Source organism: Diabrotica undecimpunctata, chromosome 6 (assembly GCF_040954645.1).
Source record: "Diabrotica undecimpunctata isolate CICGRU chromosome 6, icDiaUnde3, whole genome shotgun sequence".
NCBI lineage: Eukaryota > Metazoa > Arthropoda > Insecta > Coleoptera > Chrysomelidae > Diabrotica > Diabrotica undecimpunctata.
Genome location: NC_092808.1, coordinates 149,512,702 through 149,634,597, shown reverse-complemented (window position 1 = coordinate 149,634,597; position 121,896 = coordinate 149,512,702). Strand labels below are relative to the sequence as shown.

Sequence of the window (121,896 nt, the reverse complement as noted above, 5' to 3'; positions counted from 1 at the left end):
GGCTGAAGCGTTGTAAAGGATAAACTAATTGTGATAACATTTAAATGTTAAATTTAAAAAGAGTTTCGCCCCAGAAACTGACAACAAGTTGAAGCAGACAATATTATCTTCAGTAATTGTTGAAAAGTGGGAAAACTCAAGCATATACTTGAAAAATTCAAAAACCACCTGAGTTAGTAGGTTAGATTTAGATATATAAGAAACTCTTGAGATGGGTAGATGACGTAAAAAGAATAGCCAGAACAAATTGAAAGTATGTTCCAGATGGAAGAATTTGGGAAAGTCCTATGTCCCAAAATGGATGATAAAAGACTAAGAAGAACAAGAAGATACTAAAATTATGGTATTTCCAGGGGAGATATATTGCGGATGCAAACAGAACTTCTGTTCAGATTTGTGAGTGACAACTATTTCAGGGATAACACCATTACATATGTAAAATGGTTTTTAACGTGACATTTATGGTCAGCTGACCTCTTTAGTCGCTCTAAAAGGAGCGTCATCTCCTGGAATAGACCCAACGGTTCTATGGGTATCCATAAAGTCTAATGTTGGTTTAATTGACAAACTATTACCAGGTCGAATGTAGTGTGCTTTTTAAAGATGGAGCTTATTCTAGGAGTGATCCAACGTTCATTTATGATACACAAAATATCGTCTGAGATTTTGTGTATCATATCATATTATAGAGTCTATTTCTAGACTGCCACAATAGACATAAGCTAAGCAAACGGTACTAAATGTTAGCAGTTATAAATAAGGAAGAAAAAAAATCTATCTGGCAGAAATGGCGTAAGATATTTAGGCTATATTCAATGTTAAAATTTGAATCATCCAATATAAAAATCTAGATGTAATTTATCGAAAGAAGTAAGAGATTAATAATAAAAAGAGGCCTAGTGGGAGAGGTTTAGGCAGAACAAGCTTCAGTGAAAGTGACAGCAGATATGGACTTGAAAATTTATTGGATAAAGGTAAATTCGACCCCCCGTAGGGGTAAAAATAGAGATAATAGTGACTCGCAAATTTAAGGATGTAATAAATTGTTTTCAAGGCATACTTTTTTGTTGAATTAACGATTTGCTCTGGTGTTGTCCCCTAAATAAATCTTCTTGAAACTTCAAAACATTTTTCCTGAAAAATTTACGTAGACAAACGTAAAGTTTTCCTCTAATACTGTATACTAAATTAAAAAATTTTTCTATAAAAATATCCGTCTCAAAAACTATATTTTTAGTAGTTTAAATAATGAAGTGCCATCATAAATTTCGCTTTTAAATTTTTATTTTATTGTCACAATTTTGAACTAAAAGGATTTATTGTATGCATTTCATCCCAAAATTGCATAGCCTTAGTCTCCGGATGATTATCGTGTAATTTGACTTCTTCTCCTATATCATATACTCGAAATTTGTCCCTAGAAATTGGAAGCCACTCCACAGGAAGAATTTGATCATTTTTATTTACAGTGGGTTGTCCAAATTTGGCAAAATTCGTCCACAGTCTTACAGTTCTTCGAATCGCTTTGTCTTCAGGACTATCTTTTTCTATATCTGGTACGAAATCGGTTTTGAAAAGATAACCACAGTCGTCAGCGTGCGAAACACCTGAAATACATAATGAAAAATTGGTAAAATTGAAATAAGAGATGTATAATGAATACTCGTGAAATCTTTGTCCTTAATATTGAGGCAATAATAATCAAAAAATTAAAACTTTTACATATTCAAAGGAATTACATTTGTGATAAAGTCGTTTCAATTGAGGATACCTTTGTGTCAAAAGAATTTTTACGTCATGTAGTATTTGATCAAATTATAATTGAGTTGGGCGACGCCGCATTAAAGACGCCGATGAAGATATATATTTAGCTTGGATACCGACAAAGAATAATAATTTTTAGGTATGAAGTAAGGTTTTAACGCCCTTTTCCTTTTGTACTCTACAAGGTTATATTTAAAATAAACCACAACCTGTACGTAAATATTGTCTAAAAATATTGTCTTTTAAAGCGGCAACACCGCATTTCGAAATATGGCTACAAGCCTATTCTATCTCATGAAACTTTGTTTTCTATTTATGCGCAGATGACGAGCTACGTCTCGCTTGTCTTAATGTACAAACAAACAATAATAATATACAAACCTGGATCAGTTATATTAACGAATGTTTTTAGAAAGTTTAATTCCGTGTCGTATAAAAATCTATAAAAATATATCGGGTAAGGGTTGGTTTCTAAATGTTCTCTGGCGTTTTTGTAGACTTCGTAGAGAAAATAGTCATCAGTGTAGAGCTAAAAATATAGTATTATTAGCACAGAGTAGAAAGCAGTAGCTAATATCATTTTTACTTGAAAAAACGTCAACTTGACTTTTTTTTTAATTTAACAGTAATGGTAACTTTTTTTACCTTATATATCTTATCTTTATCTTCAAGAGGATCATTGTCGCCAAAATAAAACTTCTTAACTTTGTTAGCTGCCTGAGTATGCAAATTACTTCCTATCCTTAAATTCAGTGTCCTAGGTAACAACGTTTCGTGTATCAACACTAGATTTTCGTTAGCGACGATGCTGTAAACAAACATTCCTTCTCTGGACACACAACCCATCATCATAGGTACTTTGTTATAATTTCCGGATTTTACGATTTCACGTGGATCACTGGATAAGAAAGCGGGTTCTTTGGAGTTGGTTTCAATTATTGGACCATTAGGAAATAATGTTCCAACGGGGTATAACTGAAAATAAAAAAAATTTTAACTATTTTATTTTTAAAGAACTATCTTAAGATATATTTATATTACTTTCTTTTTATTCACTAATCTGATACAGCTATCGTGTTATCATGAGTTATCAGTTTGTCTTGCCGATATTTTTCCATTTTTTCCGATCTTTCGCCAATCTTGCACATTCTGATAGTAGAACACCAATGTTTAAGGCAAATGTGATCGGTGTATCTTATAGGAGATGCTTCCGGTTTTCTTTTTCTTCCACTCGACTCTGTCTTGTGAAATCCTTAGGACATTTTCTTCGAAAAAATTGTACAACATAGACTATTATTTGCTCTTTTTTATATGTCTTTCAGTTCAGTTCTGGTCTATTATTTTATTATATTTTCTATTTACTGGAATGTCTTGTTGTTGTATGAGACATTTATTAAAGATCTGCGACCTAATTTACGGTAGAACTGCTGGTCCGGTTAAAAAAAAATCTATAGGAATATTTCTAGATCTTGAGGCTTTCCGATTTTTCATTTTCTATATGGTTTTTACTATTTCTTTGATCCTTATTGCTATTACCTTATCTGTTCCTAGATTTATATCTTTTCATTATATTTCAAATTTTAGTAGTATATCTTTCAATATTGTTTTATAATAATATAATCCGCTTCCTCCTAAGTACCATCTCTATCGAGGTTGGCGACCATTATGGAAAAGTCTTTTGTGTATAAGAGCATTTCCTTTAGTTCTTAGTCAGTCCCTTATATACCGGAGCCATGATTTCTTCTTTATTTTTTGCTATAATCACCCTATCATCTGCATACCTTTTGTTGTTTATCACAATGCCATTGATTCCTTCTCCTTTCGAACGTTCTTCTAGAGAAGATCGGATTATATATTCAGCATATACAATAAAAATAATTGGGGACAATAACTTACAATTACAATTACATATAGAGCATTTTTAGGGAGCCACATAAAAAGCTTACCTCCGGTGTCTTTTCCATTGCTTCCTCCAGTTCTTCTAGCGTCATATTTTGTAGGTGTTTGAGTATTACTTTCTCGTCATTGGAGTGAATTCCAGCTCTTTCAGCAAATAGATTGGGTTCTATACGGTTCATTGTTGCCCAACAGCTCGTAGCGCATCCACTTTGGAGTATGGCTTTGTGAAATAAACCTACAAATATGTTTTTTACAAAATATCATAAATGGCAAATCTCTCATTCTGTTTTTTAGATTATACTATGTGAAGATACATACATTTTTAAGTTTATGGTGATTTGACGGTAGTATTTTAAATTCTGTAATGATTGACAGTTCCTATGGACCTGAAGAGATCTCTGTTGAACTTATTAACAGCGTAGTTTTTGTAATTCTTCTCAGTAGTCTCATCTTAGCCCTTTCCAATAGCCTTTGTGTTGTGGCTGTGTCGCGTCTTATTTCTGAGACATAAGTCATTATTGGTCTTACACTGGCTTTATAAATTCTTGACTTCATCTCAGTGTTAATGTGTCTGTTTCGCCATATAGTGTTATTAAGGCATCCTGCCAGACTATTCTATTTTGTTGGGTGGATCGAGTAGCTCGTCAGAACTGTTGCTTGTCCCAAGCTCGGATAAAAAAGGAGGGGATCTACAGTCAGGTTAGCCCCCTACTGATAGACTTTAAAACCCTACAGCTCATAGAAACAGGATTATGCCTCAGAATAGGAATGATTTTAAAATGTATTCTGGAAAGAAAGAGCTGACGGAAAAGAGTTAATAAAGAAATGAGAAAGAGACAATTTATGAAATGAAGATTGGAAATAGGACATTAGAAAATATGTTCACCAATGTACTCTTTTATTGTGTCATTAAATTGTTCAGTTCATCGTAAAGTAATAAGAAATCTTTACCTTTGGCCATTGGTGAAAGTACTAAGAGATGAACAGCAACTGCTCCAGCACTCTCGCCAAATATTGTCACATTATTTGGATCACCACCGAATTGTTTAATATTATTTTGGACCCATCTTAAAGCCATTACAGCGTCCTTGAAACCTGCATTGCCTGGTACACCTACATCTGGATCTTTAAAGGCCATGAATCCTAAAAAGTACAAAATATATGAAATTAAAATGCGTTATTGAATGTTTTCAAAGGTGAACTGTGGATGCATGTCGGAATAAAAGGTTATTTCTAGTATCGTTCAATAGCCTCTAGTAAGAGGCTTTGAATTTGCGGTTCACCTAATTCGCTATCGAAGAAAGATCTCCCGACTTCTTGTTGTTTCGTATTGATAGCGTAGCAGGCATGTTATTTTTATTATAACGGACAAATACTAAAGTGCATTTCGCTTCAGTTTGAACTTCCACAAGAGTTCCTAATGAGAGTTCATCTAACTCAAAACACGTGTAGAAGAATGTTGGAATTTGAATTAAAATTAAATGCCATTTTAATTTCATTTTAACGTCTTTTCTCTAAGTAAAGAGTGAAAATGACACCAAAAACGGAATCCACTGTGACTGGGGATGGCGAAAATTTTTAAATCTTAAACAGGAACATCTATTTTTGATTGCAGATTTGGATTCCCTATGAAAAAATAAGTAACTTTTAATTAACACATTTTTTTGAATTGTTGGTTGATAGCACTATAATCGATTTATCCTGATACCTTAGGACAATTATGGAAACGGTTTAATATCTCAAGAAATACACTGCTAAATAAAAAATCAAAAAATAAGTGTTTCATATTTTTCAGAAATCTATTCAATGACGACAAACACGCTTTCCCACCCCACCGCCATGGGTGGGGCAGGGGGCAACTTTGAAATTTTACTTAAAAACATCATACAGACGTGTGGCTAATTCCTAGACAAGTATTTCTTAAATATGATAAAAAACATGAATATAGCCAATTTTAACATTGGAAATTTACAGATATGAAATTAGCGATTAAATAAGGTTATAATATATTAAAAATATTAAGAATAATGAAAGGTAAAATATTTAAGCAAGCACTAAATACTTTTTTAAACACTTATACTGACTTTGGTTCGTAATTCGTAATATAATATAATTTCTACCAAACAAAAACACATAGATAATAAAGAACTTACCTAAAGGACCTAAACGATAATTAATTGTAACTAATACTATATCTTCTCTTAGTAGATAGTCTGGACCATATAATTTCAGGGTATTTGAGCCTTTCGTGAAGCCACCTCCATGGATCCAAACCATAACAGGCTTTAATTTAGAACTTGAAATCTGAAACCATTGAAAACTTTAGTACGTCAAGCTTCGAACACTTACCACCAATATTGGAGCAATTTTTAATTTACGGTTTCTTAAAGTCTTGATTAATAGAAGTTATTTTTCTTCGTCTTCTAGTGCTCATCCTCTTCGTATGTTCGCGATCACATTGATTTAAATAATTTTATCAACGGCTAATCCGAAAAGTTCGACGAACAATAAATATTCAGTTTCATCATCATCCAGCCTCAAGAGTCCACTGCTGAACATAGGCCTCTTCCTCATGTTTCCAACCCCGTCTATCTTGCGCCGCTCTTATCCAGTTTTTATTCAGTTTTCTTAAATCGTCAGTCCATCTTGTAGGTGGTCGACCGACGCTTCTCTTGTCTTCCCTTGGCCTCCATTTCAATAACCTCTTTGTCCATTGCCCATCTGTCATTCTGGCTATGTGTCCTGCCCATCTCCATTTTAGTCTGGCTATCTTCTCGATGATGTCAGTCACTCCAGTTCTTCTCCTGATGTCTTCGTTGGTTATTCTGTCTCGCAGAGTTATTCCTAACATGGACCGCTCCATTCTTCTCTGTGTGACTCTCAGTTTGGTAGCTGCTGCTTTTGTTAAGGTAAGTGTTTCTGCTCCGTACGTCAAGACTGGGAGGACGCACTGATCAAATACCTTTCTCTTTAGGCATGTGGGCAGCTCACTTTTAAAAGTTTCTCTCAGTTTTCCAAATGCTGCCCACCCAACGCCGATTCTTCTCTTCAGTTCATGGGTCTGGTTATCCCTGCCAATCATAATTTCATGTCCCAGGTATTTGTATCTATCTACGAGTTCTATTTCTTTCCCACCAATACTGATGTTCTGGTTGGGTACCAAATTGGTCATGATTTTTGTTTTCGAGATATTTATATTTAAACCTACACTTTCTGTAGCCACAACGAGTTCCTGTACCATCTCTCTTGTACCATCTCTCTTATTCAGTTTAACTGTGTTAAATTTTTCAACTGTCGACCTCGTCTAATTCTGAATTAGATTTAATCCTATAGTAGACGATATTTATCATTTCACTTCACATGCCTAAAATAAAATGCTTTTTGTTAAAACACCAACGTAGAAATGCGAAGATTTTTTGGTTGACGAAACCAAAATTCAGATTTTTCAGTTAATCTGTGTCTTCTATAAATTGCAAGTCAAAACACACGACGAAAAAGTTGTAAGAAAGACATAGGGTACCTAAAAGTTCCATTCCACAACATATCTCCTCAACTAAGCAAAAATCCTTAATATCAATATTGATATCATCAGCATAGGCCAGTATTTGCACTGATTTTATACATATTGAACCAGTGGTTGTGATTTGTTATATATGTATAACTTTTTCCAGAGCCAGATTGAACAGTATACAGGAAAGACGGTCTCCCTGGCAGAGCCCGTTATTTGTTTTAAAGGTTCAGACATTTCCCCCTGAATTCGTACTCTACATTCAACTTTTTCAAGAGTTACTTTTGGTAAATTTACCAACTGGTTTGGTATTTCTAGCTCTTTCATTGCTTTGAACATTTCTCTTCACTATTCACAGAGTTGTAGGCTGCTGCTTTGTAATCTATAAATATGTGATGAGTATCAATGCCATCTTCTAGGGTTTTTTTCCAAAATTTGTTTCAGGGTTGCAATCTAATGAATTGCCGATTTACCACCGCTGAAACTAGCCTGGTATTTTCCCACTATCCGTTCTGCATATGGTTCCATACGGTGACATAGTACTGTGGAAAATATATTATACGCTGCACTTGGAAGCGTAATTCCTCTGTGGTTAGAGCATTCAGAAAAATCTCCTTTTTTGTGTATGGTACAAAGTATTCCAATATTGAAATCATTTGGGAGGGATTTCTGTGTCCATATTTCTTGTAATGCCATTATGGTATCATGGCCACCTTCTTTATATAGTTCAGCTGGGACATTATCTATTCCGGGTGATTTGTTTCTGGCTAGTTTTTTAACTGATCTTTAACTTCAAGAATCGTTGGTGGTTTCTCTTCCCTCTCATCTGTTCCCCTTACCTCATCTCTTTTGTTTTCCAGGTTTTCTTCTTCGTCCTCTATGTTAAGTGCCTGGTTAAAGTATTCCACCTATCTATTCAATACATCTTTTCTTGTTGTTAATAGGTCGCTATTTTGACTTCTGTCTTGTCTTGTGGTTGCTTTGAACTATTTTCTCTTGATGTTAACTTCCTTATAGAATGAACTGAATTATTTCTCTCTGTTGAGGTTTTCTATATATTTAAGTTCCTTATTTAAGTGGTTTTATTTTTTTCTTTTGTGTATCCTCTTTTCTTTTATTCTATTTGTCTAGTAATTATCTACAGTTGTTCTAGTTTGTCGGGTAAACATCTTTCTGTAAGCTTCACTTTTTCTTTTGTTGTATTCTTGCATTCATTGTCAATCCTATTTGATCTTTCCTTGCTGCTTCAATGTCTTCCTTTATTCTGATCCAGTAGGAGTTTATATCTTTGTAGCCTTCTTCATTTACATTTTGATTCCTTAGCCTATTGGTGATGTTTTCCGAGTACCGTTCTGTAATTTTCGCGTCTCTTAGCTTTTGCAAATTCCATTTTTTTCTATGAATTTTATTTTTTTTTTACTGGTGTTTCAAATTCTTGACTATCTATAGTTAGATTATTGCATATACTTTTGTAGAGTTTTTATTGCTGTTATCTTTATATTTCTCTATTTTATTCTGTTCATATTTACTTGCAATAAACACAAAATTTGGATTTAGTAGGTTTCCACTATGTCAGATCATCTGGTTATTGATAGCTCTTTAATTTTTCTTTTCTTTCCATCTGCTTTATCTAAGATATTTAAAGCATTATTTTTCAATACCACACGTAAATTTATCAATTTTTCTCCTATATACTTAAATCATCTTAGTGCTTTTTGTTATATTTGTTATATTGTAATTTACAGTGAGCATTTGTTTTCTGTAATAACTGATTTTCATTATATACAAATAAAACATAACTGAATAAAGTTTATAAAAGTAATAGCCTGCTATTAATATAATATATTATTAAAAAAAGTCATATATTTCATACCTCTTTAGTAAAGACATTAAGAATAAGACAATCTTCCGATCCCGTATACATTTGAAATTGTTTGGAAAAGCACTCGTTTCCTTCTTTGGTGGCGTCTCGAATTCCTTCCCATTTTTCAGGGGGTTGCGGAGCCTAAAAATATTTAGTGTTATTTATGTTTTTTACTAGCACTACGGCCAGTATCAGGAATGGATAATTAAAAGAAATTATGTATTAAAAACACAAATTCATAAAACCTAAAAATATTAAGAGTAGTTCAGATATACGGGACAACGCTTGAACCATCTAAGGTACGCTGATGACATCGCATTGATAACCGATAAAAAAGAAGAATTATTTGAAATGATGAAAGAACTGGACGTAGAAGCTGGAAAAATAGGTCTTAATATGAATTACAGCAAGACCAAAATCATAAAAAATACAGATGAAGACATCACAATGAGGATCGTACAAGATGAAATAGAACAAGTTCAGGATATATCTGGGTCAAACTTAAAAACTTAACAAAGAAAACCAAACAGCAGATATAAAAAGACGAGTTGGACTGGCATGGGCGGCATTTGGCAAGCTAAGCTACATTCTTAAAAACAAAAGATATCCACAGCATATTAAGACCAAAGTATACAATCAATGCGTACTCCCTGTTCTCACTTATAGTTCCCAAACGTGGACATTTACAAAAGCAAACATGGACAAAATCATAAAAACCTAAAAAGCAATGGAAAGACAAATGTTGCACATAAGACTAATGGATAAAAAGAGAAATGAGTGGATAAGAGAGAAAACAAAAGTGAGGGATGTTAGACAAGAAGTTGCAAAATTGAAAAGGAGATTTGCCGGACACAATATAAGACAAAAAGAAGACCGATGGAACAAAATTCTTATAAGTTGGAGACCGTGGGAATATAAACGAAGCAGAGGAAGGTCCCAAATAAGAAGGGCAGATGATATCAAGAAGCACGTGGGCTCTAGGTGGATGACTGTAGCGACAGACAGAGAAGAATGGAAAAGGATTGGGGAGGCATATGTCTAAAGATGGACCGAAGAAAGCTAATTAGATAGAGATAGAGATCTTCATAATATTAATATGATCTGATGTGCGTTTTATAGTAGCCAGAGGTAGTTACATTTAAAAGCAGGTAAATGAACCTTGGAAGTAATATTTACATACATACACGTAGGTCTTAAAATATAAATATAAGTAACGAATAATGAATAAATAAATATAATTAATGAGTTTAAAATTTATGTTCACATTCTTTATATTTAAATTAATTTGCAAAATGAAAATGTAGGTATTCCCCAAAAATGAAGAAAATAATTACAAATTAATTACGTCACTGTTTTAACAAAAATATCTTCTCTATTTTCTTATACATATACGGGTAGTCAAAAAATAAATCGTATCAGATGATTTTTTAAAGGAATTTGGCTATTTTGTGATTAGGCTATTTTTGTAGTAGCTTAGTTGGGGTAGAGAGTTTAGTAAGATCGTCGTTAGAAGGAATTGTCTAATTCATTTTCCAATTGAATTGACAGTTATTACAACATTTTTAGATACCTGGTTGAGTAGTAAAAATAAGGAAATTGTGAATATTGTACTGTACGGACTTAGGTTATAGTAGAATTCAGTTGAGCTGAGCCGCATAATAGTATATTAAAATACATACTAAACATATCCAACAACTCTGATCCATGAGACCATACGCAGAAGATATAACAAATCAATTTAAGACATATACAGAACACTATCATCATAAAAAAGAAAATATACAAACATTAAGTTCTTTAGAACTATGGTCGTACTTTTACGCAAGCACGAGATATTCAATTACAATTCAACAGGCACGAGCGGTATAGAAAAATCACGAAAAATATGGTCGTATTATTTTTATGTAGACATAAAAAATAAAGTTCAATCCCTGTAGTGAAAAATATTTACATATACAATAAAAAAATGTCAAAAACTTCTTGTAATCGTGACAACAGCGATGACCTTGCAACAATTACAACATCCCATTTATTAATATAATAATATAGCAACCACGTGACTATTCGTTTCGTACTTACTTTGAATCTCAGTTCTCCTATTGGCGGTTTGGCATATGGTATTCCAAGAAAACTGTAAAACTGGTTTCCGTCATCATCTTTTTGTTGAATTCCCAACAGTTTACCCTCGTTTATCGTCACTATTGGTCCTGACATCTTACAATACAGTATTAAGCAGGACAATTCAATTAAAAATCATCACAATTAAACACTCGAATAATCAAAGTTTAATTTTTATCGAGTAGAACACGGCAACCTTGGACTATACTCGCGAGTGACTCAAGCAGTGGTGTAGTTTTAGCGAGATTAATAAATTGATGTCAGTGGATAAAAAATCGCGATAAGATGAATAGATCATTTAGATATCAGTGTCGTAACGTATATGCATAGTTAAGATGTTTATATTATAAAATTTTGACTGACAGACTAAATTAAAACAAGATATAATACACAAGTCGTATGAGTTAATTTAGCACACATGACAGTTAAAGGTAGTGTTAGCAACCATACTATTATTATAGTAACTAGTGCAGTTAGAAATTTTACAAAGTCAGTTATAGTAATTGGGCCAGTCCTATAGTAGTAGTTCCAAAAAAAGCATCTGATCAACGAAGAATTTATGTAGATTTAAAAAAAATCATTAAACAAAGTCTTAGATAGTGATCATTGCACTTTACCACTACCAGAAAATATTTTCGCATGTAAAATATTTATGTCCGCAAGCACATCATCGTCGTTATTAATGAACGTATAGTTACATACGAGATATCAGATGTTACTATGGATGAAAATATATTTACTATAAGACAAATTTTGATTTGACTTGAAGAAGGCCTTTGGCTTACTACACAATAAACAATAGATTGAATCCTAACATGTGACATAGCAAATGAAAGTGGGGATATAAAAAGTATATTATCATAGGGTACTATGGATGAAAATAGAGTTAATTTAAGACCAATTTTTATTTATTGACTTAAAGAAGACCTTTAACTAAGTACAAGATAAACAACTGATACAATCCTAATATGCGACATAGAAAATGAAAGAGGAGGTGAACACGATTATATTAAGATAGAAAAAACAAACAAGGTGACTACTAAAAGGGCACTACAGAGCATCTTTGTTATTATTGAACGTATAGTTACGTACGAGGTATCAAATGGCACTATGAATGATAATACATTTACTCTAAGTCAAACTTTTATTGATTTAAAAAAGGTTTCTGAGTGCAAAATTCTAACCGAATTTGATCGTAAAATTGCTCAGCTTCAGTGTCAGTCTTATCTGCTGTAGGCGCATATACCTGCGTCAATAAATTGGCGCTTATTTCAAAAATTATAATTCTGTATAAATATGATATTGAGGAAAAAAATAGGCAAATACCAATGTGGATTCCGAAAAGAAAGGTCAACAATTGATCAGATTTTCCTTCTCAGAAAAACCTTAGAAAAGACATATGAATATGAAATCAATACCCACCACCTCTTCATAGATTTTGAAAGCGCTTATGACAGTGTAGACAGAAGCGCACTTTATAATGTCATGGCAGAACTAGATATTCCGTCGCATCTAATAACATTGGTAAAGGCAACTCTTTCGAAAGTTGAGTGCAAAGTCAAGGTACAAAACAGAGTGTCAAGGTCTTTTCAAACACATACTGGATTACGCCAGGGAGACAATCTATCGTGCCTATTGTTTAACATCGCGCTAGAAAGAGCCATAGAGAAATCGGGCATAACAACCAGAGGTACGATCATCAATAGAAGTGTACAGATATTGGCCTACGCAGATGACATTGACATAGTAACCAGAAGAGAGCTGATACAGGCTTTTGAAACATTAGAAAAAGCCGCGAATACAATGGGACTGCAGGTCAACGTATCCAAAACAAAATACATAAAGGTCACGAACAGCATACAAATAGCGGCATCACAAGATCTGGTGAGAGAAGCACACACACTCGAAGGGGTCTCGAAGTTTATATATCTTGGAATACAACTAAATAACAGCAACCTAGTAAGCGTAGAAATTAAGAGAAGAATATACCTGGTGAACAGAGCTTACTTTGGACTAAAGCAGCTCTTAACCTCACACATAATTAGCAGAAAAACCAAAATACTAATATATACAACTCTTATTAAACCTGTCCTGACATACGCGTCAGAGACATGGACTATGGTAAAAAGCGACGAAGAACTATTAGGCCGCTTTGAAAGAAGAATACTTAGGCACATATTACGCACATATGTACAAGAAAGCGGGATATGACGCAGGCGCTACAATTTTGAGTTGTATCAATGCTATGAAAAATGCAACATCGTCCGGTCTATTAAAATTAGGATACCTTAAAAGAATGGACACTGGAGACCCCTAAAGACAGATATTATATCAAGAGCCAGTAGGAACCAGGAAGAGAGGCAGCCCAAGATCTAGATTTAAAACTAAGTCGAAAATGACTTGAGGAATCTAGGGGTCAGAAATTGGAAAGCCAGGGCGAAAGATAGGGGGGAATAGAGACTAATTCTTGAACAGGCCAAGACCCACACAGGGTTGTAGAGCCAAAGATGATGATGATGATACTACGTTTTGTATGGATTTGTGCAAGTTTCTCGATACAATAAAATCGACTACATTTCTTTAATTTACCTCGTTGTTTTCGGAGTAATAAAAAGAAACATCTGACCATCTTGTTTCCGCTATACGTAAAATGCTGATGTTCATCCGTATTATTTCCTGAACCGCATTATCAAGTTTTTTTGATACAAAGAAGGTTGCGTATTCTCAGCTAATTCGTTTTGATCTTTATCATGACAAGCCGGGGTTCTTAGCACCCTCTGGTGATTTAACAGCTGTCCGGGACTGAGAGACATTGCCTTGAGGTTCCTTGTCAAGATAAATTAATGACTTATGTTGGCCAAGGTGGTTACGATAATTGGTAAGATATTTTTAACTATTTCTATGTTGCATCTTTGTATTGCTGATAGGTTTTATCTGTTTTATTGGTACAGTATTGTAGTTATGCTGTCCTCTTTTCATATGCCAATTGTCTCAAATGTCTGGATTTTGACATTGGTGTTGAACCTTGACTTTGATATTTTTAATGTATTCAGTGTTGGGTATTGAGTCTAGTTAATTTTTCTGACCCTTATACCCTTTTTTGTGGCTAGCATTATGTTACATTGTATTTTTGCCCAAATCTCGTTTACAGTTCTTCCTTTGTCCTTTTTTATACAGCCTGTTTCATAAAACCATTTTATACTCTAGTCTCCTAGAGACATCACGTTTGTTTTTCTAAGACTTTTTTTTTACCGCATCAACCCCTAGGGTTATTAGCGGGTGGTATATCTTTATTTTAGAAAAGTTACATTTAGTATATTATTACAATTTACATAATTTAAGTTTTGGAAAATACAAACATTTTATGTTATGTTACAGTTTGTTATACAGTTTACAATTTTTGATAAAATTTATTGTATTGCTGATGTCTTCTTTTAGAGTTTCTTTCAAAATGTGTTTTAGTTTTGCTGTCGATCTTGCTGTTGAGTACACTGGACAGTCTATCATTATATGTTGCACTGAAAATGGTATTTGACAGATGTGGCAAATCGGCTGAGGGTCCTTGGAGATGATGTATCCATGTGTAAATTTTGTATGACCTAGCCGCAGTCTGTTAATGACTACTTGGTCATGTCTTTTAGCTGGGAGCGGTAGTAAAGCAGAAGTAACATCTGGTTTGATACTTTTTAATTTTGCTTCTGTTTGGTTCCATTTTACTTGCCAGGTTTTGTTCATGTAAGTTTTTATTAATGTTTTTTGGTCTGAAATTGGTATGTTTTGCATAATAGGAATTTTCATGTTATTGATAGTTTCTGTTGCTACTTTATCAGCTGCTTCATTACCCTTTATTCCAACATGGGATGGTACCCATAAAAATGTTATGTTTTTACCACATGTTTGGGCATTGTATAGCATGTCTTTTATTAATGCTAAATTGGCATGAGTAGGATACATCTGCTTGACACCATTTAAGGCACTTAGAGAATCTGATATAATAAGAAAGTTTGTATCAATGCTGGTACATTGGTTCAGTGCGTTGAAGATTGCCTGCAGTTCTCCAGTATATATGCTACACTCCTTGGCTAGACGGGTGACAGAGGTGTTGTCTTCAAAAATAGCTGCAGCAGCTACACCATTACTGCTTTTAGAGGCATCAGTAAAAATTAGTTTGAAATCAGGGTATCTGGAGATGGTAGACCGAAATTGTTGTTGTATTTCAGAAGGATTGTGTGAATGTTTTAGATAGTTAAGTAAGGTAAAATCTACTTTTGGTATTTGAACTTTCCAGGGAGGACACTGGCATCTGTTTGTAGAAGTGGCTCTCAATTGATGTATATCGAATTCAAATCGATTTATTCGTTCATTGAAAGGTAAGTTTCTAGGGCAATAATTTGAGTACAGATTTGGAGGGTTGCTCCTTATTAGGCTTGTTATAAACGGGTTTTCCTTTGCACTGAGATATTTAATAGCACAACACATTGAAAAATATTGTCTTCTGAGACTTAATGGCGGTTCTCCTGCTAGGACTTGAAGGCTGCTAATTGGCGTGGTTCTGAAAGCTCCGAAAACTATGCGTAATGCTGTGGATTGGATGATGTCCAGTTTGTTCATTTGACTTTTAGTAGCAGTTTCGTAGCATATACATCCATAATCTAGTTTGCTTCTAATTAGAGCTTGATATAATCGCAGAAGAATACTTGTGTCTGCGCCCCATTTGTGACTGGAAAGAACTTTTAGAAGATTTATTCTCTGTTGGCATGATTTAATTAGTTCATTTATGTGCGATGTCCATTTTAGTTGAGAGTCGAATGTCATTCCCAAAAATTTGATTTCGTTGATTGTTATAAGAGTATTTCCGTTAAGTTTTAAATTTAAGTGGTGTTGTGTTTTCCTTTTGTCAAATATTATTACTTTAGTTTTTTCGGTTGAAAATCTCAAGCCTATATCTAAAGACCACCCTTCTAATTTATTTAGTGTATTTTGTAATATTGATGCAGCTGATTTTAGGTTTTTACTTCTCATATATATTACAAGATCATCGGCGTAAAGGTTTGCTTTTACTGGAAGCATAAAATGGTTAGATACGTTGTTGATTGCTATTAAGAATAGCAGGGGGCTTAATAATTTGTTTTAACTTTTATACTTCTGTTCTCCAGGAAGTTTTTGGCGAAGGCTAAGAATTTACCATCTATTTTCCAACTCTTCATTGTTTTTAAGATGTGATATGTCCACGTGGTGTCAAATGTTTTTGTGATGTCAAAGAAAATTGCTATTAATTTTTGTTTATGTATAAAAGCTTCGTGGATTTCAGATTCTAATGCTATAATGTTATCTATTGTAGACCGTTCTGATCGATACCCACTTTGGATGGATGTAAGGAGATTTTTCTTTTCTAAGTACCATTTTAATCTTTTGCTTAGAATCTTTTCCATTATTTTGCAGATGCTACAGGTAAGAGATATTGGTCGATACGAAGAAGATAAGTTTTTTGGTTTATTGTCTTTTAAAAATGGTATTATAATTGCTTCGCGCCAGAGAGATGGAAATTTATGAGTCGAATAAATTTTGTTGAAGATCTCTACTAAAGTAACCTTCGCGCTTATAGGTAGTTTTTCTATGAAAATTGGTGGTATGTCATCAGGTCCAGGTGAAGTATTTTTGAGGTTATTAAGACTTTCATTTAATTCATCAAGTGTTATGGAAGTGTTTAGTGGATCAGCAGTATCTTCTATATTAATTTTTGATGCTTCTGTTCTTTCTTTGTGTTCTAAGAAATTTGGGTGGTACTGCTGATTGCTTGAATACAACTGATAGTGTTCTACTAAAATTTCTGAGATTTCGTGTTTGTCTGAAGTTGTTAGATCATTTGTAGTGATTGTGTCAATATGGTTAAATGTTTTTGAACCTTTTATTTTTCTTATTTTTTGCCATATATCCCTTATGGGCGTAGACGAGTCAATTGACGACACGTAATTGGCCCAGCTCTCTTTTTTTGCTTGTTTTATTAAAAATCTAGATCTGGCCCTTAAAGATCTAAAATTGTTTAAGTTATTAGGTGTGTTAAACTTCTTGTATATATTAAAAGCATGTTTTGTTTGCTTTAAAGCGGATGCGATTTCAGTGTTCCACCAAGGAAGAGGAGCTTTTGTGATATTTTTGGTTTTTCCTATAGAATCTCTGGCTGCGTCTAAAATTATACCATTGAAAGATGATAGAGTTGTGTCTATATTATCTGATATAACGAGATTTGGTATACGTATGCTTACTAAGTTCGAGTATTTTTCCCAATCAGCTGACTTTAATTTCCAAGTTTCATATGGTGTTGTACAGGTTTTTTCATCTTTGTCGTGAGTAATTATTATCGGAAAATGATCACTGTCGTATAGGTGGTCCAATGTATTCCACTGTAAAAATGGAGCTAAAGTTGAATCACTGATAGATAAGTCTATGGAGGAAAAAGTGCCATTATGTGCATTGAATCTAGTAGGCGCTCCTGTGTTTAATAAAACTAGTTTTATGTTATTAATTGCGTCTAATAATATTCGTCCATTTTTATCTGTTCTTTGTGATCCACATGCGATGTTGTGACAGTTTGTGTCACCCAAAATTAATTTTGGAGATGGAATTTGTTTATTTACATTTTCAATTGGTTTTAATGTGGCTTCGACATCGAAAGCCTTTTTCTTTTTTTTGGGTGCGGATTTTTTTGGAGTTATGAAAGTTTCGTTTAGGTTTTTAGTTTCTGAGATTTCAGGAGAGGTTGAAATTTGCCTTTTTGCTTGATTGGTTGTTTTAGTATTATTGCTGTTAGCTGTAGTTGAAGGTATGCTGTGTACTATAAGCGAATCATTTGTCGTTGGGATATCTGCAGAAATAGGGTTGGAACGGTTTGTTGTATCATCTGAAATATTTGTTGCTGAATTATTCTGATTTACTTCCATGGGTTCGAGTTCTGAGGTATAAGGATCTTTAAGTGTTTCTGTACCAGTTGATGTTGATGTGCAGTTTTCGTCTTTGTGGCCAGTAGTATTACATCTAGAGCAATTTAAACCATCTAGGGATAGGAAGATTCTGTAAGGAGTGTTGTCATAGGTTATTAAGATTGTATTTGGAATTGGTTTGGTGATTATCGGAGAGACAAATATTTGCCGCCTAAAGCTTAAGACATGACTATACTCAGACTCGGGCATGCCAACTTTTAAAAACGTTAATTTGGATACTGCAGTTATTTCTAGTTGTTTCAGTTCGTCTTCTAGAATACTGTTCGGAATGCTGGGGCAGATGTTTGATATTACTAGTCTCCTTGCTGGCGTAATAAGTCTTCGAATTTCTATCTCATTGCCTTGGATGACTACTGTTTTATGGTTGTTTAGTAAGGTATCTACTATGCTAGTATTGTTCAAGTAAATACAAACTCTGTTGTTAGCTATTCGTGATGCAAAAATAACATTTTTTGGTGTGAGTAGAGACACTATGGCTACTATGTATTCATGTATTTTAATACCTTGGATAGCTGACAGAATAATGGCTTGTTCTTTTGAAGGAAAATTGAAGTTGCTTACTGCATTGGAGTATGTAGATGTTGATGATGTAGTAGGTATGCTAATATTTTCAGAATCATCCATTTTTAATTTTTGTTTTCTTCATTTGATGAAATTTTTCTAGAGCCGGTCCTGTATCGGCTAATTAGTTCGACTTATGGAAGTTGCCAAAAAACCAGAAACTGGATTAATTGATGTGTTGTATTGAATTATGGGTTATGTATAATATTTAATAATATTGAATTTGTATTAAATTGGTAATGTACTCACAGTTTATTTTTTGTGTGAAGAAACTTTGTTGTTTAAATACTCTATTTAGCTAACAATATTTTACGTTTCTTGATTTTAAACCGCTGAAAAGTTAGTTTTAGTAAGAGCAGATTTTAATCGGCACTTTATCAACTAAACGCAGGGTTGGAATCCCTTCTAAGACTTTGTGTAGTTTCTTATTAGTGATATTGTTAATAAAAATTTGCCAGTATTAGTTTGTGAGTTTACCCTATATTTGAAGAAGTTAAAGCTTTTCCATATTTAAGTTTTCTTATTAGAGCGCTTTTTGAATTGATGTTTAAAATTTTCGGTTTTCCAAGTCAGTTTTGTTGTCTTGCTGAATTTCTACATATAGAATCAGGTGTATATTGTTAGGTTAGATTAGGTCAGGTTAGGTAAGGTCTCTTAGAAACACTAATATATCAGAATTTACTTTTATTTTATTAAAAATGTTGTTTTAAAGAAATAAATAACATAAATACGTATAACTTAATTTTACAAATTTAAAAACTATTTAAAATACATTTGACCTATCTATTAATACTTTCAATATTATCTACGATACTACATATAGACAATAGACGATCTTTAATATTTCAAATACAAGTAATAATCTCTTGTAGTTTATAAACAACTTAGCAAAAACATATCACATTTTGACAAAAAATTGCTTAAGTTACACTCATATATTTTACGATACAACAATGATGTATCATTTCATATTTAGTCAATACATGTTTTCAATGTTCCAATATACTTTACACATAAAGAACAACTTAAAATACTTGGAGAGTGTACAAGTACATGTATTTGGGTAAGAAGAATTATGCACTCTACATATGAAACTAAGGACGAATACCAATTAGATTGAATAAACCCATTCTAGTATAGAAGAGATGGATTAAAATAAATAATTGAAAATATTTCTACAAGAAATAAAATACACTGCATGCATTGACTATTAAAAATTAAAAACAAGGCATTAGATTTTAAGACTGCCTTTAAATCATTTTATGTAAATGGATTCATATTTTTCAAGATAGTAAATGTAAAATATTGATTTTGATACATCTAAAAACATCGCATAAGTATGTGATGTTTTAACAATAAACTACAAACACGCCAATCAAATATCGTTTCAATCTATTCCTACCTATATAAATCACATTTTTGCATTATCAACTACAACTTTCGACAAAGAAATTTTTAGGCTGTACCACAACATTCCGCATATAAATCTCTCCAGAATTGTACCCTTTCTCCTTCAATATTACCAGTAATACTGACTTTATCATTAATATCAAAAATATTTGAAATACTCTCGTCTTTAACGGGACTCCACAGTACATTATCGAGAAGTTCCGTTGGTTCCGGAGTAGGATTACCGCATTTGGCGAAAGTTGTCCAAGGCTTCACGAATTTTTGTATGTTTCTGTCATCTGCGCTTCCTTTAGTAATGGTAGGCGCTAGGAAAGTGCTGAATAGGTAGAAGATATCGTCAGCGTGGGAGACGCCCTCTATTTGCCTAATAGGAAGTTTTTCTCTTAGGTTTTGGAAGACGTTCTTCATACTGGATCCCCCCGATAGTTTTGTAAGCAACGAAAGAGCAAGCATTGTTTTCAAATATTTTACTTCGCAGAATTTTTTGAAGAAGTTTAAGTTACTGATGATGCTCATTCTGTAGACGTATACTGGAGCTTTGCTGTGGCGCTGAAGCAAGGTGATTGTTTTTTGGATGCCATAGAGGAAATGCACATCGCTTACCATCTGAAACAAACATATTTATAAATATTTTTTAAATAGATATCATAGTCATATAAGAACTGTAATTTTCTTCTTAATACCGAAGAAAGTCTTAATAAGAATAAAAACACGACTTTTTAGACAAAACCAAGAGAACATTTAGCTCAAGATGCTGTAAATATTCTGGACAATAATTAAGTTAAATCGACTATAGCTCAATGAGCTGAATGGCTTGGTCTCCAGAGACTGATGCTCAGCTCGAAACCCTGCAAACTTCTGTCTTGGTACTGTCCCGATAGAGAGTCCCTCTTACCGAATTTACGTGTTTATTATACTCTTAGTCAGTCTAGCGATAGTAACAGGGACGGGAGCGAACTGAAAGGAACGATGTGCGAGTTATTATTATCGAGTTATTTCTAAGCTACAGTGAGAGAAAGGAAAACTCAACTAGAGTTAAAAACGAGGGTAACGAGCAATAACTAGGAACTTGTCGCGTGGAGTTAATTGAAAATTGTTATGGAAAAGGAAACTAAAATGATAAAAACTTTACTTTTATGTATTTTTGTGTGTTTCTTTATCTTTATTAGAGGCCTATCAGGACCAAAGCGGTCAAAATGAGGTATTGGATCATTAAAATTGACGAATGAACATGATAATAACTGTAAATTATATAATTTTTATCTTACCCTGTATCTATTGTTTATGTTCTTCTCAGAAAGGTCTTTATCTTGGTAGTAAAACTTCTGCATTTTTAACGCAACTTCTTTCGCCCTTTCTGTTTTTTCTGGAATGTTAAGGTCAAAAGGAATGTCCCTTTCAAGAGTCTCAGGAAGGTCTGCATCTGTCCTCGTTTTTCTAATTATTTCGTACATTAAACCTTCCATGGAATTGTAACCGATTATGACGGGGACATGATGATGTCGGCCAGCTTTCATTATTTCTTCTGGGTCTTCTGTCAAGAAGGCTCCTTCGTGGGGGTATTCTATAACAGGGATGAATGGACGAACAATGCTGGCGAAGAATGACTAAAAAGTAAAAAAAAATGTTAAAAATGTACATATTTTGAACACATTACAGCAAAATAGTGAGATTTACTATAAGAAATCTAATATAATTAAATTTTTCAATTACGTATTCACCAATATAGAGGAGGATACAAGTATTTAAAAACTTATTTTAATTTTTCTGGTACTTACATCTTCTATTTTAAACTGCGCTGTTACTAAGCTCCTTGTACTGGCTCTACAAAGTTTTTGGAACAAAGTTTTTTCATCTACATCTTTATAACCCATAGCTTTAGTAATTGCAGCAAAGTTTCTTGTTCCCTTAGCCCAGGGATTGAAGGCACATCCGCTTTGCATAATCGCTTTATGGAATAGGCCTAAAAACAAACAATACTTTAGTTTAAAGGCAAAGGAAAATATTTGTATATCGTAGATAAATATTCAAATAAAACTAAGAATAAGAATCCCACATTTTAATCGTTTCTTACCTTTCGTAAGTGGAGAAACAAGCAATAAATGAACTGAGGCACTACCAGCACTTTCCCCAAATATTGTTACGTTATTTGGATCGCCACCAAAGTTAGCAATGTGTTTTTGTATCCATTTTAGTGCCATTGTCTGATCTTTCAAGCCTGCATTTCCCGGCACACCCAAAGATTGGTCCTCTAGACTTAAGAAACCTGCAAAGAAATTATAGAAGTAAGTATTCGTCCTGTTAGTCCATTTTTGCGATCTTCGTTTTAGATTTTCAGTATCATTAACATAAAATATTTTAGGTTCAGTTCTAATTTGATTAGCTAAATGACAAAAATCAACCTAACTCTAAGTATTTCGTTTGAATTTAAGAATAAAGTTGCTTATTGGGTATAAAAAATTTAAGGCCTACAATAATTTTGGTCCTGTGAGCCGGATCATTTTTATATAAATATATGAAAAACCAAAGATTACGAGGTGTCACAGTAAAAGTATGATATAAAAATTATCTTATCAACACTGTTTTTAAAGTCTTTTTGCGCTTTTTTAAATTGCAAAAGGAAAAGGACAAAAACATAGTAAAAAAGACACAAATCTAGTTATGCACGAAAAAATCCAGAAAGAAAAGGGACAGATTGAGATAGGGAGTGATATACGAGAAGCGGTAGGCGCATTAGGACCTCCTATATATTTTAAAATCTTCAAACTTGAGTGTGGAAACTTTGATCTGTTATATAATTTGTCAGAAATTTTCTGAAATATTTTTGTGGGAAAATTGAAAAATGCACCGTGGATGGATGAAATATAGAAAAAATTAAACATCACGTTAAAAAACGACTACTTAATTATTTTCTCATTGCAGTACATTTATTATTTTTACTATATTTCGTGGTGTACTTTGTACAGTAATGTCATAAAACTATGATCTTATGTTTAAATAGAATTTAGGAAGTTATGATTTAGCTGAATACAGTGTAACGAAAAAATACCCTTCAGTGTTTTATGGAAAAAGGTCACAGATAAGAATTAAGGTTATGTTTCCAAGATTATCTGCCACTAAAAACATCTGATGCAATTATTAATAATTTTGCATACTATGATTGATAACGGATATAAGAAATATGGGTTTTCTCATAGTTGTTTATTATTTTTAAACAGAAATATTTAATATATTATTTCCGAAAAGATAAGTAAAAGCTCAATATTTTTATTTTGATTTGTAAACCAATAATATTAGATCCGATTTGACAATCACAGAAGCTGCGATTTTAGTTTGACCTCTGTGCGAAATGATTAAAATATTTGAAAACTGTCGATAATACTAAGAAATTAGTAGAAATAGGTCCTTAATTAGATAAAACATTAATGTATAAAAACATTAATAACAAACGACTAACATTTTGATAAAATAGAAGTATGTAGTGAATGCACTCATCAGAGAGCAATTGTTATTACTAGAATTAATAATTGATTCATACACAATGTTGTACACAATCAAAAAAGTATATGACCGTTTTCTGATTTATCAAGGCAGATCAAAAAACACTGCTTTCATCAAGACTTTTAACTTCCTACCATCCAAGACATCTATGAAAGAATACTAAGTACAATCAGATATTAGAAATCCACATCAACATTCTTATTCAACTACTGCTTAAAAAAAATCACTGATCATCATTGAAAATCAAAAATAAGACAGAAAAGATTTTAATAATTGAAGAAAGCTCATCAGAGCACTAGTTGAAATAAAATAAACAGTTCTAAAGTTGGCAAAATATCATGCAGAAGGTGAATACTGATTTTTTTTTGTAAATAATCTTTTGTGTAAATATAAAAAAAATTGTGAAGATATTTGAGATGTTATGCCACGGAGCAAATGGACTTTAATAAGGAAATCAGACCTATAATTAAGTTGGCTGATTCAACCTTGGTTAAAATGAAATTTGCCTTCTGCAATTATAACATCAATCTGAAGGTATGATAGTGATGTAGATTCACATAATAATGCTATAGATACCAAGCGGAAAAAACGATTATATAAAGAAGTCCTACAAAAGACTTAACATTATTCAGGAATTCTCAACAACCATAATATATAAAAAAAAATATCCCATCTAGGTCGTATTCTTCGAGATAACTAGTTTATAGTATCTTACAACTAATAATAGAGGCAAAGAACATTCGTTGCTGCAGAGATACACGCAGTGTCAACTAATTCTTTAAACTTCGGTTCTAGAATATTTCGCCAGAATGACTGCCAATGCCAGTGAGACCAAGCAACACACATAAAGAAAGAAATAATACAACTACATATTTAATTTTTTTACTTGAAAATCGCAGCTAAAAATAATATCAAGTACAAGAAGTCACCATCTTGTAAAATACAGTTAAAGACGCTTAAAATCACCATCGACTGACCTTAAGTTAATCGTACTCATTTCATAATATCTGATATTATCTCTTAATCACCCAGTTTTTTCACAGCTATTAGAAAATTGTGCAAGGTATTCAGTTAACATAATAATAACATCATTGACGTATTCTAATTATAAAAGGAATAAGCTCAAGAGCTATTTAAGTTCACTTGTATGTAATTATAGAAACAATTTCATGTGATTAATCGCATGCGATATCACGGCAAACATTTGATCAAAACATAACAATTGTAGACGTTATTGTCATCGTAAGTGAGGTTAAAAGGGTTAACTGGTGTATTCTGTTGAACGGTGTTAAGGTTTTTAAATGTTTGTTATAGTTTTGATGTTAAAAGAGATGTGAATTGGTGTACGATGTGAATTAATTTTCAGGATTTTCATTATATACATGCATATGCATGAGGGCATGAGGGACTATTCTTTCTTTCGTCCAAATTCCTTATAGAGCTATCAAAAGTCGGGTTTTATGTGTTTATGTAGCCATATTGAATAAATAAATTATTTGTTATTAGAGTCAGCTTCATTATTTTACAGAGTCTCTTATATCCTACGGATTGTCTCCTACGGATTCCTCGAACAAGTACCGACCCCACAGACACGACAGTCTTTTTTAATATAAAAATCTAGTGAGGATGAATTCATGTCTAAATTTTCGCTTGGAAGGTTAGCGTTTTTGCAAGGTTAGACTGTTTATCAGCTCGAAAAATATTGTTTTTGGTTTTTTTGGCCTTTCACTTATTAAAACTTTGTTATTAGAAACTTCGAAATACTTTTTTGCTTCATTTTTTGATATTTTTTCGGGAAAACGTTTTTCTATCGGCTTTTTTGTCAGTACTAGCAGTAGTAAATTGCTTTCAATTATATTTCTTCAGTATGTTCCAAGTGTTGCCCCTTCCAGGATACGTTCAGTTTTACATGCGCCAGATGGGTATTAGGATGGAATGCAGACACTTGGGTTTTAGCAAAATTTGGTTTTAGTGAGTTTTGTTCTCTTCCATTGCCGACTCTACCTGTGCGAAGGTTTTCCCTCTTACAGCTATACCAAGATCGTCAGCGTAAACAATGCTCTTTGCTTGGGGTTGCATTGACTGGTCGTTCACGTAGAGGCTAAACAGGGACGGGGCCAGAACGCTCCCTTGGAGTTCGCCATCTGCACTTTTTTCCATTTAGCACTATCTTACAGTAATAGTCTATTATATATAGCGATGACCTAATGGTCTCTACTAGATCGTAGTCAAACATAGTGGTAGATCTTAGCAGGGTTCTATGGTTTATTGTATCGTATAGCGCCGTAAGATCTATCCAGGCTAATAGCACGAGATAAGTCACCAAATGGACGAAGAAGTATTGGCAGGCCAAGAAAAATATGGTGCGATAATTTAAATAATTTAGAAGGCTAATATTGAAGAAGAAACAGCCTTTAAAGCCTACATACAAGAAGGAAGAAGAAGAAGAAGAGATACAAAACTAGTCAAACTCTCAAGTAAAGAGTTAAAAAATTACAGTGATATTGCAGTTAAACATCCACACTGCAAATTGTTATGAATATCATGTTTAAGGGGTTTCTTTAGCTTCGTTAAGTTATTTAATGAAGGAAGGTCAACCATCATCTTCTTCTTCTTAGAGTGCCATATCCCTACGGAACGTCGGCGACTACCATGCTTATAATATTTTTATACTGATCTCGGTCTTGCGCTACGTGTAGCAATTGGTCCGCTGTAAAACCTGTCCACTGCCGCAAATTCCTCAACCAAGAGAGTTTCTTCCGTCCTATCCATTTCTTTCCTTCGATTTTACCGTTGAGAATTAGCCGAAGGAACTCATATCTTGGTCCTCTGATTATATGTCCAAGATATTCTAGTTTACGTCTCTTAATAATATTTAATAAAGTTCGTTGATGTCCCATTCTTCGAAGAACTTCTTCGTTTCTAGTTCTGCTAGTCCATGGAATTTTTAGTATCCTTCGATACAACCACATCTCAAACGCCTCGATTTTATTTATGATATCGGCGTTTAAAGTCCAAGTTTCACATCCATACAAAAGTACAGACCACACGTAACATCTTGTAAACTTTTCACGGATTTCCAAATTTAATGAGTTATTGGATAATAGAGGCTTGAATTTTTGAAATGAGTTTCTTGCCTGTTCGATTCTACATCGAATTTCGAAGGATGGATCTAGAATTTGGGTAATCCAACATCCAAGGTATTTGAATCTCTGAACTCTCTGCAGCGGTTGTTGGTTTAATATCAGTTGGGTTGCGCCGATATCCACTTTACTGGTCACCATGTATTTAGTTTTATCGATATTTATCGACAGTCCCCAATTTGTGCATTCCATGTCAACTTTATTGATTAGCTCCTGCAGATCGTCGATGTTTTCAGCTAGAATCACAGTATCGTCGGCGTACCGTATATTGTTATTTCTCCTCCTATGATAATTCAATCATCATAAAAAGATCTAAATGTCTATATCTAAATGAAGATACATTTAATTTCGTAGTAATTATACAGTTGTATTTTTAGACACACATTATTAGCTTAAATTATGGACTCGCTTTCTGTAATTTGTGTGATTGATTGTCTTTGTATTATAAGAGAAAGTAATTTTTTAAATTGTACTAAGATACCACAAGAAAATAGCTTCAGAACTTACCCAAAACTCCCAATCTATAGTTGATACACACTAATACAACATCTCCAGTCATTAAATAATCTGGACCAACGTGCATGCTTTTGTTGGAGCCATACATGAAACCGCCACCATGGATGAAAACCATAACAGGTTTCTTCTTCATGTTCGGGTTGTGACTTGGAAGCTAAAACACGAAATAAAAAATAGATTAGGTAAAGAAGTATTAGTTAAAAATATATTTAAGACATAACGTAGCAGTTAGGCAAAGTATTCAATGACATTACGAATACAAGTTCATTTAGAAAAAGGAACAAAACTATCATCTGTCACTAATTTTGAAGTGAGTGAACACATCCGGTTTTAAAAATCTATGGTTGTCATGTTTTTACCAGAAAAGTTTTTATGTACTTTGATATAAAACGAAAGAATAAAGAGAGTAGTTAGGCCATCCTGCTATTTTATTTAAATCAGGAAATTTGTGACTGAATGGCTTAAAAAATAACAGATTACAATATCAATAGAAGACAGTTTTCGAAGGACAAATATTCTTGTGACGATAAATACACTTAAATCATAGTAATTCTAAAGAATAGTTAAATCTCAACTTGATTTATATATTGGTAAAATGATAATCTAATATTATAGATGTAAATCATTTGGTTTTTTGCACAACAGAGTACTTTGGATGACCTTTACGAAACTCGCTCTGGAATGACTATAAGATCGTGAAACATTCTGGAGGGTATCAGCCGAGAAAAAGGAGGCAAAGCATTTAAAATATATGGAATGAACAGTATTATGCTAATCAGAAATTTAACTAAACTATAAAACAAAAGATAAAGATTAGATTTTAAGGACCACGATTAACCATTGAGTTAATATCCAAAGCGATATTAACTCAAGGAAAACATTAGAATGAAGTGCTATAAAATAGACCTACCTCTTTGGTGTATATATTCATATTAAGGCAATTGTCTTCGTTGCCAATGTGGTGTTTGAAGTATATATCTAACGAGGGACATTCCCATCCTTCTTTGGTACAATCTTTTACTCCTTCCCATGATTCCACTGGTTCAGGAGCCTGAAATAGAAAGAACGCTGTTAAATATACAATATTGAATTTAAAAAAGTTATGAGAGTTATAACATTTTTGTTATAACATAATCAGTTAGTTTCCCTATAATTAATATGAATGATTGAGCCACGGACGACAATCCATCTGTCATCTACTCATCTATCGTTTGATTTTAACGAATTTCAACTGAAAGTTGCAGATTCAATTTGTATTTTATACTACAACGTTTGAAAAATGTCTGATCGGAGTGAAGCTCGAACCAACTGCTTTATAGAAAAAGTAAAAGTGAAAGAAAATGATAAAAATTAACGATTATATTTTTAATAACTTTATTTAGGATCCATAATTTAATTTGTATAAAGATTTTAATCAACTGTCGCAAATATCCATTTGTCAATAAGTAAAATTAAAAGAAAATCGGCAAAATAAAAATAAATATTGAAACCATATCTTAATATTGACACTTGACAATTAACAGAATAGCTTTTAGATTGTTTAATGTGTACTCATTAACACACAACGTCCTAAAAATATTAGTGATCGTATAAACTGGTTTTTGTAGATACAATTTTTAGTTTTTTTTTTCGTTAAAGATACTTTAATGTTGCTGTTGACATTGGCTCATCAATTAACACCAGTTTCATATAAACAAGAGGCCAGTGTAGTGAAGGATGTGCAAATTATATAAAGGAATTATTTACGGAAGAAACTTCTGATGACTGTTAGAAATCAAAATTTTCTTTCTGGGATATATGACAGGAAAAAATAATAATCGTAGTAGTTCTAATGTAATGAAAAATAGTAAGAAAAGTAATTGATTTTATCTAAAAATTTGAGGGAAATGTTCAATGGTTTATTGGCCTAACAATCAGGAGAGAAATATGTATAACGCTGAAGTATAAATAGAATAATACATTCAATGAAAAAAGAACAAGACTAGCTGGTATGACCAGATATTAATATTGGTATTAAGTAGATATTATCAAGAGCTTTTATAAAAAATATTTTAAAGATGTTACTGATCTCGCAGAATTCCTCCTTCTTAGTCCTAATCTCTTTTGGGATGTGGTGACACCATCATACCTCTACAGTTTTTTCACGATTTCCCTTCATCTAACGGCTTGGAGATCTTTCCCTAGGTCTCTTTCCTTCAACTCTACCCTCGACTATCAGTTTTTCCATCGTACCTGTTCTTCTAGCAATGTGTCCAAAATACTGCAAATATCTCTGTTGTATTTGTTTAAGCAATATATCCTTTACTTTAAGTTGTTAAGGGTTTTAAATAGGTTAAACTTAAAAACAGGTTTTCTAACTAGTTGGTTAAGCACTCTAATGAATTCTGCAAGACAGTTTTTATTCGTAGGTTTTACTAAAGCCTCTGATTTTGCCAAAATGCTGCATATGGATATATTGAAATTATTTACAATATCCACAAAACCGAAATCAAACAATAAAATTTACATACAAACATACAGACAGCAAGAGGACGTAATACCATACCAAGAAAACTATTGGAACATGCTTTTAGGATACTGTATAAGGCAGTTTTCAACATTTCAATTTTCAAATATAAATATATCCTTACTTAATGTGATGAATGAAACTGTTTCGATGATGTTTTTATTATATCCTTTATAATTATGGGAATCTTTGTACGTTTGCCCCTTAATTCCCGTGATGCTTAAAGTTTGCTTTTGTATTTGTTTTTAATGTAAACATATGCGGAAAAAGAAGACTCACAGAGATAAGTCGATGTGAAACACACAAGTTTTTTACCTTGCCAACAACCTTGCCAACAACATTATTTTCTGAATATACCTGCATCCAGAAGTCTTCTTGGCTTCCTTCACAGTATTTGAGTTTTAAACTGCTATCTTCGCTGATCTCAAGTACATCATCCAGCTATATAAGTCCTCTGAGTCAATTTCAGGAAAATAGTTTATAATACTTTCCTCCAAACATTGAAAATGAGCAATAACAATTTCAAAGAAGTTCGTCTGAGGATTGATTTCATTTCTTATTACAAATTCCTGTAATGTAATGTAACTTTAATACGCAAGGCTTTGATTTTATCAATTTGTGCTCCTCCTTTGCCTTGAAGCGAAGTTGTGGTTTTATGTATTATTTGGAAGATATCTGGAAGGTATCCCAATTTCAGCAGCCAATTGACATCTTTTAATTCTCGGATAAAAGACTCCTCTGTAAATGTGATAATCAGTGGATCTTTTAGTTCAAATAGTCTCCCTAAAATTGTTCCCCTAGATAGCCACCGGACCTCTCTGAGGAGCAAAAGATTGAAGTAATCCATACCCATATCTTCAGCGGCGAGCTTTACAAGGCGTGCTCGAAGCGGGCGGCTTTTCACAAATTAATTATTTTCACAGAACCATCCAATACGTCTTTCAAATCTTGCAAGAATAGCGATGTAAGATACAATGAATGCTGAAGCCATTTTCTGCCACTACCCATTCTAGACACCGCCCCTCTAATTTTACCAACCACTGCAGCCGCTCCATCACTGCAAATATCTCTGCAAAGCTCTCTCTCTACAAAGTCTGAAATAGTGTGAATTCTTTTGCTTATAGTGCTGTTTGACATCTGCACATTATCAATATTTTTGGTCATATCTGGACCTAACGTGCATTGTACGACATCCTTCACGCAAGGTTTAATCAGTTCCTCGGCATTGGAATCTGGTTTTCCAGCTTTTGCAATGGCGTGGCGTTTTGGCAAATGTTCAAATCTCAGGCAAATTAAAACAAAAGGGTATAAAACGCAATAAAATTGTTTGTAATTGTATAGTAAGATATAAATATAACATGTATTTTGTTTTTAGGTTTATAGTATATTGTATGAATTAGAATTGTAAAAATTTAAGCCACAGAAGGCCCAGTAAAAGATGTTGTAGACTAACAAAATTCAAATGGATCTGCTACTTAGTCTAAAACACGCTGGTGTATCTAATCGATCTATGGACGAGCATTAATACAAGAGATGAGGACTTGCTTCTCAGTGTTACTCACTCCATAGATCGCTACTGGAAGAATATACCAGAATATGGAGACAGAATACTCAAAAATTGATTTATGTGACAATTTGCACTCGAAAATAATATTCTATTCCACTTTCTTTAAAGAGAATCCGTTAATAAAGAACAAACAAATAAAAATTTACGTTATTTGCCTTTGTTACCATTAAACCACAAATGAGCTCTGCGTAATTCTCATAAGAAGTTTATTTTACAGCTACTCTGTCGTTCGATAATATTTCAATTGTGTTAAAATACCTCTTTCCTTATAGTTCTATTTTGTAAAGTTGCCGAATTATTTTTAGCGAATTAACTAAACTTGAACACACTTCTATAAATACATTGACCCAAATATCTCGTTTTGCTTTAAATTGAATAATGACGTCCGTTACGCACAGTCTTATCTTGCTAAAAACAAAATGTTTTGTAATTGTACGATGTTTTCCTGAATTAAAATCGTATGATCAGAAGCTGTAACTATTCTTTTGCAACCGGCATCACGCATTGCTCAATGTTTGTAAACACTTTTTAATCTCTGCACGCTTTTGGTTTACATCACTTCGTTTATTATCAATTCGTTACAAAAAAATCGTTGGAATCCATTACATGCTAAAATTAATTCTTCGAAAGAAGTACAATAAAGTGAGTGAGTTTTCGTTTCGACTAGTGAATGAAAAATAAAATCTGGAAAAAATCTTATACAGAAAATTGTATAAATAGTCCGTCGTCACAGAGTTGACCCTTAAAAATTATACGAATAAGCTGAATTTTGCCGAGAGTATTAATTTTGGGACCCAAAAAAATATGCAAAAAAGTTTACCACTTTTAACCCCGGACTTTCCCTTAAAACCATCCTCGTAGGGGGGTAAAAAACAAAAAAAATCGATTTTTTATGAATCTGTACACTGTAGAAAAAAATGTTTCAAATAAAAAGTGTAGCTGAGTTAATTTTAAACAAAAATGTTTATTATCACTTTTTGTGTAGAATAAACCGTTCTCTCATAAACAACGATTGAAGCGACCGTCAATGTTACGCTTGCGAAACCAATGTTCAATAAAATTTGTATCAGCTCGACAGTAAAAATTCGATATCTTTTAATTCAAGAACCCTATCGATAAAAGTCAAGATGAGTTTTAAAGGTAAAAAGTGCAGCTTTTGTATGAAGTTTTTGTATTTTGCCGCGAATAGACTCAGTTTTTATAAAGGTGTTAAATAAACATGGCGCGATTTTTGTCATTTTTTACGATTCTCATGAGATCAATAGAATTGATCACTTTCATTGACCAGTCGTAGTAAAATTTCCATTTTTAAAGATCAATCTTTAAAACAGATTATATAGCAGAAGGTTAATTCTTTTGAAAAACGTAATAGTGGTTAAAAAAAAAAAAATAAAGTTTTAAACGTTTTAGATCGTTTGTTATGTGAAAGTTTAAATCTAGCGTTTTTTAAGCATATTTCAAATGTCCCATATTTGTTGCCAAAACTTAAAAGCGATAGATTGTATTGATCTCATGGAAAAATCGCGATATGTTTATTTATTTAACCATCATCATCATCATATAACGGGGGTCCTACGGCGATTGCCGCTTCCCGCATTTCAGCCTCCATCTTTTCCTATCTCTCCAATCTCCCTCTTCTAAGCCTCTAGATTGCATTGTTTTTGTAATTTCTCTTCTCCAGGAATTTGGTGGTCTTCCCCTTTTCCTTCTTTCTGGCGGAACATACATTAAGGCTTTCTTTGGCCACCGCTCCTCCTCCATTCTCATCACGTGACCATACCATTGTAATTGCCTTCCTTGTATTCTATCTGAAAGAGTATCTCTAATTCCTGTACGGTTTCGTATTTCCTCATTCCTGATTCTTTCCATTCTCGATACTCGACATGACCTTCTAAGATAATCCATTTCCACAACGTCTACTTTATCTCGTTCATTCTTTGTCATCGTCCAACATTCGGCACCATATGTGGTAATTGGTTCTACAATTGCTCTGTATAAGCGAAGTTTGGTATGCATCTTTATTTTATTAGACCACAGTAATGAATTCAGTATTCGGATGCATTTTTTCCCTTGGGTTATTCGGTTTTGTACATCTATCTTAACTCTGCCATCTGCTGATATGATGCTTCCTAGATATTTATACTGGTTGCAGCCTTTTATGACTGCGTTTTGAAGCCTCAGATCTGTGGTATTTCCTCCAATTTTTAAATATTCTGTTTTGCTTATGTTTACAGTAAGCCCCCATTTGGCATATTCCTCAAATAATTTTCGATTCATATAATTTATATCTTCCTCATCGGTTGCAACCACCACCTGATCATCTGCAAACAACAATGTATACAGAGTTTCTTGTCCCACTTCGATGCCCATAAATCTACATTTATTTCTCCAATTCCTCAATGCTTCTTGGACGTATATTTTAAAGAGTGTCTGTGACAAACAGCATCCTTGCTTTAGGCCTTTAGTGACTTTAAATTCATTTGAGGTTCTGGTTCCAATTTTTACACAACTAACTGCATTTTCGTACAATTTATATATCGCTCGGATATACGTCGAATCCAATCCGGACCTTTTGAGGACCTCAAACATTTTCTTTAACGGGACACTATCATATGCTTTCTCAAGGTCTATAAATACCAAATGGGTCTCTCTACTTCTTTCGACACGCTTTTCAATTATTTGTCGTAGGATAAATATATTATCAAGGCAGGATCTCCCAGTACGAAAGCCGCTTTGTTCTTCAATATCTTGTATCTGTCTTTCAACCCTCTTCTTTAATATTCTGCCGTACAACCGGCCCACAGAGCTCGTCACACTAATACCTCTATAATTGGAACAGTCTCTTTTATTCCCTCTCTTATATATGGAGCTTATATAAGATTTATTCCAATCTTTAGGAATTTCCTGGTCTCCATTTATTTAACACTTTTATAAAATCTGAGTTTATTTGCGGTAAAATACAAAAACTGGATACAAAAGCTGAACTCTCTGCCTTTAAAACGCATCTTGAATTCTGTCGATAGGTCACTGGAATCAAAAGATATCGAATTTTTACTGTCGAGCTGATACAAATTTTATTGAACATTAATTTCGCACACGTAACTGTCGTTGAAAATCGACGGTCGCTTCAATCATTGTTTCTAAGAGAACGGTTCATTCTACGTAAAAAGTGGTAATAGACATTTTTGTTTAAAATTAACTCAGCTACATTTTTTATTTAAAACATTTTTTTCTAGGGTATACAGATTCTTGGTAAATCGATTTTTTTGCTTTTTTTCCACCCTACGAGAGAGGTTTTAGGGAGAAGCCCGGGGGTAAAAGTAGTAAACTTTTTTGTGTCTTTTTTGGGGTCTAAAAATTAATATTCTCGTCGAAATTCAGCTTGTTTGTATGATTTTTAGAGGTTTAGTGGCATTTTCGTCTCTGACGACTGGAGTAAAAAATGCTTAAACGTCAATAATATTTAGTTAATCGTAGATAATATTATAACTAAGTAACTGGAACTTCCAATGTTCATTTTATTTCAATATTTCAGTTTTCAATATTACCGATAGTACCTATAGATACTACCTAATATTCTTGGAATTGTTGTAGCAGGTAACCGATGATAAGCCCCTAAAAAAAGCGCGTTTCAAAAGTTTATTGCTTGGAATATTAATAAATCCTTTTGAAAATCATTTTGTTATCAAAAATATTGATTTTTTAAAGATTGACTAGGGTAATTCTATTAAAATACTCAAGAATAAATAACATGTATTTTAAAGTTTTTCTGCTATTAGAGGTTGAAAATCAATATAGTAATTTTTATTTATTTACACAGATGTCCTAAATAATTGACTGGAACTCATACTAAACCTTTTTCCTTTAATTCAATAAATTCTCCTTTTAATACAAAGTTTTCCTTTTATCTTTTCTTCCATTATATTTCCTCTTATTATATAACCAAAGTACTACAGTTTTCTCTTCCTCATCTTTATCATTTTTCTAATACCCCTCTGTTGCGTGCTTAGCAGACTGTGGGTGTGAGTAGCACTGTGTATAAAGGTAATATCTTACTAGATGAACACAAGAAAGAGGAAGACTTTAAAAAGTTCCTGAAATGTTTGTAACAGAAGAAAATTTGCAAAGAAAAAGATTAATTATTTAATCAACTCCTTATATTCGAATTTGTTAAAATCAATCACTTATTCATAATGACCAGCAAATTCCATTGTATCAAAACCTATTATTTTTTAATTTAAAATCAATTTAATGGTTTGGTGAATATTTTAAGACAACCTTGGGTTGTTCGCTGCAGATTTTGTTTATTTTTTCTAGTTTCAAGCAGTTTCCTGTTGATAGATGAAGTACCATAATTTTACGGATAATGCATGTAATTAAGTGATGTATTCAATTATTATTTAATGGAAAAAATTTTATCAGAACAACAGTACAATATATTGTTTAAAAATTGATTTTTTTAAATTAATTACAGTAGATAAAACGATGGAAAAACTAACAAATCCAATATCGACAAATACCATTCTTCGTTAATTTTAAATCAGCCTATGATAGTAGGCTATGAAGTAAATTGTATGAAGCCATAGACGAATTATATATTTCTGATAAACTGGTAATGATTACAATGCGTAAAGGTGTTTGCAAAGTAAAAATACAAGGTTACTAATCACAAGGGTTTAAAACACAGTTCAAAAGACTGCGACAAGGAGATGCGCTGGCCCCAATTTCAATATAGTCCTAGGAAAGGGGATAAGAAAGGTTGCCAGAATGGCAACAATGGAAATATTTGTAGTAAAATCTCACAAATTATGGCCTACGCAGATGATCTACAACTAATGGCTCGTACAAAAGGCAAGCTAGAAAAAATGTACAAACAAAAGAAATATTTTAAACGTATCTGTACGGAATCCACAACGAATGTGCTGTAAATCGAGTGAGCCAATGGATGAGTAGTACGGTGAGATAGTGTCGCTAGAAAACTGGAACACATAATATGTGTATTTGTTAAACAATTATTAAAAAACTTGGTGTTTTTATATAACTGAGTGATAAAAGAACCTATAATAATCTATCCGGTCTTGAAATCAACTAATCAGAGGCGGCGTAGGGCGTGGGCGACGTGGGCTACAGATCACGGCCTCGCGGTCTGAGGGGCCTCGCACCATGAAGACCTCCAATGCACGTCACCGCTGGCCTAAAAGGGTATTTCCCTGAAATTGCGTTTCTATCGCTAGCGAAAAATTTCCGTTGCACTTCGCCGCCCAAAACAAAATAGGGTATTTCCCGTTCGTCAAACAACAGCCTCCGTTGGTACAAAAGAGTAGTGAAAAAGAAAATGGTCTTTGATTATGAGGGCGAGGATCAACGTATACAGTGTCCCAAAAGCCGGTATGAAACAATTTTTTTAACATTTGTCACAACATGACAATTATCATCATCATCATCATTGGCTCCATAACCTCTGGTGCGTCTTGGCCTGCTAAAGGATAAGTCTCCATTCTATCCTATTCTTCACCTTGGCTTTCCTGTTTCGTGCTTCCAACATTCTCAAGTCTTCTTCCACCTGATCCTAAAATCGTGCTCTTGGTCTGCCTCTCCTTCTTACTCCATCTATTCTTTGGTTATAAATATGTTTTGACGGCTCCATCTCATTCATTCTCTATTTTTTTTTAACATTATGCTTGATGGATTTGAGGTTTATGGCTTTAAATCAACATTAGGATAATTTCGGTTTTCTGTATGATATAAGTAAATTAAAAAATATTCCAGACGAACAAATATTAAAAAATTGTCAAGATTTACACCTAATGATACAATATAATCTATGTTACTAGCTTAACTGCAATCCTTTTACACTTGATGTAAAAAAAATCTGTTCCGCTACAGACCTTTGTTTACGATTTTATAGGTCACATCAATATAACAACGCCACTTCCGCGTTACAAAAAAAGGGGAACAACAATAACAGATATGATATGTGTTGTATTTGATGCTTCGAGTTCTTTTCTGTTGATTATAAACCACAAAAGTATAAACATACAATAATTATAAACTGAATAAAAACTGACGAAAGATTATTATTATCAGTACCTACTTCCTGTACAAATGGAAAAATCAACTAATCGTTTTAAATTAGCATAAACATATTTATATCACAACCAAATAATATTCACAAGCAATATCTGAATATTCAGCAGACAGATAAAAAGGCAATCAGAAAATATTGATTTGATGTATAGATAATTTTTTTACCAATATCCAAAATATGAAGCAAAAATATGATAAAATTTCTTCGTTCGCTGGTCTACATATGCTGACTGGATTCCAGGAAGGGTGAAAGAAAATCCTCAGTCAGTATATGAAGATTGTGAACTATATATACTAGTTTCAGGAGGTGGTGAGGGTTTCATTGATTTTCATATGAAAGTAGGATTGCAACAAAGCTCAGTAGTGGTTAATCCTTTTTTATTCTTGTTATCTTAAATCAGATCATAGGGAAACTACAAAGTAACATTCCCTTGTGCTTTTTCTTCTTATTGCGCCGTCTCCTTTAGAAGGTTGGTGATCCAAATGACAATTGCAGCTTTGGAGACTGCTTCGGAAAATGAGCGGTCAAACCATCTCCTTAGGTCTTTCAGCTAGTTCTGGCGTATTCCAACTGATCTTTTGCCATCAACTTTACCTTCCAATATGATTTGGAGTAATTTATATCTTTCACCTCATGACCCAAGTATTTTATTTTTCTCTCTTTGATTATGCTGAAATTTTTTTTGTTTACTAATGCGCCAAAGTACCTCACCATTGGTAACTTTTTGTATCCATGGAATTCTCAGCGTCCGTCTGTATAAATACATTTCAAAGGCATTCCGAAGGCTTTTCCGAATATAGATTTCGAATAGAGATTAAATAATAGTGGTGTTAAATAATAATAATATAATAACAAGATCTGCTAAAACCAAACAAAGAAACAAAGAAGAAATCTTGGATGACTTCTGAAATCCTTCACTTAATGGAACACAAAAGGTTAATTAAAGGAAATGAAGATGAATATAAAAAATACAGGGTTACATCAGAAGAAAAATAAGAGAAGCTAAAGAAAAAGAAGCTGTAGAGAAATGTAAAGAAATAGAAAGACGACAAGCCAAGCATGACAATTTTAATGTACACAAAAAGGGAAATAACGGATACTTTTAAAAAGCGAACACAAATGAAACTCATAGACACCAATGGAAAATTAATCATTGACACCCAAGAGATGAAAGACAAATGGAGAATATATTTGGAGACACTTTTTCAAGATCAAAGAACGGATTATAGGCATCAATTTTCAGAGAGGATGACGGGCCCCGGACGTACTTAAATCCGAGGTAGAAGAAGCAATAAAACGGATAAAAAGCAGGAAAGCTGTAAGGCCTGATAATATCGAAGCTGAATTTTTAAAACTCTTGGAGGAAGAAGGAATAAATTGGATGACGGCTGTCTTCAATAAAATATACAATACAGGAATCATCCCTGATAAATGGCTAGAATCAGAATTCATAGCGATACCTAAAAAACAGGGGGCTAAAAAGTGCGAGGAATATCGAACAATCAGCCTAATGAGCCACATGTTGAAACCGTTTCTTAGAGTCATCCATGGAAGAATTTATAAGAAGTGCGAGGAACAAATATCGGACAGACAGTTCGGCTTCATTAACGCAGTGGGTACCAGAGAGGCACTTTTCGGAGTACAGGTACTGATTCAAAGATGCAGGGACGTTAACTGCGACGTATACGCGTGCTTGATCGACTATGAAAAGGCATTTGACAGAGTTCAACATCAAAAGATGATAAACATTTTAAAAGAAGCAGACCTGGATGACAAAGACCTCAGAATAATTTCAGAACTCTACTGGAATCAGACCGCATACATGAAAATTAACGGAGAAGAAACAGATCACATAAAAATACTACGTGGAGTTAGACAGGGATGTATCCTATCGCCGTTGATATTTAATATGTACTCAGAGAAAATATTTAATGAGGCTCTTTACGGAATAGACGAAGGCATCCTTCTAAATGGTGAAATAGTAAACAATGTTAGATATGCCGACGACACCATGGTGATAGCAGATAGTTTAGAGGGACTTCAGAGGCTAATGGACAGAATAAACGAGTACAGTCAACAGTACGGACTAAACATTAATACCCACAAAACGAAACAAATGATTATCAGCAAGGAGAATATAAATGGGGCTCATCTATACATTAATGGGACGCAGATAGAGCGAGTAAAACAGTATTGCTACCTGGAAATTATTATAAACGAACAGTGGAGCAATGTATAGGAAATAAAGTGCCGCATAGGAAAGCCAAGAACGGTCTTTAACAAAATGAGCGCCATCTTCAAAAGTCACAACATATCCCTAGATACAAAAATGAGACATTTGAGATGCTATGTTTTCTCTGTGTTGTTGTACGAGGCGGAGGCATGGACGCTTACAGACACCACTATTAAAAAACTTGAAGCATTTGAGATGTGGCTTTATACAAGAATGCTGAGAATATCATGGACAGCAAGGATCACCAACAAGGAAGTTCTAGAAAAAATGAAGAAGGAACTGGAGATTGTGTTCACGATCAAACGCATAAAATTGCAATATCTGGGACACGTTATGAGAAATCAGCACCGTTACTCCCTGCTGCAGTCTATATTGCAAGGTAAAGTCAAAGGTAAGCGAGGACCCGGTAGAAGGAGAATATCATGGCTGCGGAATTTAAGAACATGGTTTAAGAAAACCTCAACGGAGCTGTTTCGAACCGCAGCGAGCAAGGTCATGATTGCCAATATGATTTCCAACATCCGAAACGGATAGGAACCAGAAGAAGAAGAATAGTGGTGATCAGAAGCAACCTTGTCGCACTCTTCATCGGATTCGTATATCTTCGGATGTTGTGTGCTCTATTGTAATTGTTGCCGTTTGGTGCCAATATAGTTATGAGATAATTCGCAAGTCTTGTTCGTCAATTCCAGTTGTTCTCAGAATTTCGATCATCTCTTGATGGTTAACGCAATCAAATGCTTTTCGATAATCAATAAAACATGCATATACATCTACATTCATGTCTGCATCGTTGTGTTAACACATTTAAGCACCCTTATGCTTAATATATGCCAATGATGTAAGAGTAGTTAACACTGACATGACATTAGAACAAAGACCAAATCAGTAGAGATAAGCTCTTGAAAAAAAGAGTAAAAACTTAATGAAGAAATAGATGGAGATGCATGAAGTAGAGTTCGACTGGGATAAAAGTTTTGTGACAGAAAGATTTTAATTAAAGTGTGAGGAAAACAATGTAAAACTGCTATAAGACTACCTACGATGTACATGTAGGGAAATTAGAATGGTTAGATAGATACGTGGAGTAGATGATGATGATGTTAAATTTTTGTGACACTTGTTTTCCATTGTTAGTTTTTTTTCATGTTCTAACATGAATGTGTTTTTGAGAGTAAATAATAAATGACAATATTATTTAACTTACTAAACCAACTATCCTGCTATCTAACTTGTTTTTGTGTTGTGTATACACCGTGTTTTATCACCTGATCAATTAAACATCTGTTGTCCTTATTATATAAACTTTGCATATCTAATCAAATAAAACGTATTATGATCATTAAAAATATTATTTTTTAAGTACGAAGCTAAAGTTATTTTAATTTCAAGTAGAAGAGAGATAAAACTATTATTTTTTTTTTTCAAGTTGTTTTGGATTCTTGACCATTTTATAACTAAAATAATAGTTAGATAAGAGATGGTGATTATCCAATATTAAACCATAATAATATACTGTTGAACTGTTCATAACAATGGGGTACACAGAGGAGTTGAAAAATTAGTACAACCTGCTTAAGATCAATAAAACATTATTATCAAATTTACCATTTGGAAGCTTGTGGAAGCTAATGTAAACAGTAGAGAAGAAAGTTGTTGTAAACAGCTAAACAAGGTAATTCATTTAGTAGATTTAGACCAATCAAAGGAGATACAAAAAAAGTTTAAGAGAATAAAAGGCAAGAAGAGGAAAAACAAGATGGACATGAAGAAGATAACATTTAATGCTTTTTCTTCTTTTTAAAGAACAATTTTTCTTCCCTCTTTGTTATCAGAAGTCTTTTTGTTTTGAAGGAGTGTTCGCCAAATGATTGTATGGTAAACATTTCAATTTTCAAGTCAATTTTTATAATTACTAGACACTTGAAGATTGATGAATGCTGTTGCTACTCATATTATATTTAAAAATCTTATCGTAATCACAATACTCTTGATCATTTTGAAAAATATTGTTTTCTTGAACATTATCTATATAAAGAACTGCAAACTTAGATATAATTAAATTATTTGATTTTTTGATAATGTTTAGATACATATTGTTCGTAGCAGCTTTCTCGTTAGCTTGTGCTGTTGAATTTGAGATTGTTAATAAAGAAATTGGTGCCGTATGGGTAGGAATACAAGGAAATTCTGGTAACTATGTCAATTATCATGTTGCTAATTATTTCCCTAGATCCTTTCATTCTTCTTTTTATTTTAAATAAATAATATTGTATTTGTTGTTTATTTGTTTTCGTTAAAGTGACACCTAAGTTATGAATAGTGTAGATCATCATAGATATCTTGACCTTGAAACTTAAATTTTATGCCGTTCATATTAGTCACCGGTTCTATGCAGAATATATATATTATGACACAGGGAAGAAAAATATTCCAGTTGTGTAGTTTTTCAACACAAACAATTTTTGGAGAATAGGTGGTTTACCAAATGAAACATTACTAAAATTGACTGAAGCTTAATGCTATTTCCAAGTCATGATTTATGATTGTTTGATCCGATTGGCGTAATATTTAAAATTATTTGTCGTCATGCAAAAGCCAAGATATTTAAATCATCTCATCTTCTACTCGTCTGTGCGTCCTACATTTTTCCCAAGCAATTCGATGTCATCTACCATTCCTTTTCCTCTCAACCGCATATACTGAGTTTTCGACCTATTAACGTTAAATACTCTAACTTCAATAACCCTTATCCTAACCTCCTACGTCTTGTCCAACATTTCTTTGCTCTTCTTCACTAATATGATATCGTCCTCACAGATCATTGACCAAGGAGTCTCCTCACTAACCTACTCTGTCAGTACATTCATAACTAGATTAAATAGGTAGGGACGACATGATCTTTAATTCTCATCTCAATCATTGTACTATCAATCTTCTTCTTCAAGTGTCCTCTCAATCATCATTGCTATTCCTATCTTTGAAGCTGTTGCTCTAAATAATTGGTTAGATGTGCACTGGAACCAGTCTCTTAAATTGCGCAGCCAAGATATACGTCGTCTCCCCACGCTTCGTTTGCCCTGAATCTTTCCTTGGATAATTAACTGGAGCAATCGGTACTTTTTCCCTCTCATCACATGACCAAGATATTCCAACTTTCTTCTCTTGATGGTGATCAACAGCTCCCGTTCTTTGTTCATTCTTCGAAGAACTACACTATTTGTTATTTTGTCTGTCCAAGGTATTTTCAAAATTCTTATGTATATCCACATTTTTAAGGCCTCTAGTTTATCGGCATTGCTCTTGTTTAAAGTCCAAGTCCCTACTCCGTACAGCAGTATCGAGAAGATGTAGCATCTAACCAATCTCATTTTCAGGTTTAAGTTATTGTCATGACTTCCCAGAATGTCCTTCATATTAACAAAAGCAGCTCGAGCCTTTCCAATTCTAGTTTTTATTTCTTCTGTGATGTCATTGTTGTTACTAATTGGTTGGCCGTTAACTTTTATCCCAATCTCTTCTTCCTCCAATTCCTTCTTCATAATTTTTTCCGAATAGAGATTAAATAGCATTGGTGACAGCACACATCCTTGTGTAACTCCTTTTTTAATTTGAATTTCATTTGTTGTGCTATTTTCGATGCGTGCGACTGCCTTCTGATTATAATACAGAGTAGATATTATTCTTATATCGCGAGTCTAACTGTTTAGCTTCCAAGATCTCTAAAAGTACTATCAATAGGGATACAATATTAATTACTAATAGAAATATTGCACGTTTAACTCTAAGCACAGATATAATTATAATATTGTTTGTAGGTAAGGAAGCCTTAGCAAATGGTGGATTTATTCTTGAAGCAGGAGCGAGTAGATCACTGCAAGCGCCAGAAGATTGGGCTGGCCGATTTTGGGCACGAACGTGGTGCGACATAAATACTCAACATTGCGCCACAGGTGATTGTGGAAATAGAATTGAATGTGGAGGTTAGTATGTACGATATATTTTGGGGTCAAGGTCAAAGCCCATTGAAATATAAGCCATTATTGGCAACGTTTGTTCAGTACAACCTGCGGTACAAGATTTTATTTATGGACAAGAATTGTCTAAAGTTTTCGTATTTATGGTCCTTAAAAAATCACTACATTGGTCATTTAGTTGACAGTAAAATATACTTTTTTTGTTTATTCATATTGAAATCATTAAATTTGAAGTATCTTTCAAATAAAAAAAATGTTCAATAAACCTTTTATTATTTTATTAGAAATTAATGGTCAATAGTTAACAATTTCTTGCAGATAAAAGTACTTACTTCTAGCAACAATTAACAAAGGTGTCAGAATCCAACTGATCAATTTACTATTTTTATTTTTGTAATAATTCATTTTAATGGCAAACCATTTTCTAGGTAATGGAGGTGCACCACCAGCATCCCTGGCTGAAATCACTCTAAAGGGATATGGAGGCGTAGACTACTACGACATATCCCTAGTCGACGGCTTTAATATAGCCGTTAGCTTTGAACCTGTAGGTGGAAGCGGCGACGGAAGCCAGTACAGCTGTAAAAAATGTGGATGCGAACGTCATTTGAACGACAACTGTCCTAACGAGCTTCGATTGACAACAGAACACGGTACTGTAGGATGCAAGTCGGCATGTTTGGCTTTCAACACCGACCAGTACTGCTGCCGAGGCGCCTACGGTACTCCAGAAACCTGTAGAAGTTCAGATTGGCCCGTGAATTATCCGGAATACTTTAAATCTAATTGCCCTGATGCTTACAGCTACGCTTACGATGACAGGAAGAGTACTTTTACTTGTAAAGCTGAAAAGTATATTGTAACTTTTGGTATTTAAATAAAGACTTAATTAATTAAAATTGTTATATCTTTTAAAGTTGATCTTAAAAGTGTCCTTTTAAGATCTTAATTTCTTTTGCTTATCTTTTTCCTTATGTAAGAAGATATAGCTTTGGTTGAATTGTCATCAGATCTTGTGAAGTTGTTTTTTCATCTTTATACCATCTTTTGGCTAATTTTCCTAGTATTTTCTTTGTTATCTATCTTTTATTGTGTGGCTTTTCAGCTTAGGTTTTAGTTGTGTAAGCTAGTACTTGCTTTGGGTCCATTTTATATCATTGGATTTTATTCTTCATGCGGTGCGTTTGGAGTTCTGGTCTCCTGATCTCCTCTCAGACTTTCTATATTTCGATATGCTTATTTTTCTTTTTCGTTTATTATTCATTAAAACAGGAGTCATTGTAATCAAAATTAGGTTCGTCATTCATCGCTTTTTTTCTTTCATGATACTTAATTCTTCAATACAGTCTTTTCATCGAAATCTATAGTACAAAAATAGATTTTTTTAAATCCAGATTATTTCTCAAATGCTACTTAAGTTTTTACTGTCATTTCTTGTTAAACATTTCCATTTATATCTCTCATTCCATTCTTCCTTTAAAATGGTTTTGTCACCATATCACATTACGCAAATTCTTGTTGTTTTGTTTATTTCTTGTCTAGACGTTGCTCTAGTATGTAAATATGGTCTATACATGATTTATGGTAATAATTTTTAAATTTTATTCAAGCAGCATTCGTGCAGGGTTATTATTGTTTAATTTTTATTGCGTATGTAATTATGTTAATAAGGAAATGAAAAGTAACGCATACAACAATATGGCTATAGCCATGAAAGAGACAACTGGTATGACAGGTATCGTGAACTTGACTTTACCGACAAATTAAACAAGGTAAATTGGTAGTCTATACAAATGGTTGATGTATTAAATCACCATGTAATTTAGTATCGCAAATAAGTATGTCTACCTTAAATTTTTAAAAATATAAATAATAAAAAACATTTTCCATTTTATGTACAATTAAATCGCTTGAAAAATTAATTAATTTAAATTTAAAGATTAATCTAAAGATTTGTGGTCCATCGTCCTCATTTACGCCTTTTTTTTTGTCGAGTTATTGTTCGTTTTTTTTTTGTCGTGATTGTCTTTAGATTAGGTTCCTCTTTTGTACATTAGGACAAATCTATCGTTTGTCTAGCGAGTTAAACAAGAAATTATATATTGTAAAAAATCCTGGAAAGGTAAATTTTGCTGTAAACTAACATTGTATATATATTATACACACTGGGCTTCTGTATCGCTTACCTTAGAATTTGCCTAGTGCTCTTATCTATATATTTTGGTCCATTACAGCAATTTTCCGTACGTTTTTACGGACCTTTCTCAGTGAACTCTAAGCATCCGTCTGTATATATACATTTCAAAGGCATCTATTCTTTTTTCTGATTCAGAATGCATTGTCCAACTTTCACAGCCATATATCAAAACAGAGAAAACATAACATCTGATCATTCGAATTCTGAGCTCTAGATTAAGGTCTGATCTTGTAAAAAAGAAGATGTTGTAAAAATCTCCGTAGGTTAGGTTAGGTTAACAATATGCTGTCAATAAGGCTGAGCATCCACCTTCAGTTGGTTGGTCCTAGAATCTTAATCGGCCTGTATTCGCTGTTCGTCTTTTTCTACACGGCTGAGAGTTTGTTTCTATATTTTCTTTAGGGTTTGTGTTGTTAATGATTTTAGTGATCCATCTCTTTGTGTAATCCCACGTTTTCTTACCACTGGTCGATCAGCTTTTGCTAACGCTTCTCTAAAATTTTCTGGGTATTTTAGAACCAAAGTCGTTTATTTATAATTATTGTCTTCTGTGTAATTTAATGCAGAAATCTACTTGTAACATTTTGTGTTTGGAATCACAGTGTGCAGCTGGTTTGGTTTTTAGAATGATCTCTGAGTTCCTTCTCATCGTTTAGTGAAAAGAATATAATCTATAATATGGTTTTTGTATCATTCTCCAGACGAAGTCCATGTTGATAATCTTTAAGCTATATAAGAAACTAAAACTTTTAACTATATAAGAATGCTAAACTATAAGCTGGGTAATATGAGTCACGAAAATCGAGGTATTTAGAAGATTGTAAAAGAACAAGTAACATCACTAAGAAAGTTTATATATCTAGGTAATACTTTAAGTAATAATGCAAGGAAGAATACAAGGAAGAAGAAGTCGAAGAAAGAGTCATATTTTCTAGCTGAAACCTTCTGAGAGGAGATAACACATAAAAAAAGAAGAAAAAGGCTTAAAAAGTACAGTAGCGCCATCTGATGATGATAATTTCTATATAAAATTAGGTGAATTATATTTTTCGCAATTTACAATATTTTAATATGTTACAATTTATTTAGTTTTTGATTTTTGATTCTAATTTTTATTTTTATAGCCTTTATTCTATATTTAGAATACCGAGTAACTCATTATTATGATTTTCTATGCTCTAACAATACGATTCATTTTAACGTAACTCATTTTGTTAATATAACTAACCACTCTTTAATAATACATCAAAAATCAAGTCAAATTAATTTCCTCTTTAGAATTTTCCTTAATTACACATCTACCTTTAATTGACATTAATTAATGATAATTAAGTCTCTATGGAAAATCTCTGTTCTCTACGAAATACCGAATGGAATTAATTTGCAAAGCACAAGATAATCTCGAGGATTGCAGTGTCATAATTCTGATGGAGTGGTAGGTGATACCGTGGGGGTGAATCCTTTGAAAATCATGTCATGTTAATCATCGACTCTCTGGTTAATTAGCAATCGATAGAAGGTACTTATGGGGAGGGATAATGGAGGGATGTGAGCTGTCTGATGGATATATCTCACATATGATTACCTTTTATATTGAAAATATACCAGGATCTAAAAGCATTTGTAAGATTTTTGTAAAAAATATAGATATAAATATAATAGAACTAAAATATAAGAGAATTATCTCAATAAGACTATAGACTGCTGTGAGATTTGTGAAAAAAACAAAGAAATGACTATAAACATCAGAATGATTATTAACCATATTAATTTGTAACAAGTTTGTTACACATTTGTTAAGTACAAGTTTCCACGGCTAAAGCTAAAGTTGCTGTTTTTACGCAAGAATTGCAAAAAGGCTAGTTTTGATCATTTTTTGCCAGTAAATTAAAATCACGATATGAGTTCTTCATTTTACTTTTGGTTTGAATAAGTTTTGCTAAATTTCCAAGTTAACTTTTCAAGTTTATCTAGCGTTTTTCCTTAAAATGACCCACCCGCTACAAGAAATTTAAAATTTGTCAGAATTTGACTGCACTAGAATAGCGAAGAAGGATACACTCAAGTTGAACTCGCTGAACGGTTTAATATCACTCAGTCAACCATTTCAATAGTTTTAATACATTTTACTGTCACTGAGAGTAACTCAAGAAGACCCTGTCAAGGCCGCAGAAGGGCCACATCTCCTGACGAAGACCGATTCTTAAGACTTCGTAGGTTTTTTATCACTACTTCTCTCTAGCACGGTTGGATCATTACAATTTTTAGATAAGCCAAAAAACGATAAGAAGACTTGCCAAAAATGACCTGCGGCCGGAAAGGGCACCCACTAGCCCAGTATTGATCCACCATACTTTGTTGACAATTGTGGAACAAGTAATGTCCAAGGAATTGGTGTGAAACTTGTAAGAGCAGACCAAAAATATTATTCTGAGAGTCAAGCTACACTAAAGAGTCTGAAATCTACAAATTGTGTCTGAGTAACAATATCGAACTGCAAACAGTTCCATGGCCAACTGAGAAAGCACAATGACTGAAAAATTGTTGATAGTCTTGCTAAAGAATGGGCTATTACGCACTTAGTGTAGCCTACTGGAAAACTATTTCCCAGGCGTAAGACAAGCAAAAAGTTACTCCATCTTCTGATTACCATAGAAGTATTTATACTCTTTATTTACAGATCCTGATGAAGTAAAAAATAGAGCTCCTAAACAGATAATAATTTCCTTAGAAGTACTAATCTCTTAGACCAAAACATATAACGTGAAGTATACACACAAGACTGATCAGGAAGCAGCGTCTATATATAATCTACCATTAAAAGAATAAAAGAAAAAGGCGAAATGAAACATAAACATCGGAGATTACCTACAGGTTCATTTATAGTAGCGCATCAAAAGAAGACAGAACCTAAAAAAGCAGAGACAATGAATAAAAAGAAACAATATATTATCACAAATATCGATATTGTATTCGTAAATGAGAAAATAATGAGGATATACCAACATAAACGTCATGGAAAAAACACTTAATTGTCAATAAATAAGTTATTATTTGATTATAAAGACATCCAACAGACAGACAAAAAGGAATTTTTATTAATAAAGAACCAAAGAGGTTCCTCATCTCTTCAACGATCAGGAAAATGTTAAAACGAAAATCACAAAAGCAAAAAAAAACAGAAGAAAAGCTAATTGACGCTTTCAATTGTTCTAAAGTTCTTACTTAAATTTTACTGACAGTGCAGATTGATAAAAGAGGATCATTTATAAAAGTAAAATTACCTTAGATGGAGTACAAAACATAAGGCCCTGAGCTATACAAATATATAGGTTATTAAGTGAAGATCAGTGTCAATTTTTACAAAAAAATACTAGTTGAAGGATGTGGTTTTATTTGTATTCACATCATATTCAAGCAAACAAAACAGTGGGACAAGGTGAGATTGTATTAGATTAAGTAAAAGATTAAAAAAGGCCATAAAAGTCCATTTCCTCGATAGAGGCAAACTACTTCATTAAAACTAAATGTGCTCGGTCGACAAAAATAAAAAGGGTAAAAATGACCTACCTTAAATCTAAGTTCCCCTATCGGTGGCTTGGCGTAGGGTACTCCACTAAAACTATAAAATTTATCACCGTGGTAATCTTTCAGGGCTTTGCCCCGAAGCTTGCCAATTTCGGTTGTTACCACTAATTCTTCCGACATGATTTTAAAGCAATGTTTACCGGCTCACTAACGTCAAATTATGTTAAGTAAAAACTGAGTTTGAGATCTCGCTCGCTACGTATGTATTCGTTTTGTAGTCTGTCGGGATATTCACGGCGTTTATAAATACAAGTTGATAGAGGTGGGTACAGCTGATTGCGAGTGAACCTTGATACCGATAAAATTTATTAGGGGAATGCCGGTTAAACTGTTACAGAGATAACTTTTTGGATTTTGAATGATGACATTATTTTGAATATTACTAAATAAATATATGATGTCAGGATTTTGAAAATTTCAAATATTTATATTGGGCAATCCCAATGTTTATAAATACAACTTTATCAAATTTTTGCAGATGTTTAATAATAAATACTAAAACATTAAATATTAAAAATGTATTATATAACCAGCTATTAAAAAGTTTTTTATTGTTTCTTTTTTAATCCGTTAGGTATACCTAATCAAAGTTTTTTAACAATATGTGTCAAAACTTAAAGATACAGCCTTAGGACATAATTTTTTAATTCACAGTATAAGTAGAATGAGGAGAGCTCTTTTTTGAGCAATATGGAGTACACAATATACACAATACACAATACACAATACACAATTTGGTTTTCGCAAAGGCCTAGGAACACGTGAAGCTCTTTTTTCACTTAATATACTAATACAAAGATGCCTGGACGTCAATCAAGATATATACGCATGTTTTATTGACTATAATAAAGCATTCGATAAAGGACGACATAAACATTTAATGAATGTCCTGAAATCAAAGAAGATCGACTACAACGACCTCAGGATCATATCAAATTTATACTATAAACAGCGAGCAAAAGTACGTGTTAACGAACAGCTGTCAGAAGAAATTGAAATTAGATGTGGAGTAAGACAGGGATGCGTATTGTCGCCAATTCTTTTCAATGCCTACTCCGAAGAGGTCCTGAAAAAAGCTCTTGAGGGTGAAACAGCTGGAATAAAGGTAAATGGAGTTCCCATTAACAACATTAGATATGCGGACGACACTGTGATCTTAGCCGAAAACATTGAAGATCTTCAGAGACTGGTGACCAGAATAGCAGAGTATGGAAAAGAGTATGGTCTAACAATGAATGTCAAGAAGACGAAATTTAGGAGAATATCGAAAACTCAAAGAAATAACGAGAATCTTCTAATAAACGAAACCAACGTCGAACAAGTGGACAAATATGCATACCTGGGAACAATGATTAACTCCACAAATGATTAAAATCAGGAGATAAAAATAAGAATAGAAAAGGCTAGAGCAAATTTCAACAAAATGTGAAGAGTTCTATGTACCAGGGATTTAAAACTGGAACTAAGAGTTAGGTTGGCGAGGTGCTATGTTTTTTCGACTTTATTTTATGGAATGGAATCTTGGACCTTGAATGCGACATCAATGAAAAAACTGGAATCATTTGAGCTGTGGGTGCACAGAAGAATTCTGAAAATATCATGGACAGAACACGTCACAAACAAAGAGGTTCTGGGAAGGATGAACAAAGAAATAGAAATTTTAAATTCAATAAAAACAAGAAAGTTAGAATATCTCGAACATATTACACGTGGAGAGAAATACACCTTGCTCCAACTGATTATGCAGGGAAAGATCCAAGGAAAGAGAAGCATAGGGAGGCGTAGAATGTCATAGCTGCGCAACCTGAGAGAGTGGTACGGATCAAATGAACTTTTCAGAGCAGCCATCTCAAAAGTCCGAATAGCTGTGATGATTGCCGACCTCCGCCGCGGAGATGGCACTTGAAGAAGAAGATGGAGTACCCCAAGGAGGTTTGATTTTATCAAAGTTATTTCAATCTGTAAAGAATGCTGTTGTTAATAAAACAACTAACATCTGGTCAAGAGAAATCCTGTGGGATCCTTGACATCTATTCAACATTTAAAATGTTTTAAACATGCAAATATCAAACAGGCAATAAAAAAACAGCCAAAAAATGACAGTAGTTACGTAAACTATGTTCAAATAATTCTATAGTGGTAATCCTCCCAAGAAATTCAAAGATGTTAACTTTTTTGTACTGAGCTGTATCAAAAAATATGAGAGAAACTCTTATAATATATTATGTAAGCTTCTTAAGAAACTGGTATAGAACAGAATCCCACTTTAACTACTCAAAATAATTCCCATATAATAGACAAGGTTACCCATAGAAGAGACCTAGTGTAAGACCAAGAAAGTGGCGTGAGAATGATGTAAATGAGGACGCCAGAAATCTACTTGGTAGTCGATCATCAAGAAGAATGGCTACAGAGCGTAACCAGGGCTTGAATTGGGCTGTATAGCTATAGGATGGATGATGATAGGATTACCTCCTATCGCAGCTATACCGATCAAGTCATAGCACTTACAACATGACAACTGGAGAATATTATAACTGGAAACAAGGTCTTATCGACAAGCTTCGATACCAAGTTCCCATGCATAAGGACTGTCTCTCTTATAGATAAGATGCTCTTCCTTTTTAAGTGCCGTCTTCTTTAAGAAGGTTGGCTATCATTACAGCTACCTTCATCTTAAATATTGCTGCTCTAAACATCTCAACAGAGTTACAATTGCACCATTGTCTCAAATTGTTTAGCCAGGATATATGTCGTCGTCCTATGCTTTTTCTCGTCAGTATCTTTCCCTGTATGATGATCTGCAGCAACGCATATCTCTCATATCTCATGACATGACCCAGATACTGTAATTTTAATTGTATTTAATATCTTCTTTTTCTTGTTCATTCTTTTTAAAATGTCTTTGTTTTTAACTCTATCAACGCAACTTCGCCCAAACAAAGCCCGATCAACATTCAATAATCTGAGAAAAGTACCTTGTAGCACTGATCTGAGTCTGCAACTCAAAGTACGAATATTAAGGTGTTACGAATTTTCTATTGTTATATGGAATGGAGGTTTGGACTCTAAAAAGGATATTAGTTACAGAATAGAAGCGTTTGAGATGTGGGCTTATAGAAAAGTTTTAAAGATCAGTGCTACAAGGTACTTTTCTCAGATTATTGAATGTTGATCGGGCTTTGTTTGGGCGAAGTTGCGTTGATAGAGTTAAAAACAAAGACATTTTAAAAAGAATGAACAAGAAAAAGAAGATATTAACTACAATTAAAATTACGGTATCTGGGTCATGCCATGAGATATGCGTTGCTGCAGATCACCGAATCAAATACCTTCCTTAGATCACAAAAGCAGGGTGTTGTTTTATCTTTAAACAGTCAATATATATATATATATATATATATATATATATATATATATATATATATATATATATATATATTCGGTTTTTTATAACGTCTTACGACGTTGTCCGACTCCCAAAGGCCACTGTATTCTGTCTTGAGTTAGGTCTTCTTCCAGATTTCGAGCACTAATCGCTTTCCTAACTCCCAGGTTCCAGCTCTGTGGTGGTCTTCCTCGTTTCCTCTTCTCTGGGAGTTGCCACATCATCGTTTTTTTAGGCAATCTTTCGTCCCCCATTCGGCTCACATGCCCATACCATATGAGCTGTTTTCTCTCAATATCCTCAACTATAGTGCCCTCTATACCCATTTATTGTTTTATCACTTCATTCCGTATTCTGTCGGCTCTTGATATTCTCATCGATCTTCTGATGGCATCCATTTCTGTGGCTTCGACCTTTTTCTTATATTTTTCGGTTATTCTCCATGTCTCAGCTCCATAAAGTAGGCTAGTTTTACCCATTGTCTCATAGATGTTCCATTTTCTTTACTTTCATATTTCTTTACTCCATAGAACTCCGTTCAAACATGCTATAGCTCTTCGTGCTTGTACAATTCGATGTTCTATTTCTCGTTCGTCTTTTCCACTACGGTCGAAGATGACGCCCAGGTATTTATATTCGTTGCATGGATTTATTTTTTGATTGTCATCGATATCGAGTTGTTCTGCTTCAGCTCGAATTGAGAGGTATCTTGTCTTTTCTAAATTGATATTTAATCCCCATTTCTGGTATTCTTCAATTAGTTTTCTAAGCATGTATTCCATGTCATCTTTGTCATTTGAGATTACCACCTGATCATCTGCAAACTGTAAAGTATATATATGTAATCCTGATCGTTCAATTGTATACCCATTCCTTTGACTTTCCTTTTCCATTGTTTCAGAGCTGCAGAGATATAAATCTTAAATAGAGTCGGAGAGATACAAAATCCTTGTCTGAGACCCTAAGTAACTGCAAATTTTTCAGCTAAGAGGTTTCCGAATTTCATTTGGGAGTTTGAACCATAATATAGATCTTTGAGAGCACTAACCAATGTTTGATGTATGTTTGATGTGCCCAGGACTTCCCATAGTTTATTTAGCAGGACTGTGTCATATGCCTTCTCAAGATCTACAAAAGTCATATGTAACTCTCTATTTGTCACAATTTTCTTTTCTATAATTTGTTTAAGATAGAAGATGTTATCTGTACATAAACGACCTGCTCTAAATCCTCCTTGTTCTTCGTCTTCAGACGATTGATAATCTTCCTCTATCAGGTTCCGTAGTATTCGACCGTATAGTCGACTCATTGAGCTTGTGACCGATATCTCTCTATAGTTTTTACAATTTCTCCTGTCACCTTTTTTATATATTGGGGTCATATATGCTGTTTTCCATTCATCTGGTGTTGGATGTCCATTAATATATTCGTTAAATATCACCGTGATCATTCTGTGTAATTTCTCTGAGCCATTCTTTATTAATTCCGTAGTTACTCCCTCTGGTCCACTTGCTTTTCCATTCTTCATCCCTGCTATACCTTTTTGAACTATGTTGATATCTATGGTAATATGCTCTCCCAGAATTTCGATTCTTGATGAATTCATATCTTCTTTAAATTCGTCTCTGTTCTCATTTAATAGATGTTTGTAATAATGTGTCCAATCCTCGGGATTTATGGGATTTAGAATCACTTTCTCGTTAGTCGGCTTCCACGCCTCAGTGCATGGTCGTCCTCCAATATAAGATTCTATCTCTCTGCACCTTCTATCCCATATCTCATTTTTGGAGGTCATAATTATCTTTCTAGTTTTCTTCTTCAAAGTAAACAGTCAATTAACCATTATAAAAAGGTATAGATTATTATAGATTTTATGTTATAATTACAATTATAACAATTAATTGTTACAATTCTATACCCATTTCTGAATTTTGTATATTATTTGATTTTTATTTAAATAGTCTGATAAGCAATCAGGCATTGGCTGTTCAAATTACTCCCTAATAAAATGAAATTTAACAACTATGAAACAGTAGTCAGTCAAATGAGTGTCGGTCGTGAAGGCGATCAACAAAAAAGTCTTCACCAAAGAAGAGTGAAACAGGGAAAAGTCTTTGTAAAAACAACACAAAAAATCTGAAAAACAGTAAACTGCTAAAATTTTGACTATTTTTTATATATTTTGGAACGTTATTTTTGCTGTTTAAAACCTCACTGATCTTCGTTGGATTCTAAAAATATCTATTTAATGTAGCCTCAATGTGTCTAAAATGTAATCAATTTAACAACATACTTTGCTTATCTTGATAAAGTATAAGCTACCTATACATTGATATGTTGACTTTGGACTTATGGTACAATATTTAATTATGGTATAAGTATGTCTGGATCACATTACCTAACGACTTCCTTTATAAATAACAAATTCCTTAAAAACAAAAGCAATTGCTTAAATTACTATAATTGACCCTTAGTACCGATCAGATCACAAAGAAATTAAGTCAGGATCCTACAAACTATTGATACAGATAAGAAGATATACCGTTTGACCCTTGATTTTGATATTAATGGAAAACCAGCTGAATAAGTTCGGAGAATTTCTTTAATTTGTGAATGATGTTAGTATTTCTGAAATTACAATATGTATGATGTTATAATTTGTAAAATTTCATGTGGTATTATTGGGTAAGACATTTTATAAACATTTACTAAAGTTTTATAAACTAATATTTTTGAGATAATTATATGAAATTTTCCAAATTAGTTACCCAAGCTCTGACTTAAAGCAAGAAGTCTAAACAGAATGGTTTCTGGAAAACAATGGTTTCCTGTATTATAATTTTGACGTAAATTGTAGTATAGGGTCGTAAGGATATGTAAAGTACATTCAAAAATATAGTGCCTTGACTTATGCATACTTTTGTTGAGCGGTAAATCAAGCAATAAACAAACAAAGCCAAATGAACTTTTAAAAAGGCCTTGCTAAGCCCAAGGGCCGTACGAATTTTATACGAGATATCCTAATTTACATAGAAAATTAGAGTTGTAAAATTATTGCCAATTTTTATAAAAAAGTTGGACACATGGACATACAAAATTGAAGAAATAAAACCATATGAAATATTCATTAAATTAATTAATTAAATATTTATTTACAAAATTGTAATACAGCTATACAAAAATATTAATATTTGAGGTCAGTGTCACTATCATTATCATCTGCTAAAATAATTACAGTGGGTGATCAAATTAGTACGATTAGTCACAACAGTTTAACTTATTCAAATTTGTTCAAAAATTTTATAATATAATCATATACTGCCATACGATTAAGTTATGCCAATATATTTTGTAACTAATAACCCTACTTTTTTGACGTTTACAGCTCGAGAACTGTCATTTGTGTCAAATTACGTGACAACATACACATTGTGGTGAATTTGCGCTTGGAGTTTACAACTGAATTTGTATGTTTTTGTATTGTTTTTGAAAGATTAGTATCGTTTTATCTTTGTAGTATGTTTTATTAATGTATTAGTGGTGATTGTGAGTGAAAAAAAAATTAACAGTTTTAATTTTAAAGACATTTTCAAAACATTTCGATTTTTGAGAAGAAAATGATAATGGGTAAGGCTAAAGACGCACTGTGTCTAAAATGGTGAAGATAAAGACTCTTTTATTGAATACAAAGCTTTCCCAACGTCAGATAGCTCAACAATGCCAAGTAGCGCAAGCAACAGTGAGTTATATTAAAAAAAAATGCGACACTACACCCACCAGAGATGAAAGAAAAATGAGGAATATCTTCGAAAACAATAGAAAGAAGCCAAAAAGAATCCTCACGGGACTTATTCGTGAAGCTGGGATGTTACTTTCTGACATGACAGGCCACAGAAGGCTTGCTGAGCAAGGTTTCAAATAATGTCGCCCTGCCAAAAAACCAAAGTTGACAATCGCAATGATGAAAAAGAGACTGGAATAGGCCAAAGAACACCAAAATTGGACAATTGAGGATTGGAATAAGGTAAATTACGTCACTACGTTTAAATAAGTTTAAATCCCTATGACCACTGTTTTTATCCTAAAAAAATATCTTATAGTTTTTTTTTATTCACACGTTTCTTTCTCCGATAAGTCTACAGTGGAGATACTCATGGATAAGTCGGCCTTCGTTCGAAGGCGAGTGGGTGAAAAATATCACAAGGATTGCATAGTAGAGCGAGTAAAGCATCCTCTCAAGATCATGGTATGGTTCTGTGATCAGCAGTAAGGGCACAGGGAGGCTGTATATTGTGAATGGAATGATGAATCAACATCAGTATATTGAAGTTCTGGAAAGAAAGCTCATGCCACAAATCAAAGACTGGTTTGGCGAATCGGAGAATTTTTCCTTTATGCACGATTCAGCACCGTGGCATAAGGCAAAAACAGTAACATCGTACCTGGAAAAAAAGAAAATTAAAGTACTGAAGTGGCCAGGTAATTCCCCAGACCTCAATCCGATCGAAAATCTTTGGGAGCTTATGAAGAGGGGGATTGACCTGGAAACTGTCACAAATAAGCAGCAGTTAATTGAGAGACTCATTGCAACCCAGCACAGAAACGATAAAATAAAAGAAGACTGCCTGAGAAGCATTCAAAGCAGGCCAAGGAGGATCAAAGCTGTCTTTGAAGCTAAAGAAGGTGACACAAAATATTTAAAAAAATTGTTATTTAAGGTCAAAGAAAAAAATATTTTAAAATTTTGTAAAAGAACTATTTTCTAGATTTTTATCTAGATTTATGATCTATTTTTATATTAGGTTCATATCATTAGACGCTTATATGCAGTTTTATTCTTTATTAAATAGCAAAATACAAAGTATTTTGAAGTGATCATAATAATTTGACCACCCACTGTACAATACTTATAAATTATCTACATGAAGATAGAAATTGTCAACTTTTTCTATATGTGCAATTGTATCTTGCCAGCTGCTAATATTAGATTTCTAATATTTTGTACTTCACTATTGATTGAATTACTTAAAGTTGAATTACATAACAGCTTAGGGTAGGTATAACATTGTTTTTCATAATTCCAGATTTTAGTTGATGCCACATGTGTTCTATAAGATTAAGAATACAATAATAAAGAGTGTCTTAAAATTTTATGACCCATACTTTCTGCATACTTATCACAAAAATATTCCTTAGAAGCAAAGCTCTTTTCTCTATAGTAGATTTATGAGGCAAGCGTCACGGAATTAGCGCAACGAAATAGTTGGAAGAGTCTATTTACGCGACGAGCGAAGTCTGTTATATAACATGTAAACTTTTTAATTTTGTTGTTATCTCAATTTCACGGATGTCACATTGTAACAATATTTTGCTAAATATCACAACTTCTAACAACTTTTTCACCAAAGGTCGTGGCATATTATCGTGCACGTTGCGTTTCCAGCACATAGCGTTTAGTTTCCGAAAAATATAATTTAAATGGTTTTAAATATGAACAACGCACACTGTCCGGAACATAGCGTCTCAGACACTTAACGTTTCCGTTCAGTATATTCGAAAACAATATTTTACTGATGCCGACGGCTACGTAACGAGTCGTAACCGGTTGGTAACGATAATGTGAATTAGATATCCGTCGTTTTCCCCTCGTTGTTTATTTAGGTATCTGTTTGATTTTGATACAGAATATTTAAAAAAATAATTTTCGAGGCCATTTTGTCATTTATGCATGTGTTTTTATTGCTTTGTGGCAATTAATCACGGAAGTGATAAACAATTAGGACTTTTGTACGGAAGTGATACCTCTTCTTTTTAAAAATACTTTTTGGTTTGATATGTATGGCTTCGTTAAATGTAGTATTTTGTTTTTTAACTGAAGGTGTAATTAAATTTAAAACATATTTAAACTGAATCCTATTCATTCTAAAATATCCATAATATTTTTCATCGTCATCAATTAATTCTCTGTATAAAGACCAGTAGTCACCTTCCTTCTTCCTTTCTCTTAGCAATGGACTTCAAACCTTCTTTTTAAGACAGTTTTTCATTCTTCATCGTTAAGTAGAAGAGTAATTGCACATAATTTTTGTCGAGAAAAGCGATATCATATCTTCACCGAACCAAACTTAAACGTTCTATGTATGAAAATGTGAACGCGCAGTCCGATTGCTCGAGTGGAAGCGCTACGTTCCGGAAACTATACGTCCACGATAATATGCCGCGACCTTAAAAGTCTATATTTCAACAGGTTGTTTTTCATACACGAAATTTTATAATATTCAACAGGTACACTTACAGATTAAGCTTTAAACTCTAACTCCCTGAAAACCCAAAAATTAACCCTAATAACAAGGTAATAAAGATTATAAATTTTAAGTAGTTTATCGATTTTATATTCTTAGAATTTAGAACTTTAAAAACATTATTTAATTAGGATTTAAGTCGGTGCTGATAACTTACAAATAGAAGATTTATAATTTCTTTTACTAACACCTTGAAGGTGTTACTTTGTGATGACTCAGTAAATATATAACGCCATCTAGGAAGATTCTTTTTTAATTATTACCTAAATATGTATCGCCTAATTCGTTGGTCAGTTTTTGAATAGTTTCGAAGATAAACACAATTAATGTGTGACCAGTGTGGTGAGTTGCCTATTGAGCATAATTTAGGTGAGAATATGTGTATGTGGATATAGTATTAGCCTCTATCTTTACCAATTGACTGCCGGGATACGCAGTCCCTCTCTTGTTAGTCAGAAGCTTCGGTTGGACAAACCGAGAAGAGAATGAGGGCACCCTTGTGTTCCTGGAATAAGAAATTGCCCCAAAAGGCAAATGAGTCGATAAACAGCCAACGGCATCGAGATGTAGGGGGCAACGGAAAACCACTATAATAAAGATCCCTAAGGATATTCCTTAGGGATAAGAGTTACTAATGTTAAGGTACTTCATCGCATGTGTAAACAAAAAGAATTACTAAGAATAATCAAAGAGAAGAAAATGCAATACTTGGGTCATGTGTTGAGAGGCGAAAGATACGAATTACTTCAAGTTATACTGGAAGGAAAAATACAGGGTAAAAGATCAGTAGGAAGACGCCAGAACTCGTGGCTGAAAGACCTGAGGAGATGGTTCGACCGCTCATCCGCAGAAATCTTTCGCGCAGCAGTTTCCAAAACTACAATTGCCATTTGGATCGCCAACCTTCGAAAGGAGACGGCACCATGAGAAGAAGAAGGATATTCCAATTACAATCGTCATGTCAAGCAATAACGACGATATAGCAGTTACTGATGATGGATTCGGTCCTCAAGATCCGGCAGAGGTAGATCATACCGTTTCTGGTCGGTAACAAGTGAAATCAATACAAAAATTCACTAAAATTAAATAAACATAAAAGAGTTAAAATTTGCACGTCTAATGGTAAAACGTTATATAAAGCAGAAATTCTTAAAAAGCTCTTACTTGAAATATTCGAAGAACGCTCTTACAGGAAATAAGGTGGTCAAACAACGGACAGTGCAATGGTCCCTATCAGATATATCACTCTAGGACAAACGATGAGTCACATCAAAACGTCGTAGCGGTCATACTAAAGAAATCGCTTGCAAAGACTGTAAGAAAATTTGTCCCATTATCGGATCAAGTAATGTTAATGCACCTTTGTCTGCACCAACTGCAGACAAAGAAAATACCGTAATTGAAACATTTTACCAACTTGTATCAGAAGCCTTAGCTATGACAAAAAAAACACGATCTTACTCTTATCGTGGGGGACTTCAATGCCATATTGGGATCAAAAAGTACTCTTAATACTACTGGAAAATTCGGTCTAGGACAACGAAATGAAAGAGGAGAACAGTTGGTGCAGTTCTGCCAATAGGAAAAATTTGTAATTATGAATTCATGGTTTTTTCTACCAGAACGTAGACTATATAATTGGAATTTTATACAATGCAAGAAGTTAATTGAGACTAACTTCATGTGTTTCATGAATTTTCTGTCCGTTAGCTTTTTGTTAAGAAATACATTAGTGCTTGGTCTTTGAAATATTTGCTTTAAAATTCGACAAGTTAGCAATTGCTCGTAAATTACAAAAAATTCAAGGATTTAATACTTGTTTTTTAACAATGCATTTATATCTGAATGCACTTATTCTTATTGGATTTAAGTATCATAACCCTTTTGATATACCTTTGAGCTTTGAACTTCAGATGGCTTATCAGCAAAATATCTAGACTATTTTGTAAATAATTCGATTATTTCATAAATAAAAATTATCAGTACTATATCTTACTATGATCTAAATGAAGAACATACCTTATAATAAATGTAATCTAAAGACGTTCAAAGATCTTTAAATTGCGTATATTAATAAAATTGGATAACAATAGTACAATTCATATGAATATTTACTCATTTATATGGTCTGATCTAAAAATATTCTTTCAAATTGAAATATAAAGACGAGATATAGACGCCGTGACATAGAAGCGTGATTTCTGTTTGAATTAAAAGATTTTATCAACTGTATTATTAAGTTATGTTTAAGGAAATGTGTCGATTGATAAAGAGACTACTTAAGAAAATGATGCTATGCTCCGTTATCTTATAAAATCGTATATATGATAAAAGTAACAGTGGAAAAAAATTTTATATTATTAAATTCTGAATAAGAATGTCATTACGCAATTTTGTTCTGCACTTTTGTCTGTCAATTGTCGAAAGAGTATATTGACATCATGTTTTGATTGATCGGATCGTCGATTTCCATCCTTCTCTTCCTTGGGCTGCTAGGAAATCTGTATGTAGACCATGGTCAATAATTCATCTAGTTCAGTGTTTCACTATATCAATTAAACCCCAGTAGAAAAAGTGTCGCACTAAAACTACCTCAGCTACATAATAAATGAAGAATGGATCCAAATCCAGGAGATAAGATTACTTAAAGGAAAAGCTACATCCATCTTCACCCAGATGAACGCCTTCTTTAAAAGCGACGACCTCTCTTTTGGTATGTAAGTACGAATGCTGCGATGCTACGGCTTCTCTGTTCTGTTTTATGGTGTGTTGAATAGTAGATATTGAACGAATATATGTGAAAGAGATTGGAAGCATTTGAGATGTGGCTATATCGGAGAATATTTAACGACTTACAAATGAGAAGGTCCTCAGAGGCATGAAGAAGAAGTACGTACCTCCTACAAGCCATCTAGCAAAGAAAAATATTTGGAAAGCTAGGTCCAGCAAGAAGAAGAAAATCCTGGCTACAGCACCTCAGAGAAAGACAAAGAAGCTTTTAAAAATGTGGTCGCCAACCTCCGTTATTAGGGACGGCATAGGAAGAAGAAAGAACCTCAGAAGCTGGTTTACCACTGCGCTGCTGTAGATAAGATAAAATTTCCATGATAATCTCCAACATTTGCCAAGGATAGGCACACCAAGAAAAGAAGAAGTGATTTTCAACAGATCGGGGATCTTTGGGGAATTTAGAGGAATTTCTTGCTTAGCTCGACGACTACTTTTGACAAAAAATATAAGTTGGTGACCCTTTTGGGAAGGGAAAGATTATACGTCGTCTAAAATTTGGTACAGTTGTTTACTTGCGCCATTTTGAGTTAATTATACAATTTACATCTTACATTTTCTGTATTTAAGCAAGAGAATGCGCTACATTAGTGCCTAAATTTTGCTGAAATTGTAAATTCGACTTAATATAAGAGGAAAAACGTAATTAAACAACAAACGTTTCATATTCATTTTTATCTTCCTCCTTTACTATTTTATTAGACATGGATAAATGTTTTTAAAGATATCGTTAGAACCGTCTACTTTTGGAAATAAAAATAAACGTGGATGAATCTACAGATATTTCTAACTGTTCCCAGTTTATATAACCACTAGAAACCAATACTACCTCAAAACTTTTGTTTTAAACTTTTATGTAGATTACTTATAAGTATCATATTGACTGGACGAAATGCATTGATATATACAGGCTATATATCAATATATACAGGAGACTTTAATAGTCATCAAACTGCTTGGGGCAATAATCAATGCAAAAAAGCATTGCAAAATGTGCAAAGATGACTGTCATAACCATGCCACCAGAGGAGTTCTTAAAATTTTTCCAAAATTGCAGCATAGGCCAGTAATAACAACTATGGGTATACCTATTCCCATTATAAACTTAATTCCTCTGCCTAGATGGACCTTTAGTAAGGCATTATCGAATCCAATTGGAGAACGGTATTAGACAAATTGAGGCTAAGGTATAAAACTACGTTAGATTTGCCAAACTTATAATTAGCTGTGCTAAAAAACACATTCCACGCTGCCTAACCAAATCCAACATTCCATGCTGAACTAAAGAATGTAAAGACCTGATATGATAAATAGGAGCAAATCAAAGACCATGACGTAGGTGAATAACTTCTAGAGTCTCTGAATTCTGCAAAAATCACCAAGTGGAGGAAAACTCAAAAACCTTAACTTCACGCATAGCAGTCGCACTGCCCCTGGAACCTACTTAGAAAACTGGAAAGAGGCCTTCATGTCTCGACAACTAACTCTTCATCACTAAACCCAGAAGATATAGCAAAACGCCTTGCTTAGCTCTTAAAACCAACCATAGAAAAAGTTCATAAAAAATAAGTACGATATCAGCATAAAATGATCAAAACTGCAAACCAGCAAAGCCTGCCAATCATGAGGCAAATACAGACCGAGGAACTTTTCAATGCATTAGACACAATTAACTGTCGTAGAGCTGCAGGAGTTGACAAAATATTTGCCGAGTTCAAAAATTACACTAGTCTAGAACTGAAAAGTGGCTCCTAGGTTCCTTCAACTATATAATGACGTCACAAAAGCTTCCCAAACTGCTAGTCTGCTATAAGATTTTGAGAGAATAATCTACGCTGGGCTTTTACAATCTATCAGCGTAAAGATTCTTTTAGAATAAGCTGGGTTTATCCGAGGAAGGAACTGCAGTGATCAAGTTTTTTCTCTAAAAACATTTATTGAACATAGCTTCCAAAAGAAAATCAAAACAGCATTAGCTTTTATTAATCTGGGTTCAGCTTATGACATGGTATGGAAAGAAAGGCCACTTCCTAAATTGTACCAGACGGTACCATGAAAATCATGTAATAACCTAGAAAAAAAATGCAGTGCAGCAGATTATTTCAAATTAGCGTTAATGGGAAAACTAGTAAATTAAAAAGTTTACAGAATCGCTTTTAGTCCCCAAGAGTCGGCTCTATCGCCGCTCTTGTTTAACATCTTCACCTCAGACGCTCCCATTACAATCTCACGCAAATTTATTTATGCAGACCTATATATATTAACACATATTTTAAAAAATGAAGCCTTTACCCAAATCCTACAAAGACAGAAGTTACAACTTTCCCTTTAAATAGCCGCGAAGTAAACCACAGCTAATTGCTAATACGAAAAGCTAGTGTCCAAAAAACAAGCACACACATCCTTGCAAAAAAGTTTTACGTTACCCACACTTAGGGCACCACTGCTCATCAAATTCTAGTTTGATAAACCACGGGTCCATATGGTTTAAGACCTTCCTCGCAGTTTTTTATCATTTAGCTTATTTTCGGCAATCAGTTGTTCTATGACTTCTGTTCTTCGCACTATGTATCCGAAGTATCTGGAGCAGGACTGATTTATATTGTTACCAATCTTGTAGTGACGTTTAATGGCTTTTTAATTGTAATATCGGTGCGATGTTCTATGTATGATATTCGTAATATTTTTCGGTAATTCCACATTTTGATGGCATCTATTTTTCTTCGGTTGGAGATCGTTAACAATTGGCATCGACAGTCATTTCACGTCATGCAATACTGAAGTGTGACAATTGCTAAATTTTGCGTGAATTTGGTTGACGAACATTTTATTATCCATTTGAAGGAAGTCATCATCACCAATGGAGAAGACAAACATACAGGCTAATTCCAGTCACTAGAAGAAGGAATCATGAATAAATTCGAAGAAACATCTAAAATGATCAAAGAAACGCAACCGCCCAATCGTCTGGGTGTCCAGACTTCTTTGATATTGTTTTGAGAATGTATGATACGTAGATACTGAAGAGCAGGGGATCCAGAACCGATCCTTGGGAAAGTCCATTATTCGGTTTTATTTGGTACTAGTCTTGTCACTCATGATAACGTAGAAACATCTGTTGTATAACATTATACTACTCTTTATCGCCACACAGTTTCGTATACAGCTGATAAACCAATGGAAACAGTAGATGTTTTTAGTAATATGCAAGAATTTGTTGAGGTTATTGGCAACCTTTACTGAGAAGACAGCACCTAAAGAAGATAATACATACCTACTCGTAATTTTAACGAAAATAGAATAAATACATTATCAAACAGTTAATTTGCAATTTTTTGAACATGCTCTTAGAATTTAAAAATCTTAGGTATACGAAATGATCATAAATAACGGTATCAACTCTACATTTTATCGAATTAATTCCAAAACACAACATAATCTAACAAGCACGTGAATCTAATAAATTTTAAATTTTTCTGGTATTTTAATTCAAACTCTAAACTCTGTATTATTATGTGTTGGAATAAAAATAAACAAAAACTTTATTGTCCTTGAATATCTGCGTTTTAACAGATAGCTAATCTTTGATTTTGTAGGATTTGGTAATATATTACACAAAACGTTTTAAAAAATGTAACGACTCACTGAGGCAATTTAATTATCAATGTGGAACGAAATTTTTATTTGTTGAGGTTTATATTCAACTATATATACATCCAGATATTACAGGGTGTGCTATATTTGACTGTAAGTAAGTGATGGAAATTATTATAAGTTCTAAAAATGTATATGACTTCTTAATTGTGGGAAACAGATTGATTTTAACGATTTTTTTAATAATTTGGTTTTCTAAACACTTTCTTGAAATGATACAGAAAAAAATAAACAATGTAGCGATCATCGCACTATCAGTCTGATGAGACATGTATTGAAAATCTTCTTAAGAAAACTACACCTAAAGATTTACAACAGCGAAGCATTATTCAGTTTGCAGGTCATGGCTCAAAGATGTACGGATATAGAACAACCGGTATATGTGTGGTTTATCGAGTTAAAAAATGCCTTTGAAGGGTTGCCCACGACAAGCCGATCGGTATCTTAAAACAGGTAGGAATCGATGACCAAGAACCTCTGTATCAAAAATTTGTATTGGCATTAAAGTGCAAACATACGAATTGGTCAGAATACGTCGGAAGCAATGAAAATCCAACGTCGAGTGAGGCAAGGGTGTATTTTATAGCCTTTTGTTTTTAATATCTACTACGAATGACTAATTGCTTTCTATAAAAAAGAGTTGCAACGACTAAAACAGGGTGACCTCTTGTGGGCATGTGACCAAAACTAATGTTGCCCAAAATCGGTCTTGGTCTTGCAGTCTTGGTCTTATTCTTGCATTTTCGCAAGCAAGACCAAGACCAAGACCAAGAGCAAGACAGCCTAATTTTAGCAAGACTAAGACCATGACTAATCATGCAAGATTTGAGCAAGAACAAGACTAAGCCTGCGAGACTCTTGCGTCTTGAAGTTAGGATTGAGTGTCGTTTTAGAGAGTATAGTAGTTGGGATATATGCTTAGAGAGTCTATGAGACGCAAAAAAATGTGTAACACAAATTTACCAAATGTATGTATGAACTGAGCAAACAGCAGCCACACTTTGATTCAGACAATCAACATTTCAATTACTTTGCTCACATTTTGAATCTTGATGTACAAGATATATTAAAAATTAGCATTACACTGAAACTGAAAATAACGAACAAGAACAGCAGTATGAAGCCTATGAAGACGAAACTGAGGAAGAAGAAGAATATTCCCCAAATATTGCTGACTCACGTACAGCTGTAACAAAATTACGCAGTATTTCCAGTACAATAAAAATAAATAAGATATTGAAGAGGAAGTTTCAGTGTGCTTGGAAAGCAGCTGACGTGCCATCAAATCTGAATCCCATACTCGACTGTCCAACGAGAGGGAATTCCACACATGATATAATTAAATTTGGTTTAAAAGTAAGAACTGTCATTAACATATTGTGCACATCTGTCACCGAATTGAATGATTTTCAAATCACAGATAGTAAATGGCAAATACTCGAAAAAGTACATAAGTTTCTAATAAACTTTAAATTTTTGTCAACGAAACTTGGCGGAGAAAAATATGTTACATTACCACTAGTCATTGTATTCTTTAATCTTTTACTCGATAAAATTGAATCCATCGTACAACAATTAGATGCGAAACCTAATCGATCTGAAGTGAATAAATGGCTCATTCTGGATTTTCAAGCAGCTCAAGACAAAATGCTTCAACATAAGAAGAAGAGCAACTGGATTTATTGTATCTTTTTAATTTTAGACCTAAGACATGCGAGACCAAGAGGCTCAGACTTTTGACATGCCATTATAGGGGAAGCAAATTAAAACAGAAAGTGTGTGCAAATTTAATGAACTTTATAATGATAATTTTTCGACTGTTCTAACAACCATTCAAATTTCGTCATTTTGTGTCATGTGGAAAAATTTCACCCAATCATGTCAACATTAGACTGATAATTGCATTCAGTGCAATTTTCAATCCCTATGACAACACGATCGAGTTTGACAACTTCATCCAAATAAATAATGTACCTGTTGGAAGAAATATAATGAATGGATGGACTAAATCTTCTGCTGAAGCAATTGGCTTGAATGTAAAGGAGAAAAAGATAACAAATCACTCGAATAGATCAACTGCTGTTAGCGAATTAGCAAAAAGTGGTGTAGAAAAACAACAATTGCTAAAAATTACTGGTAATGGCCAGAATCAGATTCAAGTATGGTTTCTATAAAACCATACTTGAATCTCGATCAAGAACACCACAACAAGATTATAAATATTATGCGTGGTAATAGATCTTCTATAGTAGAGAACAGCAACGAATCTAATGTTAACTTAAATTTTAATAATTGTACTTTCACTAACTGTACTTTTAATAAATAAATGTTTCGTTATGATTTTTTTTTTCGAAAAATTATCCGCCGAATATCCCTCGGACATTGATGAATGCCTCATAATTTCATGACAAATTTCTCAAGCTCGTTGCTTGGTAACAGAACTCAGCCTTCGGCTTCGTGCTGTTACCAAGGAACGAGCTTTCGATTTTCATGAAATTATCTCGTCTGTTATCAATGTCCTAGGGATATTACTACTGAAAATAAAACTCCACACTCAGTGAATAAATCTCTAGAATTACCAAGACATGAAAAGCAAGTATGTGAATATAATAAAGATGAATACTTAATAGACTTATAGAAACTGTATGTATGCCCATCGACTTCATCTTTATCTTGTCATCAAGACTTAGTTATTGACGAGTTGGAGGGGTACCTAAGTAAATCCAGAGCCGCCAGCTTGGAAGACATTTTAGAGTGGTGAAGGACGCATGAGACAGAATATCCGACTTTATCGAAGATGGCCCCTGATTTTATTTCAATACCTGCAACTTCAATACCTGCTGAGAGATAATTTTCTAAAGCATCATTAGTAATTAGAAAACATAGAAATAGGTTAAGTGATGAGTCAGCTAGATGGTTACTTTGTATTAATTCTTGGTCAAAGAAATTAATATGAAATAACAGTAATGTCAAAGCTATTGCGAACTGTTCTTTAATTTAATTTGTATTGAATTTTATTTTTTATTAAATTGTATAACTATTTTATTTCACTTCATATAGGGTGAGAGATGTTTTTCAAAATACAGTCAGGTTTATGTCATTAATTTGTTTTTTTTTTAACTATGTTTTAGCACATATAAGCTTATTAAATGCAAATGTTTATTAAGAAACAGATTGACTCCCGTGGGATATGGTAGATAACTCAGTTAGAGCACAGGCACGGATCGCTTATGCCATGTTAATTCAAGCTTAAAATGTACCTACTCTGTTACGTTGTTCTAAGATCTAAAGTAATGTTTAATAAATAGCAATGGGCTTATGGGTAACTGCAAGACCTGCAAGTCTCTTGCTGCAAGACCATGACCGGAAACCCAATACCAAGGCCAAGACCAAGACAAGGCTGTATAAGTCTCGTCTTGTTCTTGCATTTGTGCAACACTAACCGAAACATGTGTTGATTTTGGTCTAAAACTTGATTTAAAGACAACACTAATGGTTGTCGGCCAAACAGCGTTTTGAAACGCTCGCCTCAGCATTTTACTGTAGAGAAAAAAAAATTAATACAACTCCAGTATAGAAGCTTTGCTTCAAAAATTATTTTATTGGCAACATATCGTTAGTATGAGCAGCAACATTGTGTATCTTACAAATGCATCCCATACAGATCATAATATTTCGCAAGATTTATTAGCAATTCACAATTTTACGTTTTTTTAAATAATGTATCTGATTTAAGTGGTTACTGTTACTCAGTATTTATTTCTCCTGTTAGCTCACAACATTTGTGATAATATTTAAAATGTTCATATTATGTATGTGAGACTTCATAAGAATTATGCAAATTCGAAATGATTGTTCTCTGACTATAAAATGTGCAATGTTAAATACGTATTTAAAGATTAACGTACTACCTGACTAACTAACATATATTTAGAGGACATGTTTTTAGTTAAAGGTTAGTATTATTATTCAGAGAATACTGTATTTACACAAATGACTAGTGTCTAATAAAAATAAATCAGAACTAATGCATAAATCAAATATGATGATAGAAGCCAAATGCAACTTGCATAAACAATTCCTCAGTACTCTGATTCGATCCCGTTTTTTTCTTTTTTTTCTAAGATGTCGTATTTTTTCGACAGCTACTAATCACTATCATAATTAATATTTTATTTAGTACTTCTAAAGAGTGGTTAAGACGAGCAATTAAATCTTTTTTGAAGATATAAGGTACTAACCACGTGGGTTGTGTCGCTTTGAAATTCATGTTTGACTTAGAATCGTGAGTAGGTCAACCTTAGCTAAAATATCTCCTCTTTACCACCACAAATACAATCATTGAGTACCCTACTTTGGCTAGCTCATCTCAGAGGTAGTTCCACTATGACCAATGTAGACCAGTGATAACCTATGGCTCGGTCACGTGGTGGACAAAGACGCAGCAAGTAGGAGCAATAAGGCTGCTAGGTAATACACAAAGGCTAGCATTACTGTGTATTAAGGGAGCCATAAAAACAACTCCTACAGCAGCGTTGGAAATCCACCACTTCATATCTTTATACAAGGCGAAGCCAGATCAGTGATGCACAGATTAATCCATAGTTAGCGACATATGAACCAGATGAATGGTGCTGACAACAGAAAGCTAATCTAGGAGCTCAAAGCCGATATTGTGATGGGGCAACCTATAGATGCAACAGCTACGAGATATAGCTTTAACAATAGGTTTACAATTGAGATACCAGGCAGGGAAGACTGAAATGAAGGTGTACCCATACAAGCTGCTGCTACCTGGTACACGGATGGCTCAAAAACGTCGGGGGGTGTGGGAGCCGGTATACACTTTTTGGGAGTTCTCGTTGGTACATGTCCACTTTCCTCAAATTTATGAATAATTTTAGATACAGTCCCACGTGCTATAGGCGTTCCGTATTATTATTATTAAATATTATTATTATTATTATTAAATATTTCAAATATGTCTACATGTGTTTGTGTTCTACAAATAATGTCGCAAGTAAAACTTACTCAAATTTCATAATTTTTGGGATTATTACGTGTCACCACATGCTTTTGGTATTAAAATTTCAATTTTTTGACGTGAGTATGTTAAATGTAGCATTGTATTTTAGTTTGACGTACCTACTGACGTACATACTGACAATAAAGCTAACTTGATTTAACAAAATAAAACCGATACTCATACAAAAACACAAAGACTTTTTTAAACTTAAAAATACTGAGTGGCCTATTTTATTTTCTCATTATGTTAATATCAACGCTTGTAATAAAAATGATTTTACTAATTTCTGTATATTAATGGTCAATATTGACCATTGACAGGATATATGCTGCATCGGCAATAAAAAACTGTAACAGAAAATTCTAAAATATGCGGGGGTATACGGGCTTAAATATAATATTAAAAAATACGAATATTATCCGTATATCTCAGAAACTTTACATTTGGCAACGTCGAAAATATGAAATTTCAAATTGCTGGTCCATCTAATATACATACAATAACCAACATTTTATTTCTATATCGTATAAATATTAAAATATCGAGATACCAGGTGTATCGAAAAGTTCAAGCAAAAGAAACTAAAAAGTAGAAGTTGAGCGCTAATTATTTTGGCGCTCAACGCTTTGGCGCTTTGGATGAATACAAAACAATAAACAAAATAAGAAAAATGATCTTAATATAAATTATTTAAAAACAGGAAAAGAGGATAATTGATAAAAAATTAGGGAAATGCAAAATAAGGAAGTTGTTACGTTATTCTTCTTCTTCCTTTGCCCTATCCGTTTCGGACGTTGGCTATTAACAAGGCTATTTTGACTTTGTTTACGGCACCTCTGAACAGTTCAGTCGATGTTAGTCCGAACCATTGTCGCAGGTTATGCATCCATGAGTGTCGTCTTCTTCCCGGTCCCCTCCTACTGTCGATTCTTCCTTGGACTATTAACTGTAGCAGACGGTACTTAGTATGCCTCATGACATGTCCGAAGTACTCAAGCTTCCGTTTCTTTACGGTGAAGATTATTTCTTTGCTTTTGCCTATTCTCTGCATTACTTCCACGTTAGTGATGTGGTCTGTCCAGGATATCCGAAGAATACGGCGATATATCCACAGCTCAAAGGATTCTAGTTTCTTAAGGGTGGCTTCCGTTGTGGTCCATGCCTCTGCTCCATAGAACAAGACCGGGAAGACATAACACTTGACCAGTCTTAATTTTAGTTCCATTGAGATTTTGCTTGTTAACCACTTTTTCATATTGTTGAACGCGTTTCGCGCTTTTTCAATTCGTGATCTTATTTCTGTTGACTGGTCCCATTTTGTGTTGACTGTGGTTCCAAGGTATGTGTATGTCTCCACTTGTTCTATTTTTCGGTTGTTTAATGTCAATTGCATCGGAGGTTGTTGTGTTCTGCTGATGAGCATGCATTTAGTTTTGGTTGTATTGAGTTCTAAACCATATTCTTGACTTGCTGTGTGTATGCTTTGCATGAGTCTTTGAAGATCGTTGCAGTCATTTGCGATAATAACTGTGTCGTCAGCATATCTAATATTATTGATTACCTCTCCGTTTACTTTGATACCCTCCGAAACTTCTCCCAGCGCTTCTCTGAAGATTTGTTCAGAGTATATATTGAACAGGAGCTGCGAGAGGACGCATCCCTGTCGTACACCCTTTTTAATATCTATCTTCCCACTGTGTAAGTTGCCCATCTTTATTTCAGCACTTTGGTTCCAATAGAGACTGGTTATTATGCGCAGATCCTTGCCATCAATATGCATCTTCCTGAGCATTTCCATGAGTTTATCATGTTTGACCTTGTCAAACGCCTTGGAGAAGTCGATGAAGCACAAGTAGACGTCCTTGTGCATGTCTCTGCATCTTTGAATTAAAACTTGCAGACTGAAGATCGCCTCTCTTGTGCTCAATGCGCTTCGGAATCCGAACTGTGACTCCGATATATTTGCTTTGCATTTGTTATATATTCTATTGTGTATGATTTTGGTGAAAACTTTGGTAATGTGATTTATCAAGCTTATTAAGCGGTGTTGATCACAGTATTTTGCACTTGGTGTTTTAGGTATGGCTACAAAGGTCGATCGAAGCCATTCCTCCCGAATCTCCCATTTGTCGTAAAAGGTGTTAAAAAAAAACGTGTTACGTTATATAGAAAGTAATAAAAAATACAGAGCCATGATATCGCTCTTAGTTCAGCGATACATTTTCCTCGAGTCTTTCACTACATGGCAACGTGCAAAAGCTAGTTTTGTGCCTCTTGTTACGTGATCAGGGTATTTTATTTACTAGACTTTTTGTTTTGTTTCTGGCGATATTTTCATATTGAACTCTTTAGTCTTCATGTTGAAATGATGTAGACCTTGTACGTAGCACTCATTCTTCACTATCAGGACTGCATCATCTGCGTAATATAATACTTCTAGTTCTTTATTTTCAATTTGATATACTCTTTTTATTTTTATTTGTTTTCTTACCCCATGCAATATGACATTGAATATGATTGGACTTAACTAATGAGTCTCCCTGTTTGATTCCAGTTGTTATTTCAATAGCCTCTGTTTTTTTCTGCTTGGAGCTTTACTTCAGATTTGATTCTTACGTATATATTTTCGATCAGTTTTATTATAACCATCGGTATTTATTTATTTATCGTATGGTATACAATAAGAACACATAATTAAAAATCAATGTAAAACGTTACATTGAGTATTACAAACGAACATCTAATGTATTATTGATATAATGTAAAACTTTTTCGGTCGCATTCAGGAACTCATCGAAAACTCCAGGACATCACATTCTTCAACAATGTGGCGAACTGTCTGTCCTTTGCACACCACAGTCACACTCAGGAGTCAGGGCTTTTTCCCATATATATATATATATATATATATATATATATATATATATATATATATATATATATATATATATATATATATATATATATATATAAGCTGTCAGCGCATCTACCACTGCTTGTTCTTATTCTGTTTAGCGTTGTCCATGTTTTGCAGGTCAATTCAGATGGCGGCTTCTGATTGATACATGCCATTTGGTATGCTTCCTGTGGTGAGCTGCTCTCCCATTGTTTTCTCCAAGCGTTGGTGAGGTTAAAATATTCCTGATGTAAGGAGTTGGCTCTTAGCAATGGAGGATATCTGGAGCGTAGTCTGTTTATTTCAATATCGAGCTTATCATGGTGGATGGGTAGTTGATGGTTAGCCTCGATTTTTCGATATTCTCTGGGAAAATAATGACTTCTTTGCAGTTTCGGCGGTGGAATGTGACTCCGTGGGAATGGGAAGCCAATAGTTTGTTGTGGGTCTAATTGTACCTGAGATCATTCGCATTGTCTGGTTTAATTGGGTGTTAAAAATCTTCGTAAGTTTGCTATAGAGTCATTACGGGGAAGCATATTCAGCCGCCGAGTATATAAGTCTGAGAGCGGATGATCTGACTACGGAGGCTGAAGACCTTCAAGCTGCCGTTCATTGTAGGTGTTTTTTAAAACTCAATTTTTTGTCCAGAGTCACTCCAAGATATTTTGGTGTTGAGTTATGAATGAGCAGTCTGTTTTCAAAATGAACGGAAAGTTTTTTGTTGGCTTGGGCCGTAGCCTCCATTTGCTAAAGTATTTTTCCATAACGGCAAGATCATCCGATTCTGTAATATCCATGTTATTATGTCTTGCTGCTATGGCCCAGTCGTCAACGTTGCCAAATTTCAGCTTGAACATGACAACGTAGCAAAGTTGTCACAGGTAGGTCCGCGATGTATAAATTAAACAGTAAGGGTGCCAAAATAGATCGCTAAGGCTGTCCATTGCTAAGCTTCATTTGGACACTTTTAAAGTTGCCTTTTGTAACTTGGAAAGGTCTGTCGATGAGAATACTATCAATGAGTTTAGTTACCTTTTGACACGGGATGGCACGGATTACTTTGCAGATTAGTCCTTGTCTCCAGACAGTTTTGTAAGCAGCTGATAGGTCAATGAAAGCAACGGATGTTTTTTGCTTTCTTTGAAAACCTGCTTGAATATGTATTGTTAGGGATAGGATATAATCTGTGCATCTACGGTTAAGTCTGAACCCTGTTTGCTCAATACGTTTCAATTTAAATATATCTCTACTGAGATATATAAATTCTGTTGTAGATTTAGCGTTCCAACAGTTTATAGACACAGCTCAGCAGTGCAATCGGTCAGCAGTTTTGGAGCTGATCATTTATTCATGCCCACCCACACGGCTCAGTTTATGTTAGGGACTTCAACAGTCATCATGAACTCTGGAAGTATAGGCACAGGCACTGACACTTATTTAGTCTTTGACGCTGGGGGCGAGAATATAACCCAGACCTATGATTTGTTCTCACAAATAAAAACAATCAACCACTGGCAGCTTCACGTACAGTACTCCCAGATTTTCTACATAGCCAACATAGACCAGTTGTAATAGAAGTTGGCATCAAAATACCAATAATATCATCTTTTCCTTGACTTAGGTGGAATTTTCAAAAAGCAGACTGAGCGACTTTTACTGAGAGATTGGATAAATGTCTGGGATGGATAACCCCAACACGTGCAAACTACATGAGATTTGTTGGCGCGGTTATCTCTACAGCGAAGAAAATTATACTCAGAGAATATCATAAAGAGTATGTCCCAGAATGGGATAAAAAATGTGAGAAATGGTAAGAATAACCATCGGTGTTTGACTATTATATAATAGAAGCATGGCATCTGATACTTACCGTTGGGAATCATTCTCATGTAGTTATTATTCCTAGTGTTATTCCTCAGGTTATTCCCGTTGTTATTTCTCATGTCATTGGTTATGTTGTTATTCATCATCTTTACGGTATTACGTTATTATTACTACCCTACTCCACCCGTTCGATCAAGAACCAAGGGCTTGGTATTGGCATAAAGGATTTTGGAAACAATGAGTAAGCTTTTTTACTTGTTTCCTTAAGCCGCATTTACACGATAACAATTGGCGAGACAATTGTCATTGGACAATTGTCATCACGTGGTTGCGGATTGTCGGAGGCCAGTCCAGTTGAACGAGAAGATGTTTATACTGGGCCAACTATTGCCATGGCAGTAGACAGCTAAAACATGGCCGACTGCTCGTCATCTGTTGTGTCCGGTGAGGGAACTGGCAAAAAAACAAGACAGCATTACTGGCCTACACCATTCACACGGCGCCATTTGTTGCGACAATTGAGATTTCGAGTGTTGGGGGGCTCACTGGGCGCAGCTTATTGTCCTCAGTCTACTCCTGGAGACAACTGAATTTTGGGCAATTGTGAGGGCAGTTGGCAAGGCAATTGGCCTGAAGTGTTTAGACGAAGACAATAATTTCATGCCAGTCAGTTGTCTTCTGACAATTGTCTCGCCAATTGTCATCGTGTAAACGCGGCTTTAGTGAGGGCGACAATATTTATGACAAACTTTAGATAAATGTGTCTCATTAATCGATATCTCGACCTGTCAAGACCTTTTTCACAATCAATAAAAACTATAAATATACACGTTAGAGATAATGCACATATTATGAATTAGCAAAAAGATTTAAAATATTTCGGATATAAATACATGACATGTGTTACTTTTGTTATTATCGTAACTTTTTAGTTTATTTACTAAGATATATATTGACATAAAAATATACCAATTTAATCAATTACAAAACGATTCATTAACCACACATGTTTCTCTTGTTTGACAAAACGTCAGACACAGATGGTTTGGAGTAAACAATACATTTTCAAACGTTTTTACTGTAATCTGTCGTTTAAAATCCAGTTCCGTGACATCAGCGTTGCTGATTAAATTATGAAGGGAAATAAAAAGTATTTTTTTGTTAATATGTTTTATCTTACTGTTCTTAAGAAGTTAATATCTGCAGCTAGTGTTTACCAGATTTCAACACAATAAAATATATCTGGCAATGCATACTTTGAACATACTCTGATAGACAAATCTCGAACAAAATATGGCTCCAAATGCTATATTTGGAGGTGATGGATATGATCCGCAATTACACGGCGTGGAAGCTTGGACGTTAACAGTCAGCTCGTTATGACTTTTAGAGAGCTTTGATATGTGGGTATTTCGTGGTATGCTGAAAATTCCATGGATCGACCGCGTTAGAAATGAAGAATTTTTAAGGCGTATGAATAGAGAACGTGAACTCACAGAAATTGTCAAGAAGCGTAAAACGTCTTATCTTGGACACATATTTAGGCACGAGAGGTATAACTTCAGCTTATTATAGAAGGGAAAATAGAAGGCAGACGCGGCCCGCGTTCCATTTGGTCCATTTGCTCGTCAGTTATGGCCTACATGTTGTTCTTGTGGATGGTAATGCTCGACACACTGAGTAGAAATGTAGAATCCAGCTATAGAAGAACTCGGTATTACTCATATGAAGTAGCCTTCTCATTTGCCAGACTGTATGTAGTCGAACAAGTTTTAAGGTCATCTGCAATCAAGCTTTGTTATACCCAGTTAACGATACGTAAAGAGCTTTCTGGTACTTTAAGAAAATAGTGGTCATAGATCAAATTGAAGATTAAGGTATATAATACCATCGTTAGACCAATTATACAGGGTGAGTCATGAGGAACTTTACATTCTTCTACCATATGTGGAGTCCCTCAGGGAGCATATCATGTGGCCACTAAAAAATGTCAACTCCTCTTCTTTATTAATTAACAGGGTGATTTGTGTAATTGACCATTTATTTCATTTTACTGTAGTGTTTATACGGCTCATTTGATTTTTTTAATTTTTGCATGATACAGTACACTACTACCAAGCATTCGACTGGTATTAGCTAAACTAAAAAATTCCAGGACTGGCTTTGGAAAAATTAATTTAGGGATTCGTATTAAATATTACACCCTGTATATATATTTTTTAAAATACAATAAGTGATTTTCAAACTACATAAATAGCCAATGAAAACGACATATGCGACAATGTTGTCGCACTTTTATTAAATTTTTAGTGAACGATCAAATCTTACCAAAAATAGAACAACCATAATGAAGTATCAAATTATAAGGTAATTAATTTAAACAAATGTTATAAATTTCAAACATTTTAATTGAAATGATAAACTGAGTCACTGCACAACAAAAAACAGTAACTACTAACAATAACGAAGAACAATTTAAAAAGAAAACTAAAAATATGTACATAGTTATGATAAACTCATAAATTAGAACTGGAAAAGATACAATAATGGTAACAAAATAAAAATAATTCAAAATAGATTTTCGAAATGGAACCCTGCAGCCTGTACACATTTTTGTTGCCGAATTGTTAATTGATGTATTGAATTACGGATACTCTGGGGATCGTTTCTAATAGTATTAAAACAATGTATAATTCTATCAATTAATTGTTGTCGGTTATTAATATTCACTGCGTAAACTAGTTGCTGCAATCGTCCCCAAATATGGTAATCAACGGGATTGAAATCAGGGGATCTTGAAGGCCACGAAATAGGACCTGCACGTCCTATATACCTGTTGCCATAAACATTATTGAGATGTTGTCTCACTGCCAGTAAAAAGTGTGGGGGTGCCCCATCATGCTGAAAATACATCCCTCGGATAGCAACGTTCGCGTTGGCAAGCAAATTCGGCAAAATATTTTGTAGAAAGTTCAAATAGACCTGACCTGTTAAAGGACCATCAAAAAAGTGAGGACCTACTAATTGGTTATTTATGGCACCAATCCACACGTTAACCGAAAACCTTAACTGAGAACGACGTTCTCGAATAGCATGGGGATTTTCTTCTGCCCACACATGTGAATTTCGTGAATTATTTATCCCGTCTCTGGTAAATTGGACTTCATCTGTAAATAGTGTCCTGTATAGCGTTGGTCGATTATTGTTAATCCATCTACAAAATCCCAACCTATCGATCTCATCTCCAGCATGTAGTCGCTGAACCATTTGAATGTGATATGGGTATAGATTATTTTTTTGTAAGACTCTACTTACTTTTGATTGAGTAACATTGAGTTCTCGACTTACTTGTCTAGTGCTTATTGTAGGGTTCATAGTAACGGCGTCCATAATGTCATCTTCCTGCGCTTCATCTACATGTCGCTCTGTTGTTCCACTAGGAAAAGTGCCATTTTCTCGCAAATAATTAAAAAGTGACCCAAATGTTGGATGACTGGGAGTTCGACGATTAGGAAATCTCCTGCGATATTCTCTACTAGCAGCCCTACCATTCCCATTACAGAATCCATAAACAAATATTATATCTGCATATTCTGTGGTCGAAAACTGATGTGGCATTTTGAACGAAAGTAACAAAAGCTCTACCAAAACTAACACAATGTACTTAACGTAGATATGACAGAAGAAATATGTATTCTTGTACACATAAATAACAATTGATAATGACAATAATGACAATGGGTATAAAATATCAAGAAACGTCAAACGGTCAACGCCAACCTTCATTTTAAACTTTTTTAGATTTATTTTTATTTAGTACAGTTGATGCAATGTATTATTATTTGACATAAAATTTTAATCATTTACAATCAACAAAAACTAACACATACAAGAGATTTGACTTTTTAATCAATTTAATTTATTATTTATCGAAAATAATGCCCCAATACGATCTATGAGTAAAAATTTAAAATTGAAAAACAATTGATTCTATCGTAGAGATAATATAAAGTGACAGTAAAGATGTTAATTTTCTACGTATTAGATTATGTTGTAGGAACTCATTTTAATTAAAATGTTTGAAATTTATAACATTTGTTTAAATTAATACCTTATAATTTGATACTTCATTATGGTTGTTCTATTTTTGGTAAGATTTGATCGTTCACTAAAAATTTAATAAAAGTGCGACAACATTGTCGCATATGTCGTTTTCATTGGCTATTTATGTAGTTTGAAAATCACTTATTGCATTTTAAAAAAAAATGTATACAGGGTGTAATATTTAGTACGAATCCCTAAATTAATTTTTCCAAAGCCAGTCCTGGAATTTTTTAGTTTAGCTAATACCAGTCGAATGCTTGATAGTAGTGTACTGTATCATGCAAAAATTAAAAAAATCAAATGAGCCGTATAAACACTACAGAAAAAATGAAATAAATGGACAATTACACAAATCACCCTGTTAATTAATAAAGAAGAGGAGTTGACATTTTTTAGTGGTCACATGATATGCTCCTTGAGGGACTCTACATATGGTAGAAGTATGTAAAGTTCCTCATGACTCACCCTATATGTTATAGATGTAACAGAAAACACAAAACAAAAATTAGAAGATTTGGAAAGGAATTTTGACTACTTTTTCAAAGAAATACCTATATGAGAATTCGACAAATACCATAGACTTTGATATGCTGGTTACGTAGTGAGGATGGATAATGGCAGATTTCCAAGAAAATGAAGAATATATGAAAAAACGGAACAATTGAGTGGCCCAAACATCCTTAAATATGAAGTCCAGATCGTGACAAAGTTTACGAAGAAGTAAAAGGGCGGATAGGTCGTAATAAAACTGTTAAATCAGAGGATCCCAAATTTAGTTTATAAATACAATATGTTTTAAAGCAAAACTTTATTATAGTGAAAAATAGTAAGAATAATTAGAACAAATTCAATTGAATAGAATAGAAAAGATTAGAATAGAATAGAAATATGCTTTATTGTCACTGAAAATTGTACAATTTTGTGGGCAAAACTTACAAAAAGTAAAAAAAAAATAACAATAACAATTAAAATTTACTAAAATTACATAAATCGTCAATATCACAGAATCACAAAATAAAAGATAATAAAATATACAAACCATTGCAGAATTTAACCAAATTGCATAATACAACCTTACGAATAAGTTTAAGTTGCTGCCTGTGATACTCAAATATACACTTCTCCAAGAAATTAACGCACCACTTTGAAATATTAACATATTTTATTAGCGTTAATAAAAATTTACATTGTAATGTTATATTTTGCAAGCCCCTTGTATATGCTACTCGTACACTCTATATTTATTGACTGTGTTTTATCGCTATAGTTTTTTTTGCAACAACACAAAAAGAAGCAAAAAATGTACTAATTCTATAAATATACTAATTTCCAAGTGTTCACGAATTTTATTCGGCTACTGTTTAATTGTTGATTATTGTTAATTGTGTTTATTATGGAGCATCAATCACGTAATTTAACCCGAGATGAATGTGCCCAAGTAGTGATACTGTCGGAAGAAGGTTGGAGTTACCGAAGAATTGGTCGTCGGTTTAATGTGTCCCACACATCCGTCTCACGGGTGTTATAAAGATTTCTCGAAACAGGGGATCATACTTGCAGACCAGGGCAAGGACGAAACCGGGTAACTACCCCTATTCAAGATCGATTTTTAAGAATTTCTGCTCTTCGACAACGTTTTGTAACACATCGAAGTCTACAAGTTTAGCTTCGAGACGTGCATGCTATACAAATTAGTACTGAAACTGTTCGCCAGCGACTTAGGGAATACAACTTAACACCTAGGATTGCCGCCCGAGGTCCTCTATTAACTGCAGAGCATCGAAGGGGAAGACTCCTTTTTGCCAGAGAACACGTTAATTGGTTAGAGGCTGACTGGGAACGAGTGCTATTTACTGATGAATCCCGATTTTGTTTGTACAATAACGACAGATATGTTCGTGTGTTGCGACGACCCAACGAACGAAATGCTCAGTGTAACTTCTCACACACCACATTTTTTGGTGGATGATCCCTTATGGTGTGGAGTGGTATTTCTTTGACCGCACGTACGGACCTAGTGGTCATACAAAATGGAACTGTTACAGCTGAAAGGTACATATTGGAGATCCTGGAGCAACATGTAGTACCGTTTGCTCCTTATATCGGTGAAAATTTCTTACTAATGCAAGATAATGTCAGACCTCACGCTGCACAGATGGTCAGAAATTATCTAGAAGAGGAAGAAATTAACACTATGGAATGGCCAGCACATAGTCCGGATTTAAATATTGAAAATCTCTGGGATATCCTTGGTAGGCGATTAAGAGCGACACCGATACAACCAAACAACTTACAGGAAGTGGGAGAGAGACTGATCCAGATTTGGAGAGAACTAGACCAAAATGAAATACGGCAATCAATTTTAAGTATGGGCCAACGATGTGAGACTGTTATACGTAGTAGAGGTGGAAACACTCATTATTAAGACTTTTTTCATATTTTACTTTACTTTTCTTATTATTATTTTTTTAGAATTTTCCGTTTTATTTTTTTTTTCTCCTGTACTTCAACATTTTCTGATGATTAGACAACTTGTTATAATTACTAATAAAATGTAGAGTAAATCTGGTGAAGTTTCATTTTTTATTCTTTGCCCTTTTAGAAATAAAATTGATTTATTGAAGTGGTGCGTTAATTTCTTGGAGAAGTGTATATAAAAATACTTAAGTTGCTTGTACCTAAACGTACTGTAATTTCTTAGTTACTCGTTAAGAAACTCTTCCACTGAATAATATGGTCTTTCAGATAGATAGGCTTTTGTCAATTTACGGAACTTAAGAAAAGAAGGGAAAACGAAGTATTGGAAGAAGACGCATCTCCTGGTTCAACAATCTGAGAAAGTGGTATAATTGCAGTTCCGTCGACTTATTCAGAGCTGCAATCTCAAAAGTGAAAATAGCTGTGATGATTACCAACCTCCTTAGAGGAGACGGTACCTAAAGAAGAAGAAGGAAGGAAGTTGTAGGTTTAAGTTGCAAAGGGGGATGGTTGTATATTTTTTTTGCCGAATATAATATAGATTTCTTTACTAACTCAGTGAACGGGATCGGTAAATACACATCAAAGCTTGAAGTTCTGGTGAAGTAGTCATGATTAGGTCTTGCTGGAAAAACATGAAGGTGTTTACAAAATAAGCAGACAGTTTCTAGAATCTATAAAGAGGGAAGAGTTAAAATCCCGTGATTTTAGAAGTATTGCTTTTTTTGTAATTTAAAAATAACATCAGGTTGGGTAGCTGTACTAGAACCCTAAAAAGGAGGGCCATATCGAAGATGAGACTCGAACAAAGAAAAATATGTTATTTTGGAAGATACAAAATTGATTTCATTCGAAACAGATCTTATTGCATAGCAGGCTAAGGCTAGTTTCTTACTTAACAAATCGATATGAAGGGACCATTTAAGGTTGCTGTCTATAAAAATACCAAGAAATTTTACAGAATCAACGATACTGATTTGGTTGTTACTAAAAAGCAAGGGTTGAAGAGCTCTTTTATAGGATAATGCTATTGTCTTATCCACATTAAAAGAGAGTACATTAGAGTCGGACCAGGTTTTTATTTTAAGTAGATCAGAAGTTATAATTGCATGAAGAGGTACAATGTTAGAGGTCCTCTAGGTAATACTGGTATCATCAGCAAAAATAAAAAATTTTCCATCGATTTTTTAGTTAGTGATGTCATTTATAAAGATAAGTATAAAGGTATGGAAAAGTAGAGGAACCAGTACTGAACCTTGTGGTACTCCAGATACAATGATTTTGTGACTAGAATCAGTATCATTTGCTCTAACTAGCTGTTTCCTATTGCTCAAGTAAGATTGGAACCAATTCAAAGAAATACCTCGAATTCGGTAGGAAATTTAGTTTTTTTATCAAAATGTGATTTACACAATCAAAAGCTTTGGCATAGTCACGAAAAACAGTGGCAGTATAAAGATTATTGTTTAGTGCTTGATAGACCTCATGTAGTACAGAAAACATAGCATTGCTGGTACATTTATTAGATAAAAAGCCGAACTGACTTTGTGATAAAATGTTGTTTACAACGATCATTTTATATAATAATAATTAATTTACATCAGTCAATATAAATAAAAACGTTAGTCAAGTCAGACAAAGCAGTATTACCAACTGATTAAATTAAATAATTACAAATATTTTACCGCCTTTTTATGAATATATCAAACTTTGTGAGCATTGAAACTTAGTCATTTAAAGTGAAGTCTTTAGGAGGCCCTAGACGATCAATTTGCTTCATCAAACGATTGAGTCAATCGATTGACGCGCGCTTCAATCAACCACAATCAGCTCTTCAATATTTTTATAACAACTCCCTTATCATAAATGACGTACAGTTTATAGTACAATGGTACCAAATCCGCTTCACCCATGAACATTTACTAAATTTTGTGCGTGACTCAGAACCAGAGGATTACAGGAACTTTTTGACAATGAACCAAGAAAAGAAGGATACAATAATATGCGTGAAGCGATTCGTGCCACTCAGAGATCATTTATCACACTAACGTACCTAGCATCAGGCATAGATTTAGAAGACCTGAAATGCACTTGCGCCATTGCTCCTCAGACTCCGCACTATATCATAATGGAAACTTGCTCAGCACTTACAAAGGCATTGAAGGAAAACATTCAGGTAATTCAGGTAATCAAATGACGAGAAGAAGTAGTGTTGCCCTGGGGGTTGGCTTACTCATTGGGGAGCTGCACTCCTCCCGGTTGAAGAGGGCGAAGAGGGTGTCCTGGTCATCTCACGATCATAGAAAAGAATTGGATATTTGATCCGAAAAAGAAGACCCGCAAAGATGTCTATTTTAAAAGCAAAAATTACAGGAAATCAAGGCTTAGTTTGGTCTAGCACCATTGAAAAAAAAAGAATAAAATATCCATTTTTTAAGTTAAGAATAATGGATGTCGACTGCTATTCATTAGATATAGAAACTGATTTTGTGTTGTGGTTTACTGTGGTTTATTATCTTATATTTATATCTTCTTTTGCGTAAGAATGTCTAAGAATAACTACTTTTTTGCAATAAATTATTTAACTACGTTTATTGAATTAACACACTTCTCGCAGAGATAAAATAGATACTGTATATTTTTAAAAAACTATCTAAACATAATAGTTTATTTTACGAAAGTAAACAAAATTTTATCTGCTGTTTTGTATACACAGAAATTTATTATCGTAATTTTCTTTATAAAAAAACCGTTATTGAACATTTATGTATATATATGCTTCCATAATATTTTTCGTAACAGCTACATGCAACATAAACAGCAAAAATATACTAAAAATTTAGGAAATCGTTAGATAAAATACTGCAATTGATTATTAATATTACAATAATAATTATTGAATATATCTTTATAAATTTACAAAACGATACTCGTCTTTATAGTTTTTTCATTCCTTTACTTTTCATTTTTGAAAGGATGTGGGGTTTGGACTATGGACTATAAATTTAATACAAATCCTCTAGGGATTTCACAAAGGGTCAAATTAGGCTCGATCATATTATGTCTTCTTCTTCTTCTTCTTCTTCTTCTTCTACGACACTAGAGCTCAAATTGAGCCTTGGTCTCCTTTATTTTTGGCCTCCCCCTTGCTTGTCTGTGGCTGATCTTCTCCATACACGTACTCCTAAAAAGGCTTGTGCGTCGCTGTGTACTGTGTTTTCCCAGCGCTTTATTGGCTTTCCAACCGGTCTCTTTTCCTGCATTCTAGCATTTAGTGCTCTTTTTGGTAGCCTATCCTCTCCCATTCTTATCACATGTCCGGCCCATTACAATCTTTGTATTCTAATGAAGTCTGACAGTGGTGCTTCCTTATAAAGTTGATAAAGCTCCTTGTTGTATCGATTTCTGAAGATTCTGCTTTCTCTCACAGGTCCTAGTATTCTCCTCAGTACTTTCCTTTCCTTCACTGCCATAGCATGCTATTGGTAAAATTGAGGTTTTATATATTCTCATCTTTGTATTTCAGTGGACATTTTTAAGACAAAATATATGGAAGAGGGCAAAATAGGCTCTGTTTGCCTGCGTTATTCTCTTCAGTTTTTCTCCATATTAATCTCCATTTTAACTCTGTTTCCTGTGCTCCTGTTGATGATCTACTCATAATATTAATATCATCGGCATAGGGGGCCAGTTGAACCGTTTTGTTGATCCTCGTCCAGTTTGCATTTGCCTAACCGCATACTCCAGTGCCAGGTTAAACAAAGTTGGAAACAGCCCATCTCCCTGCTTTAGTCCCTGCGAAATTTTGAAAAATCGGTCCGGACCTCTTGATAGTGAGGTTAGGTGATGGAACGCCGTGGGTCTACGGATCCATCCATAATGTATGTTTGTAACCACTGTATCTTTTAATAAATAGTTTTGTACAATAGTCGGTGCCTCATTAAATACATAACATATTTGGCGACGAGTCACAGAAAGAATCCACGCAAAAGTCGAAAAATGTCGTTAATTGGATACATTGAGCAGTTCAATCCTGCGAAAAGTGATATCACCTCTTATATAGAAAGACTTGAGCAGTTGTTTATATGTAATGTAGTGGACAAAGACAAGGAAGTTCCATTATTGATTTCTTTAATTGGCGGAGAGACTTACAGTGTCTTAAAAGACTTATTAGCATCAGAGGTACAAAGTTCAAAAACATTTGAGGAGTTAAAAAGAGTTCTGATTGAACATTATTGCCCAAAGCGGTTAGTTATCGCTGAAAGGTATAAATTTTACAATACAAATCAAGAGGAGGATATTAAAAGTTTTGTGTCAAAACTGAAAAGTGTTGCTCAATATTGTAAATTTGGGCAATTTTTGAGGCAGAGACAGGTTTGTATGTGGTGTACGATCAGTCCAAATAAGACGTAAACTCCTGGCAGAAGACAACATTTCCTTTGAAAGAGCTTATGAGATAGCCTTGTCAATAGAACTTACAGAAGGTCAAGTTAGAAGCATGGAACAGGAAAATGTAGCGGCAATAGAAGGGAAGTTAGATAAAGTAATGTTCAGAAAGAGGGAAGCTACAGTGAAGAAAGATGATGGCCATCAAACTGGTAGAAGTAATGTCCAACCCAGTCAAGCTTTAGATGTGGTAGAAAACATGACTCATCAAAATGTCCAGCCAAAGCATGGCAATGTTTCAGTTGTAAGAAAGTGGGACATACAAGTGCAGTATGTCGTTCGAAAGTTAGTTTGTTAGAAGAAGATGATATACAGGATGAAATTGAGGAGGAAAATTCATTGTTTCTAGGTTTCTTGTCTTCATTGGAACCTGAAAATTCAGCTCCAGAGAAAATAGTATTAGAAGTAGAAGGTAATTCAATTTTATTTGACATTGATACAGGTGCATGTCGTACAGTAATTCATATAAAGGACTTTAAAAAGTTTTTATGAGCTTTAAATATTTATTCTGTTAAGTATTGTTTAAAGGTATTAACTGACGAGGGAGTAAAAATTGTGGGAGAAACTGATGTATTAGTAAAACAAAAAAACAATACTATAAAATTACCTATTGTCATTTTAGAAAGTAAACATAATTTTACTCCACTGTTGGGTAGGAATTGGTTAAATGTATTGCATCCTAATTGGAGACAAATAGTTAACTGTTCACATAATGAATTTGTTAGTCAGCTGGAATTGGAAAACCTTGAAACTTCAAGTTTAATTTCACAATTAAAAAGGGAATTTAAATCAGATTTTGATGAGAATAATAATTCATTCATTAAGGGTTTTGAAATTGATTTAAAATTAAAAGAAAATACGCAACCCATTTTTCATAGGGCCTATGATATGCCATTTGCCCTAAAAGATAAAGTTGAATTGGAAATAAAAAAACTAGTGGAGTTAGGAATTTTAGAAAAAGTCAGTTACAGTAACTGGGCTAGTCCCATAGTAGTAGTTCCAAAAAAATTGTCTGAGGAACTAAGAATTTGTGTAGATTTTAAAAAAACATTAAACAAAGTCTTAGATAGTGATCATTGCGCATTACCATTACCAGAAAATATCTTTGCATGTCTAAGCAGACATAAATACTTTACGGTTTTAGATTTAAAAGATACAGTGGTTACAAACATACATTATGGATGGATCCGTAAACCCACGGCGTTCCATCACCTAACCTCACTATCGACCCCTAGTCTTTTCCACAGTGTCTCTTATTCCGCTGCCGGACTCATATATTCGCTCCGTGCGTGACTGACGCGACACCTACCGCCTTCATCTGACAGTTTTGGACCTACCAATTTTCAGGTTAAACATATGACATATGTTTGACATTGTTAAATACAGGAGAAATTGACAATTATTAATAATTAACTTTTTAATTATATTTTTTCAGTTTATGTACAAAATAAATGTAGTATTAAAAACTGGGTTTCTCAAAATTCATCATAATATATCTTTTTAACCCTAAACGGAAAAGTAAGGGAAAAATCTAGTACTGGCAAATCAAGTTTTTCACGTGAAAGAGCATATAATTAAAAACAGTAATAGTAAAAGTTATGATATAAAAGCTAAAGTCATCAGGCACGCTGCCGTTAGCTTGAAGCCTTATAAAATATCATTTAAGGTAAATTATTTAAATATTTCCTATTTCAATTGCATAAAAATGAAGTTATGTGATATTTATTTTTTTATATTAATAGCACGGATCCATCTTTTTCATTTCTCTAATTTATATGTAATCTTTGGGAACCTATAAAACTACATACTATTTTTGCTATTATTAGCACAATTAAATACACAACATGTATTTGCACACATTTTTGATAAAATTTATGCGTAAAAAGATTCCAATTTTTCATATTTCGCCGCTACGCACGCTGGCATCGTTTCAAGGTACCCCTACCATGGTCACGCACGGAGCGAATAACACTTTACAAAGAAAATACAAATCGAGAATTATTTTTATGATCCAGAAAAGGAAATATGGCGCTTTATAAGAGGTCAAAGAACAGAAGTGAAGTAACTAGTATTATTAAAGTGCATAGAACTAACGACAAGCGTTGATTTTTTAAAGAAGCTGTACACAGATGAATAAGAAATGACGTTAAAATCAGAAACAATAAAAATAACAAAAAACTAACAATTAATTTTCATTTATTCTAATATTTTTGCTCTACAAAACATAAACATCTAACCAACTTTAAATTTATTCGGTCTCAAACAAAATATTGATATCAATAATGATGTAAATAAATACACTAATTATCAGCTTATACCTCATTTTTCAAACGATTCCTTTAATAAAATTAATTAACGCAAACATTTTGTCAAATTTGGTAAAAACACTACATCCTTGATGGGTCAAATGTCACGTTGCGATCACGACTAAGAAAGTACCTTTTTAATGATCTTAGATTCGGTAATAGGTTATAAAGTTACATCAGAAAAGTTTACTTGAACTTTACAGTAGATAAGAGGGCACTATGGGTGTATTTTTTAATATCGGAACAAATAGAACACTTGTTTTGGTGAAATGTGGATCAAATGCAAATTTAAGATAAAAATAGTTGCAATTTTGTAAACATAAACACACTTCCTCGACGGATATAATATGTATATATATATATATATATATATATATATATATATATATATATATATATATACATATTAAACTTAGAGCTAAGATTAATATTATTATAAAAATTAATATTAAACTCACCAGTCTTCCGGGTTGAACCGCGTCGATATCCATTTTGCCGAGCTTTCGACATCCTCTCTGATGTCTTCTTCAGGGCTTCCGAGGTCTCAGTCTCCCGAGCCCCCAGACACTACTACATTCACTAGTCACTTCTAGTTCACTCACTAGTTTACTACTGTAGTGAACTAGTGAGTGAACTAGAAGTGACTAGTGATTGTAGTAGTGTCTGGGGGCTCGGGAGACTGAGACCTCGGAAGCCCTGAAGAAGACATCAGAGAGGATGTCGAAAGCTCGGCAAAATGGATATCGACGCGGTTCAACCCGGAAGACTGGTGAGTTTAATATTAATTTTTATAATAATATTAATCTTAGCTCTAAGTTTAATTGTACTAACCGCGGAAATCTTTCCGAACATATATATACATATTATATATATATATATATATATATATATATATATATAATATATATATAATATATATATGTATGTTCCAAAAGATTTCCACGATTAGTACAATTAACCCTAAAGCTAAGATTAATACTATTACAAGAATTATATTAAACTATGGAAGATATTTTTAGGTCATCATCTGTATCTTTATATGGAATTTGTACTTCCTCAGTCAAAGACTAAGAATCTTCACAGGCTTTCTTCTTTTTAGATAGATTACGGGTGGCTGCAGTTTATTTACCAGATTTCTTTCTTTCTCTCTCGAGAGCTAATCTTTGTGTCTTTGTTTTCTCTGGTGTACTAGTTAAAATACTACTTCTGTCTCTCTTCCTTCCCCTTTGAGCTTCTTTGTGTTGTGCAGCTTTAGGAAATGTGGTCGGATTTGTTCAAGTATAATCAGGATTTTCATTGGTATTGTAGGTTCTTGAGTGACGTTAGATTTTTCAGAAGTTGATGGTTTTTCAAAAGATGTAGAAAGAACTTTTAAGGAATGATGTGAAATGGCTAATGGTCAGTTGCAGGATATGCTCGTTCTTCTAAGGATCAGTATCTTCTAAGGATCAGGAGTAGGCCGGTCAGTTACTGAAGAGATTAAGAATTCTGCTTCGGTGAATGGCTCACAGTTAAAAGGGTAGATGCCAGTCTTTCAAAAGACAGAAATAATGTTCTTCTGCGTTACAGCCAAAGGGTAGGCTTGCTCCACAAGATCACCTATGCAATAGATGGATATGGTTTTGCCTAGGAGATTCAGTAGCCAATCCTTACAAACTCTATTATATTGACTTTTAATAAATGGGGTAAATACCGATGTTCCAGAAATGAACATATCATTTTAAAATATAAAATAAAAATATAGTTCTTTACACTTTTCTTAGTGTAGAATAAGTAAAATATTCACTAATATCAAGTTGCTCGGGATACCCGACTGATTGGCACCACAGCCTCTTAAATAGTTTTCACACCTAAATACAAGAGGGGTAATCTACACTTTTACGCACCAAGTATTATTTTATTAGTTCGAGTTCGTTCTCACAGATCGCCCTTGAGGCATCGCATTTTAAAACACTTTCAATTCACGTATAAAATATTTCTCTACGCCGAAATCGGGCATTTTTCTCATAAATACGGTTTTCTCTTTTACGTGTGATAAAGAAAGAATTATTTGATACTGTATAGTCAGCTAGAGCCGTGTTGAGGCTTCTCTACTCTAAAAATAAGTTAATTATAAGTCGATAAACTAAAGGTGATTTTATTTCTCTGGAGTTATATTTGCTCACATTAACAATCCTTATCCTTCAACGGTCACTGAAGAACCAAACCTATGGAGATACATCCACTCACAAGTCCTTTGAAGTAAGGCTTGGAATCAAAAGATTTCCAACCCTCGAATGTAGGGATCCAGTTACAAGGCTCCCCACTCAACCGACATATCGAGGGGCTGAAGTGTGTGGCTACAATGTAGTGGAAATGCTAACAATATAATTCTCTTTTCTTTTGCTATCATTATCACTTCTAAACCCACATGTCTCTTGAGATTATATAAAATCAACAATATTGGTGCATTTTGTGTGATTTATTATGTGTTCTAAACTCAGTTTAACAAGATTACTTGACATCCAACCTGTCTTGTTAGTTAGTGTAAGGCCCCCTGGTGGGGTACCTTTCAAGAAAACTCCTTATATCTGATTTTAGGAAACACAAGTATAGGTGGCGAAGCGTTTCCTATTACATTCACTATAAAAAGTCCAGTGATTTGCTCCCACCTTTCAGTCGATGTTACTTGTCCTACTTGCTTTTCACAACGCTTAGCCACAACTTTGGGTGAAATATTGACGTACTTATTCCTGTGTCGACACAATTAAATATACGATCTGGTGTAAGATTATATTTCTCATAGATAATTTTTAAGTTATTTAGGAACATATCAACATTTGTTTTGTTGAAACTTGTTGCTCTTGCCAGGCTTGTAGCTTGTAGAGACCTTAGCGAAAGTTCTTTGTGGCATTTCATAAGCCTTTAAAAGTCATCATGGCATCTATTAGTAAAACGAATAATAATACCGATCATGTGCTCCGAAACTCAAGTTCCGGTAGTGGTACATACACACATGTAGCTATTCTATATAGGACGAACCCATATAGAATAGCTACATGGAATTTTATAACTTTATATGAAGCTGGTAAGCTAAGAAATCTACTCTCTGAAATGAACAAACTAAATATTACTATGATGGGGTTGAGTGAATCAATATGGCAAAATACAACGAATTTCATAGAAAACAGATACGCCGTTTATTTTTCTGGAAACCAAGACCATATGCATCGAAACGGAGAATCAATAATTATAAAACAATCCATTAGTAAGTATGTCACTAATTTCATTCCAACGTGAGACAGAATTTTAATACAGCTAAATGCCAAAACTATAAATATAAATATAATCCAAGTTTGTGCTCCCACTGCTTACGAAGATGAGCAGAAAATTGAAGAATTCTACCAATGAATATAAAAAGTACTAAAAATTAACAAAAAAAAAAACACTAAACAATAGTTGCGGGAGATTTTAACGCTAAAGGTGGACAAAAGATAAAAGGTCTAAAAGGATAAAAGGTGGACTTTTGCATTGGAAAAGAAAAATCGAAAGAGATGAGCGTCTAATCGAATTCTGCAAAAAAAAATGATTTCGTCATTACAAACACCTTGTTTCCACTTCCAGAAAGACATCTATATACGTGTAAATCACCTCAAGATGGACAACAATATAGACTAGTACGCAATCAAATAAATTCCATCTTAATACTCGTAAACCACCATTTCGAAACAATATTAAAGATGTAAAAATTTACCCCGGAGCTGATGTAAACTCATATCATAATTAACTATGATATAACCAAAATACAAATTAAATTAAAGAAATGAACAAAGCCAACCAAGCTTGGTAGGATGTGTATATATTGCCAATGTTGTGGTAGGATATTGGCAATAAATGAATGGATTAAATGGAAATCATAGATCTGATGGAAATTGAAAACACAAAGTAGTAAACACAGTAGTAAAAAAAACGCGACAGTTTCAATCTCCACAAGAAACTTAACCATACCTCTGGAATTAGAAATCTAAAAATGCTCACGTACTAAAAACGCAGACGGAAAAATTTGTGATCGCGAACAACATTGCAAAGAATTGGAGAGATACATCAGGACCTGTTTGTCTATGCTTCTCGAGAAAATGCTACACATACACATACTATTTGTGACAACCAGTTAGACAGAAAACCCAATGTACTGAAATCACAAGTCATAAAAGCAATACAGCAAACCAAAAATAATAAAGCATCTGGATCAGATCTAATTCCTGTTGAGCTACTTAAACTTTGGGACGAGGAAAACATACTTACTTAACTACTGTTTTTAACATAATCTACAACGAAGGAAAAATACCAGATGACTGGTTGGAGTCACTGTTTATACATACAAAAAAAGTAGGCCCACCAAATGCAGCGACTTTTGATTAATCTGTATGATGAGCCTTACACTTAATATACTTTAATGAATTATACCTTACTTTTTCTTCTTCCTTGTATGTAGGCTTTAAAGCCTATTTCTTCTTAAATATTAGCCTCCTAAATTGTTTAAATTATCGCACCATCTTTTTTTTGGTCTGCCAATACTTCTTCGTCCATTTGGTGACGTATCTCGTGCTATTCCTACTATTCTATCCCTCTGCCATTCTACTAATGATTGCGTTCCACTCCTGTTTCCGTTTTGTCACCCATCCATTTATGTCTTCTATATTGCACGCTTTTCTTATGTTTTCGCTTCTCTCCCTATCCAGCAGACTTTTCTTTGATATTCGTCGAAGTATTTTCATCTCTGTTGTTTCTAGAAGTAATCTCGTTTTAGATCTGTCAGGTCTTGTCTCCGCCGTGTATGTTAATATAGGTCTAATTGCTGCTTTATAGATTCTTGTTTTGGTGTCTGGTCTTAGGTGTTTGTTATAGCTATATCTATTCCCAGATATCTAAACCTTCTTCCTGCTTTATTATTTTCACATCAATTTCGATTTACATCGTAGTGGGTATTTAGATGTCATACCTTTGGTTTTTTCTGCTGATATTATCATATCGTATTTCTTGACTAGTCTATTGAAGATACTGAAGATATTGAAGAACAAAATATACAAAACCGAGTATTCCTTTTATGCGAAAGTAGAATGGATCATAAGCAATTTTAATTTAAGCGAAATATTGGGCAATGCTGTGGTTCCATAGTAAAAGAATTATTTCGCGCAGAAGTCAATAGAGAAGGGTTTCAGCGTGGTGACAGCCAACTTCTTAATACGGACACGACACCTAAAGAAGAAGTATCGTAAAATCCTAATCTTATTAAGAAGCAACCTTAAAATCGCATTGTAATATATCATTCTTTACTAATATTGTTTATTAATGGTGAATTCAAATTTATTCTCGTCTTTTATATATGGATGAGGTAAGTTACAAGACATTATAGATATTTTTAATATATTTTTTTTGTACATTTCTCACAAAAAATAAATTTTAAAGCTATACCTATATAAGTACCCTTACGATATGTTCTACTCACAACCTGATTTGCCTAAAACAAACGACTAACTACAAACTAACTTAAACTTATATGATGCAATTGTAGCAAACTTTATTCGAGAAGTTGTCACCCTTGTCATGGTTTGAAATTACAGGCACATATTTCTATTTCTCCCTCGATCTCGAATCTCGAACTTTCTCGGATATAACCTTAAATTGGTGAGAACTTGCAACTAATGTTAGAAACATTGTTCTTAGATTGAGACAAAATTTCTCGATGCATTGAGTTACTAGAAAATATGAATAATTAGATAGGAGAATTAGGTAAATTATAAAACATATTATTTTAATTGCAAAATATTTTCAACAATATCTATTAATATTTAGTGTCAGAATATGATTTATTTAGTACTGAATTGCTTTCCACCAGAAGCTTTTCCATCATTGAGGGAGTTTTTTCTGCCTGAACTTCATCCAAAAGAACTTATGTTTTATTTGTTGTTCAGCTTTTAGGCATTAGAACAATCTTTCATTTTGATTTTTCGGTGTAACTTTATTTGTTCAATGTATACAACTATTTATCCTTGGTAATTTTCCAGTTTTTCTAAAGATTTCTTCTTTTATGATCCCGTTGATTCTTTAATCTTCTTGTATATAAAAAATGTGTCGTGTTTTGTTTGTAATATTTCAAACTGTACTCATCTTTATTCGAGTTATTGTTCTTTTGCATCTCTGAGGCATTTATTATAATTTATATTTGGAATTTTCTCAGATGAATCGTATTTGCCATCTTTTTACATTTATTAAAAACATAATATACAGCAGAATTCTACGAATTATGTTACACAGCACGTCCGTAGTTACTTTTCTACCTAAAAGGTGGCGCCGCATGTAACAAAAATTTTATTATTTTTTAAATTCTCACACGACACTTCTTATAGTAAAAAAAATGAAGATTTTGTATACATAAACATAACATTATGATTATTTGACCAAAACGTAAACAAATAATTATTGTAGTGCATTGTCAGGTATGCGGTCTGTTATTGTTTGGAAATAAAACTCTTTTTTTCTTTATGTCTCAATATTTCGCTAATTATTTATTAGATTCATCATTCAAGGAATTAGAGTAGGGGTATAAGGGCAAAGCGGTCCTTCTAACCCGTTCGCTTATGATTTTTTTAACTCGGCCTAAAAATTTGAAATATTGAATATTGTTATTTGAAACTATTTACGATTTATGGAGTTTGTTCCAAGTCAAAAAGTTTTTCCGTTTTTGAAAAATAGCATGTCCACACATGAGGACACTGTGAGATAACGGGGTAAAAATACTGTGGGTTAGAGAAAAAATAAATACTGAGAACAATGATAATATTTATTCAATGCACATTATACATAATTTATATACTGTGGTACTCCATAAAACAATTGTTAATATTGATCAAACACAAATGAATTTTGCATTTGAGGCAAGATATATGAGTTTTTCCCTTGCATCTAGGTTTCTTGCAACGTGAACCATTTTTCAATTTATCAACAGTAGTTAAATGTCATACATTGTCCAATCTTACTTCCTTCACTGGTCGTACTTGAATATTATTTCTTCTAGGTGTTTTCGGTTCAGGCCTTATAGATAGTAGTCGTCCTCTTTTTTATTGACTGTTTTTTCTATAGCTAAAAGAACTTCAGCAATTTTTGCGCGAAAGTGCACCAAATCTAAGATTCTTTGCTTTGGTATTAGCAAATTTGTTGCTTGCCTGCTATATTCTAGCCAGGCATTTGTACAGGCTAAATCTATACCATGTGTGAACATTCGCAACGTCCATTTGAGTGACCTAATAAAGGTCCTGTACAATGTTAGTAAGAAATTGAATTTGTCAATACCTTCCATTGACAAATTGTAATACTTTATTACCTGTGACCTATTTATTTCTATATAGGTCTTGTTTGTTTTGTCCCATGGTTTACACTTGTCGATCATCCCAATTTCTATAAAATTTGATGCAATTATTATAGGTTTATTATCAAACCACTTTGTCATAATTACCTCCCCATCATTGCTGATTATTTCTTGTGTAGTACCACGTCCATAGTTTTTCATTATTTTATCAGCGGAGAAACTAGGGCTACTGAATTTATTTTGTCGTACAGTACAAATGGCAAAGATATTTTTTTGACGAAGAGTTTGTAACAACCAATAACTGGAGAAATAATTATAAAAATAGACTTTGCAATTATCTCTGTAATGCGATCACACAACTTCAAAACGACAGCTGCGCCTTGCCCGAAAACTGTCATTTGTGTTTGAACCAATTCCGTTTTAGTATTGCATCCCAATAAAATTGGATTCTAGGATAATGTAAATTTTACATAAGTATATACATACCAACGAAAATTTGCATTTCCTCTACAGTCGTTGGGAAAAATCGTATTTGGTTCTGTACAGCATACAGGTTGGTAAGCTCTGCCATACGTGCAAATAAATCTCTTGTAAAGTACCTGCATAAGATAGCATAAGGGCTCTCCAATTCTACAACTGGCGTTACATCTTCTACAAACCAATGGATGGGTGGAGTGAGATATCTGACTTTGGTACGCCATTTGATATCATTCTTAGGGGTGAGATGATTATTTATTAGGTAATCGTGAACTGTGATCTTATCTTAAGAAAATTCCCGAGAAGTGTTTGGTCCTGCAGCGACCACAGGGACCACAGTCTCCACTTCTACTGCGAGAGGTTCATCTTCAATATTAGGTTCATTTGGACCTACATTTTCTGTTTGTAAGTCTTCTTCTTCAGTTTCTACTGAAAATAAATAATTATTAGTTGTTTGTATTACTTCAAAATAAATATTTTTACCTTCCAAATCTTCAAATTGCTGCTCGGAAGCATCAATGTCTACTGTCATCTGACATATTTAATATCTGAAAGATTTTCTATTATAGCAAAGTTTTAATACAAAGCCAAGTATCAATTTATTCCTCTGGCGACTGCGTATTCCACAAAAATGCACCTTTTCAAACATATAAATAATTTTTACAAAGTATGGGCGAATCATCTAGTCTAAAAATAAATTACTGTTCTTTGAGCGGTATAGATGTCTGCACAGTGGCCAGAATCTTACTAAAACTTTTCCGATCGTTTCTTCTACTTCTACTTCTCAACAGATGGGGTCTAGTGCATGAATAAGAAGTATTTAGTGGTCCCGTAACGTGGACAACATGAGCAAACAGTGATATTATTATAATGTCGTATAACTGAGCGCTTAGAAGTGTATGTCCACATTTGTGGACGCTGTGAGCGAAAGGGCTAAGAGAAAAAAAATTACCATTGCTTTATTTTTTGACACTTTTTTCATAAGAGGCATCGTTCATGCAAATAAATAAATCCTAACATTTGTCAAATTGATTCATGGATATTTTTATCTACTTTTGTTAAAAAAAGTTAAAAAATGCCCACTTTGTCCCATTTGTGGGGCAAACTGGACATATGGAAATAAATCGATAATCAGGTGGTTTACTAAAGAAAACAAGAAAGGCATATCAACATGAGTTTTTACTTTAACTTCAGCATGGTTCTGATGAATATTCGTTCTTTAAGATATAAAACTAATGAATTATTTTTGTTTCTAAAGGAATTACGATTTGTCCCGATAGTTGCGGTTACCGAGTACTGACTTAAAAACGCTTGAAGTCAACGAGCCTTTTTTTGTAGAAAAATATACCATAATTGTTAGGCATGATCGTTCAAGTTCAGCTCATGGTGGCACTCTAATTCTTTCAACAAATAATGATTTTTCTCCTATAACAAAATAAAACTTTTTGTTGAATGAATCCATTTTTCACTTTAGTTAAATTTTGCAATGGATTGTATATTTTATTATCTTTTTTTTTGTGGTATTAACGATTTATGTAATTTTAGTGAATTTTAATTGTTATTGTTATTTTTTTGACTGTTTGTAAGCTTTGTAAGGTACAAAATAACTATTTTTCTTACAATTAGAACATGAAAAACAAGTAAATGTCAAATAAAGGGAGTGGGTAAATTAACATATAAATAACATATTTAAAAGAACTTTGTTCATAAACCTAAATGCTGAGAAACACGTTTTAACAAGTAATACGTTTTAAGTAAAAAAAAATGGCTCATCCCAAAACTCAGCCCCAGAACAGAGCAAATTTTTCCATGAGTGTAGCCGACTTTCAGCCATAAAACAGCGTTCTTAAAGGAAAAATTTTGTGAGATCATTATTTCATTTAAGGTTCTTATTTTATTAGAAAGAATTAAACAGATAAAGATACCTCCTTGGACGAAAGTATGCTTTCATAAAAATGCTGTATATAAAGTTGAAATGGGTTATAAAATGTTTATATTTCAAAGTTGCACGTTAACAAAATTTTTATATTTTCTTACAGTAATATTAAAATACGTATAAAATGTTAGGAAGTTTAAAAACTCATATTATTTGTACTTCAGTAATCGGAATACAACAGTCGGTTAGTCCGTTAGCTCGGTTTGGGAATATTTTGACAGATTTATTGTCGGAAATATACAATAAAAAATTCCTGCCTCTCAGTATTAATATTTCAAATAAACTTACTATTGCACAAGTAAAAATTTTGAGTGTTATTGTTAATATTTGATCAGTAAATTCTTACCACTACAATTGAAGACCTTGGGACCAAAAGGGGACAAGCCACAATTTCGTCAAAAATAAGTTAAAGTAGAAATCGCACACTTTAAAACCATATTAATGTCCAAACAGAAAATTTCAGCTGTTTTCTCATGTATGGAGCAGATGTAGTAAGTCCCGTTGTGTCACCATTACGTTATATTGCAACAGAAGGAGATAAGCCACAGTTGTAATCAACATGGCGACGGAACATTCTCGTGCATGTAAACGGAAAATAGACTTTTCTGAGTTTGATTCTGAACACAGTGACCAAGATCCGTTTAAGATGACAAAGACTACACAGTGTCCGGAAGTAGCAGCGATTCAGAAAATATAAACAAAAGAACGGTAAGTTTATTAAATGTGTGGCTTGTCCCCTTATGTTATATTTTTCGAACGTAAAAATATTGGGATTGTGCTAAAGGTTTATTGTGGCTTATCCCTTTTTAGTAAAAATATCTATTTTATTGCAGGAAAATGAAGAAGTTTACACCCCACAGACTTCTCGAGGTGTCTTGTCAACTCCAGAAAAGAAGTCGCTTTCTAGATGGAGACACAAGAATAACCAACGACATAAAAAAAATTAAGCGCAAGACTAAAATAAATTTAGGTTGCAAATATATAAATACAAAAGGGAAGAAAATAGAACCAAAAAAATGAGACGCACCTTGCCATTGCACAAAACAGTGTAGACAGCTTTTGGCGGGCAAGGAAAATGATATATTGAATTCCTTTTGGAACCTGGGTAATTATGACAAGCAAAATATTCTCAACTATGAAAGTAATTCCGAAGAAGAGAAGTTACCCAAAGAAAACAAAACGAGTTCATTCATCCAGAAATGTTTCAGTTAAATATAGAGTCAAAATAAATTGAGATAAATTTGAAATTTGTAAGAAAGAGTTTCTTGCCATACACGGCATTTCAAAAAAACGTATTGAAAGACTGGTACTGGTTGACCAAAATAAAGCAGGGGCTTTTACTTTAAAGTCAGATAAACGAGGTATGTATGACAAAAACAAGAAGAAAATACCAGAAGAATACTGTGAGACTGTTAGACAGCATATTAATTTAATACCAAAATACACAAGTCATTACAGTAGGCAAAAAACCCAACAAAATCTACCTCGATTCCGATCTGTCAATTTCTAGTTTATACCATGATTATTATCTTTAGTGGTGCCGCCAAAATAATTTTGTGACAGTAACCCAAGATAAATATAGGCGCTTATTCTGCTCCAAGTTTAATATAGGCTTTAAGTTACCTAAGAGCGATACCTGTAAAGTATGTGATGCACTATGTAAGTATAAAAATTAATAATGAAGCTGACAAAGAAATTGAAAACTGATTTGGGTTACAGCAAAGACGTGCCCATCCATACAAGATCTAATAAAACAGGACACAGAAGAGGCTAAAACTACGGGAAATGCATTGGTTATCAGTAGACTTCGGCAAATATGCAAATAAAAATGTAGAAAATATGCGCATAAATATGCACGTGTTTACCCGAAAATATGCAAATATTTTACAAAATATGCATACAAATAAATAAAAAAATCGTAAAATAGTAACAATTTTATTTAAAAAAAAAGTGTACATAACTAAATATTTCCTACTATTCATTAAGATTTACATTTATTTTAAGTAACTACATCATTTTTAAGTATGAATAAACTTATTTAGAATTATGGTAACAATAAATGACCAAGTGGTGTTCAAAATTTTCTAACAAAAACTTGTGGCTTCTGTCTGAGTACATATATTTATATATGGAAAAACTTCGTTCAGCATCAACTGATGTAACGGGAGCATTTTTCAAACTAAGCAAAACATTTGGTTCTAAATTAATTGTTTCCGAAATATTTCCAGCTAGAACACTGACTACTTCAGAAAGAATATGGTAACCTTTATTTTTTTCCATAGTAGCTTCAAATTTTTTTAAAATATCTTTTCCAATATTACCTCTAACGTTCCGACAACATGACGCAAATTCTTTTATTAATGCTGTACTTTCGAACAATGACAGTTTTGGTGATTCTAACTGAGTAATTGTTTTTTGAACAAAACTAAAATTTGATTTTATAAATGAAAGTTCTTGTTGAAGCAAGTTACTCTGAAAAGTTTGTTTAGAATCCAAAAGAGATTGGGAACTTTCATCTGTTAACGTATCAATTATGTTCTTTATTTTAACAAAATGATCTGCATAAAAATTAGCTGCTTCTAACCATGTTCCCCATCGCATTAAAATAGGTTGTGGTGGAAGAGGAATGTTAGGTAGCCTTTCTTTATAAAGTTGAATTCTTATAGGAGATTTAAGAAATACTTTTTTGACACTGGATATCATGGTATTTACAAGAGGAAACTTTTTTCGTATTTCCTCTGCAACTCTGTTTAATCCATGCGCTACACAAGTAACATGTATTAAATCTGGGAAAAATATTTTTAAATTTTGTCCTGCTTTCACCATATAAGGAGCAGCATCCGATAAAATAAGCAGTAATTTATTAGAAGGAATAGTTGTCGGAAGAAAAAAAGTTGCTAATGTTTCTTGTATAAAATGCGAAATTGTTAAAGCATTTGTTTTCTCAAGTTGCTGGCATGAAATAAGATGATATTTTGGTAAGGTATCTTCTTTAAGAACACCAATCAATAAATGAGCAATATACTTTCCTGAGGAATCAGTGGTTTCGTCTACAGATATGTAAAAATAATTATCTGCAATTTCTTCCTTAATATTAATTAACACCGACGAGTATAGCCCGTTCACATTATTTCTTCATAGAGACCGATCACTTGGAACATTAAGTTTGCAATATTTTTTTAGAAACGAACTAAAATTTACATTTGCTAATTTTGAAAGCGGTATGTTTGCAGACACTAATGCGCGACACAAGTCTTCATTAAAAGTTTCTTGCTCATCTAATTTTTTTGAAGTAGATTGGAAACATTTAGCCATTGAAGTTTGATGTTTTCCTCCTATTTTTCCTTTTTTTGCAATGTGTGAAGCAGTTCTCACATGTTGGTCTATCTGAAATTTATTCTCACATGCTATCTATAAATAAAAATAAAAACCTTTATTTTAACCCAACCTTTAAAATATAAAAATATACAAGGTGTTTTTGGTTAATCAAATAACTGGTTTGGAAAAAAAACACTCGCTAAGTGTTTTAAATGCAGTATTAATCCACAAATTAGTTTTTGTTACTAACCATTAGTACATCATATAACTTATTTTAAAATTCAACAAAAGTTTTTTTTTTGTTAATTCAATTACAATAAAAATAATTGTGTTTTAGAATAGCTGACTTCATAAAAAAAAGTAAAGGTGAAAAATTTTTCTAAATACACACCATTGTATTGTACCATGGACAATTTTTTCTCACTAAAGGAAGCTATTTTTCATTTAAAAACAACCTACGAGTACTAAATTTCAAGTAAATACGATTATTGGTTTTAAAGTTATTGTTGTTATTAACTAAAAGAATTTAATTTTTTTTAATTTTAACACCCTGTACCTCGAAAAGTAAATAAGTTTGACCCCTCATTAACTATATCGTTTTGTTCAATTTTTCGAGAAGTATCTACAGTCAAACGTTGTAAGTGTCATTTGGAAACACCCTGTATGTATGAAATATTAGATATTTAATAGAAAATATTAGATACTTACAATTTTGCCACAGACTGAACAGTAGATTTTTCCCATATCCATAGACAGCTCTTTATAAGGTTTAATCCAAGTTGAAGCACTGGTTGTTTTAGGCATTATAAAATCACAATCTTCCTTTTTGTTACGCACAACGAGTGTTTACGCTTTGAATATCAAAACAAAAATGATTTACAAATCTGAGCATCAAATTAGAAATGTTTAGGTACCTAATTCAATAAACTGGGAGATTTTGGAAAATCCCTAAATTAGGAACAAAACTATTAGCCGTTTACCTGCTGTTAAGATACAATAAATTGTAGATAGATTTGGGGATTAGATCATAAAATGCAAATGAGCGAACCCTTAGCGATTATCCAATAACTGAATGCCTCAGTGACCGAGACTTTCTAAGAATGTTGAGGGCTACTTAAATTGATCTTCTTTGAAATTGTAAATGTTTTGTACCTGTAGAGATTACGTACTTAGATCATTTCTTGATTAAAATGACTACAAAATTTTATACAAGAATTGAAATAAATTGGTATGTTTAAAAATTTTCAAATACAGTATAAAAATCTGAACTTTTATGCACTTTATGCAAACTTTTATACAAATATGCCAAAATATGAAATATTTGCATAAAATATGCACAATATGCAAAATATGCAATATGCATATTTGCCGAAGTCTAGTTATCAGCTTTGACCTGCAAAAGGCTCTGCCAGTGCCAAATTTAACAGTGGGAGCAGCGTTCTATTCAAGAAAGGCATGGGTTTATAACTTCGGTTTTCGTATATAATATAAACCTCGGATATAAATATATCCATGACTGTATTAGTAGAAAGGCATACATGTACATGTGGCCAGAAAATATTCCCAAGCGAAGCAGCGATGAAATTGCCAGTGTTTTATATAAACATTTTCGAACTAATGGACCCACTGCTGATAAGCTTATAGTGTACACAGATAACTGCAGCGGCCAAAACAAAAATTGGTCTCTAATTTGTTTATGGAAACAGCTTACTATAGAATGCATATTCACTTCTATTGAGCACAAATACTTGGTAGTAGGACATACAAGATAACCATGTGACCGTGATTTCGTAGCAATTGAAAAGTATAAGCGGCATCGATTAAAACAAGTATATACTCCAGACGATTGGTACGAAGCAGTGAGAAAATGTAAAAGAAAAAAGTGCTTTGGGGCGATTGTATTGAAACAATCTGATTGTTTTTCTTTTAAAGAATTTCAAAGCGAGATTACGAAAAAAGCCATACAGATGACAAAGAAAAAGTTAACTTTTTCAAAAAATCAAGCCTCAAGTTTTCATTAGAACAAAGTAACATAATGTATATCAAACATCTTGTAAATGAAGGCTATAAGGCAGTTAATATCGGAAAGAAAGGTTTGAGAAAGACAATTTTACTTTCAAGGGATATGAAATCAAAATAGAGTGGGCCTATTCTACTAAACAGAAGAAAAATTGAAAATATTTCCCAGCTCTTACAGTTTATTCCTCCAGCTTTCCTAAAATTTTATGAAGAAATTGGTGCTTGCCAACAGATTCTACCAGATGCTGAAAGTGAACCATTGGAAGACATTGAACATTTGGACCACTTTTCAGATTAAGACTTTTTTGAAAATATTGACAACTGAATTTTTTATTATTACATTTTATGTTCATTTATTAGAATATATTTTTTATACAAAAGGGGTAAGCCTCATATTGTTTCGAAAAATGTTCAAAAACTCAAAAACCGTTAAATAAACATTTGTGTTACTTTTATTGTGTATTTAATAACATATTACAAAACGATTGCGGACCTTACTTCCAAGAAAAATGTAAAAATTGGATTTCAGGATTTGAAAATAGGTTTGAAATGATGTTTTCTCCAAAATATTGTTTGGTGGCATATACCCTTGTGGTCCCAAGGTGTTCAATTTAGAAGCAATCGAATTTGTAATTTTCTTCCATTTTTGCACTTATAATTGTATATTTCTCTAAATGAATGTAAAATACACAAAAACAGTTAAAACCGCATTTTTGCTTCGACACTGTTTCACATATTGGCAGGATTTACTATTAACATTCTCATCACAGTGGACCGTTTAACCATATTATATTGTAGAAAAATCTGTGTGATGGCTACAGTGTATTGCGGTTTGCATAAGTAGTAGGAAAAAATTTACAGATAATCTAAAAATTTGTCTTTTTTAAATAAATATATCTTTTGAAACTGTATTCTGAAATTGTATCTAGTATATATTAATTATATTTAATTTTTATAATAATTTATCTTAATTATATTTATGTAGTTAAATTTTTGTGTATTAGAGATTGTATAATTAATAGGAAGAAATTTACTGACAACAAATTAAAATTTATACTCGGTTTGTTATTTCAGTCCCAACTGTCAAGTGTAATTATCTTATGCTATGTTTGTTAAATTTTGACCAACTGTAAGATAAGGGAAACAAACCCTTAAGTCGTTTTAATAATTCGCATTATAGTCCAGTCATCAGTGAGTTGACCTCTAAAAATTATACGAATAAGCTGAATTTTGCTAAGAATGCCAATTTTGGGACCTTAAAAAAGAATCATAAACGTTTACCATTTTTACCCCAAGCACAGAATTCTCTTATAATAAGAAGGCCCACTGCTTGAAGAAATAAGTACGCGCATCTCGTTCGCGCAGACGGAGTTAGCCATGTTTTACACGGAACCAGTACTGTTCAGTGACATTTTATCTGGTGTGCATAGAAAAATTAACCCGGTTTAATTTATTTAAGGCAACTATAGACATAATATGCACTATTTTATTCGTACTTTTAGTTGAAGAATAGATTAAATTATTTCGAATGTAATAAATTATTAATCTCTAAAAATTTAAATTACAGTTCTGTTAAGTTTAACTTAATTATTTCAGTTGCTTAATAAATTTAAAATATCTACTTTGATTTTCAATATTTGGATAGGGCTGTAAAAAAACAATGAGGAAAACAGTTTTTTTCGCTTCGCACGTGGAATTGCCCCACTTGCCTTACGACTCAGGCTGTCGGCTTTTTTATTCGTGAAAAGAGTACCACCTTATACACTTGTATATGTTATGAACATTATTTATTCACTACGACGTTTAATTTGTTTTAAAAGAACTCAAAGTGAAACTCAGTAAGGTATGTGCGTTTTATTTTTCAATTTTTTATCAAACACGTATATACAAAAGGAGTTTCGGATAAAAAAAATTCTCAAATGTTTTGTTTTATATTTAAAGTCGGCTTTGATCGCCGAAGTGTATTATTTATAATTTATATTTTCTCTGTACTTTCATTTTTCTCCTTACGTATGACTAAATAATCAGATACAAAGTAATCATTTTCTTAACTGGCCTGAAAATGGTAAACAGCATTCATTATTGAAAAAAAAAGTATTTCAAATTCCAATTGTTTCATTTCGAGACTGCGAAATTAATTTTCTAGTTGTCTGAACACGATCCAAATATCAATGGAACAAAAAGACCTTTTGGGATAATCGTTTGTAGAAAAATTGCCTCTAAATTTTTTTAAACGGTTGTGTATAATTGCAAAAGTTACGTTTCGAGAAATATGTGATTGAATACGAATAGTGATATTTCAGCAAGTATTTTGAATTTTAGGTAGAGGCAGTTTTAAAAATAACATAAAATGTACAAATGCACTCCCAATATAATATTCTAAACAAACATTTAAATTGTATAACTCTTTACATATTGTGAAAACTCTGTGCAAACGGAATACGGAGATGTTGATATAACTTCGAAATTCATAATATCTACAAGCATCAGTTAAAAATGTATGTCCACTGTAGTCAAACGAAACCATCTGCAGTTAGCAAATCATGTAGCCTAAACCCCAGAACAGAACACGATAAAAAAGATTCTAATAGCGCAAACATTGGGAATGATAAGACGGACTAAGCTACAGCTGAGATGGATAGACGAGGTAACAAAGGATGCTGAGAAGATCAGTGTCCCAACTGAAAAATCCAAGCAAGAGGACAGAGCAGATTGACGCATAAAGCCTGGGAAGGTTGAGCTGGTTGAGCTGTAGCATTGTGATGATAATGATGATAATGAATCTTTGCATAATTTTTTTTTATTTGATAACTACAAAATAATTCAAATCAGAAGAACCAGAGCTGATCAGTTAATGAGTAAAATTAAAAGGAAAAAGTATGAGTGGAGTTCAGTGTTGAAGATATGTGAAGAAAAATTGTAAAAAAATAATACTACAAATAAACAATGTTCTCGAAATTTTTTAAACTTCGAGTACTTACCAACGTGTTCTACGTAATTTTTACTAAAAAATTACATAAAATCATCTAACTCCTAAAAATGTCATCAAAACAACGATTTTGAAGCTCTTCCGACTGGATTAAAGAAGCTATTATCGATTCAAACAAAAGTTGTGTATTTTTAACTCTAAATTTAAACTATTTACCTAATTAAAAATAAAGGGTTCCAGTTGAAAATCATTCCTAAGTTTTTTCGATACGACGTCTAGTTCTGGAGATATTTGACAATGGCCTTTCTGGACAGAGCTCTTTAATAATGTAAATAGTATTATTCAAGCCAGAAATAACCCGAGGGGAGAGACAGAGCTGACTATAAAATTCATTTGCGATGTTGCCAAATTTACCGGATCTCGGGTTGTCTACAAAATATTTAGCATATACACAACGGATCGCTTGTGCTGCCCTCTACAGCGCATTTAGTGGGACTACTGCAATATAAAATTCACCAAAAGGGGTGAAAAATGAGGTCCAGACAAAAATCGATTTCCTTGTACGCATAGCATTGTTACATCGAGATGCCACTATATACACGTGAATACAAGGTGAGATCCAAAATCGGATTTCGCCTTGCAAAACGGATCTCATCTTGTATAGCTTATGATACAAACAGAGCTCGCCTTGATATGAAGACATATATATTGGTATATTCAAAATTGAAGAGTAAAAATATTAAATGTACGATGAAATCAATATTTCAGAGATTATAGAAAATAAAAATACTCCGAGCTACCTGGAATTAACCAAAGGTAATCTTAGTCATAAATAATCTTTTGTATAAATATAACAAGTGTTGTAAGCCATAAAGTGTTCAGTAATCTGGGTTTGCGCCATGCACAAGACAATAAAAATAGTTAATAAATAAATGATTGTTCGGAATATGTAAATACCCAGTAGAAATTAAGTGTTCTTGTAGAAACAATATGAATTAGGAAAGTTTGTAGGTATTTCTGATTTTATGTGGGAGTGGTATGCAAATTTCTGATTGGCCGAGAATTTGGAAAGTGGATGTGGGTGTGTATAATGAGAGGTTAGATGAATGGATAGAAGAGATGAGAGAGTTAGTTAGTTCCAGTTTCTTAAAGTGAATGGTTGGTTTTCGAGTGGTCTCCAAGGGTAATAAGTGATAAAGAATAAGTTGTGAGTTGGTGAAGTAAGTGTGTCCGACGATAGTTGATCTGGTACAAATTTGTAAGTAAATTTTTCCTACTTGTATTCTACGTATCGCTGTTTATTTCGGAAGTTTGGCGAGAGGAAAAGAGGCTAGCATCATTGGAAAGGTACGTGCATTCGAAGGAGAGCATTGAAGACACTAAATTGCAATATCTTGTTTAATATTGCAAATTACATAGGAGGCTGCTGAGAACTGATAGTTAATTTTGCATAGAACGAGGAATTGGACAACCCAAGGCAGAGGAAGCGTTTCAACGGGAGAAATATTCATAATATATTCAATTTGAGAATTTTGGGTCAAATAATATTATATCATATTAGTAACGTGTGAATAAGTTGTCGATAGTCGAAGGAGATCAAATTTGTTCTGAGAGGGGAAACGGAGCTGTGGAGAGAATTGGATAATTCATACAAATTTTTCTTGGTACAATCGATATATCAAAATTGCATTAGGAAGGACACTGAATATTATTTGATTTGTTTATGTAGAATAATAAGCTGGATTTTAGATTGTAATTGTATTATATTATCCATTCATTATTGAAGGTTCACGACTTCACGTACGTAAAACGAATTTTGTTTGATAAACATTGTATCCTAATAATTTTTGGAGGTATTTTAATCAGTTACACATTATTTTCATATCATATTACGTTGTTTTATTCCGTTATTCTTTGGACCTAACCCATCAGCTGTAAAGTATAGATATTGAAGCACGAGTAAAACCTGAGATAACAAAATTGAAAGGTGTGATATAAATCATAAATCAAAAATTTTAATAATGTTTTATATATATATTTTTTGTAAAGTTTTAAAATTAAAATTCTTGATATCACATTAATATATATATATATATATATATATATATATATATATATATATATATATATATATATATATATTGTAAATAAGTAAAAGTTTTTATTATCCTATTGTAACTTTTTAATGAAATATATTTTGTGACATAAAATCTTTGAAGACGAAAATTTCATTATTTATCATTTTATTATAGCAGAATTTTATTGCAGCGTTCTAGTTGTTCTCCTAAACGTTAAACGTACCCACTTTAACAGCACAAAGTTTGAAACTTTAAACTAACACTGTCAACGACAACTTTAGAAAATATACTTTATTCCTACGTTATTCATCATAATCTACACTAGCTCTAAACCGTCTATATAAGTTGCAGACTTTAAACTTTATTATTTTCCGAGTTTAAGAAAGTTAGCGAGGACCAGCATTTATTTTTATGTTGAAACTTGTTCCGGCACCTTAACCTATAAAACTACTTTATGTTATAACATCCCTGCAGGAGCTTCTCTCCAATTTGTTGCCTCATTAGCAAACTGATGTGAAAAAGTTAAAAGAAACTACTTCGGCAAGAAGTTGGTTAAAAATACAATTTTAATTTAATACATATACATTACTACAATCACACTTGGTGAACATTTTAGTTTTTTTTATCTGAAATATAGGATGATTTTTTCATGATGAAAATGATGAAAAAAGTTTTAATTCATTCATCATGTCGCTTAAAAAGTGATGAACTTTGTAATGCCTTTCATCCTAATATGATTATTTTAATAGGGAATTATAATATGGACGTTTAGTTCATTCAGGTAATCAATTACTACTTCAAAAATATTATAAAATAATTAGAAATATTTTAAAAATACATATTTTTGAAACTCAAAAAATTCGGGTAATATTGATCAATCGGGTAATATCGACAATGGAGATGGGTAATATCGATCAAGGATGGGAAATATCGCAGATCAAAGATGGACAAGTTCAATGGTTAAGTTTACTTGGGTTTAAGTATAAAATACATATTTCTTTAGTTACATTTATAGTTTGAGCAAATATAAAGAGTAGCAGTATACGCTTCCGTGCAGTCTGCATGAGCCAAGAGACCATAGAAATGACATCTGCACCATAATTCATTTGATCCGAACTCTGAACATACTACACATAGTTCGCTTTCTCGAACGTGCTTTCACGCCATAAGTCTTCTTCTTGACTAATTTTTCTGTTTTTATCTTAGTAGCTCCAATTGTTCGTTTAACTTTCTCAACCTCATTCTTCTTTTGCTTTTTTTGTTCCTTATTTTCTAATTGTCCTTTTAATGGTGTTAATGTTAAAATTGTCGAGAGTTGAGTTCGCCTGCTTCTAGTTTTTGTATAACTACTGACTGGTAGTGCCGGTAGAGGGCATAGTTCACTGAAAGATATAAGAGATAAGCTTTCATTTTTTAGCTGCACAGATTTATCCTTATCGTCGCTCAGATCAATGTCTGAAACTTACTCTAATTCTGATTCAGATAAAGAATCTTCTGATAATGGTGCTGCTTTTGGTCTCAGTTTTTTATTTTGGACTCCACTGGGCCCTGGTAGTTCATCTAGGGGAACTGGTGTTGGAGATGGTGTTTGATGTATATCGGGCAGAGAAGACTCATTATCTTGATATTGTTCAACTACTGGTATAGATATTAATTCGTCTTCACAAAAAACATCTCTATTTAATTATTTATTATTTATTCCATTTAATCTCTATTCCGAAGACGTAATGAATAGAACACTCTCTGAGCGATCCGTAGGTATTAAAATAAATGGTGTTAGATTAAACAATCTGAGATTTGCCGACGACACCGTTCTGATCGCAGAAACACGAAGAGCTACAGATATTGGTGAATAAGATAGCAGACTGCAGCGAAGAATATGGACTATCTTTGAACATAAGGAAAACTAAATTTATGGTAATATCGAAATCAAGACAAAATGTCCAAAATTTATATTTACACAACGAAATTATCGATCGAGTTAGCAAATACAAATATTTAGGCACTTTTATAAATGAAGACAACCATAGCTCAGCAGAAATCAAAATAAGAATAGAAAAAGCCAGATCCATATTCACTAAAATGAAGAGAGTGTTCTGCGGAAGAGATTTGAACCTTGAAATGAAACTTCGCCTGATGAGATGTTACGTACTTTCTGTGCTGTTCTACGGAATGGAGTCATGGACGTTGAAAAATATTGATACCAAAAAATTAGAGTCATTTGAACTGTGGATGTATCGCAGAATTCTGAGAATATCATGGACCGAGAGAGTCACAAATGTCGAGGTCTTGAGAAGAATGAATAAAGAAAAGGAAGTCATATTTACGATCAAAAAACGAAAACTGCAATACTTGGGACACATTACAAGAGACGAAAGATATGAAGTGTTTCGAATAATTATGCAAGGGAAAATAGCAGGAAAAAGGTCCATAGGAAGAAGACGAAACTCCTGGGTAAAGAATCTACGGGAATGGTATAGCTGTAGCAACAACGAATTGTTTAGGTCAGCAGTTTCGAAAATACGTATAGCCCTGATAATCGCCAACCTTCGGAACGAAGATGGCACTTGAAGAAGAAGAAGAAGAAGAAGAAGAAAAACATCGGGATTGAAGGGAAAGATCCCTGTGGTTCGAAAACCATTCACAGCCTTCTCAACAGACGCAGCCCTATTAAAGGCATTTTAACAAGTTCCACAACGTCTGTTATATTGATTTCCTCATTTTTTTTTGTTTTATATACTTGTCACATTCTTGGTAGTAAGCTGCCTTGAATGAAGAAAAAAAACGTGAAAGCTAGAAGCTGAAGATGTTGAAGCTGTGCGGTGGCAGTGAAAGGAGATTTATTCCGCTGTCGTGACAAAAATTGTAGGAAGCCAGACTTGAATACGTTGTGTGGTTATCTAGCATTAACAGAACTGGATGGTCTTTAGAAACATTAACATGCCGCTGAAAATGTTTCAACCATTCCAAGAAAAGTTGTTCCGTTATCCACCTTGATTTGGAACATCTGTATATTGCCCCAATAGGACTGTTTTTGTCCAAATCTTCCTTCTTCCGATTTCTTCTACAAATAAACATAGGTGGAATATATTGACCTGAGACACTGAAAGCGCATACTAGCGTCGTGGTTTGTCCTGGTTCACCACTGGTAATCGCACCAACTTGTTTCTGGCCTTTGGCAGCAACAATAACAGGAAATATGAATATTACTGATACCCGTCTCATCAACATTAAAAATTTAATGACATTCAAATTTAAAATGATCCATAGAGTTACCACGTTTTTGTAAAATATCTTTGGTTCTTCAAAAGCAGTAATTCTACTCAAACTTGTTGCTTCTAGTTTACTCAAACTGAGTTCTGGATGACGGTGCATAAATGAATAAAACCAGTTTTTTCCACACATTTTCGTTGCCATTTTAAATGGATGTTTAATTTTGTTTTGCTCAGCATATTCAAAAACCATTTGACCTATGGTACGGGACGTAAGGCCAAAAAACGCCTTACAGTTCTAAAATTCTAGATACAAATTCGGATTCTTCTTCCTTGGTAAAGACAGCTTTTCGTCCTAGTGTAATTCTTTTGGCCTCGAAACGGCCTCTTAATCGGTATTGCAATGTTCCATAAGGAATATTGTATAACTTGGATGCTCCTCTTATCGAAAGTATTTTGTCAGCTATATCGCTGAGGGCTCTTTCCATCGCCTCTTCGCCCCATGAGGACAGTGTTCTTTTTCTGTGATATGTTCGTGGCATCTGAGATAAATAACATCAACTGAGACCTATCACAATTAGGGTAATATCGACACGTTGGGGTAAAATCGACCACTATGGTCGATTATATCCGAAAGTGTGCTCATTGTTAACATGAACTTTTTTAGAAAACACTTAACCTGAAATTATATGATTTTGTGATATCTGTATTCTATAAAAATATGTTTTCATGCATTCTGAATACTAAAATGCTGACTTGATAAGAGTGCACTTTGGCTTTTAATATTCAGCTGATTAAATTGAACTTTTTCATCCCACCCTCGTACATTACAATCAAAGCTCATTTGTTGCACATATAGCTATGTTTGTGTATATGCGTAAAGTGTATATTATTATGTGAAAACTGCAGACTGGAATTTTTGTACCCTCGTCAGGGATTAAACCACAAACAGACATAATAAAAGTAAGGGGCATCAGCGACCATTAAAAGCATTGTTTCAATTCCAAACAGTTTAACTCCAAACAGTTTAACTGGAAAACAATTTACCTTATTTCAGTCAGTTACGCAGTCGAATTAACCAACCCCAAGGGTATCAAAAATGGCTGGCCATTGTTTAATCAAGCCGTTTCAACGGAGAATTGTTCAGCTTTAATAATATGCATTAAAAGATGAAGTCGACCGTTCAAAAATTGTTTTCCACCTGCATAGTCATCCGACAATAAAAGGGACCAACCAGGAAAATCAAACCAATCAAATACGAAGTAGCCCGCCATTACCGGACGCATTGTTCGGGATTTAGATCTGTGACGGATAATGTAATTATCCGATGACGCGTGCCTCTAACGAATCTAATGGAACTCAATAGTCACTTCCAATTGAGAAAAAACTTTTAATGCCCCAGTGGATCTTTAAATTAATTACAAGGCAACCGAAACGAATGAATTCACACCTCGAAAAGGTAAACAAAGGGTGATATAAATAAAAAGATCAATAAAAGTATATCAAATTAAAAGAAAGGACAATTAAGATTTGATTTCATGTATAGCGCCTCTGTATATTCGCTTATACGTATTTCATCCTAGCAGGAAACATCAGAGCGACTGATATAGAAGCCTTAAACATGAAAACAAATATTTACCGTCAAGAGAAGCAACAATAAAATGACTTTAATTTGGACGCTATCGCGACATCTGATAATAAATCTCGAAAGCAGAAATCCAAAGATTTCTATTGACGAAACCAAAATTCAGATTTTTGCTTTAGTCTGTGCCTTCTATAAATTTGCAAGTCAAAACAGACGATGCTAAAAGATGTAAGATAGAAATGGAAAATCTAAAAGTTGCATTCCACAACATTATCTTCTCATCTAATCAAAAATCTTTAACGGATTGGTTTCTTGTAATCTTAAAGAATAAACCGAAATAAAAGAGAGGACAGTTAAGTTTATTTACTGTATCATGACTAGACTTCGGCAAATATGCAAATAAAAATGTAGAAAATATGCGCATAAATATGCACGTGTTTACCCGAAAATATGCAAATATTTTACAAAATATGCATACAAATAAATAAAAAAAAAATCGTAAAATTTTATTTAAAAAAAAGTGTACATAACTAAATATTTCCTACTATTCATTAAGATTTACATTTATTTTAAGTAACTACATCATTTTTAAGTATGAATAAACTTATTTAGAATTATGGTAACAATAAATATCCAAGTGGTGTTCAAAATTTTCTAACAAAAACTTGTGGCTTCTGTCTGAGTACATATATGGAAAAACTTCGTTCAACATCAACTGATGTAACGGGAGCATTTTTCAAACTAACCAAAACATTTGGTTCTAAATTAATTGTTTCCGAAATATTTCCAGCTAGAACACTGACTACTTCAGAAAGAATATGGTAACCTTTATTTTTTTCCATAGTAGCTTCAAATTTTTTTAAAATATCTTTTCCAATATTATATTTCCTCTGCAACTCTGTTTAATCCATGCGCTACACAAGTAACATGTATTAAATCTGGGAAAAATATTTTTAAATTTTGTCCTGCTTTCACCATATAAGGAGCAGCATCCGATAAAATAAGCAGTAATTTATTAGAAGGAATACCTAGTTGTCGGAAGAAAAAAAGTTGCTAATGTTTCTTGTATAAAACGCGAAATTGTTAAAGCATTTGTTTTCTCAAGTTGCTGGCATGAAATAAGATGAGATTTTGGTAAGGTATCTTCTTTAAGAACACCAATCAATAAATGAGCAATATACTTTCCTGAGGAATCAGTGCTTTCGTCTACAGATATGTAAAAATAATTATCTGCAATTTCTTCCTTAATATTAATTAACACCGACGAGTATAGCCCGTTCACATTATTTCTTCTTAGAGACCGATCACTTGGAACATTAAGTTTGCAATATTTTTTTAGAAACGAACTAAAATTTACATTTGCTAATTTTGAAAGCGGTATGTTTGCAGACACTAATGCGCGACACGCAAGTCTTCATTAAAAGTTTCTTGCTCATCTAATTTTTTTGAAGTAGATTGGAAACATTTAGCCATTGAAGTTTGATGTTTTCCTCCTATTTTTCCTTTTTTTGCAATGTGTGAAGCAGTTCTCACATGTTGGTCTATCTGAAATTTCTTCTCACATGCTATCTATAAATAAAAATAAAAACCTTTATTTTAACCCAACCTTTAAAATATAAAAATATACAAGGTGTTTTTGGTTAATCAAATAACTGGTTTGGAAAAAAAAACACTCGCTAAGTGTTTTAAATGCAGTATTAATCCACAAATTAGTTTTTGTTACTAACCATTAGTACATCATATAGCTTATTTTAAAATTCAATAAAAGTTTTTTTTTTGTTAATTCAATTACAATAAAAATAATTGTGTTTTAGAATAGCTGACTTCATAAAAAAAAGTAAAGGTGAAAAATTTTTCTAAATACACACCATTGTATTGTACCATGGACAATTTTTTCTCACTAAAGGAAGCTATTTTTCATTTAAAAACAACCTACGAGTACTAAATTTCAAGTAAATACGTTTATTGGTTTTAAAGTTATTGTTCTTATTAACTAAAAGAATTTAATTTTTTTTAATTTTAACACCCTGTATCTCGAAAAGTAAATAAGTTTGACCCCTCATTAACTATATCGTTTTGTTCAATTTTTCGAGAAGTATCTACAGTCAAACGTTGTAAGTGTCATTTGGAAACACCCTGTATGTATGAAATATTAGATATTTAATAAAAAATATTAGATACTTACAATTTTGCCACAGACTGAACAGTAGATTTTTCCCATATCCATAGACAGCTCTTTATAAGGTTTAATCCAAGTTGAAGCACTGGTTGTTTTAGGCATTATAAAATCACAATCTTCCTTTTTGTTACGCACAACGAGTGTTTACGCTTTGAATATCAAAACAAAAATGATTTACAAATCTGAGCATCAAATTAGAAATGTTTAGGTACCTAATTCAATAAACTGGGAGATTTTGGAAAATCCCTAAATTAGGAACAAAACTATTAGCCGTTTACCTGCTGTTAAGATACAATAAATTGTAGATAGATTTGGGGATTAGGTCATAAAATGCAAATGAGCGAACCCTTAGCGATTATCCAATAACTGAATGCCTCAGTGACCGAGACTTTCTAAGAATGTTGAGGGCTACTTAAATTGATCTTCTTAGAAATTGTAAATGTTTTGTACCTGTAGAGATTACGTACTTAGATCATTTCTTGATTAAAATGACTACAAAATTTTATACAAGAATTGAAATAAATTGGTATGTTTAAAAATTTTCAAATACAGTATAAAAATCTGAACTTTTATGCACTTTATGCAAACTTTTATACAAATATGCCAAAATATGAAATATTTGCATAAAATATGCACAATATGCAAAATATGCAATATGCATATTTGCCGAAGTCTAATCATGACTTATACGTATAAGCATACCTATTATACATCTTTTCGAAGTTTCATGTATAAAAGCCTTTGAGTTAACACCCACTTGTTGGTACCAGTGGTTATGTTTTATTCGTTCAACCCAATACGAAATCGTTCTTTTGACTGTACATCTTTGTATGCCAAAGAAAGGTTCTTTATAGCACAAATTTCCGCTTGGAAGAGAGTGGAGTAACTGTCTAGGCTTTTGCTAAGGGTTAGCCTTGGTTTCTATCCGTATGTTTCAGCTCCGATTACTTTATCGGTTTTAGAGCCGTCTGTATAACAACATCGATCTGCACTTGTGAGATTCGTTAATGAGCTCCGACTCCTTCATCAGTTTTAGAGCCGTTCGTATATCAGCATTGATCTGTCATTATGAGATTCGTTTATTTTGATTGCCATTTATCGTTTGCCGTAAAGACGATAGTAAACAGCTTTTGGAAATTACGGTTTTCTTCTCCATCCATATAAATATAATAGAGGGATGTCAAGGATGACCTCCATGTAGGTGGTTGGGGAATCCACATCGCTCCTGTTATGATAGTGCATGCTTGTTGTTGAAGCTTATTCAGCTTATGTCTGGTGGTCTTTTGTTGACATTTAGCCCACTATACCATTGCTTCATATGTAATCATAGATTTGACTACATGTCCAAAGATACAGCTTCGCCTTTTAGGATATTATTTCTAAATAGGCGTTTCATGTAATCGCTTATCTAGTATTATTCCTACATTTTTGACCCCATTAGCCTCTTTGACAGTTTCTCTATACAGAGCAGGCAGCCACATGATATCTAGGTTTCGTCATCCTGTGAAACTCACTAATACTATTTTGTTACAATTGACAGAGAGACTTTCCTTTTGCACCACATATAAGGTGGTAGTGGAAGGAGCTGACAATGTTAGTGAGATACAAAATTTTCTGTAAGTAGTGTAAGTGTCGCTTGGGTCAGACGATTAAAGTCAAATTCTTTCAAATGTCGATAAGCATTGGATCTGCAATACCGGCCGGCGTGTACATAATGTCACATATATCACGTTCTGCGTGAAATATTACATAAAATGTTAAGTGCTATGTCAAATTTATTTAGACATAATAAAATGTCACAAATCTTCTTGTATTGCCTATTAGTTTCGGATATTGCCGAGCGTCATAGCAATCTGTATTTTGCAAACTGCTGCTCTGAAAAGATTTGTGGTTGTTGTGTTGAACCACGTACGTAGATTTTTCAGCCAGAAAATCTTTCGCCTTCCTGGTTCTCGTTTTCCTTCTTCTTTTCCTTGAAAAATTAATTGCAGCAATCCATATCACTTGCTGTTCCTCATGGTGTTACCGAGGTATTCGATTTTTATTTTTAATGTGGTTAACAATTCTTTTTCTTTTTTTTTATAAATCGTTATGGTTAGTAACGTGTTTGGTATAGGATATCTTCAGGATTCGACGAATAAGCCACATTTCGAAAGCCTCAATTTCTTGCAGGTAGGGTCTGTGAGAGTCCACGACTCAACTCCGTACAACAATATAAAAAAAGATATAACATAGCAATATATAACAAAGATATTGTTTTCTTAATGTTCAGTGAAAGGCCATATCTCTGAGATATTCTGCGATTGTATTCATTAACTCCTGGAGGGCTTCATAAATGTCAGCGAATACCAGCGTGTCATCCACGTATCTGATGTTATTGATACATTCTCCATTAATTCGAATTCCGGCTTCAACATCCGCCACAAATACATAATAGAAATAAAAATAATATTTTTTTTTATAGAAAAAAAGGTGGAAGTACATAAAAAAGATGTAGAGAAATGGCAAGAGTTCTACTTATAGTGTGTTCACACTAAGGTTCACACTTATAGTGTGAACATTTGTATCATCTGGTCCAAATGTTTGTTCTTTCTTTATTCTTTTAAATGCTTTTGAACTTTCTAGTTTCTTTTTTTGGTACTATTGCCTCTAAAATATAACTTAAAAATTATATTTTATAAAAGACCATAATATATTTATTGAGCGCGCGTGTCTATTTACAGTAAAACCTCCGTTAACCGAAATATTTGGGGGGTAGGCCGTTTCGGATAACAAGAATTTCAGTTAAAAATAAAATTGTTTTTTATAGTATTCTTGGTCAAAGTATTAGTATTAAAAATACTATGAGGTGATTTCGTAATGTTTTCTAATAAGTAAATACAGAATAAAGTAATAAAATCAAGGAAAATGAACAAGTTTGACATGCTTTTTTAAAGAAATCGTCTATTTTCTTTTGCGTTTTTGTTTGACAACGATGTTTTGCAGCTATATCTCTTCATCGTTCATTTGCAGAACGTCATGAGTTTGCCTCATTGGATTGTTCGACGAAACGTAAAGCAATCTGAAAAAAACAAAATTTGATGCAAAGACAACAAAAATTAAGAACCTAGTCGTGTCCCTAACTAATTAGACCTACTGTATAAAGTTCTTACCTCTACGGCATTGAAAATCATTGGAGGCAGCGTGAGTCGGTGGTCTCGTGCTGCCTGTTGTCTGTTGGATCGTCATCTTATCGTCTGATACGCTCAGGTTGTCTGAATAAAGAACCATATCCATGATGTCCTGGTCGATGAATTGACTATCTGAGTGATCGGCTGCTAACCACTCACGTTTCTCTTCTTGGTTAATTTCTTCACATCCCGGCAAAATTTTTTATTAAAGTTTTAATTTTTTCTGTCGTTTCTTTACCATTTTCTTCTTCAGGATCGTCAATCAAAATTCCATCAAAAAGGTTGTTCCAGCATTTGAAGATTTGATCTTGGCCCACGACTCAGCACACCAATAAACAATATGTTTCATTGTTAAAGATTGAGAATCAACACTTTTGGATTCATTTGTCTTCTGTAATAACAGATGTCTTAAAAATGTTCCTCTATAATATCTGTTAAATGTCTCTATTACTCCCTGGTCTAACGGCTGAATTAAGCTCGTGACATTCGGTGGCAAAAATCTGACCATTTTGTAGATTTTGAGGGTGAGTTGGCGCATTATCAACAAGCAACAATGCTTTGATGGGAAGGTTGTTTGATTTTAAAAAGGATTTTACACTTGGGACGAATTCATGTTCGAACCATTCTGAAAATAAAGTGGTCGACATCCATGAGCTTTTTTGGCCTCTATAAAAAGCTGGAAGTGCTTTTTCGGAAATATCTTTTAGAGCTCTTGGTTTTTTTGATTTCCCAACACACGTAGGCATCAATCGGTGAGTGAAATTAATGGAACTGTTTACGTTTTGCGATAAAAATTTACTTTTTATTGACGCAATTATTGAAACTCAGCCGTTTTGGTTAAACAAGTTTTCGGTTAGAAAGGTTTCGGTTAAGGGAGGTTTTACTGTATTAGTAAGGATGTTTTGGTAAGAATATTTAATATTCGTGGGAGTGAGCTGGATATAACATTACCATATTATCCTCTTACATAATTACTAGATTTATGTTGTTATTACCATTTTAATATTGTACTCAAGCTATTTTTTTGAGGCGTTTTAAAGTAGGTAATCACTATTTTAATGGGATAAGCCATAATTGAAGTTTAAAACAAATTTATTAGCGTTTCACTTTGCCCATCGTTTTCAAAATACAAACATTAATAAATTAAACGAATTTTGTTTTTTGTTACTTGGTGAAAAAAAAAAACAAAAAAAAATTTGTTAATTGGAGATCAAATTAAAATAATTTAATTTTATCTGACTAACTTATATATTTATATATTTTTTATACTCCTTTTTAAAAAAGTACATTAATAATCTATTGCAATTTTACTTGCATTAATTTTAACATTGAAAGATTTTTAAATTGTTGCCTATATATAAGAGCATTTAAGTAAAACTCTTTTTAAAGTGCAAAAAATAATATACTCATATACACAACACGACCAAAGTGCCTTAATACCTCGAATTGTTGTCGAAAAAGCTCCATTCCCGGAATGAAATACGTCATTACGGTCTCTAAGCATATAATATGCGACCCCAAAGCACCGTTTCTAAATTCAGAATAACTATGACGATTACAAAATAGCACCTGAAAAAGAAATATGACAAAAAATGTTATTAATTTTTTAAATAATAGTCCAACTTCCTCAGTAAACTAGATTACTATGCATGTTAATTTCCTTAAATATTAAAATGCTTCAAAAACATGCGTCACCTGCTATTCGTTTAGTCTTTCACAATATGTGTTGCATTTAATTTTAAAGATATGCGGCACGTGTCGAAGTATTTAATAAAGTCGATAAAAAATTAATTGGTTAATCCTTATATTGAGTCGACCTTTAGTACGTACCCTCAAGCTAGCATGTATTTTTTACATGGAGTTATTACTATTCAGGCAAAACTGGCTTTGTACATTTATTAGTATTAAGGAAAATATACCACATTAAATTTTAATTGTCTTTAATAATTTTGTAACAAAATTTTCATAGTATCAATTTTTTTGTAAATCTAGGTACAAAAATAACATTTTATGTCATACTCACTATCGTATTTTTATTGCTTAAACTCTATTTTCACTATTTGGGAGAGTGAGTCATCGTTTAAAGGCGTAGAAGTGGGGAAAGACGTATGAAAATCCAGTGGCGTTCACTCACTTTTATTTCAACGTTAATTATATTATATTGTTTAAATATTATTGTTCAAAATAGGCCACAATATATTTATCTGGTTTTTACTGAAGTTTCAATCTCTATATCCAAAGACCATTTTCAAAGATATAAATTATAGTTAAATTTATTTTATTTGTTTATTATTATATATTTATATATTCTTATATTATTTTCTTTTTTTTTCTTAACTTTAAAAACGGTCTCTGTAATAGAGATCGAAACGTCAGTAAAATAAACATGTAAATAGATGTATTGTGGCTTATTTCCAACATTCTCCCTAAAAATACGGAATGCCACAAGCAAAAAGCCACAAAAAAAATAAATATTGCTATCATTTATATATTTGAAAACGATCTCTTTATATAGAGATCGAAACGTCAGTAAATTAAACCTATGAATAAATATTTTGTGGCTTATTCCCTACTGTCTCCTAAAAATACAGAATGCCACAAACAAAAAGCTATAAAAAACAAGTAATTTTGCAGAAAGCTTACTGATGCCACCCGGTTGCCGCGGAAGTTACGCTAAAACGTCTTTTGACGTGACCCGCCCTTAAAGAGTTACACAATAAAATGTTTTTAAAACAAATTTTAAGACAGTTTCCACACCACCCGAGAGGTATGTCTTGTGGCGCGTTACTTTTTTTTAAATGGGTGTTCGCCAAGAGCCATATTTTCCCATTAAATAAAATAAACAAAACACTTAAACAGTATAAAACAAAACAAAATAAAATCCTATAAAAGAAAATAAAATTCTATAAAAACAAAATAAAAATAATTTTGGATGTAACAAAACATTGTTCTATTCTAACACAAACACTATACACACTTACTATGTTCTT

At 33.2% G+C, this 121,896-nt stretch overlaps 3 protein-coding genes across 3 annotated transcripts; 2 read left to right on the top strand and 1 right to left on the bottom strand.

Annotated features, from left to right (window-relative positions):
* Positions 1–1,266: 1,266 nt before the first annotated feature.
* Positions 1,267–49,670, bottom strand: LOC140444671 (uncharacterized). The gene is made up of 17 exons (XM_072536432.1): positions 49,424–49,670; positions 28,196–28,336; positions 27,277–27,439; positions 22,200–22,391; positions 21,904–22,088; positions 21,394–21,732; positions 20,177–20,731; positions 19,802–19,809; positions 17,925–18,224; positions 11,115–11,286; positions 9,045–9,176; positions 5,817–5,967; positions 4,615–4,806; positions 3,711–3,898; positions 2,410–2,739; positions 2,146–2,293; positions 1,267–1,607 (listed from the first exon to the last, which is right to left on the bottom strand). The coding sequence occupies exons 1-17, from the start codon at positions 49,559–49,561 to the stop codon at positions 1,294–1,296; spliced, it is 3,648 nt and encodes a 1,215-aa protein (XP_072392533.1). The 5' UTR covers positions 49,562–49,670; the 3' UTR covers positions 1,267–1,293.
* LOC140444085 (uncharacterized) lies at positions 41,721–44,555 on the top strand. The gene is made up of 3 exons (XM_072535731.1): positions 41,721–41,872; positions 43,498–43,662; positions 44,085–44,555. Exons 1-3 carry the CDS (start codon positions 41,761–41,763, stop codon positions 44,531–44,533), a joined length of 726 nt encoding a protein of 241 aa, XP_072391832.1. The 5' UTR covers positions 41,721–41,760; the 3' UTR covers positions 44,534–44,555.
* Positions 49,671–85,902: 36,232 nt separating the features above from the next.
* LOC140444670 (uncharacterized) lies at positions 85,903–87,642 on the top strand. The gene is made up of 4 exons (XM_072536431.1): positions 85,903–86,150; positions 86,272–86,507; positions 86,570–86,761; positions 86,972–87,642. Exons 1-4 carry the CDS (start codon positions 85,903–85,905, stop codon positions 87,640–87,642), a joined length of 1,347 nt encoding a protein of 448 aa, XP_072392532.1.
* Positions 87,643–121,896: the final 34,254 nt, after the last annotated feature.

Bases quoted from the DNA above. Each gene is read 5' to 3' on its own strand.
- LOC140444085 (XM_072535731.1), top strand. From the start codon at position 41,761: ATGTTTAGATACATATTGTTCGTAGCAGCTTTCTCGTTAGCTTGTGCT. The intron at 41,873-43,497 runs GTAACTATGTCA...TATTGTTTGTAG, and splicing joins AGGAATACAAGGAAATTCTG to GTAAGGAAGCCTTAGCAAAT. The intron at 43,663-44,084 runs GTTAGTATGTAC...ACCATTTTCTAG, and splicing joins AAATAGAATTGAATGTGGAG to GTAATGGAGGTGCACCACCA.
- LOC140444671 (XM_072536432.1), bottom strand. From the start codon at position 49,561: ATGTCGGAAGAATTAGTGGTAACAACCGAAATTGGCAAGCTTCGGGGC. The intron at 28,337-49,423 runs GTAGGTCATTTT...TTTCTATTTCAG, and splicing joins TAGGGGAACTTAGATTTAAG to GCTCCTGAACCAGTGGAATC. The intron at 22,392-27,276 runs GTAAGTTCTGAA...ATTTCTTTGCAG, and splicing joins CTATAGATTGGGAGTTTTGG to GTTTCTTAAGTCTAGAGGAC.
- LOC140444670 (XM_072536431.1), top strand. From the start codon at position 85,903: ATGTCGTTAATTGGATACATTGAGCAGTTCAATCCTGCGAAAAGTGAT. The intron at 86,151-86,271 runs GTTAGTTATCGC...TTTTTGAGGCAG, and splicing joins GAACATTATTGCCCAAAGCG to AGACAGGTTTGTATGTGGTG. The intron at 86,508-86,569 runs GTAATGTCCAAC...CAAAATGTCCAG, and splicing joins TGGCCATCAAACTGGTAGAA to CCAAAGCATGGCAATGTTTC.